This window comes from Chroicocephalus ridibundus, chromosome 4 (genome assembly GCF_963924245.1).
Source record: "Chroicocephalus ridibundus chromosome 4, bChrRid1.1, whole genome shotgun sequence".
Lineage (NCBI taxonomy): Eukaryota > Metazoa > Chordata > Aves > Charadriiformes > Laridae > Chroicocephalus > Chroicocephalus ridibundus.
The window spans coordinates 91613175-91732203 of NC_086287.1; the positions used below are offsets into that span (position 1 = coordinate 91613175).

Genomic DNA, 119029 nt, shown 5'->3' on the forward strand with positions numbered 1-119029 from the left:
CAGTACCCTATTACTATTTATAAGACATTTTCTTTGGTGATGCTTTTACGGCACCGCGTATGTAACTGTTGAAACGTGATCTGGATCAGAAAGCCTGGTAAAGTGAAAAAGGTGGTTGTTCTAGAGAAGAGGATAGTGAGGAACCATTTCAATTATGGGGTGACAAACAGAGCTTGTATCAGACAACACGAGGATAACAGACATTGCTGTAACTTAGTTGCACGGAGGAATTGTGGAATTGTGTTAGTTATTCACTGCAGCAACCTGTGGGGTATGCAGATTGCGATGAGACAGATAAGAGTTCACCAGTTCTGTCCTGGAAAATACTGGAGGTCCCTGGGAGAGTCTAAGTACTCTCAGGTCTTTTCAGAGCTCTGTGGAGGTTTATCCTGAATCCACCTCATGCGCCAATTGATCTCGTACACCAGGCTGCTGACGCGGGAGCTCTCTGTTCCTTTCTGATGTTCAGTGATTTCTGAACTGGCTCTGAATGTAAAACGTGAATGTGTCTTTCCCCCTTCCTTGAAATAGAGCGGAACGTCAAACCTGGCGGTGGATTCAAATACTGAATTTCAGGCCTATCTGTGATTTATATTGGTGTGTCGTGCTTGTAACATGAGAAGTATCTCTGTTTAATAAGAAAGTGGACTCTGTTCCTATTCCAGCTCCTATATCCCTGATTCAATCTAAACCACGTTTCCCTCACAAAGAACCTTTCAAAAGCAAAGAATTTCAAAAATCACTGCTATGAATAGTCCAAGAACCTACATTGTAAAGAAGTCCCCAAATGATCTATCGCCATTGCAATTTGTTTGTTAGCTTGGATTTCTTGGTCCAGCAACGGGTCAATTTTCACACACATACTAAAAGGTCTTTTGTTTTCCCAAATATGTGTGAATCTTATGGAATCCTTTTAGAAAAAAGCATATCTTTAGTTTCAAAGTGTAACATGCCAGAACCAGTTGCTTTGAAAACATCCTTGCTTCTAATGTGTTTCTCATTAGGAAAATGTATTCCTAAACTGAAATTAGTACCAGTTTTCAGGAAGGACCCAAGTGTGTTCTTGCCTTGACATCTGTTGGTATAGATAATGTAGTAAAATGTGAATTCAGAAGAATTCTTTGTGTATATTTGAGAAGATAACTTGTAACTGGGTAGTAATTCTGACAGCCTGCTTGTAAATGCAGAGCTGTACTCCATTCAAATACTAAACCCTGCGTAAAGGAACAATATAATTATTGCTGGATCACACTTGCAGATCGGTTTTACAAGTTGCAACCAAATAAAAGAGAGAAATTGCAGACTGGCACGGAAGTGTCACCAGGGAGCAACCTTGGGAACGGTTAAGCTTGGAAAGGAAGTTTACAGTGAAAGCCGTTTTGTTGTTGTGATTTACATTTCCAATAAAGCTAAACCCCAGGAGAATTTTGGCCTGCGTAGGGTGTTTGCAAGCTGGTGAACGCAGAATGTGGTCTTGCTCCACTAACCAGATTTTAAAACTCACCAAAAAAATATCCTCGCAGAATGAAAAGCTGTAAGCTGCGCATTAATATTAGGGATAGTTGCATAAATGGGACAATAATTAATTGGCAGTTGCCCTAGCAGGACTCTGCTGACCTTACTTTAAGATCTCATCATTATCATTTTGCACAGGATTCGCTATGCAAAATATCTAGTAAGCAACCTCTTCCCCTTTCCTCATCTGCTGCGTAAGGGGTTGGTAAGTAACCCTCGTTCTTTCTGCAGACAGTGAGATTGACTTGCTGGGAGCAGTTTAAATGCTTGAATGGAAAAAACAGAAACTCAAGCATACATTTCTCTGATTTTACTTCCATTTTTCATTGTGCCATCCTGCCTCGAGTGAAGGGTCCTACTTTGTGGTGTCCGTAGCAAGAGTATAACCCGAACCTCTCTACCCGTCGTCGTTGGTGTTGCTGCTCTGTTTTGTGCCTCTGAGTTAAGTGAAAGCTTTGTGTGTTCTTGCTGTTTATCCTGTTCAGAGACTTTCAGTTTCTATTAATCTGCTGAGAGGAAAACTCAGTGATCTGCAGGCAGATTCAGAGGCGGTTGTCTGGGGTGGCAGCGTTTGCCAGGAGGGCAGAGCAGGTGGCTGGGGCCAGTCACCAGTTCCACATTTGGTTTTAATCTGCCCTTACATTTCTACCGGAGCTCTTTCCCAGCCCATCGCTCGGGCTCTTTTGTTAAATTTTGGTCCAACATGCACTAAACCCAAACTTTCTTGGTTTCTTGCCTGGTTTGGATTTAAGAGGATGAACTTGTGCTGGTTTAATTTAATCCCACATCAATTCGTAAATTCTTTTCCCACTGGAAGGCTTCAGCTTTTCTGTCTGTGCTGAAAGTAGCAGTTGGAATAAGTCATAAACCCTACTTCAGACAACTTAATCTATTCAAAATGGTGCTGAAAGGAAAAAAGAGCACTATTGCAAAGAAAGGCTTGTGTATCCTGACCTAAGGCTGAGAACCTTATGAGAGACAAGTTTTGTCTTTGGATCTGGCTGTAACACTTTAAGACATTACTGTTTCAGCTCTTTTCTCTGTCCCTCCTGTCTAGAGTAGAGTTGGTTCATTTGTGCTTTGCAACTACAAATGCATCTGAGGTCAGTGAAGACGAACTTTGAATCAGTTCTTGTATTATTGTACCTGAGACAGTGAAGATGCTTGAAGTTCTGAAGAGAGATGAGATCAAATCTAATCATCTGTGCATAGCAGACAATTGTATTCTCGTTCATTGAGCCCAATAATTGGTGTTTCATTCAAGCATTTATTCCACAAAGAGAGCGTTCTTGCTTTGTGTAGTAGATGAAATGGTGAATCAGTCAATGGCTTTGACTGTTTCTTCCAGAGGTCAATCACCTTCTCTTATAAAAATGCGTGCCTGGTTTGTTGTTTCAATTTGTCTGTCTTCAGCCACTGATTCTTGTTATGTCACGCTGTGCTCAGCTATGAGATACCAGTTTATCCCCCCGCAACACGTCATCTTCTCTCTTTACCCCCCAGCACCAGGTAGTGCAGTTCACCTTTATATACTTTGATGCCCCATCACGGTAGGTTTTGTTAGTTGTATAAAATTGTTTGTTGAATCTCCTCTATGTCCCAGGTCCGTGACTCTTCTTGGAATATGCCATCCCCTCCCATTCACCGCAATTCCATCAGCTAGGGAAAAAATGTGCTCAATTTATGACTGACTCCTCCGTGCACTCGTGTAATAATCCTCAGATAAACTGATCATGAGATTGTACTGCTTAAAGCCAGTGTTTATCTTTCCAAGCACTTAAGGCATTAAGTATCAGTATGAGAGGAAAATGAAATGTTGGCAGAGAGTTTTCAGAAACAAACATGATCTGGAATATGAAGAGGCTTGATGCAAGGAGGGCCATCTAGCAGATTTATGGTTTCATCTGGCAGGTTCTAGCTTTTAAATGAGGAAGATAAAGATAATAAATTTTGTAGTGTATCTGATTTACAGCTCTGACATAAGAGATACTGCTCTGTACAGATCATGATTGAGATTCTCTATCAAATCACTCCATAATGGGATCCGTATTAACCCAGTGGCAGTGCAATTCTGGAAGCTTAAGGATTCTACAGAAAGTTTGCCTAAGTGTGTTAGAAGGGAGAAGTAGCTAGATGCAAGATGCTTCCTGGAAAACAGCTTAAAAGAGAAAGGAAGTGCCTATTTCTGGCTTGAAAAGTTTTTTGTGATAATGTCTGAAATGTTTTCTGTTAACCCTGTAATTCCACCTGAACTGAAGGTGTTTGGGGAAAAAAAAAAAGTCAAAACATTTTCAAACAGAATATGGTACCTGATGACAGCCAACACAAGGATATTGAAAACAGCTGCTTGTCAAGGTGGTAGGGTGAATACTGATACTTTGATAAGGGTACTGAAACCCTTTCATTGCAAAATAGACAGGAGTCACTTTTCATCTAGAATATAGTGCTTCTTTCTATTCTTACCAGTTATTTTCAAATGCTTTTACTAGCCTACAGATAACAGAATAATTTGTCACTTTATAACGTGTATCATTTTACGATAGAGAATTATGGTTCTTTTTCTGAAAAAGTGCTAGTAATTTTTGCACAAAACTTTAGGAGGTTTTGCAGGATTTCTGCTCTCTAGAATTATGCTGGCTTTTTTTTGTTTGTTTGTTTGGAACTTGTCAAAATTGAAACATTGAAATTTTAAGTTAAATACACTTTTTGTGCTTTTTGTTATGATAACACACCCTTCCTTGTTATGTCTAGATGGAAGAGACCTGAGAATTCAGGCTTTGTCGTAGCACATTTTAAGTCTTTTCTGAGCCCTGTGTTCTGTAGTCAGATTTCGTATGAGTTTCCTCACATGAAACTTCTCCTGGTACGTAGTAACCTAGAAATCAACGTGAGAAGGCAGCAGTCACACCTTCGCATAGGGGCGATCTCACCACAGCTCCTTTGCTCTCAGAGCCTTGCCTTCTGCTGAGGACACCTCTGAGACCTGTTTGATTTCTGATTTTGGCAAAAGACTTTCTCCCATGAAAACCGACGTCAGAATTAACTTCAGTGGGACAAGATTCAACTCTTTATTATTTTTAAATCAGGTCACTAATATACTTACTGGAGTCTTGCCCTGGGTGTAATAAAACCTAGTTTAAATTGCCAAAGGCTTCAGCTGCTGCCTTGAACAGCTGCATTGCTGTAATTTGCCAATAGGATGTATTACATCCTGATTACAGTTTCTGTTGAGTGATAGGCCAAAATTACAAGGCAGAAATGTGGCTAATCATGATAAAGGAGATAAGTCTATTCATCTACTGCCCGCATTTAATATTTGCAGAACAGATGCTGTTTGTTCCCCTTCAGCTGCATTTACATGGAAATGTGCTTTCATTCTGAAGATGTCTTAAGGTTAATGAAAAACCTTATTGGACATTTTGATGGGGGAGGGAGGGAGAAAGGTGAAATATCTTGGAAGGTTTCTCTTTGTTTCCCAGCCCTGATAAACTTACACAAATCAATCAGGCGTCATAAGAGGAGCAAAGGGAGCTACTCCAAGCCAGAAACAGATGTCTGTGAAGGCTGAAGAGACCACGTTTTTAGTGGATGGATTGCCAGCATAGGTGCAAATCACACTAGGAAAGGCTGTACCACTCCAGGGATTAAGGCTTGAGTGGGCTGTGAGTGGTTTTTTATTGCACTCATTCCCACCAAGCAATATGTAGTTCATCATGCTGCAAAACGATTCTATGATTCTAATTAAACCATGTCTTTCAGTGTTTGCCTCACTGGGCTATAAAGCCAAGACTTAGATGAGGACTGCATTAACACACTGCCCCCAGTATACAACAAAGAGGTCCCAAAAGCGTGAGATTTGAGGGCAGAGGAGGTCTCACTTCATAGCTCAGTAACAGATACCTTCCACTTCCACAAGCCCATGGTTCCAGACTGGGGAAATCTGTGCGAGATCCCCCAGTTCTCTTCTTTCAGCCCCCACCCAAGCACCACCAGGACTGTAGGAGATGCAGTGCCAGGAGTAAGCGGGAATGCGTCTGCTGGGGACGAGGCAAGCAAATGAGCTGCTGTCGTCACGCCTGGAATAGAGCTTATAGCTCGTGTATTGACGGCGACTGAACAATGTCCCTTTTTGTGCTGTGGCGTGGAGCTCTGAACTGAGCTAGACTCATACCGTCGTGCACAAAATATCTTGCATCCCCCCTTCACCCCTCTCTGCCGCTCATCCGGTGCCTTGCTGCTAAATATCTGCAACAACTCAAAGTGGAGAGATTAGATCACCCCAGGGGTCTGTACAGCAGAGCCTACTTAACGCCAGCCAGTAATCTGGCATTACGGGCTCTTTGGGACAGCAGTCTATAAAAACACAGGGAGAGCACGCTGGCAGTTTCCGTGCGCCGGTCTGCGTGGACAGGGTTGTCTGGTTCAGCTATTTTCTATTCTGCAAAGGCCCACTTACTCCTCGGAGTGAGAATTTGCCGTTCGCATGTTGCAGCCTGCTATGGCTCAGAGCAGCCTTGCTGTCTCCCATGCTCAAACCATGACTTCATCTCTGTGTACCAAGCCTTTTTCTCCCTGATGGCCACAATGGCCTCCTAAACATGTCTGGGCGGGGGGGGGTGTCACCCATTCATACCATCCTTTACCACCATCTGACTGCACTGCATAAAAGCCTCCCAATCTGAGTTTGCTAAAGTGAAGTCATCTGCTGTGTCTGACTCTGTATTGAGCAAAAAGATTTTGGAGGATATTTCGCTCAGCTCTGTTGCTCCCTCCTTGCTAGAAGTGAATGCTGCCTCGTATCTGCTGCACTTGTCATGTGGAGGAATAGAAAATCCTTTGCCGATGCCAAATATAAAACAGCCGTTGAACCGTTTCAGTCTGTTCCTTGCCAGACGCAGCCCCACCGCGCTGTCGCTGCCGCTCACGCTCTTCCTCGCTTTGTCGGAGGCAGAGCAGAGCCTCCCCGGCCCCGACATACGGCAAAGCCCCCACTGAGCTGTGGCGCAAGGGACACTGCAGGCTCCTGTAACACAGCCCGCAAGCCTTTGTGCAGCAGCAGGTCTTTAAAGCCTGATGAAAGGGCTGATAAGGCAAAACCAGGCTTTGAATACTGAAATGGACACAAAACAGGGCACCCGAATATATAAAAAATATATTAAAAATGAAAAAGAAACCCCATGTCTCACATGGTCATTAGCATAAATCCCAGGATGGAGCGTTATCAGCATTTCTGATAAGGTGAGGAATGCATATATTAAGAGGCTGAACCCCCCTGGCTAGGCTGAGGGGCCCATGGCCTGCTATTTTTGCTATTTTTACCATGGAATCATGGTAAAAGGCCCTTTCCTAAACAAGGGTATTGTGCTCTGGGAACAACGGTACAGTCTGGTTTATACTAATCTTTCTGAAATACTCTGAGACCTCCTGCTGAGAAGTATTACAGAAAAATTAGGTATTCTTAATTCCTTCTTTGTCTCCACCACTCCAGGTGCAAAATACAGTCCATAATAGAGTCCCTAATATATCTGATCAGAGCATCAGCCATTTGCTCAGCTATACTAACGTGCTGCGAAAGATGATACTGAGGAGTCTTAAAATAGAGACAATTTCCAATTTGCGTTGTGTTATTGTGGTATGCCAAGCGTGAGATCCCAAATGCACCACAAATAGTTGGTCTTAGCTTTTACTCTTCATGTTCCAGTTTTTCTTCTGCTCATTTTTTGTCAATTGTTTCCTGCATTGTTAATTATTAGCAAGCAAGGATAATGCATGCAAACACTGTGGGGTAAATACTTTTCCAGCCAGGCAACAGCAGACCCCAGAGATAAGTTTTAGCCTGCAGAGGAGATTATGAGTTATACCAGGCGTCTATAGCCCCTGTGACTAGCTGAGCCGCTCCTGTTACAAACATGAGAAGGGTTTGACTTAATACCAATAAAGTCACTCTCTTGAGGAAAATTAAGACCATTTGGTAATGCTGAAGTATAATCAACATTTTAAAAGCAAAGCCTTTTAATGTCTAATTCTGATGACTTTTATAGGGGTGATGAGTAGAGAGGGAGGGAAGCATTAAATTCTTGAAACACATTTTGCCCCAAATGCTCCTAGGCAGCCACCTGGGATGTAGATTCATCAGCTGGGGCTGTGGTCGGGGCTGGTTGTGTTTCCAAGACATTCTTTGTGACAAAGATAATCTTACATTTGAGCGAGGGTTCGACAAGCATGGACTTGATTAACTTGGCTATTGCAAACAGGACTGTACAAACAAGAAGTCCCCAGTGGGATTTTTAGAATCGACCCAACTGTGCTCCAGTGGGGCCAGGGAAAAACCTGCAGCAAATGCTTTAGTACATCTCATCCTGATTTTTCCCCATGAAGCTCTTCAGAGCATTGGCAAGATGGTATTGCTAAGTAGCCTGCCTGAGAAGATGGAATAGAGGCTGGAAAAAAAACTACACTAATTCTCTTAGTATCATTCATTAGGCTTTTGTTGGTTTTTTTTCATAAGGATTATCCCGATGTCTTATCACAAATGAGTAATTCCTTCTATTCATTATTTTTCTCATGTGTACCCGATGTTGCTCATGCAATTGCTGTACTAGCGACTGCACGATTGATATTCCTGTGGTCAAAGGGGACCACACGTGCCAGTACACCGTAGAGGAGATTCAAAGAGGGAGTATGGGATCTTGTATATTCTGTGAACTGGACTGACTAAAGGCAAATGGGATGGTTATCTTGTATGAGTACTTTGGAGTCTCACTTCAAACCACTGCAGAAGTCAGGACAAAATCCAAGGGAGGGATAAGCCCTTGTCTCTCCGCTCCCAGCCTGTCCAGCTGCCACTGGTGAGTCAGCCCCAGATGCAGGGCACTGAGGCGTCCCCAATGGCAGCTGTCAAACAGGGCACAGACGCCTGGAGAAGTTACCTGGAGGAGACAAGTATTTAGAAAAGATTTAGAAAGTCTTTAGAAGAAGACTCTGTGGGAGACATATGCTGACTGAGGATAGCAAAGCAACCAAAGAGGCCAGGGTGATGCCTTCACTTCCTCCATCCCTGGAGCCAGCTTGCCTTGGCAGCACAAGTCCTCCACTTTGTCTTGCTGAGACACCTTCAAGTGGCTGAGAAAGCTGTTTTGCTTCTGTGCTGAGCTCTTTTCTTGAGCAGCGCATCAAACCCCACACCACGGCTGGTGCTGATGAATTTTTTGCACTGCTGCTTCCAGGCTTCAAGAGCAGACAGAGATCGTTGTCTCAGTACCTTACAAGCTGTCAAATAAAAGTTTATCGCGGTTACTGAACCACTAAGGCAAAGCCTCAGAGCATCTTGGGCTCTCTGCAAAGCTCTTTCCCATTACTTACGCCTGTCTCTACTGTTAGTCCTGTAAAAAATAACCATTTCCCTTCTTTCAGGACAAGTTTTAATAAGCTCAGTCCCGGAATTGTAACACCTGTGCAGGAAGCTGCAAAACTTCACTCTGAAAGTGTTGTTCTTGCTCCCAAATCTGTTCCTGACCTCCCCACGTTTATTTTACGTGGGTGTGAAATTCTCTTTGACCTAATTACAATTCCCACTTGGCATTTTGGTGCTGGAAATTTAGATGTAGAGCTGCTGCACAAAAAGTGTGTCAGATGCACTGTGGTCACCTCGGCCTTTCAGAGCGGAGATGAGCAGACAAGGGCTGCAGGCACTGAGATCATTTTACATTTAAGCCAGTGTTTAATTCTCCTAATAGCACCAAGATTGCAAGAGCTTACACCCAGGATTAAGAGACCTCCTAAATATAGGCTTGCTGTTGCAGGGAAGGTAAAAGAACAACAGAGTCGCTGAGAACTGTTCTTGAAAAACATTTATTTCTGTAATGGGTTTATAGCGCTGACTCCCAAGCCCCAGTACAACACAGCTTTCCCCCTGCACATAATTCTGGGGACAGTTACCTTTGATGGAAAAAAAGTCATACAAAGAAGCCCCCCAAAACAAACAGTCTGGTACCAAACAAACTGTGCCCAGGTTATCTCTGAGCCTCTGATGTTGAATGTTCCATCCGGCCTGGGACAGAGCTGCCCTGCTCCATCCCTCGGTCGCAGCTGCAGGGTGGTTCACTGCCTGAAGGCCCCAAATAACTCAAGATGTTGTGTTTCATTGCAAAAAAACCAGGGGGGGCATGGGCAGAGAAGGCTGCTAGGATTCAGCGGCTGCTATTTTTGCAGACATCATTTAAAAAGGAAATCTATGCATTTCAGTTTCACCTCCTGAGCCCCAGCATTAGGAAAGTCAAATACAAACCCAGAGACCAATGTACACAAAATAGTGAACAAGTGTCCAGACATTTCTAAACCCCTCAGTTTACTGTGCCATGATACTTCCAAAAAACAACAAAACCCCCACATTCAGATCATGTTGGATCTTATTTTTGAGAGGGAGGGACAGAGATGCAGCACATAGCATAGCAACTGTCAAGCAATGTTTAAGGCAAATTTATTCCCATTTATTAAGAGTTGAAGAATTTTTTTGTTTGTTCGCTTTGTTGTTTAAGCTGCTAGATAACATCTTAGCTGGCCATTTAAGCTTAGACAATTTAATCAAAGTTTGAGTGAAGTCAAGTTGATCTGAGCCTAGAACAGCAAAAAATATTATTCGTAAGAACAAATTTAAAAAATATTAAAATAATGGATGTTCAGAACTCCCTCAAAACTTTCTCCCCTCAGAGACCAGGTTGAGCCCAACTAAAACACACACAGACATGCATGCATACGAAGAAGGACACAATGGCAAGCCTCTACGAACACACTGCTGAATAGGACCAAAGCAGAGCCAAACCTAAATGCCACAGATGCAAGAACATGGACAGAGTTATGAGTAAAAAAATGGGGAGGGAAAAAAAAAACAACCACAGAACCCCAGAGAGGGATGTTTCATGAGATGGAATGGAAAAGAAAAGTCCGCTGTATGCAAAGAAAGGGAGTTCTTAGGTGCACAGACAGAAAGCCGGGGATTTCAGTTGCCTCATCTCTCAGTTGTGTTAGTTTGTTGTGCCTTTCCCCTCCCTTTGAGATCCAGGTGATGGTGCCAGGAGGTTTGTGCGTTTACTCAGTCTGTGCATCATAATTAGCCCCCCCTGCTTTCTTCAGCTCGTTCTTGATGTAATCCTCATCCAGCTCTTTGTGGTCACTGATCACAAATTCTTTGGCAAAGTTCTGCAAGAGATAAAGAAAAAGCCTGTCACAAAAGGGGATACTTGTCCAAGTACCTGAATAAAGTGGTGTTTATCCAGCTTCCATGGCTTTATGAGCTGTGTACCCTCATCTGCTGTGGCAGGGATGATAAATAGAAAGCTGTGGATGAGACGGAAGACTAGTGATGGCCAAACCCAAGACTTAATCTGGAGAAATTTTATGTTCCTACTTCTAAAGTCACTGGCTGCAAGACCAAAACCTGCCCTATGAAACAAGTTTTCCTAGTGATAAATGCACAGTCTAGGTTAGGTCAAGTTTCCTAAGTAGTATGAAAACTGAAAAGCTCAAAATTGTCGACCTTCTAACTGACACAGTCCCTCAGCATAACCTTTGTCAAGTCACTAATCCTGTCTGTGCCCTGATCTTTTTTAGAAGCCTTTCTCCCAAAACAAGGAGGCCATAGTACGCTGCAGTACTGTACCCCACCAGCTGACGGGAGGATGCTTCGATTAAAGATTGAGCAACACGTAGATGGTACCAGGAGCAAATAAGTCTACTTCAGTAGACTTACTGACTCCTCCTCTCAACCATCGAATACACATCATGGCCAAAACCAAGATACTGCACTAGACAGGCTGCTGGTGTTGTTAATAGGCTCCACTATGCTCTGTGGTCTAATGATCCAAAATGACCTTTAAGGATACGCTTTATTAATACACTTGTGTACTGCAGGGCAGCTGTCTAGCTGCTTGAATGCTCTTTGCAACTTACGGGAGCTGGGGAAGCCCTAGGCAGCATGCTGTGATGGGAGGTTGTGAACAGAGAAAACCTTTCTCAGAACAGATCGCTGTGAATGGGATACCACGATGCCTTTAGGGCACTTGTCACGGCAGTGTCCCTACAGTCAGGGATTTGCTTCTTTGTGGGGGCTGTCCCTCCTGCCACAGAGCAAGGGTAGCATGCATGTGTGTGCACAGGCATTCATGCAAACACGCACATTTGATTCTTGCTTTAGCATTTTCATTCACTTCCCAACCACAACTGAAAACACTGTATATGTTTTTCCCTTCCCCCCAACCCGCAGAGGTTTTTAGACAGCGTGAAAAACACAAGCATCCATTGCTCTCTGCAGGGCCAGGGACAAACTGACAATAAAAAAAAATGAATTAAAATCCGGACGGCCCTACTGAAATGTCTCAGGAAAGCTGCAATGCCTGGCTCCCTGGGCAGCGAGTGCCCCGAAAGGTGATGGAGGCTGCCTGGGAGAATTAGGCAATGCTTTGAGAGAGCAGCAGTCGTCTTGTCCAGGTCTCCCCAGCGCTAGAACAGCCCCGGCACAACTGTGGAGGGGGGGGCGTTTCTAATTGGTTTCAGACTCTAAGCCATGGGAGAGCTCTTTATTTGGCAGCGTCTCAAGGGTCTCAGTTTGGGATCAGAGTCGGGTAAAGGAGGGGGTGGAGAAGGATTCAGCTTGAAAGAGCCTCAGCACCTCTTTCATGCGGTGGAAAAAATGGAAGGGAGAGCAAAACAGCTCCCTCCCCCACACCAGTCTCCCAGCCTGCAGCTGATCCTGTTTCACACTGTAGGAAATCCTCACTACTGAAGAGTTGCTTACGGGGAAAAAAACCCAAAAGCTTATAGCAGCTACAAGAAGCCTTGTCTGCTCTGCTTTAGTTTATTAGCAGCTAGACAAAATCCTTAGAAATAAACAACGGCACCATTTTGCTCTGCACTTCAATGGTTGGTTTTTCTGGTGTGAGGACAGACAGACATGACAGGCACTCAGACGTGTCTTAGCAGATTTCAGGGGAAAAGGGAAAGAAATTTTTCATTTAGAGAAAGAAACCTTTTTTTTGAGATAGGAAATGAAGAGACAGACCGCTCAAAACATCAGATTTGGTCATGCTCACAAGTGTCCTACTTCCAGATCTCCTGTGTGAGATCTTTGCAAAGCTTAGCTCTTGCCAAGACCAAACAAATGGTTTTCAGCTATTTGATGCTCACTGAGGTGTGCTACCTACATGATTTTTGAGCTGAGCCTTTTCAACATCTTTTCTACATGCTAACAGGTTTAACAACTTTTCCTCAACTCAAGAAACAAGACGACGCAACTTCAGTGCTAGTCTCTGCCTTGACTTTAGTGAGAACTGGGGAAGGCCTGTACAATCAGTTCTGAGAGGGCTTGCATTAAAATATGTGTATTTTGGAAATGCAGGGAGGGTTTCCTTCAATGTCCAGGCTGCAGAATCCAGCTGATTCTGAATTTAAAACTGCAAGTGCACTCATGCATGAACAGAGGGGAACTAAATTATATGTACCACGAAGAAATTGTAATTACTCAAATGTCTTCTCAACTAGACAGTTATCCAGATGATTCCTGGGTGATGATCTGTGGGCAGCAGCCACTATTTCATGTCAATGCCACCGAAACATCTTGCAAGGCTGGCACAATCTCCCCCTAGCAGTGGCCAGATGGGTTATGTTCCCAGCCACTCTTAAATATCCTCTTAGCTGACTGGGCCACCTCTTGTGCCAGATTTGTACCCTCAGAGTGCAATCTGGGTCACTGCTATTAATAACTCTTTATTCCTTTCTGCTGGCAGGCGCTGTCGGGGACTTCTTTGGTTCTTCACAACAGCTCTTACCACCACGATGCCTCATCAAACCTGGTCCCAAGGGGAGAAGATGCTTCGGGTGAGTTTGCTGCCTGGAACTCCTGATTTCAATATCCTCCTTGACCCTTCTTCTGCCATAGCCTCTCTCGTGACTCTGAATTCACTATTTGAGCTCTTTGGCATTGAGCTTTGGCTCATGGCGCAAATCTTAAGGTGAAAGGAGGCATATAAGTATTTCAGAGACAGTTGAAACTGCCTCTAGTGTCATCAGGGCAGGAAGACAGGAGGGACTCTGGCTCTCAGATGAAGAGGTTGGGCACTCATGATCAACAGCAACACTTCTCAGCCGAGGGCCATCTTACCCAGAGTTCACTCTTTTTTGTCCCCGCTGAAACTGCCAGAATATAAAAATATTCCCAACTGATTTAATTGGGTCTGATGTTAGCTAGACCAGGCGATGGTCCTTACTTGGCATGACTGTCATCTGCAATTATAAATAACCGATCATAGCAAATTGGCTCCTGCAAAACACCAGGAAAGATCCTAGCTTCAAGCGGCTAACAGCAATGCAAACAGGCGTGCGACTTCAGTCAGATTTGTGCCACCAGATTTTCTTTCTGCCCTTAAGAGCCTGGTCTGAGGAAAGTCCTTGCTTTCTCTTCTCTCACACATACCAATATCTAGTGCCTTTCAAGAGAATTGCAGAACAGTTACAGCTGCCTGAGGCACAGGGCACAACTCTGATGCTTGGGCCCTCGCTTTGCTGACATGCGTCTTCATTTTACATCCTCCACTTCCTTTTTTCTTCTCCTCCCCCTATCCCCAAGCTTTTTACAACCGCAGCAAGCCCTGCAAGTGAATTCTAGCCTTTGTATTCATCCCAGAGTCAGCAGAGGCCTATAGATAAAAAAAACAATGATGCCATTTATCTTTATCACTCTCACGACACGATAGTGACCACAGCCTCTTTGCTTTGCTTCTGAAATCACTGAACACAACTTAAAAAGTAAGGTTTATTCAGGCTTCTTCAGTATACCTATCTAGTACATGCTTCACTTTGTGCCTGAGTAGCAGAGGGTCACAATTTTGCAATCTAACCCCCTGCGTCAACCCCCATGCAACACGACACAGATAAAAGGGCTCCAACCACACAGGTCAGGTTGCAAAAACTGAGCCTGCATCTCTCCCTGGGAAACATGAAGTTTGTGAAGCAAGCTCAGTCCAGCCTTTCTCATCCAGACAACTTTATGGGGGGGAAAAGAAAGGGTGGAGTAGATTTTCTTCCTATTCCAGGCCCTGAATGTTTAGCATATGGGGCCATAAAATTTCCCTAAGCTGGCCAAGGGAAAATCTGTCTGGTGCAGATACTGTACCAAAAAGGTCTGCAGAGGCCCTTATAAATCCCAGCATGGGCAGGCCTGAAGCCAGAAAGAAAATCCTTGTATCATCTATAGACACATGGGTTCTTAGCAGCTAGGGACGGTGCCAGGTAGTTGAGCAGCTTCTTGCTGTTTTTATTTACATGGGGGCTTGCAGCAGCCTCCAGTGATGTTCAGAATATTCAGTTCCACTGTGCTTAATGTCACCACCCCCATCCACTTGTCATCTTATTTTCAATGCAGATGCAGGGCAGAGGAGATGACATCTCCCATGTTTCTTTTCCAGCATGGTATTAGTCCTGGACCTGTGGTCATGGGGAAGAAAGGACATGTCCTATGGTTGCAGCAGAGCTATGTTCTAGCAGGGCTTCTCTGAGTGCAAGGAGAGCCATAAAGTGACAAGTGCCTATAGCAATACAGTACCACTGCCCTCCGCTCTACTCTGGCCACACCAAACCTGGTCCTGCAGTCTGCTATCACAGTCCAAGCTATCAGCAAACCCTTCTCTTCAAATTTACTCTGTGCCAGTTTTTACGTGGAACCATTCCAGCAGCTGGGAGCAGGCAGCCCAAACCTCTGGCAAACACATCTCTCACCAATGGGAACTGCATTTCAGCTGATCTGCAAATTCTTCCTATCTGTGCTGCATCCCACTGAAAAAGTCACGGGGCTGTGTGTCAGATGTGGGGTGAGGAGAGGCTGCTTATTCCGGCCTGAAGTTACTTATAAAGTTACCACTTTCTCTAGTCTAGAACTAGGAGTTCTTGTAAATCCATATCCATTTGGTATGGTCATTACAGCAAACCAGAATAGGAAAATCAGTCAAAAAGCACAATTCTGCTTGCCTTCCCAGCAGTCTCTCACTCACCCTCCTGAGAAAGACTGTCTCAGAGCCACCATGACACAGCCGTTGCCGTAAGAGGCAGTCAGAAAATCAAACTCAAACAAAACTAGTAATCCATCTTCTGTTTAGGCCACTGTACTAACATGAGAAACCTAATGCACGTACATGGAATTATATGTGTTGTATCTGTCCCAAGACCAGGGACAGTAACCCCATAAGTGGGTCCTCCCTCACGAGGTACCAGCATCACTGCAGTGAGGAATCCAGAGAGAGAAAGGTGAACAAAAAAAGACCTGGCCATGAGCTTCAAAGCAGGAACTCAGCAAGCTTGCTGACATCACTAAAGGCAAGCAAATTCCTCACCAAAAATAATAATGAATAAAATGCCACGAATATTTGCTCACAGAAACAGAGCTGTTTTACTCTGAATGTGATTTAGGCAAATAATAGAGCACATGACTCTGTGGGGGCAGGAGTGCTGAAGAGAACAGAGAAGAGTCAAAATTTGTGTAAAATAGGACAAACTGGCAATGGCTGGGCAGTCCCTTTGCTGAGACAGCCCTGCAGAGGAATTCGGTCCCATCAGGAGAATGACCTCCACGCTGCCTAATGAAGGGTTAAAATCTCCTGGTAGGAAAAGCAGTCATGAAGGGCAAGACGTTCACAGCGAGGAAGCAAGGCTCAGAGGGAAACCAAGTCCTGTTTTCAGTTCTTCAGCGTTTACATCAAAACCTGACCACAGTTGCCACTCCCAACCCCAGAACTGTTATGCCGGGGCTTGTCCTTACTCCAAGAAAAGCACCGTAACATCATCCCTCTGCCTCTCCTCAAAGCGAACAGGGCCTTTCACTGGAAGGCCCGATGCTCCTATACTTAAAACCCAGGAATTTTTAGGAATTTTTATGGCTGAGTTGAACCTTATGCTGGCAGCCGTTCCTGGCCGTGACAAGCAGCTTACAATAGCCTTGATTTCTGGGCTTAAGCTGACCGACCTGTTTCTTGTGGGCCTCTGGAATAAAGGAGGTCAAAACAACGGCCCTCAGAGCACAGAGAGTCCCCTGGATGGATTTGTACTGAGGCTGTTGAATAACCCACAGCTTGTGCATATGAAGGATGTAAAAGGCAGAACCGTCCTTATTGCCAGGGACATAAAATGTGCGTTTAAAACCAGGTCTGGATGATTTTCTTTTTAGCCAAGTAGAAAATATATCCAAAGCCTTTCTGTTCAACTGGTATCTACTGGCAGCTGGGTACAACCTTGGCATGACAACTGGTGGCTCACAGTCATCAAACTGCAGCAATGCAGAGGACACGAATGCTGTGGGGTCTGTGGCGCTCTGGCTCACTGTAAGCAGCTGCCAGCTCACCCACATGCACAAGGTAAGACACGCTACTGCTGATCACAAAACAGATGCAGCCTTGTAATTTAAGTCATCCTGCCGTACTGTTTCATAAAGTTCCTTAGCTGTTAAGTTTAGTTCATTTTAGATCTAGGTTTAGACTGTACCCCAGAACTGAACTCACCAAGATCTTAAGCGACAGTCTGCAAAGCATGAGACGTTCTGTGCTACTGCCCCCCACCCCTAGCTCTGTCCTTGGCCTAGACAGAAGCTCAGCGGAGAAAAGCTGGGATACTGCATCACCTTACTCCGTGTCTCCATTTACGCAGGAAAGTCTCCACACACTAGTACTTAGCTATACCCTTAAGAAGATACAGATAAATACTTGTTCCCCATCCTGGCCTTACTTCTAACCTGCTCTCAGCTGAACTGCTTGGACCACGTCACAGGCATGATCCAAGACTTCCAGATGAGGTAAAGAAGAAAGGACGGAAAATAAATGGCTGTGAAAAAAAGCTACTGAATGTTCCTTAAATGAAAAATGTGTTTTCCTACAATCCAAAATAAATACAATAAACGCAAAACCCAACAACATTAAAGAGGTAATAAGGATAGTCCCAAATAAGCAAGAAGACCTGATTCTCAGCTAGCGCAGATCTCCTGATCTATGCTAGTTCCAGCTAGTTCTCCTGAACTATGGCTATTTGCACCAGATGAGATCCATTCCCTGTTATTTTACAGTTAATACAGCTAAAAATCAATTGTCCTTTCTTCCTGAGAGATTTTCTGGCATCTTCCTCCTCTGACTATCAGCATTGCTTCCCAAGCCACCTCTCTATAGACTCCACAGCATCTGCTCCCCTTTCCAAGAGAGGAATATAAAAGTGAGGGCAACCCGGTTCCTCTCCTTGCTTTATAAAATGTCATCCTTTTGTTCACAAGCCCACAATCTACTCTTCAACAGTAAATATCCCTTACGTTTTCCTTATGGCAGGTGCTTCTAGGAGACCATTAATAATCACCACGTGTGAACACTCTTTATTCTACAGATGCAACATGGTGGGTTTTGCTTGCTAGGCAGGATTCAAGCTGACTGTCTTTCACTTTGAGTATCTCAGCAGAAGAACAATGTTTATTGGCGTTTGTTCAGCTTTGAGCAGAGCTCAAGCGTAGCTCATCAGTGTAGCTACACCGTAGCAGAGGATACAAAGCAGCCCCCCCGCCCCGCACTGGAGCTTTAGTCTTAAATAAAGAGACACAGTTTTGGCAAATACTACAAGATAGCGAGCACCCTTCACGTTTTACTGAGGGCTTCTCGGACTGAAGAGCTGGTGTTCCGGAATCCCAACTGATCGCCTCTGCACGTCACAAAATCAAAGCTGGTATCTGCTGTACAAAAAGCCTCCTTGTGCCACACTTCCTTGAAATGAGAGCCCTGTCGCACAGGGTAACTAAAACTGCGTCAATAGCCTAGATCCTCTTCTGGGTTTTTAAAGAAAAAATTCCCACTTTAGGGTACTACTTATTCCAAATGATGAACCAACACTGAGTGAGATTTGTAGTTTATCACTACAGCAAAAAACCAACTATATTTTTCTATGTCTAACTCACATCTCAAATAATCTCTGTAAAAATCAGAAGCAGGGGGGTGACTGGGAGTGTACCTGAAGGTTAAGAGAACTAGTAAGAGTGAAATAGCTCTGGGATAAATTCCCTTCACTAAATTTCAGTTGGACTTTCTTTTCCTGTTTTGTTTCGACAGATTATCTGCAAGGTTACATTCATAAAAAGAAGAAAATGGTTCTGCTTTTATCCCACTCCGCTCAGGGATTCAGTTGCACATGTAGAGAACTATTCAAAATAGCTGTCAAGATAATTTCCTATGGAAAGGATATCACCATTGACATTACATTCAAAACGCTCTGGAGTGGGTTATAGACATGGTTGCTCAATAAAAGTGAATTAAGCAGAAGTTGTATTGTTTCCATATTTTAGTACAGATTAATTGGAATATGAAAGCTTTTAAGTAACAGCCAAGAATGGTTAATGTTCCACCAGATTATTAACTCAGTCTACTAATCAAAGATGAAACAAGTGAAATTGTAAATTACATGTAACAGACCTGCGGGACAGATCTTCGAACAGCATTCAGGAATGCTATTCAACTCAACAGGAAGAAACAGTCTAAACATATTTTTTTAAAAATCTTGGGCTTAGTGATTCATAGAAGAGTCATTCATTAGTACTCTATAATTTTATCTTCAGCTGCAATTACATGGTTTCAGATGCTTCAGATGAACAGAGATTTGCTTTCCTATCTCTCAGGTGTCATTATGGAAGTTTCCTTTCAGATGGACTCCTCTGCGTAGTCATCATTTTGAAAGATTTAGCACCAGTGCTTATCTTCTGGGAGAATATGATTTTTTTACATTCTTCATGCTTCTTATCTAAATATAACCTGTATCATACAAACTACCAATCAACTGAGGGGGACTTCATTCTCATCCTTCATATTGTCCTACTGGGAGATTCCTTTCTATAGGCAAGAACGCGATTATCGAGGGAGATTGTTTCAATGGTCAGCCTGTTCTCCAAGTGCAGTAAGACCACTTCTCAGGTTTAGTTGCAAGAGCTAATCTTGCTTAAAATACTTCTTCAGAGGAAACAATTCCCTTCTCTTGCAGCAGTTGCTTGTTTTCACCGGCTTGGTCTGAGCGTGGAGCCCGACAGAGCGAGCCCAGCTCAGAGTACCCTGGGAGGCCTGGACAGAGTTAAATGATAAGCTCGGTTGGGGCAGGCAAATTCAAGTGAAGCCCTTCCAAGGTGTGTACTAAGCACATTTCTCTTTTTCCCTGATACGCCCAAAGCCAAACAGAAGACTATTCAAATCTAGTTAGCTATTAAGAGCCGTTAGTTAATTGGTACTGATAGGGACTTCGGACTTCAGTCCATGAATTCATTGTGCTGAGACAAAAGGCTTCAAGAGAAAACTTTAAACAAGGGTGTGGGTTTTTCTGTTTAATTTTATCTGCTTAGCTTAATACTGCCTTGTTCTCTACCGTTCAATATTATGTGATTTCCATATCAAGGAAGTAGATGGGAAACATCTTAATGGTGACAAGAAGGGGAGAGCATATACCCCCTCTTCATGAAATAGTAAAAACTTAAGTTCAAAGGTGCTTCTTTATACCTGAGTGCTCAAAGGGCAGATGTTAGGTCTTCCTAGTAGGAAGACAGGCAATAGGAAAACGTCTTTTTTTTAAAGGATTAACTACTAAGTTAAAGGATGATCCAATCCTTTCCCCTCTCTTACCTCCTGCTGGTGTTTGTAGAGCTAGGAGCAATGAGAACTGTGGTTAGAAGCAGAAGTAAGAGGTTACCTGTACTACTTCTTTGACCAGAGTCTTGTCGGTCCCAGTTTTGGCTCTCTGCAGGCCACTGACATCCTCTCCAATCCAAGTGATGAGGGCAAACTTGACTCTCTTGCTCATGGCATCACCGGTGGTGAATCGGACAAAGCCGAACAATCGAACATCATCTGGAAAGACAAAGCAACAAGGGTAAAGTGACTGAAAACAGAAACATCCTCGCCTTGCCACTTTCCAGGGTGAGACTATTGCTCTCAACTTAAAGACCAAGTCAAGGCACTGATCCTGTGTTACAATACCGTCGTTCTGGATTAACAGGGCAATACAGGGGCTCTGCTCACATGCCTTTCACTTGCAAGGTGCACTTTGCCAGTGTTAGGTCTGCCTCTTCCTAGCGTGCTCTGAGTTAACTGGGAGGAAGCTGGCTGTGACAGCCACCCCACGCCACATCAGCGTGCTGCTAGTAAGTTTGGAAGTGGCTAAAATACAGTCAACAGGCAGCTCAAGAGCACAGAGCTAACCCCACTTACATTCAGCCAGATCATTCATCTGCAGGTCACTGGTCAAGAAGGGAAGAAAGTGATTTCCCAGTGTCTCTTTCTTACAGGACAGCAGAATTAGGGTCACATTTTATAACGTATATCCAGAAACGGGCCATTGTGCAAATCTGATCCTTTCCTTCCCTTCAGCAACATTTCTGTCTCACTTGTGGTATGAGTTGTAAACTCATAGAAGAAATGAGACTCAAAGAAACTCAAAGAAGGAGGGGAGAAGAAGGAGCAAAAGAAAAATCTGCAATTACTTCCCCAGATGTGCTTTTCTACTCCTTCCAAAGGCCTTGGATTTTAAAACTGTTCTGATCTTTGTTTCACAGCTGGTTTCTGCTATATCACAGCAGACTAGAGTTATTTAGTCTGGCCACATGTGTAAAAACCTTGTAAACTCCTTGTCTCGAAGAGTTCGTTCCTTCATTGCAGGGTGACTCATCAACTGAGGCAGTTGGACGCCTTCACAATCACAGGCACTTACAGAGCGTGTGATACCATCTACTCATATCCCCAGCCTCGGTAGCGTGCACAATACTGGAGCCTTCAACCAGGATTGTGCAGAAAAGCAGAGCAGATGGACAGTTGTGCAATCGTGGAATATACCTAATCATAGCTACTTCATCTGTTACAGGTCACTCAAGACCTTTTAAATTAAATGAGATGACTCAAAATAGAAGAACAAACTTGCTGGTTGAAAAGAATCATGTTAATCCTGGTTACACTTGTTGTGACCAGTTCAACATGTTTTATAGTTATTTGCTGTCTTGACTACTGCCAGGTGAAAACGCGGTTAGTAACGTTTGCCAACATCCCCATCCTTGGATCCGTTACAGCATGCTCCATGAACGGTCAGGACAGCCCCAGGAGCTCCAGGGATAGGGAATAAGCAGTGCTAAATTGCTCATCCCCAGAAAATAAGCTGCTAGAAATCCATGCAAAAAAGTGGGATGTTCTCTGAAAGATGTCAGAACTTCTTTAACACTTTGTTTTGCCAAAGTGTGAGTAAAGACCACTTCCCCTTGATAAAAGACGTTTTTAAGTCTGACAAAAACACACCTATGCTCTCCCTATTTTGTTCTCTGTGTACCTTTTTGCCACTGACAGAGGACTACTGGGGAGAACTGCAAAATGTATGCGGGGGGTGCGTGAGCCTGTACAATGTTTCAGACAAACTCCTCTGAAGATTTCAAAATTGAAACAAAGAGAAAGAGGGAGCTTACTCAAAAGAAAAATCTAGATGGATCTTTGGAAGGAGGGTAAGAATCATCTGTATCGACAGTGCAGGCAGACAAAACTTCTCTCTCAGATACCCTGTTACTGGCAAGTACAAGAAATGCACAGAGAGACTCCCGTTTCTGACAGTAAATCCTCTTCCCAAGATTGATTAGAACCATAAATGAACCGACAGCCAGGAAATACCCAAGGTGAAGAGAGACAGTAAATCCCCTAATGTTACTATTAACAGTTCTATGAAAAAACCTTGCTTTCCCAGATCTGACAGGAAAGGAGGCCACACTCTGCTAAGAATTGTACTGGGGTTCCTATGGGAACAGAGTGCTGAAGGCACTTTAATGTCATCAAGTCCTGGCCTCTACTATACTGTAACCGTGTCACAGCCCTTCCCCTGGACCCGTCACTTTCCACCTTGAGTATGTAGGGTTTCCATCCCTGCCCCTTCTACCCAAGGTTGTTACAGAAGAGTGCTTTGGAATATGCCCCTTTGTAATGAAGATAATGCAACAATAGAATGAATGTGAAGGATTCCAAGTTTTTCTGCAGTGCATTTTCAGAGCAACGTCGAAAGGAGGTTGAAGGAATTTATCTGTCAGCGTGAACTTTAATTTGACATGTACCCACAGATCACTGGCCGCAGCAGGATTTGCTTCTCAGCAGAACAGTTTGAGTGCTTTGCCATCCTGCCTGAAAGCAGCTTGATCAGGGGCACCGGAGAGAGCCAAACGCAGCAATTCCAGGTGGGCTTTTATCTATTACATCACCTACTACTCAGCGACTATGAGCAACTCTTACTTCATCATGTTAAGTCCCAATAAGTTTAATGAGCAACTGAAGGAAGATGTGGGGCTCTGAGTCACTGTCTTTGGCAGAATTTACCTGAGGCAGGTTTACCTGTGGGGGCTTGAAAGGTTACACCCGAGCAGCGCGCTTTCTCCTCCTGCCTCCCCATGGAGGTTGTATCCCCACAGTAGACAGAACAGGCTCTTCAGCTGCTAGTTTCCAGTTTATATTTAATATAAACTACCAATACGCGATGCTTTAATGTAATGTGCCAGTCTGTGAATTGCAGCAGCTGAGGAGCATTTCAGCAGCTGCAGATAAAGGCAAGAGGGAATGTGAATTGGAGCCCTTAGCAATTAACATGGCTCTTTTCCTAAAAGGGCAACAGGGACAGACGTGGAGATTTTTAGCACTAGTTCAGCCTGGGTATGAGCCCCTCCAACTGCAGGTCAAAATCCCTAAGCAGAAGTGGCTGAGTTTCACAATTAGTCTGAAGCATGTTCAGAGCGATAACGGGATCAAAACACAAAATCTTTTATACACCCAGATTTCCTCCTTCACAGTTAATCAGTTCTACGCTAGCAGATCACCTCGCTCCGCTGGAAGTCATCAAGGCGATCAGTGCCAATTTCCCTAGAAATCTCAAGGCATTAATATCCACCCCACCCCCCATTTTCACACAAAGCCACTTATAGTGGTTTTAGGAATTGCTGGGGGTTGGGGAGGCGGAATCTAACAAACCATAGAGAGACAGTAGATTTCCTCTGAAAGAGGAAATCCTGCCTAGCTGTATGCAACCATCTTCCTAGTCATTAAGCCATGAATTTCAGGGCAGAGAGAAGCAAATAATAGCTCTGGGTAGAACCGAAATAGCAGCTTTACTTGAGAAGGTCTCACTAGTTACAAACAGCAGAAATTAACAATGTTAATTCCTACTAATATCACTACGCCTTTAACTAAGGCTGTACAGCAGGACAATAGGGCTGTACAAACAATGAAAAGTACCATTAATGCCTTAATGAGCATCATTTATTATTTTTCTCCAAACCCCTTACGTATCAGTAGGCAGGATTTTCCAAATATACTGATTAAGCTGCCCTTGGCTGTCAGCAAAGCTCGATGCCAAGCTGTAGAGATTTCCGTGATGGGATTCTCTTTTTCATTTACTCAGACCCTTTGGTTCAGCTATACTAAAAAATTCCCCATTAGATTAAAATGCACTGACTCATCAGTAAAAGATAATAGCTGCAGGAAAGAAATACACTGTCAAGAGCTTCACGGTTCTTAGTCTTACGGCTCTGAATGGCCAAGCCAGAGACGTGCCAAGATAAGGCCACCACTCCCAGCTTCACCTGCCTGCTAAATCAAGGTCACATACAGCAAGGCAGCTGATGGAACGATCTGCTTTTGTGTTCTGTCCAACAATGAATTACTGATGGCACGTGACAGGTTTCATGAAGGATTTATTTTGTTTGTTTCAATTGGATTCATTTTAGATTCATTTGTCAATTTTCCACCTCCTCAGTCCCCCCTGTAGCCACGTGGCTAGAAGTGCAGACAGAAAACCTTCCCTTCCTCTTACTGCACTGTTTTTTCCCCTCTCTAACCCTGAACTGAAACCCTTATATCTCTGATGCAATGCTGCCATGCAGACATGTTCATTAAGTCATGTAAGACAAATACAAGATGTGTGACTTCGGCACCATAACCACAGGGCATGCTGTAGCTGGGACACCACACCTTTTCCGTGTAACCTGGGGTGGCTGTCATGAGTACAGGGCGCTCAGGGCACGAGTGCGTGGGGAGGATGACCCCACACTGACTTGTCTGGCTTTCTCTCCTCCAGTGAAGCCACCAGCAGCGTTTCATCAGGATGAGTTGATGCTACCCCAGTGACAGTGGTCCTCTACTGGTCTCTCTCCTGACCTGGGTATGTACTGGAGGGCAGGGTGGGAGGAACAGGGCATCCAGCTAATCTTTGTTCCCCTTCCCTGAAGGAAGGAATGGTCGTGTTTGTCGGCCAGAAGTAAGGGCCAGGAAGCCCCAAAACAAAGGGCATGCAAAAGATGTAACACTCTTTACCTGCTCTCATGCCTACCACCGGGTGGTAAAATGCAGACCCACAGCCGTGCTATTTTAATTAAGCATCGCAAAACTACACTGAATACAAAGACTTACTATTTCAGTGCAGAACTCGACCTGATGAGTTACCCCCACAAAAATGAATGAGAATATTCCCTAAAACAACCTCCTGTCCATTGCAAGGGACAATCTAAGCCACAGTTCCAGCTGGAGGCCAGGAGATCGCTGCCGAACACGTGCCATTTCAGCTGACCCTCCCAAGAGCAGGATTTTCACAGCGAGCAGGGAGGGCACAGGGGCAGGGAAACGCTGCAAAGACAGTGTGAAATTCCCATAAGCCACCCATGGCCCCAGGTCTTCCTTTAAATAGATACTAAGGGAAAGCAGGCAAGACAAACATTAAAGAGGAAAAACAAAAGCAGTAGGAGACTGATTTACAAGGCCCATTTTAGCAACTTAAGATGTAGCCAAATACAGATAAGCACCTATCTCATTATATGTCCTCGTGCATTTTTACAAATCTTTCCTACAACCTAAGGTGCAAACGGAATCTGGGTGATCTCGCAACTCTGAGCTCCTAAATTTTATATGCAGGCCAGGCTTGATAGGGCAATTGTCATAACCCCAAAGAGCTTGCTTTTGTCTTAGCAGCCAGTTCTATTTCTATTTTCTTCCTAATATTTTATGTCAACCAGAAATGATTTTATAGAGTATTTATGTCAGACCAAAGATTTTCAGTTCTTCCTTGTGCTGAATGCAGAGTGTGGTTTTGGTCTGATCTTTTCAGACACATGAATAACTATCCCATTTCATGCTGTCATTGCAATTATTTATCTGGACTGGGGCTTTCCAAATGAAAGGCTCATTATTTCTTTTGTCAGAGATGCACTGAAAAACGACTGTTCACATGTGGCATGGGGGAAACGCAGTCTTCCGACCTCTCTGTTACTTAAGGGCAGAATACACATTTTAAAAAATTAAAATAAACCACAGAGACAATGCAATGCTCTGCTGCTTTGTAATACAGAAACTGAGGCAAGCTGTCTGGTGCAGTCAGGTATTACTGGCACACAGAAAAGTTTTAGCGGATTTCTTCGAATGGACTTTTAGTTCAGTATGTCGGTTGCATGTCATTCTACTCTTCTCAGTAACAGCATCACCAGCCCAGTTATAAGACTTTGAAATTAAAAACAACAACAAAAAAACCCCAAGAGCTTTCACATCCTTCCGTACAATAACCTTCAACTCTTATCTGTGTTTCTGGCTTCAAATCCACCAGCTCAGCTGTTTTTTTTTTTTGAAGTGTACTGATGGCACGTACTACTAAACACCAAATTAATGCTACATCTGGATCCATGCCATCTGCAGAGGCAAGGGCTGTAACCGTGAAGTAAAATGGATCAAAAGCCTTGAATTAAGTCCTTGTTTAATGCAGAGGTAATCTGTGCTGTTAAGCCCAACCAAAACAGTCCTTAGCCAGAAGACGCAGGGGGTGTCTACACTGTGTGTTTAATGACCCTGACACAATTAATGTCCTCAACTTTGGTCTCCAGACTCTTTAGGTCAGACAAAGGACAAGACAGTCACGTACACTGGTCATTATGCAGGACTGCAAGAGGAAGTGCCACCAGCAGCCACCTCCTAATCATACAAGAAGTGCCTGTGGTTTAAACCAACCTCCTTGACTTTACTTTGGGATAGGCTGGAGGAAAGACATTCACACAGCTGGGGCTGGTCTTTGGAGGACAGAGAAGACTACTGCCTGAGACTAAAGCAGAGTCTACTAGCCCCCAGCCAAAATGTCTGAGTCGTCTTGCGGCCTTTCACAGACCTTGACAGCAACAGCATGACAGCAACTGATAATGCAAAAATCCAGGGTTCAGGCTGTGTTTGCAGCATAATCCTGGGACCTCGAACAAAAGGGCACTAAAGAAGCTTTTCTTACCATGTGTCCTTCCTTTAAGAGTGGCAGTTGCTGTCCCCAAACAGTGGGATGGGAAAAGGATGGTAGTTTGATTTTGCAGTTCCTTAAACTTTTCTGCTAGTACACAAAGCTTAGTAAAGTGCTTTAGGAAGAGAAAGCCTCCACCCCAGCACAGGTCACGTGTAGGTCTGATGTGCAACGCGTATCTGAGAGTAGAGCAGTGGGAGCAATGAAACCCGCACAAGGAGGACCGGGGGCAGCAGCAGTTCCTGGCTCAGGGCACGGGCCTCACTGCCCCAGGAGCTCAGCATCTCTGTCGTGCATTCCTTCAACAGCGGCCCACGGGGTGTTGCTGGAGGTTTGCAGAGAGCTGGTTTCTAACATGGTCTTTTTGAACTGCTACTTCCATTAAAAGAAGCAATTTCAGTTTCTTGCTTTTCCCTTTGTCCTCAACCACTCTCATTCCCCCAGGAGGTTTGCAGAATCAGTAATGGGTTGGGCCATGGTTTGCATGAAAAGGGCGATGTATGGGGGGAAGAACAAGCAAAAATACAACCCTGCTACCAACAACCCCTTCCAGCCCTTCCTAACCTCTGTTGTTGCACAAGGCAGGATATCCACCACAGGCAAATGTCTTCCAAAGCGGTACAAAAGACCTTCTTGGTGTCAGAGCCACATGAATTAGCACACACTGACACCGCCTGCTCTGTAATTTAATGCCCTGGAGGGACGCAATATGTACCACATGCCGAAGGTGCTTTTAATAAGAATGGTTATTAAAGAAAGTGAAGGACACAGATGTTTGCCACTCAGAACGGCACTGAAATAGCTGGTGCAGAAAGTAGAACAGAGCAAGGTCTGACAGAGGGTCCTGGTGACACTTTGCACCCTGAGGTTTTCAATTCCAGCTCCCGCTCTCACCTTCAACCACCCAATTATGCTCAGCTTCTACCAGAGGCAGCTGCAGTACTTTGTGGCTTTCAGGGCAGCGTTTTTCACAAAACAGGAATTCAAAACAAGGAAGGAAGTTTATTCTGGTGCCAGTTTTTTTAATCTTTTAATGACATTTTCTGAATCTGTTTGCATTGATAGTAACTCTTCTCCCCTCCAGCAAAATGTAGAAGAGGTGGGGTGTGGACCAGGAGGGAAGAGACATAGCAATAGCAAGGAATAATATTTAGCAGCTCTTCCCATCCCTTTCTATTCTTTTTTACTGACTTTGTTTCAGTAGAAATATTCCAGCCAGCTCTACTTCATAGTAACATTTGGCACCTTTCTTCCAGATGGGAGGAAAGCTCTAACTTCACTGCTGGCAGGAGCCTTGTTTTCTGACTACGTCTAGTGGTCCAGGCAAAGGGTTGCTGCACAGATGGAGGCACCGAAACTTGCATCTCTTGCTTCCCCAACTGCTGCACCGTAATTCATGGGTGGAGGAAGATCCTTTCTAGCACTTAGCCAAGAACCCGGAACCCGAATTTGCCTAGCTCTTGAAGCCTCCAACAACTGTGCTCCAGACGTAGGTTTGAGGACAACCTCTTGCCCATACCAGGCGCATGGGAAGGAAGAGGGAAAGAAGGAAGAGGGAAAGGGAGCAATGGAGCAGTTATAAGGGATTTATCTCCACATTAAAGGCTAACAATAGTCCACAGTCCACCCCACAGATGCCCTTTATTTAACTCTTCCCTTACTGTGCTAATGCCTAAAATATGCAACATTTCCTTTTTGCTGTAAAAATGCTTCAGTATTGGGGCCAGTTTGGCACTTTGCTGGTTTAAGGAAACCAGGTTTCCTTAAACTCTGTCTGCTTTAATACCCTGTTTATAAATAAGGGTGTGGCACATGAAAATGGTGGCAAGAAAATAAAACTGGCCGTATTCCAAAGTGCAATATGTGCCTCCATTAGTTGTTATACGCATCCTGCCCAGCCCAACCGGTGACTGCTCTCTGCCAAAGCCCCTCTGCCTGCTTAGCCACTTGAGAAAAGTATTCCCTTTGCTACAGTAAGGAAGATAGGAACTGTTCTTGAGAGGGTGCCACTCCAGACAAAACATTAAAAATAGTTCTGAAAAAATAAGAGAGGGACTCCGTAAAAACAAGGAGAGAAAATAAATGGGGAAGGTTCCTCTGCAAGCCTCAGATGTCTGGAGACGCTGGAGATGCTCAGTTATCTTGGCCACAAGAGAGACCGAGAACATGGCACTGAGATATGAGGCTGCTGACCTCCCAAGAAAACTACTAACCCTTTAGATAATGTTGGCATGAACTTCAGAAGTGCTGAGCCCAGGGTTTCCCTGTATGCTCGGGAATTGCTTTTTTTCTTATGGTGCCATTAAGAAGAGTTGGGTGGGAAGGAGTTCTTGTACAGGGTATCAGCTCTTCTAACATCAACTACAAGGGGATCCTTTTCGGTTTTGACAATTTTCCCTGCAAAGGTCTCAAGAACAGCTGGAAACGAGTAGCTGTGTTAATCCTAGTAAGACCCCGCTGCAAATGTCATAGCAGAGCAGTGTAAACCATCTTGATTTACAGGCTGCCTTCCAAGGACTAAAACGTATTTTTCTCCTATGATATTTATTGACTGATCAGACCAGTCCTGCCTTCATTTGAGTTACTGGAAGTTCTCCTCTCCAACTCAGTACAATATAGCCAAGCCCTAGGACTTGGCAGACCGATTTGGACAGGCACTGGCGTTTCAGTAGCCGTGGGACTCTGACTACAGTGCCTCCGGGACCCGCCCCACCTTGAGAAGGGAGAAGCTGCTCAATACACAGTTCCTTCACAGTACAGATACGTAATTCTAAAAGTACAGGTTAACCGTAATGCTCGATTGTAGAGTAACTAGATGAGCGAGGAAGACTTTGTTATAGTCCGGTATTAGTTACAAATGCTTCATATCTTGTGTCACCTGGTAAATAGCAGCCAGGACAGAAGGAAAAGCTATACCATTTCCCCCTATAAGTTATTCTGAGAGAAATCAAAGCCCACTCTTGTAAAACACGTCAAAAGTTAAGATCAGATGAAGTTAAATATTCCTCAATTTATTTTCATTTTCCCCAGGCTTCTTTTCTCTTGTTAATGTTCTACAACTGACAGTTGAACAATCAACTGCCACGTTTAAACCTAGAGCCGCAACTGTTGCGGTTGTGCAATGCCACATATACGATTGTTTTCAGTGCTGTATTGTTCGAGCCAATCTTCAGCATAACCACTCTCTTCTCAGGTTTCATATTCTTAAAAAATCCCAGCAAGTCGCCTAACTGCAGTTACTTTAGCACTATAAACACAATTTACGGAAGAATTTTATTGCAAAATGAACTGTATGACTGCATCCTTTTAGCCACAAACATTGAGTCTTTTTTGCTCTTCAGCAATGCTTTGAAACTGCAGCGCTAAACAAGGAGACCGTTTCTAATTAAGCATTTTATCTTTATTAGAACGAAGAAGCAATGAAAAATTGTGCAAAGGAGGGAAAAAAGCCCAAAGGACCTTAAGTCTAAGGGTGAGACAAAGGACCAGCTGGACTATGGACTTGAGTGAGTTGCGCTCTGTGGCGGCTGGAAACCCGACCATGCAGGACAGGGCAGACTCGGGGAAGCAGCAGCACTAATTCCAGTTTACCCAAGTTTTCTCCCATCCTTTTCCCCCCTTGCACCGGGCAGTGAAAAACACGGTAAGGTGCCAAAGCAATCGAGACGGAGCTTACCTGTGCACTTCCTTTTAAAGGTTTCATAGTCTACCCCTTGGTCTCCAGGGACGATTGTAGAGCCATTGTATTTAAAAGTCACCCTTTGGGAAGGGGAAAAAAGAAGGGGAATAATACATTTAAGAGTCACCCTCTGGGAAAGGGAAAAGGGGAATATTACATTTAAAAGCCACCCTTTGGGAAGGGGAAAAGGGAAGGCGAGTAATATATTTAACAGTCAGCCTTTTGGAAGGGAAAAGAGGAGATGGGGAAGAATATACTGTAAAAGAAACATCCTTGAGGAAGGGGGGGGCGGGGAGAGGAGAAGGGGAATAAGGTCGGTAAAAGTCACCCTTTCGGGAGGGGGGAGAGGAGAAGGGGAATCACAGCGCACCGGTGCCTGTCCGGGAGATGCCGGGGGCCACCTACCAGTTCACCTCGGTGGCATCGTCCCTGACGAGGTTGTACGCCTCCCTGCACGCCTCCTTGTCGATTTTGGTGGCCATGGGGGCGGCCGGCCGGGGAGGCCGGGGGGGTTGGGGGGAGGGGGGGGGGAGCGCGGAGCGGCGCGGAGCTGGGTGGGGGGATCCGCTGCTGCTGCCGCTGCCGCACCGCGCCGCGCAGTGCCGAGCGCGCTGCCGCCCGCCGCCCGCCCCCGCCCCGCCGCCGGCTGCCAATGGCTCGGCCGCCTGCGCTGAGCCTGCCCCCGCCCGCCCCTCCCGGCCCCGGCGAGGGGGTTTCGGGGTGATGCAATAGCCCGGGGACGAAGGGGGGGGGAGGGGAACAACCGGGAGGGAGAGGGGGGGACACCTGTCTTGAGGATGCAAAGCCAGGGCGCTGCCCGGGCAGGGGGGCGAGGGGCTGGTCCCGGCGCGGAGGGCCCTCCGCAGTGATGCTGTTTTCGGCCGCCGATATTTTTCCAGCCCCCCCCTCCCGATGTTTTTCCAGCCCCCGGCGGGCGGGAGGAGGAAGGAAGGAGAAGCGATGCGCAAGATGGAGCAGCCGCTGCCTGCGCGGCGGGGCCGGGAGCAGGGCCGGGCGCACGGGAGGTAGCCGAGCCGGAGGACGGAGAGCAGGTAGGCGAGGGGAAGGCGAGGGGAAGGCGAGGGACCGGCTCCGGACGGGGGGCTGGAGGCCGGGATGCGGGGTTGCGCCGGCCGGGGCAAGGGCAGGAGCCGGGTAAAGCGCCCCGCTGCGTGTGAGGCTGCCGGCCCGGAGCATCGCCCCCGCGGCCGCGGGTGGGAGCTGGGACCGCTGCCGTCTCCATCCCTGCGGGCTGGCCCAGACCTCTAAGGGGGTCTGTGGGGGTGACTTTGAGTGGTGACAGCTCGCTGCCGGTTCAGGTGTGTGTGCAGGCGCTGGGTGCCTGCGTGTAGGTGTCCCTGTGTGTGTTTTACCCCGTTTCAGATGGAGCGATCTCCCCCTACCGGGCCGCCCTTCCAGCACTGCTAATGTGTAGTCAGTACGCTAATGAGATATGCTGGGTTTTAGGCAAAAGGATAAGGGTTGTCTGTAAGATTGCACTTCAGTCCTATGTCCACAGAAATAGAGTCAGGTCCTTCGCTTTGCAGAACTCAGCCTGAAATAAACATCAGCAGATGTTGTGCCCCAGGACCGGAGTTTTAAATACTAGTCCTTGTGCATGTTAGTGGGTTTCTACCCTAATGCCGGGGGTCTGGATACTGCAAATTTAATAAAAACTACACTTCATGATAAAAAGTATCACATTTTGTTTCTTTTAAAGTTTACAGTGGGATGTTCGTTATCTATTTCACATCAATACATTGTAAACATGCAGTCCGAACGGTGAGAAACCTTATTACCACACACAGGTACTCAGCGTTTTCAGACATCTCAAGGAACAAGATCACCAGAGCATGTGCTAATTGTAAGGTACATCATTTACTGCCATACGATATGAAGCCCTAATCCTGCATGCAGCTTCTTCCAGAGTAAGCCCTGAATGACGTGAGGTTCCCTGTAGCATCAGGGCCCAAAACATGAGCGTATTGCTGCAGTGCATCTCTGGGATGTAGGTGAGGTCATAGGGAAGAGAGAAATATTTCTGAAGTCAGTGTAAGTGCAGGACACGGCATCTGGGTGAATCACACTCAATATCTCTGTAGACTGCAGGCTCTAGATGATAATATAATCACACGTTAATAGTTCTGAATTTCTATTGATTTTCTTTTGGAACTGTCTTTAGGAACAATTTTTCTTTTTTAAAAGCCTTTATGCTGATCATTATCTGCTCATAAAAATACTTTTTTTCATAGTCTGCATTTATCATCCTTTGGCACTACTTTGCTGCTGTTTAGACCTGTAACAACTGCGGGTTGTCCTTGTCTCTTCAAGCTTGTTCCTCAGCTCCTGATGTTACAGGAGAAAACCTCAACTTTGTTTAGGTCTCTGTGACCCAGTGGCTGGAGCGCTTGAATTATAGTCATCAGTAACTTCATGCCTCACACTTTTAAGTGCCAGATTCAAGCCTCAGAAACGTCTGACGCCTTCATGGGATCAAACCTCCTCTCTTTGCTTCTCTTCCTTGTCTTTGACATATTTTTACGGATTTTTTCTTTTCACACGTGGAGGAATAAATTTAGTGCTCGGTTTCATCAGGCTGTAATTGGAGAGAGGAAAATACCTACTTGTCTGGCTTCAGTGAGCTCTGGTTTGCTTTTCGTGTGGGAGTTTTGAGACCTCCACCTTCCGCACACGGGTCTTTTCATGCTGTGCAGGAAGATGTCACTGGCCTGGCAGAAGCATCTGTCCATCTCACAGGAGTCCTCAGAGAGGAAGCACAGACAACAGAGAAAGTGAGAGGACTTAAAAGACTTGGACTTCCTCAAAAAAGTATCTCCAGCAAGCATGAAGTCTTGGATATCTGGACTGACCTTCAGCTGTCTGGACTGTACTAGTGAGGTTCAAGAAGGGCCTCAGAATGGGTAGAGGGAGCAGAGCAAACAGGATGGCTCTGCAGAGCTGTGGTTCCACAGGAGGCTTAGCTCTTCTCCTAAAATATATTGCTAGTGCCTTGCTCCTGTGGCTCTTTGCCATCACGCCTTTTGGCTTCTTTTCTGGTCTTTCTATGTGGCTGTCCCCAATCCTGCTTCTCTATCTCTGTCTTTTCTGTGCAGGAGCAGAGAAAATAATGGAGAGAACAATACCCTCTTTCAGGAGAAGACTGCTGTAAATTTGCAGATCACAGGTAGCAATAGGGTTGTCACCAAAGTAGTTAGTCTACTGAGAGAGTCCAGGAATTGCTGGTCTTTATCCTGGGTCCCCACTGTCACAAGGGCTATAGAGGAGACCAAAGCTAGCAAAAAATGCTTCTCATTTTTGGACTAAATAATCAATTAGATTGGTAAAAACCCATCATCATCATCTCTGGTTTCTCTGGGGTGGCTGAAGAAGAGCAGTACAACCAAGGACTTGGGGGTACTGGTGGATGAAAAGCTGGGCATGACCCGGCAACGTGCACTCACAGCCCAGAAAGCCAACAGCATCCTGGGCTGCATCAAAAGCAGCGTGGCCAGCAGGGTGAGGGAGGGGATTCTGCCCCTCTACTCCGCTCTGGTGAGACCCCACCTGGAGTACTGTGTCCAGCTCTGGAGTCCTCAGCACAGGAAAGACATGGGCCTGTTGGAGCAGGTCCAGAGGAGGGCAATGGAGATGATCAGGGGCTGGAGCACCTCTGCTATGCAGACAGGCTGAGAGAGTTGGGGTTGTTCAGCCTGGAGAAGCGAAGGCTCTGGGGAGACATTGCAGCCTTCCAGTACTTAAAGTACTGAAAAAGGAGTTAAGGGAAAGATGGGAACAAACATTTTAGCAGGGCCTGTTGTGATAGGACAAGGGGTAATGGTTTTAAACTAAAAGAGGGTAGATTTAGACTCAATACAAGGAAGAAATCTTTTACAATGAAGGTGGTGAAACACTGGAACAGGTTGCCCAGAGAGGTGATAGATGCCCCATCCCTGGAAACATTCAAAGCCAGGTTGGACAAGGCTCTTAGCAAACTGATTGAGCTGAAAATGTCCCTGCTCACTGCAGGGGGCTTGGACTAGATGACCTTTAAAGGTCCCTTCCAACCCAAATTATACTATGATTTTGTGAAGAACAGACACAGCCAGATGGATGCTACTGCCCCAGCGCCAGAGGCGTTACCTGCAGTGGAGCGCTGGATGGCAGCTGGGGTGGGTGAAGGTGCTGCCACCCCAGGAAGCCCTGGCACGGTCCACTTGTTTGTATTGCTGCTAATCCACCCTGTGCACATCCTCTTCTGCCAGTGACAACTGCCCTGTCACCGTGTGGGACATGTGTCCAAGCTGGGCTGTCCTCAGTGAGAGCAGATGGAGCTTGGACGCATGGAAATCTTGCTGGCTTCTGCTGTCCTGACGACAGCCTCTGGAGGTCTGGCTTAACAAAGGGGTTTTTTACCTGTAGTGTTTTAGTGAAAACCATTGCACCGAAATGGGACTCAGTAGAGCCTGCGTAGAGTCTTTGCTTCTTACTTCATCCCTCAAGGAGATGGCCTGTCAGCCCTGCTCTTCACCAAGATGCTTTTTATTAACTTCTAAGCCTCCTGGGCCCTGATCGATGAGAAAAAGCCCTAGAGCAGCACACGTTGCTCAAGAGGCGCCAGTTGCAGGGCTGGGCATTTTTGAGGTCAGATAGTTTCACATCCAGGTAAGCAAGATGAGACGGCGACAGGGCTTATCGCTGTCCCTTCATGCACACACACACACACGTTGTGCACATTTGTCACCGCTTTACACACCACCACCAAGCGTCCCGCGCTGGCTCGGACACCCCCATGACACAGAGGTAGCGATGGCTGCACGGCCATGGATGCCGGCCGGGCTCTGCGCCCCGGCCCTGCGCTCCTCGCCCTGCCAGCACCACCTTTCCCGGCTGCCGGCAGGGAAAGACCCCCCCGCCAAATCCCTCCTGGAGGTGGAGGGGGGGGGTGTCCCCGCCGCCGCCCCGGCAGCGAGGTGCCCGGCCGCCATTTGCGGGGCGAGCGGCGGCGGCGCGGCCCGGCCCCGCGGCGCCTCCCCCGGCCCCGCCGCCGGTCCCCGCCCCGCCGCGGTCCCTCCCCGCTCCGTCCAGCCGGCGTTGCCCGCGTTCCCCCCGGGGAAGGGACGCAGCGCCCGCGGGAACCCGCCGCGGGGGACGCTGCGGCTGCAGCGGCCGGAGGAGCCGCTTGCCAGGCCCCTTCCCCCGGCCGCCGCTGTCGCCTCCTGGTGTTTGTTGCCGTTTTGCTGGTTTTCCCCCCGCCTTTTTTCCGGCTGATGTAGCCCGCCGGGGATGCGCTGGAGCGGAGCCGGGTCTCGCCGGCCCCGGGGGGGGTTCGGGCTCCGAAGCGGGGTCCGGCTGGCGAGGAAAGGGAAGCGATGGTAGCCCTGGCAGCCGTAGCGAGGACTAGCAGTAAGTAAATAACTTATCATCAATAATATACGCGCTGGTCTGATGATAGCACATACCCGACTTGTTGACACAACCAAGCGTTAATAACAGGAGAATTCTTGCCATTTTCATCAAGCAGCGAATTTTTATTTTTAACTCAAACGTTTTCAAGCTGCAGATGAGCGCGTGCAGGTGGTCTCAATCGTGTTGTTTATTCAGCACAATATGGTATTTAGCCCTCCGAAAGCATTGGTATGCTGCTAACATCTTTCTTTGCTTTTGTTCCAGAGGTACTGTGGATCAGCCTGTCATGGAGGGAACCAGGCAAAGCAGGATTTGTCGTCCCCACAAGATAAGTGAATCCTCAAAGGTTTGTACATTTTGTGTTGCCTACCAAAAAAGCAAGTTACAGAAAAAACAAGAAGGGGGGGGTTAAAGGTTCTCCTTTGGATGGGCTGGTTTGGAAGAATGTGACTATTCTGAGCTCTTAAAAAGAGGCATGAAAACGGTGGTCTACCTGCTCGAATATTTTTGATAGAAGTTGATTCCTAGTGATTAAAAAAAAAAAAAAAAGCAGCAGCAGCAGCAAATGGGCATCTGCTCATCATGACTCATAACTTAGAAAGGAAACCCACATAATCGCAGCACAGTATTTTCTCTACACCAAAAATTCAGTCATTAAATACGACGTGTTTATTTGGGGAATTTTTTGTACTGATCCATCTCATAAAATCCAAGCTAGTTACAGGAGCAAAGCTGGGACTATTCCTTAGATTTAGTCTTTGTTTTATATAAACTGGGAGCCTTGATTCTGCAAACAGTGGTTATTCCAGTGAACTCGAGACTTTTTCTTAGGTTTTTGAGGTTAATTTTCTTTGTATAGAATCTTTGTCTGCACAAATACATTGATTTTAGTTGTGAATCCATGGAAGTCTATCTTAGGTAGCTCTTTATGCAGGTCGTCATAAGATGTTAATAAGATGTTAATATCAGCTGTAATTATTATGTTCACTTTGTTTCATAGCAGTGAACAGCGAGTATTAGGTTACAGATGCTGCAGAGCAAGTACCTTGTGCTACCAACAACAGCTAGAAGAGAAAAACTTTTCAGTGCCCGTATCTGTCTTATCAAAGTTGAATGAGACAGATCTCATTTTCTTTTGCATCGCTGACGAACAGTGGTACTGCATTAACAATCTGAAAGAAATTAGATCTTTGAATCTGAAAGAAGTTAAAATACTGCTCTGATACAATTGAGAAAAGATAAATAGGACTAATTTTTAAATGCATCCCTACAAATATATTCTTTCCCTAAGTGCTGATCCTGTCTACCATTTAAATGGTTTAGTCTGAATGTAATAATAATTCATCGCATTAAAAATTAATTAACTTGACAGCATTGTTTTATTTTCTTGCTTAGACAGCAGCTGTCGCTATCTGTTAAATTTAGAATTAGTAGATAATGCTAAAGCTGTTCTACAGAATATAAATAGCTTGAGAAAGATGTTTGTGTTTAGTATAAAATTAGTCTTGGTTTTGAAACGTGCAGCTATCAGCTTCTGTTATTTGCTCGCTGAACGAATGAACTTGCGAAGTGGCTGCAGTATGTTAATGTATTGCGAGTCCATCCAATGCCGTACGTAACGATGTTATGCTTCATTTCTGAAGTAGCGGCAGTTCTACATGGCAACAAGGATTTTGGGAGTACAAGTTGTCAGGCATATTTGCGGTCAGGATTATGCTGCTGACTCGACAGCCAGCTGAGTAAATAGGCATCTCTGGCAAATCTTATATGCGGGTGTAGTCTTGTATGCGCTATGGGGGTATTAGAGAATATTAGAGAGAAATGATCAGCCAATTTACAGAGACGAGACGGAGTATGGGTTTGGTTTAATCCAATAACTGTCCCCCATGATTCGGAAGAGGGTGCTGTAAGGTGTTAGTTATTGTCTGCTCATCCACTATCCTTTGTCAGAGTTGCCACAAATGTCTGCTTTGTCCTTTGCCGTATTTCCCACCTCCTCCATCCCCTGGTCTTTGTGTGGGCTCCTGTATGATATCAGCATTTCTCAACCTCAGAAGAAAGAAGATTAAAAACTTAACAGTCCTTAAACCCCATGGTTTTTTTCTGTTACAGATCTCTGACAGTTTTATTGTTCAGTGGAAGTTACTTTGTTGTCTATGCCATAGATCCCATTTTAAGCTCAGAGATACGGTGAGGCCATGAGTGTAAGGCAAATTAAAGAGTTTTGGCCCAGAATACTTATAATTATCGAAGCCTCTTCACTTAGATTGGTTTAACTGTACACTTGCATGTACAGAGTTACTCCAACAGAAGGCTTTTTGGCAACTTAGTCTCTATTGTTTAGAAAAGAGTGTAAGCAAAACTAAAAAGAAACCACTGGGATATCACACTAAGAGCAGCACATTTGGTTATTAATTTGGGTCTCATCTTTGGTGGACTGCCTGTTGCTATACCACCGGCTGCTAAAAGGCAGACGTGGGAGGTGAGGCTCCCAAGGTTGGTATTAGCTCAGGATGATTGGCTGCCATCACGTCTGTACCGTGGCGAGCTGCGTGCGTTACCTCATCCTATAAAAGTACAGTTACCAAATTGTGTACACAGAGTGCATATCTCGAGTGAGGGTTGCAGGCAGGGGAAAAGCCTTGGCTCTAGGAGGTGAACCTTTCCCATCCAGGTCGGTAGAGAGATTGTCTCACCATGATTTAACCAACCCATTAATGGCTTAACCAGACAGCAACGATCATGTGCTTTCTGTTTGGGAAACGAGGAAAGCCACAGATAGTTAGGGTTTCTAGGAGAAGCAACAGTTTGGTGAAGGAAAGGTTGAACGCCTGAGAGGCTTGAAGGAACCTCAGGTCATCTGTGGGACTGTTTTCAATGTAGACGTGGCCGGAAACGCCTTTTCAGGGTGTCACTGGTAGGAATGCAGTCTGGGGGTGTAGAACTGGGCAAGACCCAGGGTCCTACAGCAGAAGTCTTCAGAGCTAACTTAGGTACGATACAACGATGTGTTTCCTTTCCACCTCCTTTCATTTCTCTTACATGTTCTTACAGGCTCTGCAACTCTGCCTGTTCTGGATTTGGTAATTAAAGTTACGTATTTGCATTTAACTTAACCTGGCTTTTATTAAGAGAGATCACAAGGTAACTGACTGTACCATCCAGCATGCCATTCCTCCGGAAGAATGGTCCTAAAAGCGGCATCACTTGACATACTGGGGTGACCAGCCCCTTCAGTACGTGTTCTGCAGGATATTCAAGGGGTAACAAAACATTTCCATTTTGGTTCTTCTTAAGACTGGTAACGCGAGTCTGCGAAAAAGAGGCAAATACTCTTTGCTTCAAAAGCTCTGTGGCACGTACAGAACTGGTGGGAAGAATGTCTGGACCAGAGGGATCCCAGAAGAGCACTTAATGGCCATGTTCTGAGGGCATTTTCCCCTTTCTTTAAAAGAAAAATATTTAGTTGTATTCATTAAAACAAAAGCTACCTCGGCTTCTGGAAGCAAGTAAAAGTCTTATGGGAATAAGTTATCCACATGTGTGGCTTTGCACATGAATAAACAGCTATTATTTTTGAATGCAGTGTGTGTGCCTGGAATAATATGGAGAGAAAGACAGGGATTTTACCCTAACGAGCTCAGAAATGCAGACTTCTGAAAAGATTTAAGGCGGGGGGGTAGCTGTCAAGTAAGCACTAACCCAAACAATACATGGGCTGAATGAAAATCTGTCATCTTGCTGCATGTGTATCTCCCACTACAATATTTAGCGAGCAGCCTAGTTGAGAAGAACTCTGTAAGGAGTCATTTGGGGGACAAGTAAGAAAGCAAGTGTCAGCAAGATGTCTCGAGGACAATGAGTGGAAGAGTTTCAGAAAATTGTGCTTGTAGAAATCATCTGGGAAGAGGTTTAGATGCAGCGTTGTGGAGGAGGCAGAAGTAAATTATAATAAAAAAGGGGAGCAGAAGCAGTAAAACTCTGCATAGTCCTTTCAAGTGAAGGTGAGGAGCTTGGGCTCACTATGTTGCTTGCCAACTGTTCTAAGTCATAATTTATTATAAATGTACAGCACAAGTAAGCTTTCTCTCTTGTGTAGGACTACATCTAATGGGAAAACACTTCATGCACACTGAAATTTATCTTGGTGAAGATAACATCTGCCTGATCCTGTTTGTTTATTCCAGGTGTACAGGTGGGATGACCACTCCAGTCTAGTTCTTCAGAGCCTGAATGAGCAGAGGCATCGAGGCCTCTTCTGTGACATTGTCCTTGTGGTGGATGAACAGAGAGTCCCTGCCCATCGGAACCTCCTCGCTGTTTGCAGTGACTACTTCAACTCGATGTTCACCATTGGCATGCGAGAAGCCCACCAAAAAGAGGTTGAACTTTTTGGAGCCTCTTACATTGGTCTTAAGGCTGTGGTGGATTTCCTTTATGGCAGTGAGCTGTCTTTAGATGGAGGCAATATCGACTATGTGCTCGAAACAGCTCACCTGCTGCAGATCTGGAAGGTGGTCGACTTCTGTTGTGAGTACCTGGAGAATGAAGTCAGCGAGGAGAACTATTTGTACCTGCAGGAGCTAGCCTCAATTTACAACCTGAAGCGCCTTGACTCCTACATTGATTCTTTCATCTTGCAGAACTTCGGCACGCTGTCTTTCACCCCGGACTTCCTGCAGAACATCTCCTTGCAGAAGTTGTGCCAATACCTGGACAGCAGCAACGTGCAGCAGGAGTGTGAGCACGACTTGCTGCAGGCTGCCTTGCAGTGGCTTACCCAGTACCCGGAAAGGGAGAACGAAGCTTACCAGGTTCTGGATAACATTCATTTTCCCTTGATACCTAAAAGTGATCTCCTCCATCGAGTCAAGCCTGCTGTCTGCTCTCTTCTTCCCAAAGAAGCAAACTGTGAGGGGTTCATAGAGGAAGCGGTGAACTACCATAACAACGTCACAGCTCAGCCAGTGCTGCAGAACAAGCGGACAGCCCTGCGGACCTGCGAGGAAAGGCTCCTTTTTGTGGGCGGGGAGGTTTCCGAACGGTGCCTGGAACTAAGTGATGATACCTGCTTCTTGGACATCAGAAAGGGGCACTGGGTAGCAGAAACCCCTCTCCCAGCCAGGCGAAGTCACCACTGTGTCGCAGTCTTGGGAGGCTTCATCTTCATCGCCGGAGGCAGCTTTTCAAGAGACAACGGAGGGGATGCAGCTTCAAATCTCCTATATAGGTATGATCCCCGCTGTAACCAGTGGATAAAGGTGAGACTTAAGCTGTATTATTTCTCTGTTTAAAGTCCTTAATGTTTAAAGTGTTTTCTTATTTTTGGTAGAAAGACAGGGCTTGTTAAAATAGCCAATGTAGCAACACTTGCAAATGGCAAACCGAGTTATTTAAATTGAAAAAGCAGCTACTTAAATCCTTTGTGGGAATGCTTAAGTTACACACGCGGCCAAAGACTTTGGGGCAGATTTTCAGCTTCACTTGGGAATTGAGCATCTCATCTGTGAACTTCCTGGTCAGCATCCATCTGCAAGTCTCGAGATTACTTTTAGGAATAATGCTAGACTGGACTTACAGACGCGATTGCTTAGTTTGTCTTTCTCAAGCAGTAGCACATCTAAGTAAAGAAAAAAAAACGGTTCTGATGTAAAAAGAAAATGTCTCTGACACTTGCCAAATGTCTATGTGCTAAATGTCTCTTAGAACAAGCTATTCACTTCCAGTCCTCCTGTAAAACCCTGCGGCCAGTGCAGGACCTTTAAAATATTACACTGTTCCCGTATTTTGAACCAATCGTACTGTGTGGTTCAGTTGTGTTTCTGAGTGATTCCAATTTATGTTTCTTGCAGAGTTTTGGAAGGAGGCCCATGTAACACAAACCTTTACAGAATGACCTGTCTCTTACATGCTTTCTGTTGCCCCCTTTTTTTTTGAAAAGGCGTGCTACGTAACATGCTACTGCAGAAAAACTTACATTCATAAGTATCTTATGAATATAATGGATGAAAACCAGTAGCTCTCCTTTTCAAATAAGTGGGAAGGAGGAAATTCTATCTTCAGAAATGAATATACGTTAAGTCAGCTTGCTCACCAGACGTTTGAAGATGTCAGCACGTTATTTTTTTTGACAGGTTGCCTCCATGAGACAACGCCGTGTAGATTTCTACCTGGGAGCTATTACCGACATGCTGGTAGCTGTTGGTGGCAGGAATGAAAATGGGGCACTTTCTTCAGTTGAGACCTACAGTCCTCAGAAGGATTCATGGTCCTATATAGCAGGCTTGCCAAGGTAACCGAGATGTTTGGAAAGTTATCCCGTGTTTGAAGAACAGTAGTAGAGGGAGCTTGTGTGACTTTAGCTGATGAATGTGTATCCGCAGAAGGGAGGCAAGGGGATATATCACCAATATGGTATCAGCAAGGAACAAGCCATATCGGCTTTTGGTATTTGAGTAACCATCTCTTCCAGGCAGCGTGCCTCCTGTCAGCTTGGTTGGTTTTAATTTTGGTCCTGAGGTACATCTGAAGGATGGGAGGAAGAGCCCTTGTAATTTCGCTCTGCTATTCTTAAAATGTTTTTCCTGATGTCACTTGGAATTGAGTCTTTTTGGAGGCACTTTTTAGATCTTGATCAAAGGCTTTTGTAATTTATTTGGCCTTACTTTGTCACCTTGTTGTGATTGTTTTCCTTGCAAGGTGTTTCTCTCTGTTTGGCTGCTCAGGTTGGCTGTTGCAGATAAACCACATTTATCTGTATTGTGAATACAGATAACCCGGGTAAATGTGGCCTCTCTTTCTCTCAGTCTGAGTTAAAACTCAGCTGCTTTACTTTTGAGAGGCTTTCATACCGCAGCTCTTCTTGTAACAGCCAACAGGACACTGCTTCTATCTTGAATCAATGTTTGAGTAGTGACTTCATAAGAATGCTACGATAGCATTTCATTTGCAAACAGCTATTCAGATTTAGTAATATTTCACATTCATGGAAATTACAGGAGTATTGGCTATACAAGTGGTATTTTCATGGTGTCTGAAACCTGCAACTTCAGCAGCAGTGCTTGCTGTCTTAGCGGCATCACGAATAAGAGAGCTGCAATTTGATTTGAGAGTTCAGGGTTTTTTTCCCTTATTCCCTTCGCTGCAGAGCTGCAGAGCCATAGGCAGCCAGTGAAGGCACAGAAGCCTGTTGCCCAATTCTATTTTGGGCAGGTGCTGCAATGCGAGCCTGATCCAGGCTAACAGCTGGGCTCGAGCGCTCTTCAGAAGCAGGATGCTTTTTTCCGGTTTATTTCTGCTCGCACAGACAGATCCAGCAGTTGAGGCTAAACAGCACAATCTTGCCTGGGAAGCTGTGCTTGAATGTCTTCAGTTCCTAAGCCCTTCTGTTAATTGGGGTGACCTGTGAGATACCAGTAACGTCTCACAGGAATCATAGCGCAGCTTTTTTTTTTTTCCTTTTTGCTTATTTTTAAAAACATTTTTCAAAGAACTATAGATGTGACCTGACTGCCTTGTATGTTATTCCAAAACCACTCACAGTGGAACAGGTATGGATTTTTTTTTTCCCAGCGTATAAGTGGTCCTGGGGAAGCTTGCAGACTGTAAGCTGTCCAAAAAGGGGTGTTTTTTCTGCAAGTTCCTCCTGCTGCTTGTGGGTTGGCTTTGGGAATTTTGCAGCTGCAGCGTTTAAAAGTGGACTTTGATGTGGGGGGTGTTCATTTTTTTTATTTGATTGCGTAGCTGATCCGCTTGGACTAGGCAAAAGTCCCCCTTATGGGATAGACTCCGCTCACATTGACTTAGCTGTTTGCGAAACTGCAGGGTTAGGCTGTAACACGACGACTATTTAAGTTGTTGCCGCATCCCAAAGAAATCGTTCTGCGCTCTCTCCTCCTGCCTGCCCTGTCCTTGTCCTGTGCTGCTCAGGTGTTTGTGCAGCTGCGTAGTGAACTAGGTAGTTTCACGCTTTTCTGTAGCTGCTCTGTTGCATCTTAATATGTCTTCAGTTAGATCTTAATGGACACTTAGTACCTTCAGGTTTTCTGTCTTTCCAGCCCTCTTTCTCCTGTTTGAGAACTCTTGCGTTGGGCAATATGTTGTTAGCTGGTTTTCTGTGCAGAAGGAATAAAAGAAAAAAAAAAAAACCTCATGCAGGTTGCAAAAGGTAAAAGTTGTCGCAGAGGTGACCAACAGAAAGAGACCTTTCTCAGTGCAGGGACAAGTGAGCGCTGCTTGAGCTCAGAGAGATGTGACTCTGGCAGGTGTGGGTGGCTGCCAGAAGGGATCTGGGCAGTCCTGATGTCCTTCAGATGGATTTGCTGACAGTAGAGGAAGGATGAGAGAGAGTTTTGTGATCTATTCAAGACTAGAAGAAAGCATGCTAGCTGCAGTTCCTTCTGTGTACTACTGTCTTCCCTTCAAATTACTCTTGATCTGATCTTTGCTTTCCTCCCCACCACATGCTTTCGTTCCTCAAACTGATTTTAGTTACTCTTTTTAACCAAATAATGTCTTCCCCAGCCCTATTCTAGCAGCAAGTCTCTTCTCCTCATGTAGAGGAAAATCAGAAGCTCCAATCCTCTGCTTCCCGATCGCCTGATCAGGCAACATGTCCCAACAGAGCTGCCTTGTTTCCTGCATTTTCCTGTCTTCTTCCCTCTGAAGAGAACACGTGCAGGATTTTTGTCCTCTTGGGTGCATGGCCGCCAGAAGCAGGCTCCCTGCCCATGGCTCTGGTGGTGTTTCTGACTGCTCTAAGCCAGCTACCGCCTGGAAGATTATTCCCTGGAGCGATAGGCACACGCTGAGCTCATTCTGGGGTGTAGGCTTGCATAGCTCCATTTGAGCTGCGTGGGGTTGGACTCTCAGAGGTTATATTTGTTAAAGCTTCTGCTCTGAACGTGCAGAAAATGGTTGTATCTTTTTTCTTCCCAAGGGTTATAGCTTGCCATGTGTGTGGAGATTTTCAGGGGAAAGGCAACGGTTGCGTCCTTGAATACACGTCTCCTGTCCGCTGCCAAATCTGGTGTCCGTGTTGCTGTACGCAGGCACAGTCACACTCCTCTAAGGAAGAGCTTTGCAAGCTCTTTTTTATCTCTTCTTTCCCTCGCCCCCTTCCCAGCCCATCATGGTCAAAACAACGCATCATTTTCCCTCACCACTTTCTTGGAAGGAGCTGAGCTGTTTTGACTAAAATAACGCTGTCTTACTGAAGAAGAAAACACAGCTTCTTGAGGCAGATGCTTAACGTGGAAGACTTCAGCCAAGCTATCTACAGGGTGGACCTGGTCCAAGTTTGCTATAAGTGAATTTTGCCCGACTCTCATTCGAGTCCTTGGTTGTGGGATACCTTTCCCATTCTTCAGAGAGGTCCTGTATTTTTTTCACCATTTTCCCAGGCTCTTTGGGAGCAGTTGCTGCCATAGTTTCTAGCCCGGAAGGGAACAGCGGTGGCTGACAAGCTTGGCAGAGCAGAAGCTGGTGCAATGTTGAATAGACCATGAAAAAGTCTGCTGCAGACATCAGGGAAATTAACTGAGCGTCCCTAGGTTAAAGTTTGGCAGAACAACTGAAAGCAGTTGTATGAGGAAATGTGTTGGAACAGGTTAACGAATGATGGTATCTGCTCTACCAGTTGCGTCATGAATAATCTCGCAGGGTTGCAACAGGTGGACACCGAGATTCAGAGCAACCACAGCTCGCCTGGACTTTGGTTGGAGTAGGGGATTCCCAAAGCTCTATGGGGTTAGGCCAAGTGTTTTTCTGTTTAAGAAAGTAAATGTTAGATTTTCTAGCATTTACTGAATGGTGTTAGTGTCAGAAACTGTAGTTCTTGCAGCATTGTGCCTAGGTAAGTTATTCAAAATCGGCAGCTAGCTCTAGCAGATGTTCTGGACCGAAACTTCTTTCTCCTTAATGCCTCTTTTTCTGGCCAGTCTTATAGATAACGCTGCCAAAACGCTTGATGCTTTCTGTTGGAGGGTGTCAACCCAAGCTATTCTGTGATTCTATGTCGGAAACCCCTGTATTGAGGTGTCCTGTTCTGTTGCACATTTAGAAGTGGCCCTGTTTAGACCACAGGGCCTGCAGAAAGGATTCTTAGTGATTGTTTTCAATTTGTGCAGTATATTTCATGCAGTTTTCTATTCATGTGAAGCCCGGTATGCGCAATTTTGGGTGAGCTTTTCAGAAGTCAGGCAAAGTGCAACAGCTCCAGCGTATTTCAACGGGTAATCTCCCTATATTGGAAAATAACAAATTGATGGTCGATTTGATGCTTCAAATATGATTGCCTCTTTCAAATTACTCTTGCAGCTATTGCTGTTCACTAGACATACCCGTTGACTGAGGCAAAAAGAAAGAAAACCATCAGTGTTCTTTCTGTGGCTGTCTGTGCTAGGCTGCTTGCGTGTGCTTGAGACAAAAAGTCTGTTGCTTGCTTACTTGTAGAGAATTCCACTTTTTGGTTAGTGTAGGAAAACGTTTAAACACAGCCTCTGCAGTGGAGTGCACTGCACGTCCGGCAAGTAGCTTGCTGGTTACATGTGGGTTTAAAATCAATTGCAGTTTGAGAAGGCAAACGAATTCAAGTTGTCCATCTTACTTCCCAGATAAGTAGTCCACTTCTTAAGACCCATTCCTGTGTATATAGAGAAGCAAAGACTCTAGTAACCAGACCGGGTGCCGCTGGAGACGTATGCTCCCAGTTCTTGCCTGTAAGAGACCACAAAGCAAGGTAGAGCAGCGTTTGTGTACGCTCCGCCTGCCATAGCGTTTCTGGCAGGTGCGAAAGCCGGAGCGCGGGTGCTCAGGGTATTTCCTGTCAAACAGAAGCACCAAGCAAGAGTTAGGTGCTTCCATGGTTAGGCAGATTGTGAGCTGTGGATTTTTTGAGTTGCCCTTTTGGGTATAGTCTCATAACTACGCTTTAGGTGCCTGTCTTTTTTTCTTTCTTTCTTTTTTCTGAGTGGCTAAGAAGCAGTACAGTACTGAAGTCATCTCTTCAAGGTCTCCAGGGATGGTGCTCCAGCCCCGATAGTTGCAAGGTCTGTTTTGGCCACGCGGCATTCTTAGGCCAAGCGTGTCAAGGATTTCTCTGTTTCTTGGAGCTGGAGCCTATCAAAATATCTGATTCAGACACTGGTCAGGGATCAGAAGCTTCGGAAGGCATCTAGAATAACAAACATCTTTTAGCTTTTCTCAGAAGTATTGTGCTTTCAGGGTAAATGTGGGTTTTCTTTTCTATTCCACCTTTTCCCTTGGCACAAAAGCGCTTGGCACTTAGGTGTGTGGAAGAAGTTATGATACCGTTTGTGTAGCTGAGACAAACTATTACCATGTGAAATAAAAACAGCTCAAGGTTCTATCCACATTGAGTTTCGAGCGTGTTCAGGCACGGTTCAAAAGCATTCCAGGCTAAAGTAATGTTAACGTAGGTTTGTCTGCCATAGAGGTTGGAGCTGTCTTGAGTCCTTGACTACAAAGGATGGTAGCAGAGGCTCGTGAGGGCAGCATGATGATTTTACTATACTGCTCTGCAGCCCAATGGCTATTAAATTGTTTGGGCTCTTTGTAGCAGTGTGTGAGCCAGTTTGCTGTGGCTGGTGTTGCAGCTACACCTTCTGATGCCCCCCGTGCCCGAGAACAGGCAAAAAAAGGCATGTGCAGGAAGGGCATGTGTTCAAAGAAGCCAAGGCTGTCCCTCACCTTAGCATCCCACTTCTAAGAGCCCAAAAGAGTTTGGTCAGGAATATCGTAGTGTGAAGTTAAGAATGGCCTCAAGAATTAGGTTTGTAGTGGCTTTTTTGTAGCTGATCAAAGGGGTTCTCTCTGCCCTGTGGAAAGAGCATGCATGATGTTGGTTTCTACCATGTCATTTTGTCTTATTTCAAACGTGGACTCTGATCTATTGAGGACGTGGACTCTGATTGACTGAGGTCTGTTGCCTTGTCTTGGGGTGACCAAAGAAGTTATCACCTGTATAGCAGAAGTGGTAGAAGAGGTGGATAGCTCGTGAAAAGGACACTACATGTACCATGACTGCAAATAAACTGGGCTGTGAACACTGGTGGGTAAGAAACGTGATCCGTGATCGTGCAGTGCTGTGGAAGGGGAAGGCAGCAGTAGTTTTCTTGTTGGTTTTTCTTGGTTAATCGCTACTGGTGAGTCTGAGAGGTGTCATGATTATTTCCTCTTTCTGTCATAGAAACCCTTGCTGAGATGTGGATTTTTTCCTCTCTGGCCCTCTCAGACTGATCCAACCCAAGCACTGGAGCAGGAAAATGGGAGTGAAGGCCGTGCCAACTAGAGCAGTATGGGTTACTTCTCTTGTATGACACACTGTAGAGGATGCCTTAAAAAGTGATTGTCATACCTTAGCGCTCTGTAGCGACCAGGTATGAAAAGGATGCCTTAAAAAGTGATTGTCGTACCTTAGCACTCTGCAGCGCAGGGTGAGGCCGTATGAATGAGAATAGTTACTGGGTAACTAACAGGATCGGGGATTCTTCTGTCTTTAGTGACTGTTTATATTCTCCTTTAGTAGCAGTCCTTGTTGAATGCTTGTGTATCTTGATAAAATCCATAAGTATTAAGTCGGATCATTTTTGTTTGCCTGTCCTAGGTTTACGTACGGCCATGCTGGAACAGTCTACAAGGAATTTGTGTACATTTCAGGAGGCCATGATTACCAAATTGGCCCCTATAGAAAAAACCTGCTGTGTTACGATTACCGCACGGATGTTTGGGAGGAGAAGAGGCCAATGATCACTGCCCGAGGGTGGCACAGCATGTGCACCTTACAGGACAGTATCTACTCCATTGGTGGCAGCGATGACAACATCGAAACCATGGCTCGCTTTGACATTCTGAGCGTGGAGTCGTACAGCCCTCAGTGTAACCAGTGGACCAGAGTTGCTCCTCTGTTGCAAGCAAACAGTGAGTCAGGGGTGGCAGTTTGGGAAGGCAAAATTTATATCCTCGGAGGCTACAGCTGGGAAGAAACGGTCTTCTCCAAAACGGTCCAGGTTTATGACAAGGAGAAAAATAAGTGGTACAAAGGAACTGACTTACCTAAAGCAATTGCTGGTGTGTCTGCGTGTGTCTGTGCATTGAAACCCAAAACAGAGGACAAAAAGAAAAAGTCGAAAACAAAAAAACATCAAGATCGAGGAAGATGACTACTTCTGGATAACTACCCTTTCATGGTGGACTCCAAAAGAACTTTGTATTTAATCATTTCTATCTAACCTTGATTCTTCTTTTTCTTTTTAAATGGGGGGGGGGGGGGAGGAGGCATCTTCTGAAGCCTCAGAAAATGTACAGTTGAATGAGGTTTTTGGATTAAGCTCGTGTTTAAGGTAAAAACAACAAAAGAAACCAAAAAAACCCTACCCTACTACTATATAAGGGGCGATACGGCAAGAAAGGTTATGCTGCTCTCCTCAGTGTTAAGGCTTAGTCTTTTACTTCTGTGGTTCATGGCATTTCCACATATATCATATTATATCAACCTTTTTAAAATAAGGTTGAATCTGTGGCTGAGATGATAATGTCAAAGGTGAGGAGGCAGAGCAGTAAGTATCTGGTTTGAAGTTACAGAGCAGTTCAATAGAGTTCAGAAGCAACTGCTAAGAAAAAAACAGATCTTCGATGTTGTTGTAAATCTTGAATCTTTGTAACGTTAAATTTCATTTGCAATACATTCTTGAGTTGTTTGTGTCAGATTTCTGGAAGACATGAGTGTTCAAAGAGAGTATCACTTTTGGTGAATGCAGGTCAGATCGGCTTGAAGAGCAAATAACTCCACCATACTCTCAGATTATGAAGACCTTACCGTGTGGCTAAAAATAGATGGAATTGACTTGGGCTTGGATTAATAGCATTGTTAACTTTGAAATCTGGGAAAGGTGAGGTGACTTTTGCATCCCTTGTTGTGGCGCTTTTCGTATCTAAACACATTTTACTTAGGCTTTAAAACATGCCCCAGAATGAGGGGGGAAAAAAGTCTACGGAAGAACTTGAAAGGTGATGTGAGGATTTGGATGGAAACTGTACAATTTGCCTTGGGCTTCCAAACAGATGGAACCGTTAGAGCTCACTGCGAGTTTGGGGTTTGCTGAATAGGGTAACAGTGGGGAGAAACGGCAGGAGGATCCTTCAGGTGAACTTGGAGATGTCCCTCCCCAGCCTTACCAGGCTGTAGAAGCTGCGGTCCACTTCATTTAACTCTAGCCTCACATGGTCACAGCTGGTAGCCAGTGTGAGCAGGGGCCCGTGCTGGACTTCTCTGTTGTCAGAAAGGTTATTAACCCAGGATGGTTAATTGGGGTTTGCTAATCCTGAAGAACAGCAACTTGTTTTTTACCTGAGCTCACATTTCCCCCGCCCCCCCCCCCCCCCTTTTTTTTTTTCCAACTTCAAATGTCTTTTCCTAAGAGTAGCCTTTTCTGATGGCTTTGGCAGGGACTCGAAGCCACGGCTCATGAGGTGTGCGGCCGAACACCTTCCCCAGCCAGACAGGTTCGAAAGGAAGAAACCCAAAATACGTGCAGGACTGGGTTTGGGATCCAGACAGTGGGACTGAACTGAAAGTCATCTGTTAGGTCTCTGTGTCACACCATCCTCTGCATACCAAGGGAAGAGATTTCCGACCCAAGTGTTAGTCCACCCTCTACAAACACAGCTGATTCTGCTGCAGATATTAAAATTCCCCGACTGTCTGGCCAGCTCTCAGGCATTCACCCTGGGGCATTGTACAAACGCGCCTCTGATTTGCAAGAAGTCGATCACCAGCAATCTGATACAACCATTTCGGTTATTGTAATAATGCCAGGCCACAGATTAATATTCCTCCTTCCCAAAAGAAGAAATTTTTAGAAAGTTTTTAAAAAACAAAACTTTTATACTTTTTTATAACACATTTTGCTAACTCAGTCTCTTGTTTGCCATATATGATATTATTTACTATAGAAGCTACTGCTCTGTAATTGTGACCCCGTTGTTGCCGTCAGGAACTCGTCATTTGATGGGTCTTTTAGCCTTTGTGTAGCTGGTCAGGATGCGGTGCAGCTGTTAGAGCAGCACTTACATTCTCGGCATTGTCCGGCAGTCAGCTATAACTGTGACTATTGTGCGGCCTCTTCCCCGATAGTCCGGCTCGCCAGACGTGCTAATAAACACGCTTTGTTTTCAGCCAGTGGTGATCTGCTGAGTGGATTTCGAGGGCTTTGGTTTAAAGTTCCGCTGGGGAACTGTCGATTGTTGCTGTTATTTCTTCCTCAATCCTTCTTCCGCATCTCCCCTGTGCACCATAGCCATGTATTTCAGATTTGCCTTTTTTTCCATCTGGTGTACATCCAGTTGATATCCTGCTGCCCTTCCCCGCCCCCCCCCCCCCCAACTATTTACCTCAATAATTGGAAAACACTAAGAAAACAATTCTGCACTTAACTTCATTCGAAGCTCTTGTAAACTAAAGAACTTTTAGATATATTACAAGAACACATTTGTATTGAAAGAGGTACCTCTGAATAAATTTCTGGAGTGCGAGGAAGTTATAGGTTTCTTCTACAGTGCTAAAAAAAAGGATTTAAGAAAACTAGTTGAAATTAATTTTGTGAAACTCCGTGAGGTTTTTTTGGTGTTCAAAAAAAAAAAAAAAGCCTCAGGAGTTAGAGTTTCATTTGCATTAATGGATTTATTTTAAAGCCTTTGTACACTGCATGAGGTAATGGTTATTCTTTTTTTTATCCTAAAAATAAATTAAAATACAAAAAAAAAAAAAAACAAAACCAACAAACCAAACATTTTGGTTATAACAAACTCATTAATGAGTTGTTTGGGTTTTTTTTTGTATCTGAAATCCTTGCTATGTTGACTGACAACTACTTAACTTTTGGGGACATTTTCATGTGTAAGTATAGAACAAAAATTTCAAAGACTTGCTTTGTTTCTGTTAATGGGTTGCTTGTTACTATATCCCCCCCTTTTAATGTGTTTATGTATTACATTAATGTCTGGAAACAATAAATCCAGTTTAGAATATTGTATTCATCACCGTCTGACTTGTGTATTGATTTAGTTGGGGTTTTCCTTTTTTGATAAATGGGAAAGAAGTAATTTTGTATTATTTTTAGGTGGCGGTGATAATGGTGGAAACATTTTAATACGCAGAAGCTAAATGTAACAATATGAAGCAGAAATATAACTTATTTGGCTGAGATCGTGCTCCAAACCAGACAGTCAGAAATGACTTTTCAGATTTTTTACAGCTGTGACAGAAGACTCCATCCACTTTATACAGTGGTTTCAAAGACAGTGTTTAATGGGGAATAGATAAACAGAGTTATGACTTTGTAACATTAAACTTAATTGCATAGGCAAAATACAACCTCAGTACTCACTGAAGTAAGCTTTATTTTTCCAGGTCCATTTATTGTCCCTTCAAAACCAGAGGCTGTAGGTGAGTATGGGACATCTCTCTTGTTATTAGAGGTCACCAGGGTACTGTACCTGTTATTGCCGTAATCATTTTTCCATTATTAAAGGAAGAAATGATTACCATTTGCACTTACAAGACCCCGTAGTAAGCGTCGCTAAAAGTGCAGTCTGGCAGAGTGCCCTTGATTTTGGATGTTGTGTACCCGGACATGGCTTATCGTCGCTCGGGAAGTGCTGGTAGATAGCGGACGATGCTTGAGAATCACTGAAACTCCCGAGTGCTGAACTGCTGTGTGACACTGGTGCACTGGAGTCCTGCAAAAATGGAAGGGAGAATACATAGGAGACTTCTACTCTGATTTTTGTAGTCGGAGCAGTCCCCTCGGAGAGTAATTAAGATCGTTAGAGAAAAGACCTACCCCCCTGGTCTGTGCTCTTGGGGACTGAGCCTGGCCTCTGCACCTGCGCGTGCCGCTGCCTTCACCTGTACGCTTTGTAAAACATTTTACTGCTTGCCGGGAAGCACAGCTCTTTCTTCCTGCCCTGGGGAAAAATAACTAACTGCTCTACCTCATTTTTAAAAAGGCTTCTGTTGCCAAATTCTGAGGAAAGCTTGTTTTACCTGACACAAAGCAGCTACCAGAAAACCTCAGGTTTTCTCTTCCCACACTTCCATGCCGGTATCTTGGCATCGGCATGTCAGGGAGCTGCTGCCTCTAACACTGATGGTAGGTAACGTAAATCCCTTGAGATGCCCTGGGGAAAAATTACACCGTGGTGTGAGATGCAGTTGTTTTGAAGGCTTGAGAAAGAAGCTGGAAATATTTTTGTTCTCAAGTTGAAATCTTAAATTGAGAAAAACGTGTCTGTCTTTCTCCGTAAGAGATCAGAGCGCTTTCTTCCAAGCACGGCTCTTTAGGATTCAGTATCAAGTGATAGTGTCTCATGTCTAGAGAATTTAAATAAATTATTCAACCTTTAGTGCTCTTTTTGGGAAACGATTTAGCTTGCAGGCAAAAAAAGGTCTCGATTCTGACTGCGATTCTTACCTTGCTGGTAGGTCTTAATGAAGCTCTGACCAGTCAGAAGTTTCTATGGGAAAAAAGAAGGTAATTATGCCTTCACGATCATACGGCTTTGAGTTGTCTTATGGACCAGGTCAGGGCAGACGCATCCCTGTCCGGATGGAGATGTTCTGTCACTGCGCTGTGCGAGTCAGAGCACGGACGAGCTCCAGTTTCCATCTCCCTTCTGACAGCTCCCTGCTAGGCGAGAGCCACGCAGCCCAGCAGCCGGCTGGCTGATACCACACGCGTTTTTTAGCATCACATAAGCTCTTCCAGGAACTCAGAAAAGCTTCGGGGAAAAAAACGTACCTTTTTTTTTTTATCGTGATGGGTTCGGTGACAGAACGTGAAAGGAAGGTGAGACGGAGACTTTTGAGCACAGCATAGCGCTGACTGGTTTTTTTTTCTTCCCAGTTGAATCTTGTTACCAGAATGACCGGAGAGGAAGCAAAGCCCTTATTGTACCTAGAAACTATCAGGATAAAAGTTCTGCATCTCTGAAAGAAAAAGTCTTCAGAGCTCCTAAAGCTCTTAGCACCAGGAGGAAGTTTTACACGGACAGCACTAAACCTGCCGCAGGGATCAACCAGTTCTTGCAGCACCACGAGAAGATATTCCCTTCTGCCCCTGGACGAGGGGGCATGTGGGTCCCACCGCTCGCTTCGGAAAAGTCACACGGATAAATCCTTCACCTCCCGGGCACTGCCAGGAGCACAGGTCTTACGGTCTGGTGAAACCACAAGGAGTACGGCACGGAGGGGTGAGCCGTTCCCAAGCACTTTGCATTTGCAGCAGGAGAAGAACAATTACACCAGGTACTGGTAGGCAGCTGACTTGGAGTGGTTTATTCAGCTCACCAGCTCATGTCAGACAATCCTTTGTTTCAGTTGTTGTTGATAAAGTCACGAAATAATGAAATCAGTACCACTTTATTCTGTAAATCTTAAGAACATGGATACACAAGAAAGAATAATACAGCACCACTTTTTTGAAGTCAGAAAAGCAACATGTTTTTTGGGAGCTATAATTTGTGGCCACTGGCGTAAAGGACAGAAAAAAACCAAAACGGATTTGTGCAATGCAGTGAGCAGTAATGCAGTAATTGACCACTAAAAATGTCAAAAAATGAATGATAAAACAGAACCGAGGTGGAAACTTTCCAGCAGGTAAGTTTCTTCAAAGCATGCTATTACAGGAAAACTTACACAGATTACACTATTACAAAATATTGTGGTAAAATGTTAACAGACTTTACAATGAAAGTGTATTAAGAGGGGATAAAATTGAAGGTGTTTCAAATGTTGCTGAGCTACAAGACAGCGACATCCTTTCTGCCCACATCAGTTTTCACCATCAGCTACGGCTTTTAACAGTACGGGTATTTGAATTAACCGGTTTGCAGGCGAGAGGCACTGTGCTCATTCGTGTTTTCAGCCATTTGAAGGGGCAGCCTTTCCAGCAAAAACAGTCAGTTTACTTAGGCAGTATTGTAGGCAGAAGGGAATTTTGCCTTCAACCAGATGAGCCGCGTAAGGGTTTTCACTCCATTATTTACCTTGTAAATTAGACTCCCGAGGGGAGAGGGGATTTCAGATGTTTGAAATGTTGTATGCAAAAAGCCTATACATTTGTCTCCCTTTTTTGTTTCTCTATTTTAATATTAAACAGCCACTTTCACTGCTAGGTCTCTGCCTTAGGACAGAAGAGCAACACTTGCTAGAAACAAAAGAAAGGGAGCGGCAGCAGGGTGTGTCACCTAAAAGGACAGAGGCTGATACAGAAAATCATTTGCCGTCCTTCCTTCCCATTACTGTTGTGAGCACAGGTTAAGCGTTGCACTTCATAAAACGAGAGGGAAATGTCCTTATCCTAGTGAGGTGGATGAAGTCGTCTTTCCACTGTCAGTGAACCTCCCTTCTGAGCAGCCAAAGACACAAAGTTCTTCAGTTCCTTTTCTTCTGTTCAACTTTCACAGTCATGCTAAGCCTTCTCTAGCGCTTACATCCCAACTGAAGTAGACTTTTGCAGGATTCATTAGTTTGTTTAAGGGGAAAAAATACAGAGTAAATTAGTGATTTACTGGATTCTTGCCTGGGGGGTTTCAGTGTTCAGTCATGACTCAGTCCTCTCAAAATCATGAGATTGGCTTATTCAGTTTCTTTTTTTTTTTTTTTTTTCTAGATGCAAACGCTGAACCCATTCCCAGCCTGGTTATTTGGGACCGACGCGGGACAGCTTCGCCCTGCCAGCACACGGGCACGCCGCCTCCCGCTCACCTGCTGGAGCAACCCTTGGCACTCGGCCGCCTACAGACTTTCGAGGCGAACCCATGATTAAATCCTTGGGGACAGCCCGCCTGCTTGCACCCTTGCATTTTTAACAGCTGCCGTTCTCCTGCGCGGCACTACCTCACCCGGGTAGCACACCCCGCCCAGGTCGCTGTGCTGGGCAAAGCCTGCAGGGCCGCAGCTCCACGGCTGAGGCACCGGGCTCCCGCCACTCGCTCTGGAGACGGCGGGCCCGCCTCAGCCTGGGCCCGCCTCACGGCCGCTCCCCCGCCCCACACCATGCCCGGGGGCTGAAAGCGAAGCTTTTTCGCGGCCTCGCCCACTTTTCCACCCCGGGCTGCCCCCCTCAGGGAGGCGGCGTCCTCCCCACAGCTCCCCGCCGCCGGGCCCCCTTCCTCAGGCCCGCCCCTGCGCCTGCGCCGCCACCGCCCGCCGCCGCCGCCCGCCCCGCGCGCAGGCGCAGAGGCGTCCCCGCCCCGCCCCGCCCCTCCCCGGCGGCGCCGTGCGCAGGCGCAGTGCGTCCCGCCTGCCCGCCCGGCTGGTGCGTGCGAGAGAGAAGATGGCGGCGGCGGGGGCAGCAGCGTGAGGCGCCCGGGAGACGCCGAGCTCCCCACGGACGCGGGGCGCCATGGCGGTGAACAGCGCCCAGGTACTGGCCGCTCCCGCCCCGCCGGCCCGGGGCGCTGAGGGGGCCGGTGAGGGGCTCTGAGGGGCGGCTGGGCCCCGTGGCGCGGCTGGCCGAGGGGGGGAGCGTGGTGGCCGGGACTAGGCCCAGGGTGATTCTGCAGCTTCATTGAATCTCCTCAGGGCGGTGGAGGGGCCTTGCCGCCGGCCGGGACGGCGGCCCTGCCCTGCCGGGGGGCCCAGGGCGCCGGGGCTGGTCCCCTCGCCGCCCCGGTGTCACCGCGCCTCGGCGAGGGGAGGGAGCGGAGGGAGGAGGCGGCCTGCGGGGGGAAGCCGGTGCTGTGCCCCCGTCTGAGCCGCTGCGGAGAGGATGGTTGGAAGAGGTAGCTTTTTTTTTTTTTTTTTTTTGGAGAGGGGGAGAGACAGAAGTGATTCTATAATGAGAAGGGAATAAGGAGATTTGTAAACTAATCCCCCCTCCCCCCCCCCCCCCCCCCCGCCCAAACAGTCGGTGCATTGGGGTGCAAAGGGCTGAGTGTTGCAAGATTCCTGTGCGCGGGGATGCGTGTGCGGTTTCCCTGCCTCCCGCTAATGAAACCGGCCAGGAGATTTGTGCACGGAGTGGGGAAAAAAAAAAACCACAACAAAACAAAAAAAAACCCAAACTGCAGTCGTGGTAGTTTTTCACTGGAAGTTAAAAGCTCGGCTCCTGGTCTCATCTCGTGTGTGCTTAGAGAAATGATTGAATGGGTTAACTTCACTATTCCTTTCCTGTAAGGTTTTCCTCCTAAAAAGCTTTAAAGCAGAAATGCCAGGCGACACGTGCAGTGCGCGGAGGTGTTTATTTGCAAGGCTTCCCACAACTTTCTTTTTAGCAAATAATAAAGTTTAGAAAACTTTGATTGTGTTAAAAATAATTTTGTTAAGAAACCGGGTCTTTTGTGGTGGAAAAGTATTTTTCATAAAATTTAAGTGTTTCAAACAAGGTGACGTTTTATTCTGAATTGTGTGGGTTTCTTCAATGTGCTAGTGGCACTGACAATAATTTTTCCATAAACAAAAGTTTGTAATCGGTGAAAACTATCATGACACTTCTTGTCCAGCTTGATTTATTTATGTTTGAGAGAAAGATTTTGTTAATGTGGCTGTTCTGAGGGCAGTTGTAGTTTTTGGAGATTGTTTAAAACTTTGTATCCTTCAACTTTCTTCCATAGTGGAGGAAACTCACTTAGTTTTGGGCGCTTTTTTACCATCCTAATGAATGATAGAATGCACATACATCAGAAAGATTCAGTGTCCAACTCCGAAGCTGTTTTCCCTGCCCCTCAGTGCTAGACAGCAGTGCATGCGGTCAGTTTCATAAGACTGGGTTTTACATTGCAGGTTTTTTCTTGATTTATAAGAATTAAGGACACTTTTCTGGCTGTGCTTAATTAAGTTGGTGTACCTTGAAACAAAAAAGAGTTCAGCTGATGATTTAGTTTTTGGTGAAGTGCTGCATAGCTGTAATTAAAACTGAGCTGTAAATTCATCTTTAGTAGTAACTTGTACATACGCTATTTTAAATCACCCCCCTCTGTAAGTAAAGGTCTTTAAGTCTAAAAAGTATTTAAGTCTCGTGAGGATTGCTGCTTAAATTTATATATAATTTGGAAGCACATCTGTAAGATATTTTTCAGTTAATGCTTTCTTTGTGTCATTAAACGCAGCCTATTTTTGTGTTCTGTGTTTTTTTTTTTTTTACTACTGTAAACAGTTTATTTAAATGCCGTCTGGGTTTTATGTTTTTATTGCACATATTCTAGACCAATATAGTGCTATAACGCTGAAGTAAGGTGACAATGTTTTAGACTTTTCTGGATGAAGAGCCTGAAGATAAGTTCAGTGATGTAGTTTTACATGTAGGTGTTTCCTTTTTGTGTTAGGATGGTAGTGTTGCATATCAGTAGCCAATTAGAGAGTTTTGATAAAAGTCATCTGTTCTGAGCGCAAGACTAAATAACAGTATTTAATCATTGTGTTTGTGTCATAATGCGGAGTCCTAGACAAAAGTGCTTAGTTTTTCCATGTGACTGTAATTTGAGTGTACTGTAATTGAGACTTTTTTTTTTTGTCACACTGGGGAAAAAAGGTCTTCAAGAAAATCATGCTCTTCTAATAGCTAAAATGCATAGTCAGATTTCTGCCAATTAATGGATTCATGTAATAGCGGGCAGGAATCTTTCATCAGTCAGTTTGCACGTTCTAACAAATGAATCATGAACCATCACCATAAATATTTTCAAAGGGGCATTAATTTTGGATAGCCAGCTCGTCAGCAAGCACATGAGTATATGGTAACATTGTTTAGATATTGCTGGTCGTTTGTACCTCTGTATTCCATGTCATTATTTCGTAATCATTTAATGAGATATTTAAGTGTTGCTGTCAGTTTTCTGGGCGTGTTCTGAGTATATTCAAAATCGGTAAATATTTTTTATTTTTTATTAAGGTGGGCTAGAAGTAAACCTGTAGTACCACTACAGGTTTTATGTGACGCTACAGATGTTGAGCTGATTTAGCACTAGGTATTGTTGAAACCACTAGTCATCAAGGTCATCTAAAAATCTTCTTTTAAAAGAAAAAAAAAAGACGTTTTAAAAACTATGTTCCTGTTTGGAAAGAGTAATGCTCTGTAGGAACTATATAAACAGTTGGTTTAGCCACTTTTCCTATTGTTTTTCATAGAAAGAATTAATACAGACACATCATTTATAAATATTGTGAAAACAAGTTAAGCAGAGGAAAGGATACCATAGCAGAATGAATCATTTATGCTTGTTTTGTTCTTTGACCATTACTGTGGTGTCAAATTAACTCAGTGACATTTTAAATGTACCGTATTGCCCCCAAACCCAGCTGAAGTAAAAACCAGTAGAGTTTGTGTGCAGAAAAAGCTGAACAAGCTCATAAGCTGCTCATCCTCACCCAAGCCTGTGACTGGCCTGGCAACCAGAATAACTGGAACTCGGGACACGGCATGCAATCCGACTCCCTGAAATACTGCACTGCAAACTACCTCTTTTATGGCTGGCTTGGAGTGTTGCTCCCTGGCAGGGTGTAGTTTGATGTTCCCTTAAAGCCCGTGCTGTTTCTGAAAGAAAAGGGAGGGGGGGGGAAAGCAGTCTTTAGGCAGTTGTTGTGCGCTGTTCTTGCAGCGTATTGCCTGGCGTTTGTGGGTGACCTTGATTAGGAAATCAGTCTGTCTCAAAAATAATCTTAAAAAAAAAAAAAAGAAAAAAGGTTGTTATGCAGTTGGATGAGTTTCTTGTGCTAGCTTGCTTGCATCTGTGCAGATGTGTCTAATGTTACAGTACCCTTACAGGCAGAAAGAAGTTCTTGGAGAGAGGGCGATGTGGATTCTGTCTGTCAGGTTCCTGAAATAAGCAGAAAACGATGGGGGACACCCTGAACACAAAACGAGAGGTTGTTCTGGGCAAGGGCTGCCAGTGGGTGGGTTTGGAGAGAGGTGTTTGAGTGCATCATCTTGCTGTGGCTGCTGCTTCTCCCTGTCCTGCGCACTTGCTGTTCTGTGTTTTAAAGGGGTGAAGAAGCTGGATTTGTCGTGTGTGTCCTGTTTTGTTTGGTTTTTTGTTTGTTTGTTCGTTTTGAGTCCCATTTTCATTGCTGAGAAGGGCCTGGGTTCCTCCTTTTGCTAGAGCTTTTGCCTCTGGTGTGAGCAGTTGTTCTAGGCTTCCGTGGTCTCTGGAATTCAGGCTGCAGCTGAAGCTGTGAGTTTAGGTAGCCAGAAGGTATCATTTGTCGTTCTAAAATGTGAGTGGTGAATCCACGCAGAGTACAGTGGGTGAATGTGGGTTGGTTGACTTAAAAAAAAGAAGTCTGGGAAAACTGGCATAGAACTTAAATTTGGAACTATATGGCAGCTTGCAAATAATAGAATAAAACACACAGTGTTTGTGAATCACTGCTATTTATTCAGTGCATTCTAGACCATAGCACTGATTTGGGGCTTTTTAGAAAGGATCCAGCCATTTACCTAATAATAAATTCAGTTTTTGTAGGCAGTTGCTTGGACACACTGCTTTTTCCATTCATGTAGCTGATAAAATACTTGTAGAGTTAAGTGGGGTTTTGTTTATAGGTAAACTAAGCAGTCTCATTTCTGTTTAGTGATATACATGCAACATGCTGTGTCGTACAAAACAGCCAAATCTGTTGTAATAGAAGTTGCTGGCCTTGGGCCATTGGATTATAGTCATTTGTCACTCTAATGCCATTTCAGCAATGTAGAGGTTCATTTCCAAAGAATTAAACATGCTAGAACTGCGGTTTTTCTTTTTGATGGAAGTGTTTTATGTGTGACCATTAAACATACAACTGGGGATTATGAAACAAAGGGTTATGCTTCATAGTGAAAAAAATGTGTGTGTGTGTACATGTGCGTGTGTATATTTATATATATATAAATGAATACTCCATAATGGAATAGTCTGATATTTTAAAATTGGGATTCTAAACCCTATTTTTATCTTACGAAATTGTAATGTATGCGTTTAAGGCTGTGTTTTAAGTATTCCCAATAATGGTGCCGTGTTGATTATTTTTAAAACACTTTAAAGGATTTTGCTAGATTAGCGCTCATGTTAATATATTCATTAACACTCTTAACAGAGTAAAACTTTGAAGTACATTACTCTTTTTCATTTTGTATTTGACTCTCTAATAGCTAATTTAATTGCAGATGTCCTTGATATTTTAAATGCATGTAGGAACTTTTCCTCCTTGTTTGACAGCGTAAGATTTATTGATCTTTGGTGTGTGCTACAAGGTCTGTTTTTCTTCACCTGTAGTTAGGCAGGAGGTAGCTTAAATCACAGTAGCCCTAACAAAGTGTTTGTGAAAGGCTTATTTAAATCAAACGCCTTATGGAAAGGCATGTGTTTAACAAAAATTAAGAAGGGCCTTCTTGAGATCCTATGACAGTCATAAATGTTAGTGCTATACAAACTGAAATAAATGTGCAAGAGTGCTTTTGGGAATTTTGTTACTTATAGTATTGTGTGTGAATTCATATCATGTATGGAAGTTTTAAAAGGAGCATCGTATGTTATTTGCATTGGAATTATAGTAGGAAAGAAAGGGATATGGATCAGCTTCCATTGAACGTTATGTTACCACAAACTGGAAAATCACTTAAGGGTTCTGTAACTTTTTTTTACTTTGTTGAAAAAGTAAACCCCCCAGTTGGGGTTTGTCTTTGAGGTGGGAGAGAAAAATGCCCTATCTGTAAGAAACTGTAAAGAAAAACGTATCTCTCAAGGTTGTGTGAAAAGACGCATTTAAAAAAGCATATAAGAAAGTAGGTTTTCTTCAAAGAATCTGGTGTATGAAAGACTTCTCTCTGTTTTGTTTGAACTAAACTGAACATACTAGCAGAAATAGCAGTGCAGTATTCCCTCAGTGCAGCGGGCATGTTTTTTCATACAACATTTAGAGCCTGCTGTCGTGATTCACAGGTTTCCTACCTCATTTTTCCACATGAATATTGCAGGCTGGCAATGGATTTACCAGTGTAACTTAAATATACAGAAATTGTGTATCATTCATGCAAAGAAGTGAAGGTTTTTGTCCTGAAAATGTTTTGTCTCGCTGGAGTGGGATTCTTTTGTAGGTGGTGTAGCAACATGTTACCAATAGTGATTCTTACAGTGTCAAGGTAATGTTCTTATTTTCATGAGTACTTAACTGCTTTGCCATATGCACATGCCTATCTCAGCAGGAACGCGTATATAATTTGGTCTTTAGCCTGTATTGCGAACATATGCATACATGGTTTAAGTTGGTTGAAGATCACCTGTTATTAGCACTGAAAACTCCTAGAATGCACGTGGGATTACCGGGTATCAGACGACAAGCGTGACTTCAGATGTGCTGGCTTTGGTTGTGTGACTGTGGCAATGCCTCAGATGCTGTGCGTGGTATCAAACCACAGACATTCTCGCTCCTGGGTGTCTGGTGAAGCAGAGTTCCTGTTGCACGTAGCTCTTGTTTGAACAGGCTGAGTGTAAGTTTTAAAGAGGGAAATGAATTCAGACCTCCTTTACAAGGTGGGAGTTAAAGAAACGACTCTGACCGGAAAAAAAGGGGGAAGCAGAGGCAGGATATTGATAATACCTTTGATTCTTGCTGCAAGCATTAGGGTGGATGGAGAGGCAAATGAAAAAAGTTCAGTTGCTTAGTTTAATGGTAGCAACAGGCAATTAGATTAATTGTATTCAAATAATATTTTTGGACCATGCTAGTTATGAGGGTATTTGGTTAAAAATGATGCTATACCAGTACATAGTATGGGATGGTCTTGTCATTTTAAATACAAGTAGGTATGATAAAAGGAGAGGGAAATAAAGTAGCGAGAGAAAGAGTCATTCTCAGCACAAGTTACAGCTGAATTGCAAGAAGAATCAAGTTCTCGTGTTCCAGTCTACCTCGGTCTATCCATTAAATCATACAGTCTCTAATAATAGCTAGCTGTCACCAAAGAAAGCAAGAAATAGTGCTGTAATGCCCATAAAGCATGGAAAAATTCACTTGCTGTTCCTCTGCTGCCTTTGAGATACAAAACCAAAGCTGCCACTGTTTGAAAATTTCTATGGAGTACTGTAGTTAATTGATACAAAGTTGGAAAAAAGTCAAAGACAACTTATTTAGGCAATTCCCATTTTCTTCTCAGCTGAAGGCTGCGACCGCAGGCTATTGCCCCTTAACAAGAAGTTTAAGCTTCCACAAATCAGAGGTAGTAGAAGTTCCCTAACAAAACTTCCTAACAGGCAAGAATGAGATACATAAAATTATCATCCTGGCATTGCAAGCAGCAGAAAATGTTAAGTGCAGCAGAATCATGGAAGTGTGAAAGAGTAGTCACCTTTCAGAGCAGAAGAAATAAAGCTGTTGAGTTTGCTCATGTCAACAGGTTTGTCTTCTCAGTCTTTTGAACTTTTCCCTTGTTCAAACACAATGCTGAATTGTGGTGGTCACTCCTGTTGCTGTGAGTCAAAACGACTGTAAATACCAGATGCTGGCATGCGGTGTTTCAGATGTTGCCAAAGACTAGAGTTTTCTTAATTGGGGAGGATAAAGGCAATGGCTATCTATTGCACTTTGTGCTAATGATTGTAACATAAAGGCCATTATGGTTTTCTGCTTCGGTGTAATTACATCCTTAAAATAGAGATTTCCCCGGGTTCTCATCAGCGTTCACCCCTGGAATGATGTGTTAGGGCGGTTGTGCACACTTTTTTCCTTTGCTTTGTGCTGCTGCTAGTAATGTTGGGTACCACGATCAAAAGTTGCGGTGGGCTAGAGGTGTCCCTCATTCCCTGAAGCTGTGCTTGATTGCATCCTGAGCTGCATATCATGTGCATGTATAATATTTTCCTGGTAGTATGATTTTTATAGATAGTCTGAGTTCTTCACTTTTTTTTTCCTAGCTGAAAATCTTAGAGCTTAGCTAAGAGCTAAGGTATTTTACAGCCGTTTGGTTTGCATACCAGATTTAGCATAAGTGTTTGTGTGTCAAATTTATTTATTTTATGACAGCTTTTAAAAAAGAATGTTTGTAATTAGTAAACAACTGCTTATTATGTTATCTTTGAAGGTCAGCTCCAAGTATGAGTGTCCAACACATCCAGTGTATTTACTGAGTAGCCAGAGGTTATAATGTTTGAAAATGGCAGACATCACTGATTTGAAACTTAGTTCAGTTTGTATTTTCTGTCTTATTTGCAAAACAGCCATTTTGAACGATAGTAGGAGTGACTGATTGTGTTTACCAAATGTTTTTATGATTTACAAGATTTTTTTAATTAGGTTTGGGACCAAAGGAGGCAATGTACAGCCACATGAGAAGCATGTCCTTTCAAAAGCTGCCTATAATGGTGTTGGTTGAAAGTGGAAAGTATTATAAATTCACAGTACGCAGGGTGAAATACGAGGGTGTGGTTTCGTCGTTGTTGCTCAACCTTGTCAGCAGTGCGGATTAGATGGCAAATTACCACTATTTACATGGGGTCCCCTAAAACGCTCTCGCTCCTTTGTACCGTAGGTGGATGAGGGAGAGGATGGAAGGTGCTGGAGTGGCGGACGTGCTGTTGGAGGTGAGGGCTGTGAGCAGGGATACTGCAGGCAGCAGCTGCTGCTGCCTCTGCCCTTGCAGTGAGCGAGCTGAAGAGCCTGCACTGCGCTGTGTTTGTCTCCCCTGCCGAGTGTCAGTACTCCCGTTTGTAGATGGCTGGATGTGCAGGCCAAGGAAGGGGTGACTCCAGCTCCTCCCTGGATGGATGGGTACTTGGGTTGTCGGTTGTGTACTCTGATCTTAGTGTTGTGGGCTTTAGTACTGTGTCAGGGTATACCCTGGTTTAGTCCCTTCTTACCTCTCAGAAAGCAAGAGAATTTCAGTATCTTCAATACTCTGCATGTGTTGGGAAATAGTTTGAGTGCTCTGTTTCCCATTATGTGGGAGTGTGCAGAAGAACACATATGTGTCCGTATGCGCAGAAGAAATCAGAATGCTAACAGAAGATCTCGTATAAGGAAAGATGTGAAGTAGCTCTACTATCAGTGTTATTCTTTTGAAATGAGATACCTTAAAAAAAAAAAAAGTCTCAAAATTAACAGTGGTGTTGTCATACCATAAACCTATTGCCACATTCACATCCAGTTTTTAATGCTGCCATCTAAAAATGTGAGTGTTAGTAGGCCTGCTATCCGTGTTTTAGTTGTAACAGTGTATTAATCTCTGCATTCATTTTAACAGTTATCTTGCATCTACATAAAATTGTGTTGCAGATACTTAAGCTCTAAAACTATCTCAGGAGGAGGTGGCATATGTGTGGTGTCCCAATTTTCATTTTAACTTGTATACGACTTCAAAATACAAAGTTGCTGTCATGGGCAGTGCCAGATCCTCTCAGGTTTCCACCTGCCACTTAGCCACGCATCAGACTGGCAGAAGAGATGGACGGCTGCAAACAAACTGAGGATCAAAACAGTAGAAGGTTTCCCCAGTTTCTGTCTGCGGGGGGACACACAGCATACACGTGCCGTGTGGTAAAGTAGTGGAAGGGCATTGAGTTTCTGCAGAGAGAAAATAGAGTAAGAACCTCTGTTGAATTATTCTCAAACATCAGTGGTTACAGAGCCTAAAATGCAGGAGACACTATTACATGGTGGTAGTTGTGTTTTGTTTCTGTGATCCCCTTGAGTCATTTACCAATCACTGTGTTTTTCACAAGTTCTCTGGTTTATTTCTGTCTGTTTCTTTATGAGATTATAACCCATTTTTGGCAGGTCACAAGTTGCAAAGGGGAAAGTCTCATTCTTTCTTGCTTCTGGCCACTTCTTTTGCTTTACACTGGTTCCTCACCTTCTCTTAACCCTCCTTCCCCCAGTGCAAAAAAAAAAAATAATTATCAGGATCATTTTCTCTCAGTTTGAGCATAGTCATCTTGCTGATCAGTTTGGTATGTGCCAGAACTGGCACAGGAGGAGAGGTGGGAATGTGAATCCAGCAAAACAAAAAGGCGAGTAAAAACTGCGTGGCCTTGGTGAATGGAATGGGAGGTATTTGTTTTTAATGATTGGCTAGTGTTTTCTCTTTCTGTCACTGTTAAATTTGTGGTGCCTTGCCAGGGTGGTTACCCGTGTACAAGCTCCGAATGTCATTAGCTTTTGCATTTTGTTTTTTTTTGTTCTTGGTGGCTGATGCGGTTTTGATAGGACTTTGCACCACATTTAGATTGATATTAAACTTTCTGTAGTTCTGAGCATCCAGCACTTCTGAAATTTAGGGTTGAGATGCAACGTTAGGCCTTCAGAAAAGGCGTATCAGTCCTGGGTAGGTGGGCTCTGCCTTCTGATGGAGTCCAGATAGCTAATTTTTACCTCACCTAACTTTAGCTGTCTTAAATCCTGCCCTGAGTAATTGCTTGTGAAAAGCGTTGTGTGGGTGACTTGTCTAGCTGTGGTGCTCTTAGGGACAGATTTTAGTTTTCCACGGTATTTAGCTACATTTATTCAGAGGCTGTCCATTCTTTTCCCATTTTTGTTTATCTTCCAGTGTATTTTCAGCTTACTTGACAAACTGAAATGACGCTCTCCTTATAACCAGGGTGGTGGCATCCCCTGGGATGGGTCTGTATTGGTCCTGTGAGGTATTAGTCCTCTGCAAAGATGTTAATAGTGGAAATACATAAAGAATATATTGAATGTATGCAAACTAGTGGTAATCAAACAAAGGTACGAGCAGTCTTAATTTTTGTGCAGCTTTGCTTTTGAGTACTTAATTTTAGAAGCATAATTTTTAGTGTAATTTCCTTATTTTAAATAGTAGGGTGCCATCCTGAATCTCACATGCTGTATCTGCAAAGTTACCACCTTTACCTGGATGGAAAAGGCATCCGCTGCATTCAAGCACATGGAGCAATTCTGAAGAGAAGGGGTATTATTAAAGGAGCTGAGGTACATACTGCTGTAACTGAAATAAAGAGAATTCTGACAACAGTAGGGTTACACAATTCCAGAATTTTGGGTGATAATTGAGTTTGACGAGTGGTCTGGCAGGCGCAGACCAGCTCTTTCCATTTCTTTTTTCCCTGTGCTGCCTCGGCCAGTAACTTCAGATCCTGTGTCATCTCTTTATCTAACTCTTGTTCCTCATCTTTGGCCTCAAGCCAGAGATGATTGTAATCTGCTTCTTAAATCACTTAAAAATGTGCTTATAGTCAAACTTGTTTAATTCCTTAAAACTCAGGGACTTGTGCTTTTTCATCCCAGAGCTCTACCTCCGTTTTTTCTTTTGAATATCCTCGTCCAAGTCTAGATGTATTAGTTTTACTTTTTAAAATCACGGATTCGAAGGATAAAAGTAGCCTAGGAGGTAAATTCAGGTATAGTTAAGCACAGAAGAAGAAAGGCTTTCCTCTGCCAGGGCACTGCCAAGCACCTCTGCAGCTTTCTAGCTGGAAGCCATTACAGGGAAAGCCTGTCTTTGTTCTGGTAGCCCAGAGCATCCTGCCTTGCCGGGGTAGGAATGTACTGGCTCCTGGATACTATGAACTATGCGGATGGTAGAAAAGATAGTGCATGTGCTGTTCTTCCACTTGGGAGAATTGAGAGAAGCTCATTGAAAACATTTGTTCAAAATCTTAGTTGCTAAAATACCTGCTAAATAAAGATTTTGTAAACCTCAGAAAAATGCTGATTTAGACAGCATGTCTGGAATTTGGGTGGACTGCTGTGGGGCGTTCAAAGACAATTTGCCATTTAATGTGGCCAAAACAGCGTTCTCCAGATGCAAAACTGATTTTCCTACTGTTTTCTTAGAAGTTTGTTCTGCTGTAGGTATCTGGCACAAAAGGTTGCAGCCCTAATGATTTTCGTCTGGCAGAGAAAAGAATGGCTAACACCAAGGTTTTTTTGCTGGGAAGTATTAGATAAAATTAGTGAGAGATTGTTTTGCCTGCCCCACCTATAATAAAATAGTAGTTAAACTGGCTGTGTTCTTGAGTAACTTCATGTTCCAACTTCTCTCTCCTGAGTGCTTATCATGCTGTAGTAAACCAGAATAATTCAGGTCTTAATTATTGTTGTTCTTCGTTATAGGAAGAGTTTACAATTTGCACATTAGCCTTAGTAACTAGTTTGGTGCAAGCAGAGCATGCAGAGCTTGAAGTAAATGTGTTTGCTCAATTACGAGCAACAGGCTTGAAGCTGGTGTTTTCAGACTCTTTGGGGTGTGAAGAATAGAGGCTTAGCAATAGGTGTTTTACTGACCACTCTCCTGGAATTCAGAACTGAGGAAGGACCGATCTACCCATTTTGTAAGTGTTTATTTTTCTTTTGATATTTGCAAGGACTGCCTGCTTGGAGAATTTAATAGGAAAGTATTTTAGTTTGGCTTTTATTTTGATTTAACTTCACAAGGAAAATAAGTTGGAAAATGTTACTTCTCTGGATCACTGGCAGATGTTCTGTGGGCTTGTAGTAGTGGAGCTGTTGGTGTAAAGGTGTCAGAAATTCCATCTTTTGCTCTCCAAAGAGCTAAGATTTGATGTAATCGGCTCTGACAATTCAATGGAATGCACTTTCCAGGTATTCCTGCTGTAGTCCCAAAATGACTGTTCCTCACTCCAAGTCTTGTTGGTATCACACATGAGTGTATGTTCTTAACTTGGGTTCCTGTGGAAGATCGGAGGAAGATACTTTCTTCTGTTTGAAAAAGAGTAAAGCAAGAATACCCGATGCTCTCTCATAGGATGCAGATTAACAGGTATATAAAATGTAGGTGTAATCCTCCTGTCACTGGGCCGCTGCTTTATGATCACATCTAAGCGATACAGCTGCATTGCCCTCTTTATGCTATTACTATTTACAAAATAAAATTGTGGTTGGTTTTGGGCGTGCTTTTTTTGGTTTGTTTTGTGGAACAGAAGAAAAATATCAATTCGGGAAACCTTTAAATGTGAAACATCAGAGCCTTTTTGCTGGGGCAGTCCTGCTTTGGACACCAGAAGATAATAGAATCTTTCCATCGTTGGGGAAGGTACGCTGCACTCATAAATGCAACGGTGTCAGTGTAAGATGATGGTTTTTATTCTTCCACTCCCTTCCCTCCCACTACTAACTACAATCAGTACTTTATAGACAGCTTCCTTGGGCTAGTTGCACTTTGTGGTAGCTGCTCTTTGTTTGAAATGGAAGAATGCCAACAAGCACCTCATTTTTAGTACCAGAGTGAAGATAGTACATAAACAGAATTTGTTTTGGTGTAAGAAATTGACTGGTGTTTTGGCAGTTCTTTGCGTGGTTATTGTTCGGTTTGTTGCTCTTATTTGAAACGTGTTGTGTAATTGATAAAAACTAATAGTAATGAAAGAGCATGACCTGCTCTGCTTTTGTGAATATTTGAATTACAATCTTCAGGAAAAACTTTTCTGATCCATATTGTGCCCCCATGATAGTTTCAGGCTATAGAGGCCGTTTGTTCATTAAACATGCCCTTCCAGTAATTCTATGGCCACAACTGAAATTTCAGCGATTTGTACTTCTTACTAGCTGGTTGTCTGGCTTTTGCTCTGATCAGAAAATAAGCTTTTGAGAATGATCGTTCTTTTCCGTGCCCCACCCCCCCCCCTTCATAGTGGAATAAATTCCCCTTAGATTAATTCATGTAAAATGTGTGGAAAATGCCTAACTTCTTTCAGCTGTAAGGATTCTGCAATAACATCCGAGAAACCCTGAATTGGAAAAAAAAAGGGAGGGGGAAGGTACAGTCATGCACTATATTTTTTGAGCCTTTGACTGCTTAAATGGTAGGCAGGCAGAGTTGCACTGACTCATGGGTTTAGTTGACCTACATTTACCTAGCTCTGATCTTTCTCCAGGCACTATGTAGATTTGTTAATGTTCTAGTTTTAAGCTGCAGGCTAGTGATAAAGGACTGTAAGCTGTACTAAGAGTTTGCTCCTGATTCGTTGCGTTTTCAACTGTTAAAAGCCTTAATATGCAACCACGCTGCCTTAAACTACAACTTAATTCCGTAGATTCTTACTTAGAAAAGGATTTTATTTTTCTATAAAGAGGATGTGTCAGCATAGGATATTTTCAGAAATGGATTTGCCTAAAATACTACTATTTAGGCTGTGATACAGCTATAACTATATGGCAGGTGGTCTTCATAGCACCTGGTTACAAGTTGTTGCTTGCAAATTCAGAATCTAAAAAACCCCAAGCAACCAACGCCCCCCCTCTCTTTTTCGGTCTCACAATTTTGTCTATATTTTTATAAGCATTTTAGCAATAAGTTTCTTGGAATTTGGAAGTTCAGAAAACCTTGTTGTATCAAATTAAGTAATTGTCTGTGTTCTAAGACTTGATGGATTTGAGCTCAAAGGGAACGAGAACCTGAGGGAAAGCTGTCTTTCCTTACAGTTTCCAGAAAAAAAATTGACAAACCTTGGCGAAATGGGAGAGAAGTAAAGGGTGAGGGAGAAATACCTTATTTGCTGCTGGGATGACTCATGTAACAATGTTTTCTCTGCTAATAAAACCCAAATGCAGTCATACGCGTGTGCCCTTTTTTCCTTGCCAGAAAACAGACTTCTATCTGAATGGTTCATTTTCTTCCTCTATTCCAGCCTATCCTGATAGCTTTAAGTAGTACACTTTGTAGAAGTAGCTTGGTGAGCAAGATTGTATAGTTTATGGTGTACATAAACTATTTCATCATTTCAATTTATATGTGGACTAGTTTTGACTTGTCAGGCCTTCTGCTTAGATACAATTGAATTATTCCTTGCCACCCTTAAGTAAAAGCTGTATTTTTAACTCATTTGTGGAAAAGCAGTTGGAAGTGGGAGTATTTGCAGCTTAAACTAATATGACTGGAAGATCTGAAGCTGTTAGTTATTAGATGAAAGCCACGTTAATGCTTCTTGAAAGTAGAAGTTGACACTTCATTTTCCTAGCTTTCTTGTAGCGCAGGTGATGCCAAGATGATGATGCATCAGCAGTGCTATTTCTACCCATTTTTCTAGGACAAGCAGCTGTGTAACACGTACTCCTCCTCCTCATATTCCTCCAGGAGAGCGTTCGTGTTGCTAGACTGGAATACCAGTGGAGATTTCATTACAGGCGGTGGGGTAACATTAGTGTTCATTTTTCAAGTGGTTAAGGAGGGCACAGTGAAAAACAGTCATCATGAGGAGAGTTTGCAGGTCAGGCATTTTAATCCTTTGGGGTCTTTGGAGAACCTTTTTTCCCACCTTCTTGGAATTAGTACTGTTGCTGCTGCTTTTGTCTGCATAGTTAAGATGCCACTTGGTCAGTTATGGTAATCAGAGTTATTGTAAAATACAAAAGTACTCTTACTTTCATTCCTGTGTGGTAGAAAATAAATTTTCTTGAGTAGATTTACTTGGTTAATTGGTTTTATGTAATTTGTATTATAATCTAGATGCAGTTAGTATCTGAAAGATGTAAAGGTGATGTCATTGATGAAATGTTTTGTTCAGAGTGGTGTTAAATATGCTGGAGTGCAGATGTATGTTACGCTATCGTAATCATGTTATAGAGATTAAGTTAGAAACTGATCCCAGTTTTGTTGCAACTGGAAACACCAGTGACTGACAATTGGAAGGATTTGGGGTGTTTCTCTGAGAGGTATTTAACATGAGGGGTTTTTTTGTGTGGTTTTTTTTTTTTTTTTTTTTAAAAGAGAACTAATGTTGGGAGGCAGGTACTTGACACAGGGAAATGCTGACACTTCCAGCATCTCAGACTGAACACTTAAATTGGTGACACCAGCTCACTAGTGAGTTTCAGAAACTCAGGCTGAAAGTCCTTTCCCCGCTGCACCAGCTTCAGTAGTCTCATTCATTCAATGTTGTTAACTTATATTATAGAAAACATATATCACAAATGTGATACGCTTAAAAAAAAAAATCTCATCTGCAGAGTATTTGTATAATATTCTAGTCTCACAATTTTAAGTTCTTCAAGAAGGCAACAAAGATACAGGTCTTTCGATGTCTTTTCTTCAGTCACACAGGAAGGAGTTCAGGACTACAGCTCAATCTGGTTCTTTCAAACATTTACAGGACTTCAGTTGTACTTTTTCTTTTTTTTTGATACTCTCCAAAGCTGTATGAGAATGTTTTGAATTGAGTCCCCAAATTTCAATTGCAAAATCTTCATAGGTGGAAATAAGGCAAATAAATTAAATCTGAAGTACTGGTAATGTAAGAAAGTTTAATTAAAAACTGGAGCATCCATGCCACCAGCAGCTTCATGTGAAAAGAGATAGCGTTTTAGAATCACACAAAGTATATTTAATTTTCTGTTGATTTTTTAAATTTAGGTGCTGATTGTTGTTGGTGTGAAAAAAATATTAATTTGTGATGATACAGTGTAAGAAAGGCATTTTGTTGTGTTGGTATACATTTACTCATTAGATGAAATCATGTTAACTTTAATATGTTTAATAGCATATTGTACATGCCGGAGAAATGGTCAAATTGGGTTACAGTCGCAAATTGCAGTAGAGTCTACACCCCCACCCCCCCCCAGAATTCTATAAAACCTCGGCCTGTGCGCACCCCCACTTCCCTTTCCCCCAAAGGAGACTTATTTTCCATCTGTTTTTTTTTTATACAGCTGAAAGATCGTTGAAATTCATATGATACTGTATTGACATTGCTCTTAATCTATAGCAGAAATCAAGCTCAGCAGACTGAGGTACCCTTGAATACACTTCATGCAAGGTTAATGATTGCAGAGTTAAATAATCTGGGGAGTGGCTGGAGAAATGCAGCGTGAAATACGTGCTCCCAAAAAAGTGAGAGAGGATTCTTTCCCAAGAGCCAGAACAGAAGGCTGCTATGTAGGTTGCAGAGATGGTTTGAGAAGGAGAGAGGGATCAGATTTGACTCTGAATTAAGCCTCTTAGGGATTATGTATCTTTAAAAGTAAGTCTAGGGGTAACATTACAGTTGGAAATTTTCAAAACTTCCCCCCAATATTCTCTTAGAGTTTTTCTTTCAAATCCAGTATCAGTGTAAGACTGGACTCTCTGTTTTAAGCATCATTCCTGCTCTACCTTTGAGTTGCCACTTACACCATTAACTACTACTTAGCACGCTTTTCAAGCAGATGCTTTTTTCTCCAAGGATTTAAATCAAAATTAATGTTTTAAATATGTAATTGAATGCTGAACAGTATTTTTGCTTGGAGAAAGCTTGATATTTTTTTTTTTTGCCTTAAAATGAAATTTGTGTAGAGCTCTGGGTAATTAAGCTTTAACTCTTCACTAGTGATAGCTTTTAATATTTTGGATTTGCACGTTGCCGTAGTTTATGTATTATGTTGTTTAGTTTCTGCATGGATTTTGCTAACTGGGACAACTCAGCTGTCTGCTCACGTGCATTGTCATGGCGATTGTGCTCATCCTTTGCTCAGGTAACCGTACAGCTGCGGTTACTGTAAAGTAAAAGGCGGCTGATGCAGTGACACGTCAGTAATGGTTGGGATGACAAGCAGCTTACCTCCCAGCAAATCAGTCTCCTGCTCGCTTTAGGGCTGACTGTAAGCAGTCTGTGTCTGAAACCCACTTTTTCCTCAGAGCTTGTATGGTGAAATCCCAGTTTATTATCTGTGATTGGGATCTTGAAGTACTGTGATGTACACACAGGTTTAGAGACTGACACAGTGTAGGGGAAGTTCAGGTTTGGCATTTAAAGGAATCGATTTGATATAGTCCTAATGGGTATTTGTGTTCCTTAAGCATATGCGCGCTGAAAACATTAAAATTGGAATTGAAATAGTCTGAAACAGCTCTGGCAAAGTTTTAGCACATGCTAGTCTATCTCTACTGCATGTGTTAAATGTTATTTACAGAGTGTGAGGTAAATTAGTGCTAATCGTGAGTAGCTTGTGTAGGAAATGTGTAAATAGTTTAATTAAACTTTTGCTTGATTGTTCGAAGTATTAGGCTTTATTTGTCAGTTTGGAAAAAAGCTAAGTTTGAGGCTTTTGAAATTATGTGGAATAATTTAGACTGTACAAGCTAGGACCCCAAATCATATCAGTAGCTCGTGTTGATAATGAGATTATTTCTTGCAAGGGTGTATTGCTTTTATAAAATCTTACCATGCGTGCTTGCTTAAAAATGCTTACTGCTTAGGCATTTCAGTTGCAGAAAAACCGTATAAATTAGAGTTAATGGTTCAGGGTAAGTACTACAGTGGTGTCTTTCTGAAGCTGCTTCACAGCTAAAGCAAGTAAGTTCTTACACAGAGGTGGTTTGTGTAGCACCAGGCACATGGATTCATTAGGATGTAGGATGGACAGACAGCAGGCAGGGAGCCCGTGCTCTATTTCAAGTTGTGTAAAATGCAATGGCTTTCCTTTCCTTTGCAGCCTTTTTTGTAGAGATTGTTGTACTTGCCAAGTGATGTGATATCTCAGTTCTTTTTCCCTTCAGCACATAGTTGTGCCTTAAAAAGGGTAGAAAATTCTGTTGTGGCAGAGGGTGCTGTGTGTGCAGTTTGCAGAAATCTATTTCTTGAGAGGCCGAGGAAAGGAAGGTCAGTTAAGTTGGGTAGGTTTAATGCCATCAGTCATATGGCCTAATAAGTTTATTTTGAAACAGTATTTTTCTCAGTTTATTATGCAGGGATCTTTTACCTGGTTTACTTCGTGTTTGCAGGTATAAAGCATTGTTAAATAAAGCCACATAAAATCAAGTAAAATTCTGGTTTCTTCAGGCCCAAAAAGGGGTAGGTTTTTTTGTGCTGTAGTCTGACTAGATGTTAGACGTTGGTAAATTTTGAATGTCCTCTTTTAAATTATGAAGAAACAATTGCATGGACACATTTCCCTATGAATACATCCTTACATAATAAAAAAGTTTTGTTAAGATAGTATTAATGATTGCTTTGTTTAACTTCCATCCTGTGTTCCCTAATTAAAAAAGAAGCATTTTATTTTGCTCAGAAAGAATTACCAGATCTGTGATAACCTCAGTTAAAAATGCTGGTAAATGAAAAGACTGTATTATTATATGGAGGAATTAGGGTTGAATTTATGTAACTTTTAATAGTCTATAGTTGAGATTATTGTTTTGGGGATTTTTTTGCAAGACTGCATCAAAAATATCTCCTAAAAACATAATTTAGTTATGATTCAGCAAGTGTTTTTCTTAGGCATGTTTTTGGAATATGATAAATTCTAGCTGGTATGTTACTGAATAAAAATGACTTGTTTATATTGAGAGCATAAGCCAAGTTTAAGTTCTGTGCCAAGAACTATGAAGCCATTCACTCAAGTACAATTTAGGGATCCTGTTCTGTTTAGCTGTGGTACTGTCTCGGTTGGTAGTTAGCAGTTGGTTATGTGGAGGGGTTTTAAAGCATTAACTGTTTCACTGGGCTTCAAACGTTTGTATCACAGATGTTCCAGTTTATTTTGACTGCCGGAATTGTTTCCTGACTAAACTAGATTATATTAATATTTATTTAAAAACACTGAAGGGCATCAAAATGGTTAATCTCTTTCCACACATAAGCGGTGTTTGTAAAAGTCACTTCTTGTGTAAGGAAACGACATTTTGTAATTGCTGTGGAATTTAGCTTAAACTTTAGCTTTGAAATTTATGAATGTAGATGGCTGTGAGTCATGCAAACAGCAAGTACATGAGTTTTATTGGAATAAATGACCTAAAGGCTAAAAAAATTACTGTGATTGAATTACTGAATCTACATTTTGTAGCAACAGCCTGCACTTCACTATAGATGATTTTTCAGATTTTAAGAACTTTTTTCTGTGGTTCAATTCCCAATCTAGTTAGTTGTCTTTTGATACAGCCAAGCTAAGGATTTGCCATGAGCAAGACTTGACACTGATGAAAAGGCTTTTCTGATGGAAGGGTGGAAGATAGCAAAGAATTGTTTTAGATGACCATCAGCGTACACTGAAGATAAACCGTAGTGGTAAGCTGTTATGTACTGCACCAAACTGACCTGCTTTTATCCATAGCCATAATATTTGTGACTGGTGACTCTTAATGGGAGTATCCTTCCACATGCCAAGAATGTGTTATCAGTGGTGTTTTCCAGTGTTCTTGTCTATTTTGTCAGTTTATTGAACTCCTGGTTCAGCTTCTTCCTGTCATGGTATCTCTCTGCTTTCCTGAATGTTCAGATGCTTTTCAGCTAGTTACAACTAGTGGTGGAAGTTTGTAGAAGCTTCCAGGTGCTTTGAAAGGCCGACATGTCAGACCTTTTATTGGGAATGTTTCATTTTCTATAGACTAAATATAAACTCTCATTTCAGTATGGGAGGTTTTTTATGGGTTTGTTAGGTACTTTTTTTTCCATAGAAATATGGATGCAAAATATCTAAAAGGGTGCAGGAAGATAATGTTAGGAAAAGACATTTCATCTTACGTTTGTTATGCAGGGTTCCAAGAATAGGGTAACAAAATTCCTATGAGCAGCTGTATTAAAATCGATGATATTTAGGTCTTGTTTTTCTACATCTAGGCAGTTTCAGTTCTGTGCTTGTGCACTCAGGTAGTGGTACCATTAGTCTGGTGTAACTCATTAGTTTAGCAGAACTCTGGAAAAGTAATTATTGGTTTTTTTCTGTTGTGAAGGGTAGGTCTCTGTGTTGTTTTAGAAGGTAAACCAGCTTGTGTCTAGGGCTTAGATGAACTGATGCAACTTCTCACCCTTCACGTTGGTTTAAAACTGGTCACGGGATGAGCTGCAGTTTGTGCTGTGATTACCTCCAGTGGGAATTTGAAGGAAAACACGTTGTGGACGGTTCTAGAGCCTAACGTACTTTGCTAAAGACTTGGGAAGGAATTAAGATGGGAGTTGGGATGCAAACAGATGAGTTTCTGGCTCCCAACACACATGACTTTTTGAATGCTAGTATCTTAATAATTTTATGGTGAATTTGTTAATTGTATTCAATATAAATCCTTCTTTAACAAAGATCTTTCTCTTCTGTTTTTAGTATATTTTTGGGGAGTTCAGCCCTGATGAATTTAATCAGTTCTTTGTGACCCCACGATGCTCTGTTGAGGTAAGATCTACTTTAAACTTACTTTAGAAATAACATTTTAAAGCTACAGCTTTTTGTGTATATTTGAAATAGAACAATACTGTTACATTTTTTACCATTCTCTTAGCTTTCTAATTTACAAACTGAAGATATTGAACAGGAGCCTTCTTTCCATGTATGTGGATGTTAAGTCAGTTTAGAAATAAGAAACTAATTATTCCACCTTCTGCTTGTCATCTTTCAGAGCTGACCCTAGTGATAAGACATTGAAAGTGAGTTATCCAGCTCTATTACCTCAGCTTTGATTGCTTTATTGTTTTTTTTAGAGGTGGATATAGAGAAAACTTTCAGCACTGTTCTTACTTGTAAGGAAGGTGTGCTTCTAAATCTTGTGAGCCTTTTGAGGCACAGGGATTCTTAATATTTTTTGACAGGTGGAGCACTGCTAGCCATCAAAGCTATGCTTACGAGGATGGCTGTGCGTGAGCTATGAGAAATGGATCAATAATGAACTAATTACAGTGGCAGTGAGAACCACAGAGTGGAAACTGTTGAATCTCTGTGATTGAGTTCATAACACATTACAGGTAGTATTGTAGACTCTTATTCTCTGTAGTTCTTGGTAGACAGTGAAGAAACAATTTTCCTTTGTAGGGAAGAGTATTATGCTGTTGTCGTAACCTCCATACTTGAAAAATCATTTTCCTCTGTGTCAATATCCATGTTTTTCCTCCAAACATTTCCATTCAAACATTCCAATCATGCTTCCGTCCTCCCCTCTCAACATAAAGGAAACGAACACTTCAACTGTAGAAGGGGAAATCCTTTTGTCACATTTTACAAACCAGACGGCCATTGTTAATGCATCTTAGTTTCCTGTAACTTAATTTTCCAAGTATAATGAGTATGGTACACTGTTAAACAATAAAAGTGCATGAAGGGAATGGGGTGGGTTTTGGGGGGCAGGGGAAGCTTAGGAAAAAGAAAAAAGATAGCTTCTACTTGCCTTTAGGGTAAGCTTTGTATCTTCTCTGGTAGGTGGGAAGCAATGCAGAATAGATCGTTAGGTAATACATGTTTCTTCTGATTATATTGCTGTTTTCCCACCATTAAATGCAGTAGCAGCAGCGTGACGTTTGCATTCTATCTAGTGTCACCTTAAGTGTCCTACATCAGTTATTCTAATGCTTACATTGTGAAAGATGAAAATGTCGTATCTGGACTTTCATAAAGCTATTGTCATAAAATGTGTTGAGGAAACACGAACCTACAGCGTTCGAACCGGTGTTACTTCATTTTATAACTGTCTCAAGTGTACCACTTACTGGTTAGCTATCAAAATAAAAAACTGTGTTGAACGATGTTCTTAAGTTTGTCCTTGATCTGGTTCAGTTCGATGTTTTAATTATCTGGATGATGAAATAAAAATATGCTTATTAGTTTTACACTGTGCAGATATTTCAGAGAAAAGTGGTCTGAAAAAATAGGGTGAAATTCAAAAAGGACAAGACTGAGATTATAATACTGCAGTGATGTTTGACACACATTCTGTTGGGGACAGTGCCAGTTCTGGGAGTCCCAGGATCTGTTGATGCTAGCGTCCTTCTGAAGTCCCTTACCTATAGACTGAAGGGTGGGCCGAGGCAAGGGACTAGTTAAAGCTAAAAGTTGTCCAGAATGTCATGCATTTTTAATACGTGTTCTGTCAGATACCTCTTGACTGATAGGATTCAGGTGACCCAGTCGTATGACACAGGTCAACTCAGAAATCTCTGCTTCCCAAAGGTGCTGTTGGTTAACCAGATGTGTAAGGGGCCAGTAGATGGAGTACTTTATTTTTTTTATTTTCTTTTTTACTTTGTATTTTCTTAAGCCCTTTGATTTGGAGAAAAACAAGAATTGCAAGCTTATCATTGACTGTAGACTTTTAGAGTAGTTTTTTTAGCTCTAACTATAAAATTATATTGAATCTGTGTTGAATATTAATATGGATAATAGGTTCTTAGCAGCTTGGAGCCTCTTTCTGACTCATTGATTCTGATTTTTGACCTGGAAAGTTGATGTATTAAGATGTATTGTGGTTTGTAAATTGATTTTACAGGATGTGTTGGTTTTATGCACTTTTTTATAATGGAATTTTAGGAATATTTTTATTGCACTTCCGTTGCACCGTTGTCTGCATTGCCTTTGAGAAGGCAACATGTAAGTATTTATAGCTTTAGAGAACTGAAGACTTCAATGGAGAAGTCCTTGATATTTGATATATCATTATAATTAATATTTAGAATAGCATTATAAAACTGCACTATACTCTCAAAGTTTTATCTCCCACTTCAGAAGCAGTTCAGCTGTTCTCCAGGCAGCTGCTGGGCTGCAGCGTAGCAATGGCCACCATGCAGGCACAGGAGAAGGCTTTCAGCTGCTGGCGGAGTTTGGGGAAAGGCAAGGGGGGGATTAGAAATTGCCCAGCTGTGATTACACAGTAGCAGGGGTTCTATCAACCATTGAGTCCATAAAATGATGCTGCTGTTTTATACCAGACAAACTTAACAATCCAGATAGAGACTGTATGCTGTGGTTACGTTATGCTTCGGCTGATGATAACAAAACCAAAATTCTTGGTTTTGTTAAATATCATTACGGATACACCTTAGCTGAAACATTTCAAGGCTATAGCCGAACCAGGCTGAGAGTCAAAAGGTTTATTAGGTGTGACTGTTGTTTGTGCCAAACTTTGTTTCGTCCTTTGACAGGCAATTTGGTCTTTCTTCAGTTTTTTTCTAAAAAGAGGATGTGTTCCTCATTTTAAAATCATGGTGAGTTACTGTTGATGAAGGAAGATCCTGATGCTGTGAGTTGAATTGCTTGAGAAGTTGATGAGCCTCTGGTGTGTAACCAAGATAATCTTTATCTTTCAGTAACTGGTAATCTGCAAGGACACTTGAAGCTACAGTGTGGGATTTGATAAATATAGAAGCATGAGTTCAAGACATACTCTCAGAAAATCAAACCTTAAGAATGATGTTATTTTTAAAGGATTCGGATGTTTCAAACGAAACTGATATCAAATGTTAATAGAGTTGCTTTGTCTTTAAATAAGTTTCTTTTCTTTTTTGTACAGCTTCCCCCATACAATGAAACAGTTTCATGTGGTATTAAGTCCACAGGTAAGTTTCACGATGGTAAGAAAGCAACATCCATTTTGTTTAAACTTAAAGGTTGTGACACTTTCCTTAGATTTACTACAACCTCTCTTTAAATTTAATCTTTAGACCTTGTTCAGCAGGTATATATGCATATATTTGGCAGGTTGGTTTTTTTTAAACATCTTTATTGAATGCGATCCGTGAGAGTATTTGAAAATACTGCTTTGAACTTCAGCTAATTAGGTAGATGCTGTGCTTATTCCTCCTCAATTGTGCTGCCACACAATCCTAATGTCTTGCTGGAATGTTGCAGGAGGTAGCTGTAAAAATGCGGGGGGCTGAAGTTTGCTAGAAAATTTATATTGAAGAAATAACTAACTAGTGTGTGGTGTTCAGCTGGCCCTCCTGTCAGAGCCATAGCGTACTTTCTGGCAGTTGCAGCGTGAAGACAGCTCTGCAAGCAGTGCTCTTCTCAGTGTTCTTTTGACTCTTGTTTCCGTCTGGCTCAGGCATTTTCCGGAAAATCCTTTTTTTCCCCTCTTTTTTTTTTTTTTTTTTTTTTTTCTTTTGGTGAAAGTATAACTCGTGATGTAAAAATGCATTACAGAGTTCCCATGAGACGTGTACTCTGTCTCAACCCATGCATGTTACAACCTGGCCTTACTTCATAGTTATATAAAGTTGACAGTTAAGTAGGAGGTACCATGTGATCGTCACTATGTAGCTTGAACTGAACTTTCCAAGTCTTTTAAGTGGCAGGTAAATCAGTGTTGGGTTTTTTTTTTTTCCCCCAGACCCAGGGGAGAGCAAGGAAGCTGAGACTTACCCACATGTGTATGAGAATGATACAAACAACATCCTCATCTCCTTCAAACTAATGCAGGTGTCTGACTGGACATTGCTCAAACGTACTTGAGAGGACCAAATGCACATATTAATTAATGTTTAAGAACACTTGGTCATTATGCTTAGCAACTTTGGCCTTGCATTTAAAGGAAAATTAGATAGATAGTCATAAAGAAGGACAGCAGGCTCCATTTGAAAGCAGATATGCGATGTTTCTGAAAATTCAGGAGTTTTATTTAGTACAAGACCAGTTTTAGGACCCTGAGTAGTTTGAAGTAGGAGTTTGAAATGTTCATTAAAAAGGGCCATATGGTACGAATTGTCTGTTGTTGGTGACAGGGGTGTCCAGTCATATATTGCTTTGTCTAACTATGGATGTAAGTTCTGTTCTTTAAGACTGAGATTTTAATGTTCACAAGCCATACAGAAAGTTGGTTTGTACAAATGTTTTTCAGATCATTCCTAGACCCTGAGAGAACCCCTCACAGCCCCGAGATTAGGTAACGACAGCAAATTAGGTTTTGCCTGATAAATGTCTTTAACAAGCTTGCACTGTACTGTGCATGCATATTGTCACTGTGATGGCTGCATAAGAAGCTGTGGAAACTAAAATGGAATGCTTTGCTTATGCAGAACATTTATAATATTGAGATGACACACACTGACCATGTTGTCACCCACCCGTAGTCTAATTTTTTTTCCTATACTTATCTTCAGTATTTAACTTTACTATGGAATTAGAAGATCTGTTAATACGTACTAGGAAAAATCAAATCAAGGCTGAAGCTCTAATATGCAGAATTCTGTTGAGACTAATTAGTACTATGAATGCACAGCTTTTGCTGGTGTACATAGGCTTTGTCCTTGGAGCATCTGTTGATACTTGTTTCAATATGCGTGTCATGTTGTTAATGACAGATATATCTGTTTCAGTCTATTCAGAAATAGCACTGTGAACTAGATTGAAACAAAGATGCCCAGAAGCAAAGTAGAAAGTCAAAACAAACAGGAAAAATTACCTCCCATTTTTTTCAAAGGAACTTGACACAATCTTATGGCAAACGAGCTTCTGCTGGTCATCCCACAGACTAATTATACAGTAGCTGCTGGTATTTATTATCTAATCCTGCTGGTAAGGTGTACAGTTTAATTCCTCAGATGTAACTTCCTAATTTGTATTTTAGATGCTAGAATATCAGTTATGCTCTTGGCAGGATTTTAGTGTATGAAGTTCATGTTGCACCTTCGGCTAAATTACCATTGTGCTGTAATTGTAAGGGATGCGTTTTGCTTTCTGCTCCCCGCTTGCTCCAGGTTGGCTCTTGTGATTGTCTAGTGCACAGTAAGCTGATAAATTCACCAAAACAGAAGAAAACGTACACACTTGGATTATTTTTTTTTTGCTAGGTTAGCTTTTGGTAACACAAGTGCTGGAAGCTTGCCGGAGAGCAGAGGAGCAGGAGAGGAGTGCAGAAGTGAAAACTCTCACTTTTGTCTGTGGTAGAGTTAACTCACCCACAAAGGGAAAACAGCGTTCTTTGGAAGCAGTTATTTTTTTAACTGGGATTTGGGAAAAGAAACAAGTCCCAGACTATTTTGAATTGGTAGGCTTTTGAAATGTGCCCAGTAATTCATTCTTATTGTGGTTGGAGGAGTATTAGGTGTTACCAGTTGTTGCTTGTGCTTTTTACTGTTACAAACAGTAACGAGCTAGCTCTTGGTTCATGCTTGAACTAACAAGTTGCTCCGTAAGTCGATGGACTAATGAGGAATAGTTTTGTTGTGGATTTGTGTCCCACATGCCTTAAAACCCATGCCCTGCATTTCCAAGCAAATGAAGCTGTGGCTGGTTTTTGAGCTGTGTGTGTCCTGGCAGGTCAGCCAGTGTCTAACCCTGATAGCCAGTTAGTGTTGCTGCTGAACAATTAGGGCGATGCCTGACAGTCTCCCAGCCCTTCCCTCTTAAGTGGATATCAGGCAGCAGCTTTCCACCTCCCTGCCTCTAGGCTGCTGATTTTTTAAAAAGAAACATAAGCCCTCTTTTCTGGTTGGTGATAGCTAGGCGGTGATTGCAGAGTAGTTGGTGAATGGTGGCTTGACAGGCATGGTGTCATAAAATGCTTTCTCATGCATGTAGGGGAGAGGTGAAGAAAACTTGAAATTCAGGCACTTGTTAACACGATTTAGAGAAATCAGATGTGTATGGAGAGTGTTTCTTTTTTTTTTTTTTTTTAAATTTCCTTTAGTTTGGCAGCAAGATTGAAATTGAGATGTGAAATATGTTTAGTTGTCATTTAGTTAGGTTAATAGATCAAAGCAGAGCGATTAACATCTGTATTACATATATTTGTTCATTAATTCATAATGTTTTGATATTGCATGTGTAAGTCAGACCTCAGCACACATTGAATGTTTGTTACTCTTCGTTTGATATTAAAAAATATGTACCTTGTAGATTCTTGATTCTTTCAGAATTTTTTTTAAAGATAAAATTTTCATCCGCGGACTTTCCTAGAAAGTATTTGCAGAGTTTCAAAACAGTTATGTTGACAGTTACGTATCAAAACGTTCTCCACTAAACTCTGTCTTCCCATAGGATTATTTCCTTAGGTGTGCAAATAACTTTTTTCCTTGGGAACTGTTGCTTGCTTTTTGTTGTGTTTTTTTTTTTTTTTTTTAAATATGCATCTGTTGACAGTCATGCATAATGTAAGTTGCACAAAATCTTCAAAGTTTAGTGGTGTATCCACTTATATTCCTTTGGAAATAGTATCTAATGTTGTTTAGTTCTCCAGTAACAGTCTTTAAAAATTTGAAATGTTTTTGGGGCTTTTTGTTTGGGTTTTTCTTTCCTTTTTTTTTTTTTTGCCCCCTCCATCTTTGAGGCAACAGAAAATATTGAAATTAATCTTTTTTGAAACAGTAACATGTATCATAAAGGCCTGCAAAACTTTAAGTACTAGAATGTAAGCTTCTTTAACATTCCTTTTAACATTCCATTTAACATTACTTTGGGGGTGGCAGAGCCCTGGCACAGGCTGCCCAGAGAGGTGGTGGAGTCTGTCTCTGGAGACATTCCAAACCCGCCTGGACGCGTTCCTGTGCCACCTGCTGTAGGTGACCCTGCTCTGGCAGGGGGTTGGGTTAGATGATCTCCAGAGGTCCCTTCCAACCCTATCATTCTATGATTCCTGAGATTCAGAAGTGTCATCAATTTTATCTCTTCATTTGATAGTTATGGGAACAGCTGTAACTGAAATACTCAGTGTTACTAGTTAGCACGCATGCGTTATAAAGCTAATTAAGTTCCATGAAATTGCAATACTTTTTGACCGATGATGTTTTGTGATACTGCAGCCTGCCGTGAGGATGTTTCTTAGCATTTCTTGAAAGAGCATGTCAAAGTTCCATGATAAATTTAAAAAAATTTAAAAAAACAAACAAACCAACCCCAAATTTTCCCAAAACAATACAATCCTATTCGCAAATTTTTCAGTACTGCTTGTATGTACAAGTTAAACACTGACTTATTTGGAAGCGTATCTGTTGTATTTCTTGGCATAAAATCATACAGTCATATATATTATACTCTCATATAGAAATAAATTCACTGTGATAAAATTAAATAAGTTGCTGTTGAGGCTAGAGTTTCAAAAGCTGTAATTGCAGTGTTTTCATACAAATAATGAAAAATATTTTTCAGTTATTAATGGTCATGATAAATCTTTACACACCAGGAAAAACAAAAAATCCCCTAAAACCAAAAAACCAACTCCACATGTGGAAATTATTTTTGGAAGTTAAATAGGTAAAGGCATGAATTTTCTGATTGTCAGTGGAAAAGGCTGACTTTAGAAGTGTGGAGTTAAATATTGCACTGTATTTTATACACACTTATCCAGTACTTAATGCAGAATATTGCTTAAGTCGTTGTGCTTTAATTGTTTTTCTTAATAGGTGAATTTAATAGGTGTTACTTGCAGAACTGTGCAGTGATTTGGAAAATTGCAGACTGTCTTTAAGAAAATGATGTTTTGAAATGCTCTTCAGGATTGAGGTAGAGCATAAGAATTATTTTAGTTTTAGGGAATAAAGTTTGTTTTCGAGTTGCAGGAAAATGTGGGTTTGTTTTTTTCTGGTTTTTTTTTTTTTTTCCTTGATCTTGTAGCTTTTTGATCAGATGTCATTCACTAACTCAGGTTTGCTTTCTTTTGTCCAGGGGAAGAGTATCAGAGAATTGAATTTGGTGTCAATGAAGTTATTGAGACACAGTCATCTGTACTAAATAACACCGACTACAGTATTTCCAGTACTCTGAATCCTCAGGCTCCAGAATTCATTCTCAGCTGTGCACCTGCTCAGAAAACCCCTGGTGATAGTCTCAGTGAAACAAACTACAACTCTATTGACTGCCAGTTCACTGACCCAACCCTCGCTTTGGACAGTGGTTCTAACGCTGAAAATGATGGTTTGTCTGGAGGCCTTGGACAAAGGGAGCGTAAAAAGAAGAAAAAACGACCGCCTGGATACTACAGTTACTTGGAAGATGTCAGTGATGGCATCGCTCCCACAGAAGCTCTTGTAAATGGCCATGCAAATTCATCGGGACTAAACAGTATAAGCACGGAGGATACGGAACTGACAGGAGACATACCCTCTCTGGCCACACCAAGGACTTGCAACAGCCCGGACAATTCTGTGGACTTCGTTAACGAAGCTGTCTCTGATGATTCTGTTTCTAGCGCACTAGACAATACCAGGACTGCAGGGCAGCCTGAGGTATGCCGTGTTACTAATTCTGAACAGTTTTGCATCCCCTCAGAGACTGGCAGAGATAGCCCTTTAAGGACAGCTGTTGTACAGTCTTATGCTGGTACTGATACTACTGAAAATCTTGGCGTTACTAATGGACAAACACTTGAATCCTCTGGTGAGGACACAGCTGCCAATGGGGTAGAATTGCACACTGTGGAAAGCACTGACTCAGACCAAGCTAAGCCTGAGGAAGCTTCACCTACTACTGAGGCAACAGTCCCGGTTGCAGGATCAGTCCCCGTTAATCAGCCTGCAAAGTCGTGGGCTAGTCTTTTTCACAATTCCAAGCCCTCTGCTTCCACATCTGTGGTCTATGTTGAGACTAAGTATACCCCTCCTGCCACATCTACTCTGGTCCCTGAAAAACAGGTTGAAGTCAAAGAGGGACCTGTTCCAGTTTCAGAGGATCCCGTAGCCATAAAGATTGCAGGTATAGTTAATACACACGAGTGGATGTCACGCTGGAAGGGTATTAACTCTGCTTGTAAACAGGAGCGTGCAATATCGATAGAGAAGATTCCTCTGGTATTGTTCTTAATAAGATGACTGTTCAAACACTGCTATGAAAGATGTAATTTAAATAAGCTAGTTTTGTGTCCCCCTGAGTAAACATTCCAATGAGACGTTACCATGTCATTATCCCAGATGCTACTTGTCAAACAATATGTTTAAGTGATCTGTGATTTTAAAATAGGCTGCATGCAGCTGTGTGCTACTGTAGTAGGGAGAACATGTTCAAAAAGTTTGTTCTGAAAGCGGTGTGTTATATTACCCAGTATTTATAATCTTGTAATGCATTCCTTTACAATAAGAGAAAGTATTAATATATTTGTGCCAAAGTAGCTGAAATTCCTGGACACTTACAGGAGCTTACGTGTGACACCTAAATAGGTCTTGCTTCAGAAATTCTAATCCAGGAAATAGTTTTTTGTATTTATTGGTTTGCTATTTTAGAGGTCTCTCTCTCAAATTTTGAAGAATTATCCTGGACAGTTTTAAACAATACTATTTTATTCAGAAACAATGTTAGCTATTGCCTGTTAAAGAATAACCATAAGAAGCTGTCCGGAGGGTACATCAGGACAGGCAATGCGTGATGCAAAGGCTTTTTGACCATTGGTCCTGTCATATTTGTGGCTCTAATGAGAAATGCTAGAATATGCATGAGATCATTTTTGCAGGTTCAGTCAGAGAACATGAAGAAAAAAATCCAGTTGGTTGCATTTTGTCACTGACTCATGAGTGCTGGAACAAAAATAATTATTTTAAATCTGTGAAATAGTCTGTATGTAAAATGCTTGCGCAAAATCCTGCTATTGATGCTGCAAGCTAATTCACAAGTGCAACAGTGTTCTGTGCGACAGCTTCAAGTTAAAGTTTTCTGCTCTAACTAGAAGTTGACCTGGAGGTTTCTATTCAGAATACCGAGAAGTATACGTGTGCCTCTCATCCCCTCCTTACTCAGTAGCGGTTTAATTACTTTAAATTGTCTGTTGAGAGGAAAGCTGTCAGAATAATTTCTATTTCCGTGTATTTTTCACGTAGGTGTCACAAACGCAGTTGACTTATTAAAAAAATGGGTGTAAGCAGGTGATTATGGTTTGCATGAACACATACATGGGGAGCATGTTATGCCCTTAAAATCTTGAGCTATCATCTGGTAATGAATTTTACCATAAAACTATTTTGTGACAACCGTAAAGCTAGAACTGCTTGCTATAGATGGAAAAGGTTTTTTGTCTCATCTAAGTTGCTTCAGCTTTACGTTAACTTTCTAGACTTCTACTACTTCTGTTCTGGTTTTTGCCACCAGGTGGGAGCAGAGCTTTTAATTTTGTCTTTAACGTATTAAAATAGCGATACACTTTTTCTACGGTTTGCTTCTGCACCTTCACTATTAGCTAGCTGTTTTTGCAGGGGAATAATCTGAGCATAGATCCTTTTCCAGTGAAAAGGAATCAGTCTTCTTACTGCAGCTGATATAGGTAGGAGTTAAATTGCTGCAATTCCTGTAATTCATATATTCAATACTGTTACTGGTGTAGAACGTTTACTTTAAAGTCTAGATGCGATGTAATCAGTGCTTTGCTCTGTGGAAAAAGGTGACTTTCTTCATTGTCTGTTCTTTTTCCATAACATTCTCTGTCCTGTTTGAGAAATGGGTACATTAGTGCTTTGTTCATACACCTGCACTCAAAACCGTGTTACGTGAGTTTCAGTTTATGATTTCCAGACAGATCATTTGCTCCATCCCGCACATATTTCACGTCAAGTCTTCTGCCTAGGTTAACGTTGTTGTATAAGGGTATAGAGCAATTGTGTGTGTTTTTCGTAGGTAGCTGCTGATTGTGTTCTCTGTTGTATTTGCTGGGAATTCACCAGTTTCAACTCGTGCCAGTGGCAATGAATTTTTGACCACAAGTGCCATAGGGTGCTGAACACGGGTGAAATCTAGGCCTATGGTACCTTGACTTCAGCAAGCGAAATCAGGAAATCTCCTGATTTAATGTCCCTTCTGTACAGTTTTTATTTAGAGCAGGTGCTCGGGACACAAGAAGATAAGTTACTTTTCCAGGAACAAATTGCTGCCTTGTGCCTTAATTTCACCATTTATTACAAGGGAGGCTAATGATTCCCAGGCACCTTGAAGACAGTTTAATGCTACTGGAGTCAACCTGCAAATGTCTGGTTTCTTAGTCCTCAAGTGTAAATGAAGCTGCACAAGATAAGGAGCTGAACGTCAGGACTAGAAAATAAATAAAACGGACAGTTTGCATGTGAATTTTGATGAGTAAAAAGTACTGAGGAGTTAATTTTGTCAAGTGGCTAAAGTGAGAAGTTTTATTGACAACAGTAGTGAACGAGTTAAAGGAACTTCTGAAGCAAACTATGAACCACTGATGTTTATTTGACAAAACTGCAAGCAGATAACATCAGACTGGTAAAGCAGTACAGGTATGGCACTTGCATATTTAGAAAGGGAGAGACGTACTAATTATACATGTTAGCCTCAATTAGATGCTAGGACAAACATTTTAATAATTCTTTTGTAAGGATTCATAAGGCTATAAATTGTCCATATTTGTGAAGAAAAACCTATTTCAGGCGTTTCTTGCTGCGTTTCACTGTTAACTAACTACCTACTGATGCATAACTTGATGATCGTTACTAATGCATTATATAGCATTCTAAATAAGCTAGGGAAATACGTGATAGGAAAACTAGCTATTCTCTGAGTAGTCTTTTAACTGTTCTTGGTAACTTCAGGAAAAATTTCAATGGGAGAATCTAAAAAGATTTTCTGAATCATGTTTTCTTGCAGTGTTTTTGTTGGAGATGATGGAATTGACAATGCACATAAAATTTGTTTACAGCAGGCAGAATTTCAGATGAATTGAAGAACACAAACATTTAAGATCTGACTAAATCTGGAATAATTTTAAATTAGAAGGAGAGGAATCCAATAAATGCAAGTATGGAAGGATACACCAGAACAGAAATCAAATGCAAGCGTACAGTACGAAGAACAAATGGTTGGTAATAGTATGAGAGAATAGGAGGATCTGGAAGTTCTAGGGAGTTGATAAATGTCCTTAGTAAAGCTGAAGAAGACGAAGTTTGGTTTTTTTTCTAGTGTGTGTGAATACCAATTTACATGGAAAAGATGGAAGATAACTATAATTCTGTTGTTGCTGTTCAAGACTTGATGAAAATGCCAGGTTTTGGGCATTACTTCTAAGGAAGATGTAATAGCACAGCAGCAAAAACAATTAAGATTTGAAAACCATATTTTTAGGCAAACATGGAAAATTTGGATTTACTTTCTCTCAGATGAGATTGTTGGAGTGATCATGGATGTGACTTCGAAAATGTAAAACAAATTCATAAAGAAGATGCCGATTCGCTGCTCTCCCAAGACTGTACTGAACAAGAGAAGAAATACTTAGTTTAATTTGTAACAAAGGTGTTTCAATGTTACATAGTAGAAAATTTTTTCTTATTGATAAAGGTAGGTACGCACTATAGACTAACTGTGGAATGGAGGAATGCAAGGTTTGGGGTTTTTTATAAACAACTTCAGAAATTTAGCCTCTTGTACTATCAAACTGCATTCTTGCAGAAGGTGATTCTGTGCAAGCTTATCCAGCAGCGCTGTCCTGGCATTTTTCATCATTGCACGCATTTGAAGAAAGATCTGACTGACACACATAATATTTGCCGAATGATGGTCTCAAGCTAAGCGTTAAATTGCTAACTTGTAACACGGGTCTCTTCAGCGTAGAGACCACATCCACATGGTTTCTCTTTCATTAGACTTGCATTGATTAGAGAATTACCTTTTTATTTTTTTTTTATTTTTTTTATTTTAAATTTGATAGGTATTTGTAATAACACCATCCGGTGAATGAACTTTAGCAAAATGTTTTTCTGCGTACCAACAGAAGTTTCTAAATGTGCTAGTACTGTTCTAGGTATGTTTTCAAATCAAGGCCACGTTTCACAAGTCAGTATCCGCCATAGGGGATGTGAATTCTTTCTGGTTAGTGACATGTGCTTTATAATAGGGTTTGAAATTTTAAGAAAGTTTTCTCATGGTTGGAAGTGTAGTTTTCTTCTGATAACTCTTGTAAAAGGTCTTCTAATTATTGTGTAAATGTGGGGTGCAAGATGAAAATGTGGTATTAAATGTAATTGCTGTACACTAAAATAATTCTTTATGTTAAAAGAAACAAAACTGGCTGTAACTGCTTTAGATGTTGTTTATGAAGCAGTTTTATGACCACAAGAGGATGCTAAAGGTCCTAATAATATTACTATTTAGTATGGTACAAAAATGGGGGAAAATACAGTTAAAGTAAAACCTCATTGATAGACATTTAAAAATAAATAATTTTATTATTTTTGTGTTAATTTTCAACAGCGCTTAGTTATATTAACAGAAAGATTGTATGTGTGCACAACATGTTTCAGACTTTGCTGCATTAACAATATATTCTGCAATACTTGAACATTAGTAATTTAATGACAAATGTATTTCAACACTAGGTACTAACATCTTCCCTTTTACGCCTTTTTTTGCTGTCTGCCCTTTCAAGTGTCAGGCTCTTTATGTAATAGAGGTCTGATTTAAATAATTTCTATTTTTTGGCATGTTTTTACTTGGTTAGAACTGGTGATGTCAGCAGGAAATATGATCTTATAGGTAAAGAGATAGTTTGGAAGTAGAAGGATGTGGATTTTGTTTGCAGTTGTGGCACTGTGCCTCTGCTTTTCCACCTTTGTCATGTTGTTTTGTCTGTTTAGATAGTCTTTCGAGTGAATAGCTCCAGCTCTTCGAGTTTATGCAGTGTAGCATATAAGGGCTTTAGAGGCCCTCACATTTATTATAAAAATAAATAATCCCCTTGGTAGACAATTGCTATATTTATTTGCATTTTTTATTCTGTCTTGTATACCTCTCATCCTTATTTTGCGAATTTAAAATATAGCAAATCCAATATTTTCCTTAAACAGTTTTTATTTAGGTACCTAAATAACAGGTCAGACTTCCTGGAAAAACTCCCCCTGTTGCTCTCTGTTTCATAACTGAGACAGACGTATTTATGTGCAGTGGTTTCTAATTTTTAAACTTGGGCCATTGCTGAAGTTTTTGAAAGTAGGAAACCAACCAGTCAGCATTATATTATGTAAGCCTGTTATCTCCTAGATTTTTGGAAGTATTAAACCAGTAAATGAAACAAACTGATCAGAAGCCCATGTTAACATTTGTCTGTCCTGTTTGCACCGAGATATTTTTGTTGATAGTGTATGTTGAAACTTGTAAACTGAGACTGCTGTGTCAGCTTCACCTCTCTTCAAAGCAGAAGAATTTGGGAAATACTTCGTAAAATTGGTGGCAAGAGATGACAGCTAGTGGGATTTTTTGTCTATATATGTATTTATATATCTATGTAAAAGTATCTGGCCTTAGGAAAACAAAAACAAATAGGTCTTCTCGGTTTTCAAATGACAATGATTAATTTTTGTACCAGTATCCTCCTGACCCAAATTCCAGGATGTCTTCGGTTGAAGAAATAGGTCTCATTTGAAATATGAGCAGTGTTTAAATGGAGCGAAAATTATTTGCTCAGGTTTCTGGGAATCTTGTTAATTGATTTGAATTATTTTGTAATGCGTCAACAGATACTTGTTTTGATGGCTAGCATGTGCATTTTGTTGATACTCAATTTACTGTTTCTTATTCTGCAGAAATACTGGAAAATGTAAGACTAATACATAAACCAGTGTCTTTGCAACCGCGAGGGCTGATCAACAAAGGAAACTGGTGCTACATCAATGCTGTATCCTTATCTTGGAAAAAATTAATACACTTAAGTTAAAAATTTTATATTATACCTGTCAAAGTTTTTCTGGATTATTCTGGTAAGTATTTTATAAATGTGTTTGTCTTCCCATATCCTACTAATGTGGTTAAAATATTTAAGGAGAGCATCTGGAAATCCAAAGGTATTGTGGATCGTTGAACCTTGTGTCCAGGGCTCTCCGGCAGTTGGTTGCACAATCCTGTTTGCAGTTTGTCTCTGTTACCTCTGTCAAAATATTTCACAGCTTTAACTTTCTCATGACTGAAAACCTCCTTGTAATTTCTAGGGATGTTTACTCATCACTCTGTGCATCACCTTCAGTAGTTATTTCTCTTTTGTGCTTGAAGTAACTATTCTTACTCTTAGGCTTTGTTGTGGCAGTTTGGTAAGTGGATTGTTTGTTTTTCTGTTGGGCAGGCTGTTGCTATCATATCGTCCATGTAAATGCACTGTTTAAAATCATCCATTTACAAAAGAATGGAAGATTAGCTCACTCTTGATGTATTAGAATTGTATTCCCCTGCAAAAATAACTTTTACCTTGGGTGACAAATCTTCCTTCTTCAGTACTATATTATGATAGTGTTATTAATAATACTTTTTATTAATATATATCTCCTGTGTTAGCGATGGCTCACTGCAAGTGACAATTAGGATACTTTAACTGCTAGTGAAAAATATTGAGACCAATTTCAAGAGTGATCATTGCAGAACCTAATAACCTACTTCCAGACCAGCAATTGTGCTTTAAATGGCAGCTTTTATCTTACATAGCCAGTTCTGCACTCCTCTGATTGTATGTATTAGCTCCCATTTTTTCAGTGTTAAAATGTTACATGGGAATTTTTCAATCAATTTTTGCACTCTCTAGGGAATATATCTCTCTAGCTGTTGAGTTTGTTGCCTTTTTTTGTCATTTCCTTGCCCCGCCAGTCTTTTAATACACTTCTGTTGTTTACTGTTCTCACCATGTAGCGTGGATTTTGATGTTTTTAAAGTACTTTATTCCAACATACAGAGTAGTTTTACTGGTTGCTTGAAACTCCTCTTTACACTGGAGGGTGCTTCGCATCACGGTGGGTTGGGTTGGGTTGGTTATGGGGGTCAATCATCACCTTTAACTTGAAGTCTGTCAGCTGGCATCTGCCATTCTTTTCTGAAAACATGTTACAGATTATCACTTGCCAAATTTGAAATTGTTAATTTTATGAAGTCTTTGCTATGAAAGTTCTTTTCCTCTCCTGTTCCTACAGTAAATGTTTCCTTCCTCTCTAACTAAAGTTTTTGATGTTATTAAATTGCAGTGAAATCATTGCATGTTAAAGGATGCCGGGGGTTTTTTGTGTAACTTCTGTACATTATTAGTTAACATTGTGATAAAAGTCCATCCACCTCTTCCAGTGTAGTTATTGGATTGGTCTACATAATAAAGAGTTAGCTTTGTTTTGCATATAATTTTAAATATAATTGAATATTTGGTTAATATGCAGATTACATTTTCTGAATATTTCCTTAATGCCACTGCATAGACCCTGCAGGCCTTGGTTGCTTGCCCTCCAATGTATCATTTAATGAAGTCCATTCCAATTTATTCAAAGTCACAGCGGCCGTGTACCTCAACACCAATGCTAGACAGTTTGTAAGTAGCTTGTTAAAAAAAAAAATAAAAAAATCTGTCATCTGACTAAGCTCATTCAGAAATCTCTAACAAATGATTCTTTACTGCAATTGTTGAAAGTTGATAAGTGTTCAGAAGTCTTTTTTTGTGTGGTTTTTTTTGGGTGATACGTGGCTTTTATAATGAACTTGGTATTACACAACTGCTTGACTAGTTAAGGAAGATACTTCCTGTTGCCTAAGGAATATCAGTTTTAAATTGCGTTTAATATGCAAAAATGAACCGTCAGAGCTGCTAGAGCTAACATAACACCTTGGTTTCATTAGCAGTGATTGGGTTAATTTTTATGTCTGAACTTTACTCTGACTTCATTATGATAGTCTTTAATCTCTCTTTTTTTTTTTTTCCTGGCAGTCAGTAATGACAATGATCAAATTTTATTATTTGTCCTTCTAAGTCTTAATTTGCTGCTCATGTCTAGTTGTTCCTTCCATTCTGTTTCAGTGTTCGTTTAATGAATGAGTTCACTAATATGCCTGTACCTCCTAAAGCAAAACAAGGTGAGTGGGAATAAGGGGAGAAAAGTCTTAAGATCATGGTAAGAAGGCTTTGGGGTAAGGATCTGCATTGTATGATGTACTTAAGACCTTTAAATACTCGTGCTTGATCCCCTTCATGGCTCTTCGGACTTTTGGAGTTTCTTGATATATTAAAAAATTTGCTGTTGCTTTTCTGTCAGTGCTACGCTTTTTCTTATTGGTGATTAACGTCAAAAAGTCATAGGTGTTGCAGCACACTTTTTCTTCTATTTGGCAGACCAGATGTACAAATGCAATTAAAAATAGTTTTTGTCGAAAGTTAGCGTCATTGTTAAGATGTCTTCTAAGAACATGCCCTTTCTAACAAAATCATTTGATAGTCACTGTATTTGACTTTGTTTCCTTCCTTACGTATTTCCAGCTGTTTGGTTTATCAGCTTGCTCGATTCTGTCATTCCTCCTTAAATACTAAATACTCTCGTTCATTCGGAACAAAATGGGGCCGTAATAGCTCTCTTTAGCAGTTAGAGATTGCCTGCAGGCATGTTATTGGGGCTTTTAATTCCTCCCCACCCTATGCACTATTTCAGTGTGAAAACTTTACGGGCGTATGTTTCTTGCTAATACATGGTTATGATAAATGATGATTATGTAGAGAGGAATAGAATATTTTTTTAATGCAAATAAATTATCTTGTAGGCTTCATTTTTTAAATCTCTAAACCAAATCTGTTGTATTACAAACTTATAGAAAAAAAAAACAGTTTCAGGAATGTGTTTATGTAACGTTATAAGAAAATATCACGAGGAGCTGGTTGTTCCAGTGATTTCCAAACAGTTCAGACATTTCTGTGGTTTGCTGCTTAAGTTTTGTTTCTGTAAAACAAATCTTACTGTCTTATGCAACTTATTATACTTCGATGTCATTTTATTGTATTCTGTGGTTTTTAAATGTAGTTTTGGAGGCCTTGTATTGCCATTAGATTGAACATTCTGTCAAACTGTATCTTGTTTGTATTTTGGTTTTTTCTGCAGTGAGGAAAAGTGATCTATTAGAATTACAAATACATAAAAGATTTAAGGAAGTGTTCTTTGAATACAAAAGAATTAAAAAATTTAAATAGAACTAGAATTGTTCATTTATGATGGCTGTGGATATTTTTGTTAATCGTCAGAGTGTTGACTATAAAAAGAGAGTGCTATCTTCTCCAGACCATCTGTAAGTCTATGTAGGGTGATGTAAGATGTTTAAAAAAAAAAAATAAACATTTGCAGGTACTGAGCTTGAGTCACTGAAATTATAATAAAACTGTTACTAACAAAATAATTTTGGATTCCAAAATCTAGTGATATGTGAACAGAAGGTTAAGGTATAATGTAGAAAAACTTATTATTTATATGTACTTCTCTTTGCCTTGCAGCTTTAGGCGATAAAATTGTGAGAGATATCCGACCAGGAGCTGCCTTTGAACCTACGTACATTTATAGACTTTTGACAGTTATAAAGTCAAGTCTGTCAGAAAAGGTGTGACTTACAAATCTTGGGCTTTTGTAATTGCATTGCAAGTCAGACACTGTTGTTAAAACAATGTAAAGCCATATATCGGGTTCTGGGCCTAAATATTACTAAAATCAACTAGTTGGTAGTTCGTTATGAACTACTCCATTCACTCAATGAAGCTAAACTGTCTTGGGACTTCAATTATAGGAAGATGTTAATTGTAAGTTTGGTGGTTTGATATGCCAGATTAATGAAAAAATTATAATTGGAACGGAACATCTCTTTTTATAAAGAAGATGCCTATTGATTTATATTTAAGAAATGAGCAGTTTTGTTCATTTCTGCTTGGGATTCAGCTTGGAGTGGTTGAAGGTTCACAGAGACTTCAAAAAAAGATCATGGTTCAAACCATCTTTTGATTTGACCTTGGTTTGATAGCAACTTTCAATACTACTTTTAAAAGAAATAGCAAAAAAAATAATTACCAACTCGCACGTTAAATCAAGTTTGTATTGAAAAGAATACAGAAATTCTTGCATCCAGGTCAAGTTTACGTGGGTACTTGCTGTTGGTGGTAGGTTCCCAATTAATGCCTAGGTTCTTTTTGAACCAGTTAAAAATGAAGGGTTGTTACAGTAGAGTTTAAACGTTATATGACTTTACAACTCAGGCAGAGTAGTTGGTAAATTAGCTAAATTAATAGGAGAAAGCTAGATGTTCGATGTTGTGAACCTTCTGTTAAAATGAAGATGGGAAAATTCCATATAATCATTGAAAAAAACCCCCATTTTATTCAGGGCAGGCAAGAGGATGCTGAAGAATACTTGGGATTTATCCTCAATGGACTACATGAAGAAATGCTGACCCTAAAGAAACTTCTCTCTCCACATAATGAAAGTTAGTGGGTTTTTTTTATGGTAGCAAACTTAATTTCTTTCAAATATGTTCCTTTTTTGGTGATGATTCTGTAATACGGAGTAATGTTTGGAGTAGATGTTGAGATAGGGATAGAATGTCATGTTGTACGGGTCTCAAAGATTTTTTTTTTTCATCTATTTTTTAACGTCTGTTCAAAGGATAAAATTAGTCCATGCTGTCCAATTTACAAATGATCTGAAGTGTTACTGGGTGTTTGGAAAAGCATTATCGTTCTGTAAATACTCTGAATGACAACAGTAATGTCATATACCCCAGTCCTCCTAAACAACAAATTTCTGTATTACAGATTTTTACTGAGCTCAACTGAGCATTATTTAAGGCTAATTCAAATTGAATAGTCTTGTCTTGAGCATGGGTATGTTTGTCTGCCGTTCATAATACCTGCAATGTCACTTGTTTACTGGGGTTTTGGCTCTCTCAGTGGTAGTTCAAAAATACATCAGTCTGTTTTTTCACTGATCTTCCAAAAAAGATTTTAATCAACAGTGGTTTAAAGTGCAAACTTCTAGACTAATGGCTAATTGATATCTAATATAAACCAGAACGTATTAAATTACTTTAAAATTCTTATTGACAAAGCTGGAGAAAAATTTCATTTGGCAAGAAGTATTAACAATTTGTATGCAGACTAAAATGCCGTTTTAGTTTAGAGTGGCTTTATGTTTGGGTCCCCTATGAAAAATGAAATAGAACACTGTTAGTCCTACCAAGTATTAGGCAAGTATATAATTAAGATCACTAGTTATCCAATTTCTCTGTAGTAAGGTAAATTTTTTTATGTTATAAAATGATCATTCCATATTTTGTTCTTTAGCTGTGTGCAGTTTATAGCCTCCTGACTTTGGCACTTGCAAAGAAAATATTTGCTAAGCCTTGGGTTGCCTGTAAAATATCCATGCAGAAAAGGAGTTGTATTTAATAATGGCATAATTATGTTTCCAGAATAACACTTGACTTTCTAATTTTCTACCCCACAAATTTACTACTAAAAATATATCAAACTTTGCTAGAAAACTACATCTGTTTACATACAGTCATCAGTGAGCTGCATTCTGTTAATATATAGATGTGTCCAACTACGAGTGAGCTTGGAATATATTTGTTCTCATTTACTTTCTCAAATCTATGAAAACGTTTTATCCTCTGAAAATCATTTGTATTGGGTTTTTTTTCTTTCAAATTCTGTATCTGTATATGTGTTTTATTTGTAAAAACAAAAAAAAAACCCAAACAAACCACAATGCTTTTTTCTTCTTCACTTTAAGAACTCTCAGTGTCCAATGGCCCTGAAGCTCAGACCCTTCACGAAGATGAGGAACAAGATGACCAAGGGGAAGGCAGTGAGGATGAGTGGGAGCAAGTGGGACCTCGCAACAAATCATCAGTCACTCGACAGGCTGACTTTGTTCAGACTCCAATTACTGATATTTTTGGTGGTCATATAAGGTACAGTATTTTTATTTTCGTTGAGACCGTAGGCTGCTTTGCCTTTACAGATAACTCTTTCCTCTGCTTTGCTTTCTGTATTTTTCACCATTATTTCGATAGTTGGATAGAAGAGACTGTTACACAGTTTGTTCAGGCCAGGAGAGATGAAGACTTCTACCATGAAGCATTTGTTATGCAAGAGAGGGTTCAGGACACGGCCCAGGATGACCAAAAGATTGATCAACGATCACATGATTCTATGACTTACTGTAGAGTCTGAATCTCTTTTAAGCGTCTTGAAAGAACAGACTGTTTAGAGAAGAAAAGCCCTGAATTGCATAGAAGGGAGTTTGAACTATGTATGCTTTGTATATTTGTATTAATGTCTAAGAATTCCAAAGAACTTTAGAGCTACCTAATTTTTGTGACCTCTAAGGAGTCTTGACTCATTTTGTAAATAAAGATACTAAGGGATTCTGAGACTTGCTAATATTTAAATCTGGTCAGGAAAAGAATGAAATAAAATGAAAAATTGCAGACATTTGGTTATTTAGACACTTATGGTTCCCAAAGGCAGGAAAGTTAAGTGTAATGCTTAATAAATAAAATGGTAAAGACGAAAAGTTTAGAAAATGTAAATTACTACAAGATGTTACAGGAAGGAAAGGAATGTGGGACGTTACTTATGTTCAGGTCTGATACCAGATGAAGGCAGAGAGCAGATACTGAAAGAATATTTTTTGGGAAGGAAGCCTCATGACTTGTTTGGAGAAATGTATAATTTAAAGTGAAAGCAAGGTAAACACTTGCTAAAAACATACTCCAAAACAAAAATGCCAGACTTGAAGAATTATTTATAAATTGGAGACAGACACTTAATTGCTGGTGTTTGACTCCCTGCGTTGCCAGGTATTCAGTCCAGAGGTGTGAATAATGTGGGCTAGTGCCTCCTGCCTCTGAAACGCACTGAAATTATTCTTCTGGGACTTGAGTCAGACAACTGGCAAACAAAATGGTGTTCTCCATAGAAATTGGCAGACAGATGTTTGTATGTATTGATGAAATTCCGCGTGGATGGTATGTTCACATACCCAAGGTATTGTTAATACCCTTAGTGTATTTATCACGGTCAGAATTGTTCAGATCTCTACATGATTCCATTAGTTTTGAAATTAAGAATACTAAGAGAACGCAGTCTTCTGTAAAAGTCCACAGAAAATTGACATAAGGAAAAGGTAATACTGAAAAAAGGCAAAAACTTGCGCTGAGCAGCAGAACCACAGGGTCCGATCCGACATCTGTTGTCATCACACCCGTTTTATTTAGCCTCCAAACTAGGTCACACAATTTACTGCAGAAATAGTATCCCATGTTGTGATGTTGGAAAGCTACATCCTCTGAGGCTGAGGGTGGAGACAGGAAGGATTGAAAACAGAATCGCCAGAAGTCCAGTAAATGAAAGCATCAGAAATTGGAAAAATCAAATGGAAAGCAGCTAGGAAAACACGGTTTGAATTGGCATCTTTTGGCTTGGGAAACTTTAGGCTTTCCTCTCGACGCTTTGTCTATTAAATGTCTATTTAGACATAATTGCTTAAAAAAACCCCAAAAAGTATTCCTTAAGGAATGTGAAACTTAAATGTGTAAGTATGAAGATACGCAGTTCTGTTGGGATCTGGTTTGTTCATGTGCAAGAGTCCCTTTTGACTCGGTTGGTGTGAACTTCAAATATTTGTTATGCAAGCTAGCTCACAAGCCAGTTAGAAGTCTGCTAAATATTTCCGTGAGTAGTACCAACTTTTCCCTTCAAATGCACTGTTATTTCAAAAGAAAATGCATCAATTACATAGGTGTAGTTTAAGCAGGGTAGCAATGGGTAGTGCCTGTTTTCCTCAAAACTTCTTACCGTAGAGTTCCTACAGTACCCGAGAAATGATGCATTTTCCCTTGACCAATTGAAATCTGTAATTATTCTAATAAATGATTTTTTTAATAGAAAATCATAGTCCAGCAAAGGTTTTGCTACCAATTTCTGCATGCCTCTTTGAAGAAATGCTACAATGTAATTTCTAATAATTAAAAAAATAATTCCTTAATGTTATCTTTTCAGAATATTATCTGTATTATTAATTAAATCTTTAATACTTGGGTTTGCAAACAGAGTTGTTAGGTTTTTTTCTGTTGATTATTGCCCTAAATAATGGTTAGCTTAAAAAGGGCTTGGGAAGCGTATCCAAAAGCAGCGAGACTTACAGTGAAGGGTTTGTTTGTCGGAACACTGCGCTTGCCATGTGTTGAAGGTTTTGTCCTTAAATATAGCCAAGGAGGAAGCGTTAAACTGAAATAAAGATGCTCCTGTTTTTCATATGCTCTGTTTCCCCTGAAGGATATACGTTTGCCAATATAAAGATGCATTGGCTTGCTCTTGGTGCTTCAGGGCTTTGCCTGAGTCAAAGGAGCTCTTTTGGTAGGAGTTTACAGGACAGGCATGGAACCTGTATGTTAACATTTTGTACATGAGGAGGACAAATTTCAGCGTGGCTACATGGATTAGAGCTATGTTAACTAACTTCACTGCTTTCAAGCTTTGTAAGGCACTGTAACAGGCGCAACAATATAATAAATGAATGATTTCTTTGGCTGTATAAACCCACATTTTTGTAGCAGCTGGGGCTTTTTAATGTAAGTACTGCTTTCAACATAACAAAAAAAAAATAATTCTTGGGCCGTATTTGGTGGTTTTAAGTTTTCAGTGAAGTTTAAGAGAAATGAAAATCAGGAAGAGTCCACTTGGTGCAGTGACGTTGTGGCTGAGGAGAGGGTACGGTCTCATTGCACAAAACAACAATCACCAAGCTAGGCTACTTAAAGGCTGCGACTGAATACGCTTCGAACAAAAATAAAAACAAAAAAACCCAGGAAACGTGTTCTCATGCCCTAGGTCGTTACTTCTGCCAGTTTTCCAAAAAACTCCCATTTATGTACAAAGGAGTACATGGATAAAGTCTGTCCAGAGAAAATGATGGGAGGAAAAGGAAATACCAGTCCTCGATGGAGCATGGTTTATATTTCCTATGGCAAGATTTAAGCAAACAATTGAAAATCATTGTGAAATTGGGCTTAGTGAAGTGACTACAAAATTTGTGTATTTTTATTGGAGAATCTGGAATCAGTTGTAATTTTTACAGTAGAACACACAGTTAGATAAGCACTAGTATTTTGTGCTTCTGAAGACTTGTTGGAAAACATAATTTCAAAACTCTTAACGCAAAAGGAGTCTGGAGGTGAATCTTTAAGTGCATTGTCGTAAATTTCAGTATTTTTCTTTAAACTTTTGATGCTTATGCAATAACTGTTTGAATCCTTGCGTAAATAAAGCAATTCAAATATAATCCCGTTCAGTACGCTCTAAGTGGATGCGGAAGTCATGTAAATTGCAGTAAGGTGGACGCAGGTTGTTGAAATTTAGGCTTAACCTTTGTATTTGTGTGTGTTGTTTTGAATTCGCTATAAATTAATATAGACTTTGATCTGTTCTTACTAGAAGATTCTATATTGTTGAAAGTTACTCTGCTTTATTACATTCTAACTTCTTGTTTCCATAGATCTGTTGTTTACCAGCAGAGTTCTAAGGAGTCCGCTACACTGCAACCTTTCTTCACCCTGCAACTGGATATCCAGTCAGACAAGATCCGCACGGTTCAGGATGCGTTGGAAAGTTTGGTGGCAAGAGAGTCTGTCCAGGGTTATACCACAAAAACCAAGCAAGAGGTGTGTTCTGTTGACCCCTTTTTACAGTCAAACACGAGGCTTTTTAAAAGGGTTTTTATGCAGCTCCTGCTTTACAAATAGTTACTTGAACACTGTAACTTATGTTAACAACAAAAGAGGTACTAACCTTTTCAAAGTGTCCTGCAGTGGTAAAACAAATTACACTTGAAAACGTGCACTGAAAGAAAGAGAACCGACTCTCAAACAGAACCATGCCTGTAAATAGATACGTTTTCTGAGTTGGTGTAGTAATTGGTTAGACATTTTAGTGTAGCGTATGTTAAATTAACAGGGTGAACTGTGGTATAATACATAGTAGTATGAGTAAAATAGCTTTGAACTGATGTTAACATACTGATTCCTGGGGGTTGACAGATATTCTTAGTAAAGGGGCAGCCCTTCCAGGTATCGTTTGCAAGCACGCTCTAGCTTTAAGGAGAAAACTCTTAGAGCAGAACACTTCCATGGCTGTCTGTGTGGCTATCCTCGATGGGTTTTGATTTACACATTTCGCTTACAAGTCAAAAATGAAAATATTCATTGGTGGTAGGCCTGGTTAGAAGCTCGCTAAAACATCTGGTGATCACTGACTTTCTCTCTGAATTAATAGTCTGTAATGTTTCAGTAGCCAGTAACACCTCTGTTCGGCGTCTGTGGCACTGTACGGTTGACTGGTTTGCTGTACACAGCCCCAGAAGACCCAACTTGTCAGTAATACTGTGTTCAGTTGGAGGTCATCAATTCAAGAAAAATGTTCTTCACAGTTGGAGAATATCTGGAAAAAAGCAATCAAAATGAGTGGCAGTATAAAAGTTGTGACGTAAAAGGAACAAATAAGGTAACACTAGGCGTTACCCATGGTGCTTGTAGAGTTATCCTCGCTGCTTCAAGGAAGGTTGGAGAAACACTGGTCAGGATTTACACAAATCGTTATGATAGATTGAGAGGGGATGGAGTGGAGGAGCTTTTGAGATCTCCAAGCCCCGTGATTCTCTGTCACTTTAAGTACCAGGACGTTTCATTCTGTATTCTCATGCAGCTCTGCAGATTTTTTTATCTTATTTTTCAAATAATACAATACATAATAGCAATAATTGCAATAGAAAAATACTTCCTGGGGAGAAAAACATGCTTTTGGCATTACAGTTTGAGAACTTGTGATACAGGGTAATAAATTAAACGTTTTCCCCGTTAAGGTGTTGCCTTGCTTCTCATGGTGTGCGTTAGTGGAGAACATCGTCTCTGGTGTGCACGGATTGCTCAGATGGAAATTTTTGTGTACACTCTTCGTAACTTCTTTCAGTGGGCCAGGCTGGAAAGAGGCTCTTGAGTTGTAGATGTTTTCTCTCGTACTCGTTTCTGTATCTGTAAATTTTCTAAATACTCCAAATAAAAATATGGTTAGATAAAGAAAGGATGGTCCATTTTCTTTGAAAAGCTGAAGATGGAGACGTGAAATTTATCTGCCTTATAGTCAGTAGAAATGTTAGAGAACACTTATTTCTCCAGTTGTCTTCCATGTGAAAGAAACATTTGCAGTGCAAGCTCATCATGATTTACCACATAGATGTTTTTGCTGGTCATTCATTTTTTGGTTTTTACTGCAGATGGTTTTAACTTCTTTACTGACAACCCAGTGTTCAATTATGGGGTTTGGAAGAAATGGGCGTTCAAATTAGGTGCTGGAGGTTTGGTCTGGCTTATATTTTAGAGTCTGAATGGAAATACAAGTATTCACAATGTCTTTTAGATTTTTTTTTCTAACGAAATTCAAGTTGAAATAGTTCTTTATTAAAAATGTAGTGAAAACGCTGAACACATTGACTGTAGAACAAGCATAGGACTTCTCAAAATAGTAATTCTCAAAATGTATTGTGAAGAAGTATTTAATCTCCATTTTACAGTATGGGAACTCAGGACTACTGGTAAAGCTAAAAATCATATTATTAAAAATTATTAATGTCTTCTGATTGTTTTACTCTGGATTGTATTCTTTACAAGTTGTGGACTTAAACAACAGATATGAAAATAATAATCTTCCAAATATATGTGAATTATTTATCTTAAAGTTTGGTTTTTAATCACTTTGAGCTGACTTTGAATTTTATGTGTGTATTAATATGAACAGGAAATCAGATTTTCATGCAGTGTTGAAAATAATTAGGTGTTTTAAATGAAAAATAGGTGTTTAAAATGGAGCGGCATTTTCTTGCTGTTCATGACTCCATTCCACTTGCTCACTAACATTGGAGGAAAGTTGTTTTGGTTCCTTCTGGTCTTGCAGATCAGTTTGTTACATCTTGAATATTTCAACAGGTGATATTGGTGGGTTTTTTAAGGGGATTAATTTTTAACCTCACTGAAGTGATTTTCTTTTTTTTTTTTTCTTCTTTTTTTTTTTCAGTCGTCTTCCTATTTGCAGACCTGCTCATGTTTTCTGCCAGAAGGGAAGACTCTTGAGTAGCAAACTAGCCTCATTTACTTTCCCAGGTTACCTTCAACATACTCCTTAGAAGGAGCCTTCGCATCCCCTGGAGTTCTCAAACTGCTCCTTGAGGATCTTACAAATATTTTCTTGGGACTCCGACTCCCGTTCTCTAAACAAACTGTTATGGCGCTTTTAGCTGGTAGCGTTGCTGCCCCTTCACACAGTCAGGACAGCGGAACACGTGCCTGTTCCTCAGCTGCCGCTCTTCATGCTGGCACTGTAAGAGAAAACTGCCTTCATCTGTGGTTTGAGCTGATGCGGAGCCGCAGAGCAGAGGTGCTGAGGTGCACACATGTGTTCCCAGACGCCAGCTCAGTTACTGAGGATGGAGAATGGCAACTGCCATAAAACCACTGCAGTGGCATTCTTCAGCATCCTCTGTTCCTGGGCTTGGCTGGGAGCTATTAAGTTCTTTTTGCACAAAACTCTGAATTCAAAGACTTCAGATTTGAGATTCAGAAGACTCAGTGCAGGAAAATCTTGAGATAGTAGTAAAGCCTCGCTGGATTTACTCCTTAAAAGCAGAAGCTGTTCCACGCTAAGATGTGTGGAAGATGCATCCTCTCATGAGTTCACAAGTCTTAGGAGTTGTGTGAACCTCATGCTGTCACCTTCGCTTTCAGAATTTGCCTTGTAGCTTCTTACTCTGCATGTTATTTCCTGGAAATTGAGGAGGTGGGCACCAGCAGGCACGTACTTGTTGAATGGAAAAGAACAGGGTCCTGTTTGGCTTCCTGGTTTTATGAGCAAACAAAACACAAAAAAACTTGCCTCAGTGCTCAGTGAAGCTGCTGCTGTTGCCAGGGGTTTGATGGGTTTTGCACACAGAAAGGCACGTTTTGAACCCTTCGGATGCAGGTGAAGTTTTGCACGGTTTGTAGAGACTATTTCTGGTTCAAATGTAGAATTACTTCTTGTAAATTGGATCAGCTCAGATCCATGAGGAAATCAAGTACCCTGCAAAACTGCGTGCTTCAGCATCCTAAGGGGGTTTACATTTCAAGCTTGGAAAGAGATAATAGTTTTTCCCCATGAGTTTCTGTTCCACACTTAGTAGGTTCTAGTGGAATCCAGACCTGTATTGAAAAATAATATGCTGATGATTTAGAATAAAGAGATTTTTCTATATAAAAAAATTGAGAAAAACCTAAAGCAGTTATTTTCAGAAATGTTTTTGTGTCATGACTTCTAGGAAAGCAAAATGTAATTGTTCTGCACTTCTGAGTTCAATTTCAGGTTTTTTAGACAGTAACTTTGCGGATTGTTTGATTATAATTATATAAAAATCAAAAGGTGGGGTTATAACTCACATTTTTCAATTTTCTTCAGAACCTCTTGAAGAACCCAGCATACCTTTTTAGAAAGAAAAGTCTTTAATTACTGATCTCTTTCGTAACAACTGATCATGATGGTTTACTCATTTTTAGGTAGCCTACGTAACAGCTCACTTTGATTTTCAAGGGACTTCTGGAATGACAAATATCTTCTGGTTAATGCAAAATAACTTTTGAACTGTTGCATACTCATCTTTTAATATATTAATCATTGTTATCCCCCCTGAGATTAGGTCTGTATTTTAATGATGCTGTTGTGAGAAGGTGGTTTTTCAACAGTGTTTTAGGATTCTCTTGGTGAGAAGTGGGGAATAAAGATGGTACCAGTTACAACTGCAGAAGTCCAGTGTAGAAACTAGTATTTTGGTGGTGAATTCCAAGGTATGCTCAGGGCACTCTTAAAGGGAAACAGCATTGAAACTTTTTAGCAGAGTAGACGCAACACTGCTTTTGCATTTCAATCAAGAAATTTCACTGAATGCTCCAGAAATACTAACATAAATGTAGATGTAGGTGTTTACAGCAAAATCTTTATCTTTGGTAGTTTTTCTTTGTTTTATAGAGATTCTTTTTTGATTATAGTTAATTTTACCTGTTGCAAATTAAGAAGTGATTTGGATTAGTTCTTACTTTTCCTTCTATTCATCTTTTTGTAAAAAGATGTCAGCTCTTAGAAATGAAAATAGCTTTTCAAAGGCTTTTGCGTCAGGCACTGAGGTGTGGTGCTGTTGTCTTCTAGAGTTCGGAGTTCTCTGAAATCAGCAGCACGTGTTACAAGGTATTAACCTTTGATTAGAGTATAATAGCTTGCTGAGAATTATTAATCACTAAACTGTTATGAAGAGTTGTTCCTGGAAGATCTCCAGTAAAGTGGTTTTAGTACTGCAGTACCTAAATATCTGCGCTTATTCTAAGGCATTAAATTCTACCAAAGCATTGAGTTCTCCTTTAAGACAGCACTTTGGTTGAAGACCCAGTGTGCTTTAAGCCATAAAGTGCAGTGTTTATCATAAATTAATATAATAATAACAGCAATTCCGTGTTTCTTCTGCTGGTGTATTTAAAATTAAATACTTCTTCCTTGTTTAAAGGAGTAATTTTGAGCAGTTAACAAAAACTTACAGGCTTTCTTCATCTTTGTTCTGTGTATGTGTTAGGTGGAGATCAGTCGAAGAGTGACACTAGAAGAACTCCCCCCTGTTCTTGTTTTGCACCTCAAGCGGTTTGTATATGAGAAAACTGGTGGATGTCAGAAACTTATCAAGAATATTGAGTATCCTGTTGATCTGGAAATTAGTAAAGGTAAAGATTTTTGAACAGAATTTTCCCCTCTTTAGGGAAAAGATAATGTTGTGTTTCCTAGGGAGAGCTGTTTGTGTTTCAGTTTTCTTCCTTGCTCCCAGCTTTGTGCATAACACTTCTTCTCCATTGTTGTCTAGAAACATAGTAATTTGGGTGAACACCTTGTATGGGGTTTTTCGGATTTTGTGGGTTGGAGGTTTTTGGTTGAGGTGTTGGGTTGTTTTTTGGTTTTTGTTTGGTTTTTTTTTTTTTTTTTTAATAGAACGAATATATTTGGGTTTCTGGGTTCAGTCGTGCCTGGGTATGAGATGGGCATCCTTTTTGCAAAGAACATTATGGTGAAAGATCTCAAAAGCTTTGGCACATCTTAGACATTAGCTTGGCTAAGTAAGAGCTTTCTGCAGATATAAGGAGTACGGTTATAGACTGCTGAGGACAGATATTGGAAGTGATTCTGTTGCATGAGGGGTGCGTCCCTATACAAAGTTGTTGCTAAGTAATACTAGATATTTTATCTCAGATTTCATTCAGAGAAGTGGCAAATTATTGTAATAAACAGTGGCTGCTTAAAGGAAACTGGTGTTTTATAGAAAATGCATCCTGAAAGCAGACAAGTGAGCTGTAGTTCAGAGGTTAAACAACAAAGTTCTTTCTTTTAACCAGTATCTTAAGATATACTGATTTTACAAGGTGTGAAAGCTTTCAGATGACCCAGCATCTGAAGCTTGCCAACTTAAATGCATTTTGTTTAGATCTGACAAATGGACTGTTAGCCAGCCAGTTGTTCAAATAGGAAAAAATAAATAATCAAAAAAAGATTATTCATGTCTCAGGTGAAATACATACTTTCTCAGACAGTGCACTTTTAGTTTACTTAATATTTTATTTAAAAAAAATTCTTTAATGAATGGGTATTTGTAGAAATAGTTCAATTTGCCTTGACAAAACTGGTTGTAGTGTGACTTGGAATCTGAAATTGATCTTTGTCGTTGTCTGACAGCAGGAATGCAAGGAAGAGATGAATAGTCTGATCTTTTCCCTCTTGTCGTCCCCTGTTCCCCGTGTCCCCAGCCCCTCCTCCCCCTGCTTCATTTTTTTTTTGGTGGTAGTTTTAAACCTTCCATAAATGTTAGTGTCAGCAAACTGAGTATCAGAACCTTGTCCGTTCTTTAAAGACTGCAGAACACATTTTAGTTAAACTATGGTAGTGTTGGTTTCTCTTAGAGCTAATTAATCCCTTTGGAATTGAATTTCTAAACTTGCTAACTGTTGCCTTTGTGACTTTTTTTCCTCCTCCAGAGCTACTGTCTCCTGGTGTGAAAAGTAAAATTTTTAAAGGCCAAAGAACCTACCGGCTCTTTGCAGGTATTTTATCTATATGCCTCTGGTCCCTCTATTGCAAATACAGATCCTGCATATAGAATTCTAGAATTCTCAGGAGTTTCCTGGATTATATAAAATAATTTTCTTTAAAATTACACTGAAGTAACTTGTGGGTGTCAAATTCTTGTATTTAGTGATTTTTTGCGTATGTGCATATACACATATATTGCTATGTCTTTATTTATATATCCGACTGATCCAGCTTGAAGCTCGTGCAAAAACAGAGTTCTGTTACGGGTCCGCTCTGAAAAATATCGGCACAGGCTGAAATACAGCTGTAACAGAACTGCGCCTAAAATACACCACGTATTCTCAGAATAATGTTTCAAATGTCTTTTGAAATGGCTGTTTGAATGCTGGCTCTGCATCCCTTTGAACCCTCAAGATGAGTATTGCTGGCAGGGTATGAATAGCATATTGTAGGTGGAAAAGTGTAACTTGTAGGAGATGATGATTTTTGTGCGAGGAAACCATGTTTTTAAGAGTGCGTGCGATGTATATGAAATATCTAAATTGGTAGTCAAGGCTGGAAGCTCCTGTAAGAATGCAGAAGCGGCATTTTAATATTGAACAAAACAGTCTCTGGGTAGTAATGAATTTCCTGAAGTTTAAAACTCCTCCATAGTTTACGATTTGCACCTGCTTATTTGTGTTGGCGTCGGGAGAATGTAGTAAACTGGAGAACCGGAGATCTTAACTTCTGCGTCACCAAATCTGTGCCAGTCCTGGTGGCCTGATGTGACTTGGTGGTTTGGATCCAGTTTTGTGACCACAGAGGTTACAGAAGGAAATAACATACCTGTCTCTTGTGGAAATTAGGAACTGGTTCTGGCAGTGTAATTTTTTTCTTTTTTTTTTTTTATTGATAGTGGGTTTCATGGGACAAGTTTAGACAGTGTATTTAAGGTGGCTTGAATTAAATGTGTTACCGCTGTAATTTTTTCTAACTCCTTCTATGGAAAAGTACAATACTTCAGTCTTCTGTCAGTCTACGACTTCTCATACACAGAAACTGAGCTTGTTAGATGGATTTTAAATTACTAAAATAAGCTTTTTAAGAAGTAAGTTTCAGATATCATCCAGGATTTGCCCAATTATCTAGCAATAAATTTTAGAAAATAAATAATTCAAGTTTAAGCTCCTGTAAAAGAAATATTTCCTGAATTTCCCCAGAATGTATAAATGTAGTGTGTTCTGCCTTTTTGCTTTGCTTAAGTCAAATTACTCTAAAATGTTTATTTTTATAGAAGTGTGAAGGAAATCGGAGTGAGCTGGAAGTGTGACTCTAGTCTGACGGAGTGTAAACAACTTCATAATTACATACTTCCGCTTTTGCGTCAAAAACGGATATTCCTTCTGGTTTTTTTTTTTTGTTCTTGTTAAGTATATGGTTAAGGCTCACATGTTCCTAGAAGGAGTTAAATGCATCCTTAGTTACATAAAAGATCTCTTCCATTTGGAGGCGGTTGCTGAGAGCTCAGCTTCCAGCTTTGCGTTCGGTTTCTGCCAGGAGAGCCGAGACGTCGTCTCTGCAGGACGCGTCTGACAGCGGAGAGAAGCGAGGAAAGAAGCCAGTTTGCTTCTCTCTCAGAAGCAGCAGATGAGCAGTTAATCAGAGTGTTCAGCTCACAGTTCTGTTAAGGAGGTTACCAAGAACTAATCGATGTGAAACTTGTAGATTGGGACTTCAGTAGAACCCGTTTTCAGACTAAAATTATAGTTAAGACAAAAAGGAAAAACTGATGAGAGGTGGAATAACTAACCGGCTTACATTTGTAATCAATGCAATCTGAAAAGTCTTGCCTGATTTTTATTTTTTTTTTTTTAAATAGACTAGACTACTGCATAGCTTTACGTGAATTTATTTATTTATTTATTACAAATAGTTTCAATAAAATACTGTTGTCATCGGCAGGCAGAGTGAGCGCGTAGCTTCGAATCTCTCCCTACATGTGGCAGCACCTGTTGGAAGCTGGGAAGGGCGTGCTGCGCTGTTCCCGATGGCCTTTGTGAGGCAAATCCTTCCCAGAAAATCCTCTAGGAAGCTCTAAAATGCGATTTGATGCTTTTGACTCTGAATTTACTTAAACCTCCTTTTTAAAATCATGAGGTTTGGTATGCCGGAGAAACATTACTAATCCTATGTGGCATGAAATGTAAGCAAGCAAGCGCTAAAGATTCTTGCTAAGTCCAGATCTGGAAGACCATCTGCAAACCCATGAGTATGCTACGAGGAAGGCAATGTGTGACTTTTTTTTTTTATTTATCCTTTCAGTGGGTATTTATCTACCTATAGTGTATGTGTGCATCATCGTTTTCTCTTTGCAGTTGTCTATCATCATGGAAACAGCGCAACTGGTGGCCACTACACTACGGACGTCTTCCAAATTGGTCTGAACGGCTGGTTACGCATCGATGACCAGGCAGTCAAAGTGATCAACCAGTACCAGGTGGTGAAGCCGTCTGCAGAGCGCACAGCCTACCTCCTGTACTACCGCCGAGTTGACCTGCTGTGAAACTCCTTCCTTTTACGCTGTGTGTGCAAGATCCCTGCTTTGTAGAACGCCAACTATCACTAACTTTTTTTCTCCTGTAAATGCTCTTTTGAGTGAATCTTTTTCCTTTTTTTTTTCTTTTTTTTTCCTTCTTTTTTTTCCCTTGCAACTATGGGGTAGAGTGATAAAGGAGACTACCTTGGGTTTGTGTTGGCTTTTGACTTTTGCAGAATGAAGTCACTTGGTTGAAAGACTCAGTCTCATGAATCATAAAAATACAAAAATACAAAAAAATTAATCTGAGATAATGCTGAATCCTAAGATAATAAAAGGGGATTTGCATTTGATTCCCACTTTCTAATTGCGTAGTAGAAGAAAACCCTGCACCAGCAACAGAACTTGTAGATTTCTGTGAAAATGTTTTATCTTAAGTAAAAAAAATTAAAAAAAAAAAAAAAAATAAAAAGCGCTCTCTGCTTCCCCGATAGTTTTTGATAAGTGGTAAAATATGAGCCGATGTGTATGAGATGGAAATGGTCCTATGTGCTTCAAAAAATGTACAAACGTACAAAATGCAGAGTTGCTGGTTCCTAATAGGAAGACACATTTTAATAATTGTGCGATGAGAAACTGCTTAAGTACACATTGCAGATCAAATATTTGGAGTTAAGATGTTAGTCTATATAGATGGGTGATTGTAACTTTATTGCTATTAAGAAATTTCAAACTGCATTTATGCTTCTGTGTACATGAAATTAAAAAAAAAAAAATGGGCAAAATAATTGATATTTCTTTAAGTCTGCTTTGTTTAATTTTGCTGTCTGCTCTCCTATAATGTTGAGTTCCTGATTGTACACAGTTTAGTGATATCTAGAAGTATAAAGTTGTCGCCCATCAATAAAAGTCACAAAGTTGGTTTAAGGTGTGTGCGTGGCTTTTGTTTTTCCTCAAGTATAAATTCTACCCTGGGAAACTCAACAAAATTGCTAGGTAGCACTTTCACAAGGTGTAGAGAGCGTTCCCCAGGTTTCTTGTACAACTTCTTGAAACTTTAGAAGCGTCCCCGTTTGGCGTCGAGATGGAACTGAACTTGGAGGGGAGAGGGAAGGGGAGAGATGAGCCCAGACCAGCTCCCAGCCCGTGGCCAGGACGGGGGGTCCCAGGGCTGAACGCCCTCGGCCGGAAGAGGGATTTGGATCCCTCCTGTATCCCACGGGAAAGCCCTGCGCGGTCCTTTAGAGGTAGACGCTGTTTTGTTCGCCTTCGACTAAAATATTCCCTTCTTTTAGGCAGTTGATGTTTTCATTGAAAAGTTTGGTACAAGTATTTCCTTGATCCGCTTCCTGTTGCCTTCCCTGCTGCTGAAGACGGTAAAAAAAAAATCTATGTATTGTTTAATCCTTAATTTGATGATAGTGGTGTTAGTGCTTAGTGCGTCACTGGAGAAGTGTTGTAATTGTTGCCAGTGAAACGGCGCTAATTTTAACACGGATTGTCAATAAAAGGTTAAACTGCGTCTACTCTCGCCAAATACTGGTCACTTCTGTAAGGTGACATTTAGAGAAAAAAAAAAAGTTGTTTTCTGCAAAGGCGTGGAAGGAACGTTAGCTGCGTTACTTCTACAGGTGCTGTGCTCCGATACATTCCTTTGGCATTTCTTTAAACTGCTGGTTTCATTTTGCTTAGAATGGCCCGACTGCCCAGGAGAGGGGTGCGGGGCTTCGCTGGAAGGCGGTGTCGGCTTTTCCAGGAGAAGGAGCCAGCCCTGCCGGTGCCTTGGGCTTCAGCCCCCTTGCCCCAGGCCCACCCGCTTGTGTGCTCTGCGCGAGTCAGGCGGCAATTAGTCGCTCTGGAGAAGACGGGAAGGTCCTTCACAGCCGCTTCCTGGAAGGAGCTGGAGGTGAGGTGTTCCATCACGGCTGTGGTCTGCAGGAGTTTGGTGTGTAGGGCATCGCGGTGGACGTGCGGAAACAAAATCCCTGCGGCAGAGCTGGGTGTTGGACGAGCAGTAAGACCTGCCGAAGAAAGCCCTCCTCGTTTCCCCTCTTGGCTTTTCTACCCTCCCATCGCACGGTGGAGAACTTGGGACTTTTCTGCCTGTGAATTGCTCCTGGTGCTGCCATTCCTGTGTCGGGAATGAGGGGGTTGCCGGGGGCTCCGGCGGGACAGAGGAGCATTCGTGGCTGGGGCGAGGATGTTCGGGGTGGTCCTCCTCCCTGCTCAAAGTTGGGTGATCTTCAGAGGGATGATCATCTGTGTTAATTTTATATCGTTACCGCAATCCTGATGCTGAGAAAATTGGATGGTATTTTATCAGTTGTTTTGGTTATCCACGTGCATAGTTTTTTTTTTTTTCTTCGATCAGCAAATTTTATTAGTATTTTCTGGTCTGAAAATTGTGGCTGAGACTCTTGTTCTTGATTTATTTATTATTTTTTTTTGGTGACATTCCACCAACTCTGAAACAATTTTCTGTCCAAAGCTTGTTTTGGTTTTGGCCAGTCGCTGGGAAAAGCTCAGCTCCTGGCTGCTCGCTGGGCACGGTGCCGCAAAGCTGGGGCTACCGAGGCAGCGTGCCAGGGGGCTGCCGGAGGGCTGGAGCTTCCAGGGTTTCCCAACGCGGGGCCGCCCCTGGTGGGAATTACCCCGGAGCCAGAGCTGGTGAGGCGTTGGTTCTGCTTGGAATCTGAAATCTGGAGGGAATTGGGGGTTGTTCCAAATAGGAAAGAAACCAGATTTTGAAATTACTGTTCCGTAGTGGTGGTTACGTCCTCTTGCTGCACCCTGGTTGAAGTAGTTTTCTCTACTGCAGAAATCCTTTCCTCCCCCCTTCTTTTCTTTTTTCCTGCCCCCTTCTTTTCTTTTTTCCTGCCCCCTTCTTTTCTTCCCCCCCAGGGTCCCGCGGTCGCTAACGGAGCAGCTCAGCTCCGTCACGGGGGATGCGGCAACTTCAGAAATGACAGGGCTCCACCTGGAGCGACACCTTGCTGTGATGAGCGGTTTCGAGCGGGGTCCAGCCCAGCAGAAATAGCTTAAAAAAGGTAAAATGGGAAGAAGGAGAGGAAGAAATGAAGAGTAGGATGAGAGAGAGAGAACTGGTGTACAATTAATGAGGTTTCAGTATTGTTCCGCTTACCTCTGCTTGCGCTTCTGCTGAGGTTCGTTTAGAGTTGCTGCACGTGTGAGGCATTAATATTACAGTATTTAAATTAGAGTTTAATCACACGTAGTTCTACCTTATGTAGGCTTGGTCCTGAGAACATCCCATTTGGGGTGTTTTGCTATCAGGAGGTTTTGGGTGTTCAGACACGCCGTTCTGCTTTCCTTTGTGGCTTTTCCTGTGCCCTGTGCGTTATCCCTTGGGGTGAAAGAATAGAAAATTAATTTGTATCATAATTTAAATTCTGGCGTACAACCTAAAGCTTTCCTGTTCATAGAAGACCTTATAAGTTTTCAGGATCAGAGAGGACAGTAAGGGAGGAGCTCCTGCTGCAGAAATGCAGTTCGCTCTGAGTCTGCATATTCAGTTCTAGTTTCACTTGACGGGAACAGGTTACAAACGTTACTAATTATTTAAAAAAAAAAAAATGGCAAGGAGTAATTGCCCGTTGAAATCGTCTCTTATTTTGAAATGGAAGTTGTTCAGATGGTATTAATCTTTGGATTTTTTTTCACTAAGGATATTACAAATGCACTTGTTGCTAAAATCTGTCTTCTGCAGTGTATTACTCAAAGGAAGAAGAGGAAAGAGTATGTGGCAACAGTCTGATGTGAACACATAACCACAATTTTTATTTTTCTGTATTAAACTCCTCCCATTGTTGCAAAACGAGGATTTTGCAGCCTTTTGATTATTGCTTTGTCTGCGAGTGATTATGTAAAAGAAAAAAAAACACACAACACCCCAGAAAACCCCCTCTCCCACGCACCATAAATCGGGTGGCTGTTTGCTGACGTTTAAACCGGGGTTTAACAAACAGTTTTTAAAAACCCGCACACTGAGACCTGAAGTTTTCAAAACTCGAAACTTTGGATGTCAGAAAAATCTTAACGCCGTCAGCCGGGGCTGGGCGAGGAGTGACTCCCTTGGGGGAAGCGGGGGGGGAAAGATCATCAAAAGCACGAGGTGGTTGGGGGTGGGGGGAGGTTGTGTGGTTTTTTAATTAAGAAACCGGGCTGTTTCCCGCAATATCCGCCGGTGACGCTGTCCCTTGGGCAGTGGGCCGGGGCCGCGCTGCAGCAGAGGGCAGTGGTGGCACATGGCACCTTCCCGGTGTCACAGCTCTAAAGCTGCTGCCAAAATCACCCCCCGGCCTTCGGGGAGCTCCCGGGCCGTCGGCAAAGGGGTTTGTCTTCATAAATGTCTTTTAAACCTCTCCCGTTTTGAATAGGACCAAAGAGTGCACCTTTGACATCCGGTGGCTGTTCCCAAGGTGTCCGGGGATTCCTGCAACTGCGGGTTTTATTCCAGGCTATTTCCAATGACCCGAAGGATTTGGGAAAGAATCTGTATTAGCAAATAACCAGACGTAACGGCTGCGGAGCTGGTGATTGCGATTCGCCTTCTCCCTTTGGGGTGAAATCTCCAAAAATGAGCGCTGGGTTAATATTTCTGAGCTCTTGCAGTCTGCAGATCTGTACAGGTTACTTTAATGTTTAAAAAACGTGTGTTTCACCATCTCTCACGGCAGATGTAACCAGGAAATGTGGTGAGCTGCAATAACAAGGTGAGGGTTTGGGGTTTTTTTTGGTAGTTTTTAGTGCACGTTTCGCTTGCGCTTACAGTCGTCACCAGCGCCCCCAAAATTCAGCAATTAATTTCTGAAATTGCTGCTTGTGTGCTTATTTCCCTGTCTTACTGACCTAATTTTCCACCTGGGCGCTAACGACACAGTAGAGAGTTTGGGAGGTGTTGTGGGGGGTATTTTTCTTGCGTATCAAGAGCAGATTAAGGGTTTGGGGAAATGTTCTTTACTGTGAGAAGGAGGAAAAGGAGCCGCAGACGAACCCGGGCGGTCGCAGTCCGGGCTGCCCCAAAACAGGAGAGCAGCGAGAAAGAATAAATGAGGCTTCACAGTGCCAAGTACTAGTTGTATTTGGGAGGAAATCTTACACCTGCCTGGCTTTCACTCCAGTGATTCAGGATCCCCACGCTGCCGATTCTTCTGCTGGAGCAGACGCCGTGTAAGGCCAGGCCAGCACCATGCCAGAGGGTCAAGAGACTGGAGCATCTTCATCCCATCCCCGCAGGGGGGGCAGGACGGACGCACCAGGGGGTTTTTGGCCACTTCTACCCCGCTGCATCCCCCTCCGGTAGAGACAAAGCCCGGCCGGGAGGGGGAAATGTAAGTAGATGGCGAAGGGAGGATGTGTTTCCCCCAAAGACCCCCATGGCCGTGCCGCTGCCTGCCCAGCGCCCGTCGGGCTGCGGGTCGTCTCCAGTACGCTCTCGTCGTACACGATTCCAGCCGAGTTTCCGCACGTTTCCTATCGCCACCGGCTTTGCTCCATCCCCGTTATTGCCCTTGTTCGCCCTCTGCTCTGGAGCAGGAGCCGGAACCAGCTGGTAACAGGAGTTTGGATTTGAAGCCTCTCGCTCCGCTCTTCCCTCTGCCCCGGCTCGGTGCTGTTACTCCCGAGCTGCCATTGGAACGGGGAATAAAGGGGAATTTGGTTGGAGCTGAAAATCAAGACATGCTGTCTGCGCGGTCAATTAGGAGGGCACAGTGAAATCTGTGTTTCTTCCTATTCATTGGCTATTACATTAAAAGCCTTCTCTCCTAATATATACTTACATATGCAGCCCGCTTTATGTGGCTTTTACCACATATGAAACGGAGACGTTATAATCAAGGCGGTAATAACGCTGAATGATTAAAAGTAACTCCTGATTGTTTTGGCTTTGGTCAAACGTATGACCTGAAACTGCTGACTTGAGACAAAACGAGGTGCATGAAATGTCTCGTTCCGGGCTGTGCCCGTCCCTAAGCACCGCCGCGCACCCCGTGGGACCTGTACAGTCAAACCCTACTGCTGCATATTGAAAAAAATACATGTAAAAATGCAAATCTTGGGAAAGCAGCGGGGTTGATGGAGCAGTCAGACAGCTCTGACCATCCTCCAGGGATTAATTTCCCGTAGGAATGTCTGTGGAGGTCACAAAATACTGGATTTCTCCGAGATCTGGAAATCATTTGTATGTGAGATTTCAAATGAGTTAATTTGACTTGCTGATAATTAGAGGGGAACGGCACCTTCCGAGGGCCGTGGCTCAGGGCTGTGGAGCTGCGTGGGTTCGGGGTGGCAGCCGGAGCAGGGGCACGACGGTTCTCCGCTGTTGGCCCTCGTTAATTTGGGGAAACCAGGAAAGTGGGGGCTGTGGCATCCTTCAGCTGATGAAATAAGCCTTCTGCAAGCAAACACAGCAAACTCATTGATCCAGCGTGAATCAGAGGAGCAAGGATGGGGGGAAAAAAAAGGAGAATACAGTGATTTTTAAAGCGCAGAACCTCCTGTCGGCCCAGTTCTGTGCGGTCTTTGCATTGCCCGTGTTGGTGGCAGCGCCTTTTTGGGAGCGAACTGCCCAAATTGCACGGAATCGCTCTCAGCAGGGCAGAAGTGCCAGGTCCACGTGGTGGCCCGTATGTTGCCGGTTCACGCACACAGTTTGTTTTGAAGTAAATAGAAACTCTTTGTAAATACAGCTGGGAGAAGGTGGCCGGTGGGGAGGAGCAGCCGGAAAGGGAGCCGTGGCCCCACCAGGGCTGGGACGGGACTGGTGAGGGCTGGCTCCCCCGTGTCCCACCTACCACTCAATTTCAAAGGTACAGCCCAAAAATGGTGCTGAAGGCGCACCTCAAAGGATGAGAATCCTGCTGCTTGTCGAAAAACTCTCAGGAAAACGGTGCGAGAGATGAAATCGGCAGCTACATCTTGGAGCTGACTTCAGAGGGGTTGCTGCCTTTGCTCAGTGGAGTCGCTCCGTCGGCCAAGGTTTGCTGCTTTGCTCACGGGCTGTTGAACCAGTTTGATAAATGTCATTCTGCTTTTTTGAGCACTGGCTGGGTTTAAGCAAGCCTCTCAGGGGCAGAATATCTTGTAAGCTTCCCTCTTGTAACGAGTAAATAAAACTGATTGGCGTTTTGCTCAAAAAAAGTAAATATTGACTGTTTAGAAGAATGGAATGTCTTTTTTTTTTTCCCCCAAGAACTTTGGCAAGAGGACTAGGGAGATGGTTTAGTGATGGCTTTTGTCGGAGTTAGGTTGATGGTTGGACTCGATGACCTGAAAGGTCCCTTCCAACATGGGTGATTCTATGATTCTGCGACAGCGGAGTCGGAAAAATCAGAGCTGCTTTGCTTGGATCTGCCAAAGCCAGGAGCTGCGTGTTCCCCTGGGTGCCCCGTCCGCAGGGGGACCCCCGGGGGTGGGTCACCCGGGTACGTGCCAGCTGATGTGCCAACCCCTCAGTGCCGCCGGTTGGGGACCACGAGGGACCCCCAGAGGTGGCGGTGCCTGGACCAGCTCGCTCCGGGCGCTCAGCACCGCAGCATCCTACCGCGGGCTGGTGTCCGGAGGTGCTGTAACGTACTCATGAGACTGGTTTATTTATTTATTCCTGTTTATTTACTTAAAGGAAAAAAAAAAAAAGAAAAGGAACTCGCAGCTTGTCTTTTGCTCAACCGTTTCCTTTCACGGTGATTTAAACCCGTGTTTCAACAGCGCAGGTAGAATTGCAGACGCAGGCACGGAGCTTGATGAGAAAGCCGGGGCTTTTTGGGCATCAGCGGCGTGGTGGAGGAGGTGAGCCGCGCCGGAATGGTCTCTCATTAACTTTCTATTTTCCTTATTCTCTGTAACTCCCTCTGCGGCGCCGGAGCAGCGGGGCTGAACGGCGGGTGTGCGCGGGGAATGGCAGCGCTGGGAATGAGAGCTTCGGGAATGAACCGCGGAGGGTGATAGATCTCCCGTTTCCCACAAAATAAGCGGGGGGTGGGGAGAAAAGGGGGCCTGCTGCCAGCCCTGGGGATCCCGCTTTGCCGTGGGGTCCAGCAGAGCTGTCCCAGCCCTGGAGCAGCGGGATTTTCCAATGGGGAGCGG

The 119029-nt window shown here is 42.1% G+C and overlaps 3 protein-coding genes across 4 annotated transcripts; 2 read left to right on the forward strand and 1 right to left on the reverse strand.

Annotated features, from left to right (window-relative positions):
* Positions 1-9347: 9347 nt before the first annotated feature.
* On the reverse strand, positions 9348-31075 carry COTL1 (coactosin like F-actin binding protein 1). The gene is made up of 4 exons (XM_063334738.1): positions 30920-31075; positions 30512-30594; positions 20251-20408; positions 9348-10713 (listed from the first exon to the last, which is right to left on the reverse strand). Exons 1-4 carry the CDS (start codon positions 30994-30996, stop codon positions 10603-10605), a joined length of 429 nt encoding a protein of 142 aa, XP_063190808.1. The 5' UTR covers positions 30997-31075; the 3' UTR covers positions 9348-10602.
* Positions 31076-31203: 128 nt separating this feature from the next.
* Positions 31204-51938, forward strand: KLHL36 (kelch like family member 36). Of its 2 annotated transcripts, none has more exons than XM_063334736.1 (5): positions 31204-31566; positions 36185-36266; positions 40108-41181; positions 42055-42212; positions 48546-51938. In XM_063334736.1, exons 2-5 carry the CDS (start codon positions 36207-36209, stop codon positions 49099-49101), a joined length of 1848 nt encoding a protein of 615 aa, XP_063190806.1. In that variant the 5' UTR covers positions 31204-31566; positions 36185-36206; the 3' UTR covers positions 49102-51938. The 2 variants fall into 2 exon arrangements, with proteins under 2 accessions (XP_063190806.1, XP_063190807.1); XM_063334737.1 differs by lacking the exon at positions 31204-31566 and adding an exon at positions 35791-35917.
* A 4290-nt stretch (positions 51939-56228) lies between these two features.
* USP10 (ubiquitin specific peptidase 10) lies at positions 56229-111845 on the forward strand. Its single transcript, XM_063334745.1, has 14 exons — positions 56229-56367; positions 76914-76982; positions 80083-80128; positions 85173-86198; positions 92018-92109; positions 93662-93771; positions 94255-94310; positions 95710-95813; positions 96587-96686; positions 97994-98174; positions 101762-101927; positions 106907-107051; positions 108351-108416; positions 110763-111845. Exons 1-14 carry the CDS (start codon positions 56347-56349, stop codon positions 110948-110950), a joined length of 2370 nt encoding a protein of 789 aa, XP_063190815.1. The 5' UTR covers positions 56229-56346; the 3' UTR covers positions 110951-111845.
* Positions 111846-119029: the final 7184 nt, after the last annotated feature.

What these genes read in the sequence shown, in the direction of transcription:
- COTL1 (XM_063334738.1), bottom strand. Translation starts at nt 30,996, where the DNA reads ATGGCCACCAAAATCGACAAGGAGGCGTGCAGGGAGGCGTACAACCTC. An exon ending in CTTTAAAAGGAAGTGCACAG is followed by an intron (nt 20,409 to 30,511) that starts GTAAGCTCCGTC and finishes TTGTCTTTCCAG; the next exon opens with ATGATGTTCGATTGTTCGGC. An exon ending in TGGTCAAAGAAGTAGTACAG is followed by an intron (nt 10,714 to 20,250) that starts GTAACCTCTTAC and finishes TATCTCTTGCAG; the next exon opens with AACTTTGCCAAAGAATTTGT.
- KLHL36 (XM_063334736.1), top strand. Translation starts at nt 36,207, where the DNA reads ATGGAGGGAACCAGGCAAAGCAGGATTTGTCGTCCCCACAAGATAAGT. An exon ending in GCTGTAACCAGTGGATAAAG is followed by an intron (nt 41,182 to 42,054) that starts GTGAGACTTAAG and finishes TTTTTTTGACAG; the next exon opens with GTTGCCTCCATGAGACAACG. An exon ending in TATATAGCAGGCTTGCCAAG is followed by an intron (nt 42,213 to 48,545) that starts GTAACCGAGATG and finishes TGCCTGTCCTAG; the next exon opens with GTTTACGTACGGCCATGCTG.
- USP10 (XM_063334745.1), top strand. Translation starts at nt 56,347, where the DNA reads ATGGCGGTGAACAGCGCCCAG. An exon ending in CCCCACGATGCTCTGTTGAG is followed by an intron (nt 76,983 to 80,082) that starts GTAAGATCTACT and finishes TTTTTTGTACAG; the next exon opens with CTTCCCCCATACAATGAAAC. An exon ending in CCACAAAAACCAAGCAAGAG is followed by an intron (nt 101,928 to 106,906) that starts GTGTGTTCTGTT and finishes TGTATGTGTTAG; the next exon opens with GTGGAGATCAGTCGAAGAGT.